The sequence below is a fragment of the Budorcas taxicolor genome, chromosome 11 (genome assembly GCF_023091745.1).
Source record: "Budorcas taxicolor isolate Tak-1 chromosome 11, Takin1.1, whole genome shotgun sequence".
Taxonomy (NCBI): Eukaryota; Metazoa; Chordata; class Mammalia; order Artiodactyla; family Bovidae; genus Budorcas; species Budorcas taxicolor.
In genome coordinates this window covers 66,660,583-66,804,761 of record NC_068920.1, presented here as the reverse complement: position 1 = coordinate 66,804,761, position 144,179 = coordinate 66,660,583, and the positions used below count along the sequence as shown (strand labels likewise).

Genomic DNA, 144,179 nt, shown 5'->3' with positions numbered 1-144,179 from the left:
ATGTCTTCTTCCCCTTGGGTTGGCTAAAATGTTCCTTCATGTTTTCCCATAACATCTTACAGAAATATACCAAGGAAATTTTTGGCCAACTGATATATTCTTGCTTCCATGGTGGAAGATTAATGGATTGTAGATGTGAGGGTTTGTGCCTGGGGTCTCTGTGCTTTTCCATTGTCTCCTAGGTCTGTTTCTGTGTCAGGACCCCCTTGTTTTGAAGACTGTAGCTCTAGTGTTGTGTGAAGTCTGGGAGGGTTATGCCTCCTGCTTTGTTCTTGGTTCTCAGGATATCTTTGGCAATTCTTGTCATGTATAGTTCCGTGTAAGTTTTAGGTTCATTGGTTCTAATTCTGTGAACATGTCATGGGGAATTTGATTGCAATTGCATTAAATCTGTAGATTGCTTTGGGTAGTATGGTCATTTCAACAGTATAATGCCTATCAATCCAGAAGTGTGGGATACCTTTCCATTTCTTTGATTCACCTTCCATTTTATTTTTAATGTTTTATCATTCTCAGCATATAATCTTTCACCTCCTTAGGTTAATACCTCAGTACTGTATTCATTTTGATGTGACTTTTTTCTTTATTACCATACTGTGCCTTTTCAGCTCTACATAGACATCACCAGATGGCCAACATTGAAATCAGATTGATTATATTCTTTGTAGCCAAAGACGGAGAACCTCTATACAGTCAGCAAAAACAAGACTGGGAGCGGACTATGGGTCGAATCATGAACTCCTTATTGCCAAATTCAGACTTAAATTGAAGAAAGTAGGGAAAACCAGTAGACGATTCAGGTATGACCTATATCAAATGCCTTACATTTATACAGTGGAAGTGAGAAATAGATTTAAGGGACTAGATATGATACACAGAGTGTCTGAAGAACTATGGACAGAGGTTCATGACATTGTAGAGGAGACAGGGATCAAGACCATCCCCAAGAAAAAGAAATGCAAAAAAGCCAAATGGCTGTCTGAGGAGGCCTTACAAATAGCTGTGAAATGAAGAGAAGTAAAAAGCAAAGGAGAAAAGGAAAGATATACCCATTTGAGTGCAGAGTTCCAAAGAATATCAAGGAGAGATAAGAAAGCCTTCCTCAGTGATCAATGCAAAGCAATAGAGGAAAACAATATAATGGGAAAGATTAGAGATCTCTTCAGGAAAATTAGAGATAAGAAGGGAATATTTCATGCAAAGATAGTCACAATAAAGGACAGAAATGATATGGACCTAACAGAAGCAGAAGATATTAAGAAGAGGTGGCAAGAATACACAGAACTGCACAAAAAAGATCTTCATGACCCAGATAATCACAATGGTGTGATCACTCAACTAGAGTCAGATATCGTGGAATGTGAAGTCAAGTGGGCCTTAGAAAAGCATCACTAAGAACAAAGCTAGTGGAGGTGATGAAATTCCAGTTAAGCTATTTCAAATACTGAAAGATGATGCTGTTAAAGTGCTACACTCAATATGCCAGCAAATTTGGAAAACTCAGCAGTGGCCACAGGACTGGAAAAGGTCAGTTTTCATTCCTGTCCCTAAGAAAGGCAATACCAAAGAATGCTCAAACTACCGCACAATTGCACTCATCTCACACACTAGCAAAGTAATGCTCAAAATTCTCCAAGGCAGGCTTCAGCAATACGTGAACCGTGAACTTCCAGATGTTCAAGCTGGTTTTAGAAAGGGTTGAGGAACCAGAGATCAAATTGCCAACATCCGCTGGATCATGGAAAAACCAAGAGAGTTCCTCTCTTTCTGCTTTATTGACTATGCCAAAGCCTTTGACTGTGGATCACAATAAACTGGAAAATTCTGAAAGAGATGGGCATACTAGACCATTGGACCTGCCTCTTGAGAAATCTGTATGCAGGTCAGGAAGCAACAGTTAGAACTGGGCACGAAACAACAGACTGGTTCCAAATAGGAAAAGGAGAACGTCAAGACTGTATATTGTCACCCTGCTTATTTAACTTCTATGCAGAGTACATCACGAGAAACGCTGGGCTGGAGGAAGCACAAGCTGGAAGCAAGATTGCTGAGAGAAATATCAATAACCTCAGATATGCAGATGATACCCCGCTTATGGCAGAAAGTGAAGAGGAACTAAAGGGCCTCTTGATGAAAGTGAAAGAGGAGAGTGAAAAAGTTGGCTTAAAGCTCAACATTCAGAAAATGAAGATCATGGCATCTGGTCCCATCACTTCATGCAGATAGATGGGGAAACAGTGGCTGACTTTGTTTTCCGGGCTCCAAAATCACTGCAGATGGTGACTGCAGCCATGAAATTAAAAGACGCTTGCTCCTCGGAAGGAAAGTTATGACCGCCGTAGACAGCATATTAAAAAGCAAAGACATTACTTTGCCAACAAAGGCCCATCTAGTCAAGACTATGGTTTTTCCAGTGGTCATGTATGGATGTGAGAGTCTGACTGTGAAGAAGGCTGAGTGCAGAAGAATTGATTCTTTCGAACTGTGGTGTTGGAGAAGACTCTTGAGAGTCCATTGGACTGCAAGGAGATCCAGCCAGTCCATCCTAAAGGAGATCAGTCCTGGGTGTTCATTGGAGGGACTGATGTTGAAGCTGAACTCAAGCTGAAACTTTGGCCACCTGATGGGAAGAACTGACTCATTGGAAAAGACCCTGATGCTGGGAAAGATTGAGGGCAGGAGGAGAAGGGGACAACAGAGGATGAGATGGTTGGATGGCATCATCGACTCAATGGGCAAGGGTTTGGTTAGACTCCAGGAGTTGATGATGAACAGGGAGGCCTGGCGTGCTACGGTTTATGGGGTCGCAAAGAGTCAGACACGAGTGAGCAACTGAACTGAACTGAATTTTAGCAACTTTAATTTTATATTGGAATGAAGTTGATTTACAATGCTATGTTAGATTTAGTTGTAACAGCACAGTAATTTATTTATATCTGTCCTCTTTTCAGATCTTCTCTCCATAGGCTATATGGTACATTTAGTGGAGTTCCCTCTTTATATATTTATACACAAATATGTATTTGTGCATAGTAGTGTGTATATGTTAACCTCAAGCTTCTAAGTTATCCCTGCCCCCCACCAGTCCTTCTTCCCAAGCATAAGTTTTTCCTCAGTCTCTGAGTTTGTAAGTCTCTTTTGATGTGATAAAGATCATTTAATTGTTAAGGAACCTCCTTACTGTTCTCCATGGGGCTGCCCAGGTGGCTTGGTGGTAAAGAATCCACCTGCAATGCAGGAGATACAGGAGATTCAGGTTTGGTCCCTGTGTCAGGAAGATCCCCTGGAGACAGAAATGGCAACACATCCAGTATTCTTGCTGGAGAATCCCATGGACAGAAGAACCTGGTGGGCTACAATCCAGAGGGTTGCAAAGTGTCAGACACAACTGAAACAACTTTGCATGCCCTGTTCTCCATAGTAGCCGTGCTGCTGCTGCTGCTGCTGCTAAGTCGCTTCAGTCGTGTCCGACTCTGTGCGACCCCAGAGACGGCAGCCCACCAGGCTCTGCCGTCCCTGGGATTCTCCAGGCAAGAACACATAGTAGCTGTACCAGTTTACATTCCCACCAACAGTGTAGGAGAGTTCCTTTTTTCTTTCACACCCTGTCCAGCATTTTTATTTGTAGATACTTTAATTCTGGAAATTCTGATGGTGATAGCTGACTGTGGTTTTCATGTGCATTTCATTAAAGAATTATTCATGTTGAACATCTGTTCCTTCGCCTTTAGCTGCCAGTAGGTGTACTCTGGAGAAATGCCCTTGTAAATCTTCTGATGGTTTTTAGTTATTAGTGTTTTGATATTGACATGAACAAGCTGTTTTTGTCTTTTCCAGATAGGTGCCTTGTGTACCACATCGTTTGCAACTATTTTGTCCCATAAAGCGCATTGTCTTTTTATTTTGTTACTGGTTTCCTTGCTGTGCAAAAGGTCATAAGTTTGATTAGGTCTCATTTTTATATCATTGAATCATTTTCTATTGCCTTGGGAGACTAACCTAAGGCAAGAACTGTACAGTTTCAGTCTGCTAATCTTTGCCTACATTTTTCTCTAGGGGTTTATGGTGTGATGTCTCTTATTTAAGGCTTCAAGTCATTTTGAGTCACTTTTTGTTGAGTGGTGTGCTGGTGGGTTTTAATTTCAATGATTAGGATGTGGCCCTATAACTTTCCCAACACTGCTTACTGAGGAAATTGTCTTCTTCCCTTTTCATTGGGTTGTCTAAAATGTTTCTTCGAGCTTTTCCACAACATCTTATAGAAAAATCGGAGTGAAATTTGTGGCTAGCCCAATATCTTCTGGCTCCGACCGTGGAAGATTAGTTGACTCCAGGTGTGCGGGTTTGCTCCTGGGGGCTCTGTGCTTTCTCATTGTCCCATAGGTCTGTTTTTGTGCCAGCACCCGCTTGTTCTGAATCCTGTTGCTCTGTAGTGTGTGCAGTTTGGGAGGGTTATGTCTCCTGCTTTGTCCTTGGTTCTCAGGATTGGTTAGGGAATTCTGTGTCATGTATGCTTCCGCATAACATAAGGATCAGTGGTTCTAATTCTGTGCAGAATGTCACAGGGAATCTGATATTGTCTTTTTTACGCTCAATCATATCCAGCTCTTTGAGACCCCGTGGACTGTAGTTCGCCAGGCTCCTCTGTCCATGTGATTTCCCAGGCAAGCATACTGGAGTGGGTTGCCATTCCCTACTCCGGGGGATCTTCCCAAGCCAGGAGTTGAAACGGTGTCTCTTGTGTCTCCTGCACTGGCAGGCAAATTCTTTATCACTAGCACCACCTGGAACACCATGAGTCTGTAGATTGCTTTGGGTCATATGGCCATTTTAAAAATATTACTGCTCTCAGTCCAAAGGTATGTGATATCTTTCCATTTATTTGAGTCATCTTCGATTTTATTTGTAGTGTTTTATGGTTCTCAGCATATAAGTCTTTGACCTCCTTACTCTGGTTAATTCCTCATTACTGCATTCATTTGGATGCACTTTTTTGTTTTTACTGTACTTTTTCAGGTTTCTATATTATGGTAAAATATACATAACATCACCTTTATGATCTTAATTTTTACAAACTTTTATTTCTTACTGAGAAAGTGTTGATTTACAGTGCTGTGTTAGATTCAGCTTTAATGCACAAAATTTTCTTTTCCCATAGTTTGTACAGTATATTTATTTGAGTTCCCTAGTGTACACATTAGGTATTTGTTGAATATGTATTGTGTATGTAGTAATGGGTATAAGCTAATCTCAAACTCCTAATTTAACCTGCCCACCACCAGTTCCCTTCCTGAGCATAAGTCTGTTTTCTCAGTCTCTGAATTTGCAAGTCTCTTTCTGTTTTGTAAACAAGATCATTTAATTGTTAAGGAACCTCCTTTCTGCTCTCCATAGATGCTATACCACTTTACATTACCACCAACAGTGTAGGAGAGTTCACTTTTCTCCCACCCTGTCCAGCATTTCTTATTAAGACATTTTAATTATGGAAACTCTGATAGTTGTGGTGACACCACATTTTGGTTTTCATTTGCATTTCATTAAAAAATTATTGATGTTGAGCATTTATTCCTATGCTTTCTGGCCATCTATCTTTGTAGATCAAATAGATCTTTATAGACGTATGTAGATCTTCTGCCCATTGTTTGATTGGGTTGCTAGTGTTTTGATACTGAGGAAATGAGCTGCTTGTACATTTTTGAGATCAGTGTTGTGTGGATCACAATGTTAGCAACTGTTTTCTCCCATTCAGTGAATTGTCTTTTCACTATGTTTATGATTTCCTTTGCTGTGCGAAAGTTCATAAGCTTGATTAGGTCCCATTGGTATACCTTTGATTCTTTTTCCATTGCCTTGGGAGACTGACCTAAGAAAAGAGCAGTATGATTTCTGTCAGAGGATGATTTCCCTGCTTTTTTCTCTAGAAGTCCATGGTGTGTTGTCTCTTGTTTAAGACCTCAAGCCATTTTGAGTTCTTTTTGGTTGAATGTTGTACATGTGGGTTCTAACTGCAGTGATTGAAGTGTGGTTCTATGACTTTCCCAGCACAACTGGATGAGGAGACTGTCTTCATCCCCTTATACTGGGTTGGCCAAAAGATTCCTTCAAATGTTTCCATAGCATTGTACAGAAAAATCCAAATGAAATTTGTGGCAAACTCAATGTATTCTCGCTCCGATTGTGGAAGATTAATTGACAATAGGACTGTGGGTTTGTTCCTGGGGTCTCCGTTCTTTTGCATTGTCCCCAGGTCTCTCTTCGTACCAGGACTTCCTTGTATTGAATACCATAGCTCTGCGGTGTTGTGTAAAGTCTGGGAAGGTTATGCCTCCTGCTTTGTCCCTGGTCTTCACTGTTGCTTCAGCAATTCTGAGTCATGAATGGTTTCATGTAAATTTTAGAATTACTGGTTTGAATTCTGTGAAAAAATCATGAATATTTGATAGAAATTGCATTAAATCTGTAGACGGCTTTTGTAGTATGACCATTTTAACAACATTAATGTTTCCAATTTAAGAGCATGGGATATCTTTCCAATTTTTTTGAATCATCTGCAGTTTCCCTATCTTAATATTTTATACTTCTTAGCATACAAGTATTCAAAAGCAGAGACATTACTTTGCTGACTAAGGTCCGTCTAGTCAAGGCTATGGTTTTTCCAGTGGTCATGCTTGGATGTGAGAGTTGGACTGTGAAGAAGGCTGAGCGCCGAAGAATTGATGCTTTTGAACTGTGGTGTTGGAGAAGACTCTCGAGAGTCCCTTGGACTGCAAGGAGATCCAACCAGTCCATTCTGAAGATCAGCCCTGGGATTTCTTTGGAAGGAATGATGCTAAAGCTGAAACTCCAGTACTTTGGCCACCTCATGCAAAGAGTTGACTCATTGGAAAAGACTGTGATGCTGGGAGGGATTGGGGGCAGGAAGAGAAGGGGACGACCGAGGATGAGATGGCTAGATGGCATCACGGACTCGATGGACGTGAGTCTGAGTGAACTCTGGGAGATGGTGATGGACAGGGAGGCCTGGCGTGCTGCAACTCATGGGGTCGCAAAGAGTCGGACACGACTGAGCGACTGAACTGAACTGAACTGAGCATATAAGTCTTTCACCTCCTTGGTCAAATTTATTCCTAAGTATTTTATTCATTTTTATGTGATTTTATTTCATATATTTTTTCAAATTTCTTATTGTGGTAAAATATGCATAACAGAACATTTATCATCTTAATTATTTTTTAAGCTTTTCTTTTATATTGGAGTAGAGTTCATTTACAGTGTTCCTAGGTTTATTTGTATAGCCTAGTGTGTGCTTATACATAAATCTATTCTTTTCAGGTTCTTTCCCCATATAGGTTAGACAGATTATGGAGCAGGTTACCCTCTGGTATGATTAAGTCTGTGTTGATTATCTATTTTGTATATAGTAGCGTGCATATGGACTTCCCTGGTGGCTCAGATGGTAAAGCACCTGCCTTCAATGCAGGAGACGTGGGTTCGTATCCCTGGGTCGGGAAGGTCCCCTGGAGAATGAAATGGCACCCCCCTCCAGTACTCTTGCCTGGAAAATCCCATGGACGGAGGAGCCTGGTGGGCTACAGTCCATGGGGTCACAAAGAGTGGGACACAACTGAGCGACTTCACTTTCGCTTTCAGTGTGCATATGCTAATCCCTAATTATGGCAAATCCCTAATTTGGCATATGCGAAACTCCTAATTCATCCCTCCCCACCACCTTTCCACTTTGGTAAGGGTAAGTTTGTTTTCTCAGTCTCTGAGTTGGTGCGTGCTTCTGTTTCATAAATAAATTAATTTTTAAAATACACAACCTTACGAATTTTCTGCTGTGCTGGGTCTCTGTTGCTGCTTGAGCTTCTCTCTAGTTGCAGCGAGCAGAGACTGCTCTCTAGTTGCATGTGTGGGCTTCTCATTTCTACGGCTTCTCTTGCTGCTGAGCACGGGCTGTAGGGCATGTGGGCTTCAGTAGTTGCAGAACTTGGGCTCAGTAGTTGCGGTTCTTGGGCACTAGAGCACAGGTTCAATAGTTGTGGCTCATGGGCTTTGCTGTACCTTGGCACGTGGTATCTTCCAGGACCAGGGATTGAACCCATGTGTCCTGCTCTTGCAGGTGATTTTTATCTCTGTGTCACCAGGGAAGCCTAAATAAATTAATTTTTAAGGAACCTCCATACTATTTCCATAGTGGCTCAAATATTCATTCCAACACACTGTGTAGAAGGACTCCTTTTTCTCCACAGTCGTCTTAGAATTTGTTATTTGTAGACATTTCAGTTATGGAAATTCTGATACTTGTGATCACTGATTGTAAATTTCATTAACCTTTCTCTTTTTTTTTTTTTTAATTTTTAAAATCTTTAATTCTTACATGCGTTCCCAAACATGAACCCCCCTCCCATCTCCCTCCCCATAACATCTCTCTGGGTCATCCCCATGCACCAGCCCCAAGCATGCTGTATCCTGCGTCAGACATAACCTTTCAGACATAACCTTTCTCTAATAATTATCAGTGTTGAGCAGATTTGTATGTGCCTTTTGGCCATATGTTTTTGGAGAAATGTCTAGGTAGATCTGCGTATTTTGATTTTTTTTTAATATTGAGAAGAATGAGCTGTTTGTATATTTTGCAGATTAGTTCCTAGTCTGCTCCATTGTTTGCAAATATTTTCTCCCATTCCGTAGGTGGTCTTTTCATTTTGTTTATGATTACCCTGCAGCACAAAAGCTCATGAATTAGATTAGGTAGCATTCATTTCTTTTTTATTTTATTGTTACTGCTTTGGGAGACTGGCCTAAGGAAACACTAGTACGATTTATATCAGAGAATATTTTGTTGATGATTTCTTCTCAAACTGATATGCTTTGATCCTGGAATAAGTCCTTAAGCATTTTGAGTTCATTGCTGTGTATGGCATGAGGGTATTATAATTTCATTGATTTCCATGGAACAGTCCAGCATTCCCAAAGCCATTCACTGAGGAGACTGTCTTTTCCCCATTGTGTATTTTTGTTTCCTTTATGCCAGGTTAATTGGCTGTAAGTCTGTGGTTTGCTACTGAACTCTCTTCTCTTCTGTTGATCCATAGGTCTGTTTTTGTGCCAGTACCTCACTGTCTTGATGACTGTTGCTCTGTAGTTCTGCTTAAATCTCAGGAGGGTTATGCCTCCTGCTTTGTTCTTTGTCCTCAGTATTGCTTTGGCTATACTGGGTCATTTATGATTTCATATAAATTTCAGCATTATTGGTTCTAATTCTACTGTAAAAGTAAAATATCCCTGGATATTTTGATAGAGATTGCATTAAATCCAAATTTCTTGGGGTCGTATGGGTATTTTAACAGTTTAGTGATTCCACTAATGGGGCATGTGATATTCCTCCATTTATTTAAACCTTTTGCAAATTCATTTATTTTATAGTTTTATAGTTTAAGTATTTTATAGTTCTCAGGATATGAAATATTTCACTTCTTTTGTCAGGTTGATTTCTAAGTATTTTATTTACTATTTTGCCACCATTTACTCAAATTTATTGTGGTGCAATATGCATAATATAGGAGAAGGCAATGGCACCCCACTCCAGTACTCTTGCCTGGAAAATCCCATGGAAGGAGCAGCCTGGTGGGCTGCAGTCCATGGGGTCACTGAGAGTCGGACACGACTGAGCGACTTCACTTTCACTTTTCACTTTCATGCATTGAAGAAGGAAATGGCAACCCACTCCAGTGTTCTTGCCTGGAGAATCTCAGGGACAGGGGAGCCTGGTGGGCTGCCGTCTCTGGGGTCACACAGAGTCAGACACGACTGAAGTGACTTAGCAGCAGCATGCATAATATAAAATTTCCCATCTTAATTATTTTTAAGGTTTGCATTGATAATAGTGCTAATTTACAATGCCTTGTTGGTTTCACTTGTAGAGCCTAGGGATTTATTTTTATATATATTTATTATTTTTCCTATTTTTTAAAATACCATATAGAGAGTATTCAGTAAAGTTCCCTGTGGTCATGTTGATGATAAATTTTGTATAGTGGTATGTATGTTGGTGTTGTTCAGTTGCTTAGTTGTGTCCAACTCTTTGTGACCCCATGGACTACAGCACACCAGGCTTCCTTATCCATCACTATCTCCCAGAGTTCGCTCAAAATTCATGTCCGTTGAGTCAGTGATGCCATCCAACCATCTCACCCTCTATCATCTTTTCCTCCTCCTGTCCTGTCTTTCCCGGCATCAGGGTCTTTTCCAAAGAGTCGGCTCTTTGTACCAGGTGGCCAAAGTATTGGAACTTCACCTTCAGCATTAGTCCTTCCAATGAATTTTAAGGGTTGATCTCCTTTAGAATGGACTGGTTGGATCTCCTTGCAGTCCAAGGGACTCTCAAGAGTCTTCTCCAGCACCACAGTTCAAAAGCATCAATTCTTTGGTGCTCAGCCTTCTTTATGGTCCACATCTCACATCCATACATGACCACTGGGAAAACCGTAGCTTTGGCTATGTGGACCTTTGTTGGCAAAGTGCTATCTCTGCTTTGTAATACACCAAGTGTGTCCCAGCTTTTCTTCCAGGAAGCAAATGTCTTTTAATTTAAGGGCTACAATCACCATCCACAGTGATTCTGGAGCCCCAGAAAATGTCTGTCACTGTTTCTATTTTACCCCCATCTATTTGCCATGAAGTGAAGGGACCAGTTATACCAAAACTTCTAAATCATTCCTATCCATTTGTTTTGCTTTTGGTAACCATAAGTGTCTCTGCTCACTCTGTGAGTCTGTGTGCTTGTTTCTCTCTCTCTTTTTTTTCTTTCTTTCTTCTTTTTTGAAGTAAGTTCACTTGATTCTTAGGTCCCTCCTTACCTGTTCTCCATAGTGGTGATACCCTTCACATTTTCACCAACAGTGTAGAAGGGTTCCTTTTTCTCCATGCTCAGTGCAACATTTCTTATTTGTAAACATTCTAATTAAGGAAATTCTAATCACTGTGGTGGTACCTCATTGTGGTTTTGATTTCCACTTCATTAGTAATAGATGATGTACAGCATCTTGTCATATGCTTTTTGGCCATCTGTATGTCTTCTTTGAGGAAATATCTGTGTAAATCTTCTGCCCATTTTCTGACTGGCTTGTGGTGGTTTTGATATTGAGCTGAATGAGCTGTTTCTATATTTTGGAGATCAGAGTCTTGATCTCAAAGTTTGCAACTGTTTTCTCCCATGGGTGGTTTTTATCATTTTCTTTCTGGGTTTCCTTTGCTGCACAAACGATCATAAGCTTGATTAAGTGCCATTTTTATATCTTGGGTTCATTTTCTATTGCCTTGGGAGACTAACCTAAGAAAAGAACAGTAACAATTTCTGTCAGAAAACGCTTAACTTACTTTTTTCTCTAGGAGTTCATGGTATGATGTCTCTTTAAGTCTTCAAGCCATTTTGAGTTCCTTTTTGGTGAGTGGTGTGCATGTGGGTTCTGATTTCAGTGACTGTCCTATTCCCAACAGCCCTTGCTGAGAAGACTGTTTTCTTCCCCTTGTATTGGCCAAATGGTTACTTGAAGTTATTCCACAGCATCATACAGAAAAATCCAAATGAAATTTGTGGACAACTCAATGCATTCTTGTTTCCCTGTGGAAGATTAATTGGCCATGGGTGTGTGGACTTGTTCCTGGAGTGTCTGTTCTTGTCCATTGTCCCATAGGTCTATTTTGTGCCAGGACCTCCTTCTTTTGAGTTTGCAGCTCTGTAGTGTTGTGTGAAGTATGGGAGGGTTATGCCTCCTTTGTCCTTGGTCCTCAGGATTGTTTTGGCAATTCTGGGTCATGTATGGTTCCATGTAAATTTTAGGATTATTGGTCCTAGTTCTGTGAAAAATGCCCTGGGGAATTTGATAGAGATTGCATGAAATATGTATATTTCTTTGGGTAGTATGGCCATCTCAAAACTATTATTGCTATCAGTCCAAAAGCAGGGGCTATCTTGCCGTTTTTTAGAGTCATCTTCAGTTTTCTCTTAGTGTTTCATCTCTTTAGTCAGGTTTATTTCTAAGTATTTTGTTTATTTTGATCTGATTTTATTTTTCTATTTTAAGAAAATTCTTTATTGTGGTGACATATGCATAACATTTATTATATTAATAATGGGAAAATTTTTCATTTATGTTGAAGTGAAAGTGAAAAGCGTTCAGTCATGTCTGACCCTTTGCGACCCCACAGACTGTATAGTCCATGGAATTCTCCAGGCCAGAATACTGGCGTGGGTAGCCTTTCCCTTCTCCAGGGAATCTTCTCAACCCAGGAATCGAACCAGGGTCTCCTGCATTGCAGCCAGATTCTTTACCAACTGAGCTATGAGGGAAACCCCATGTTGGAATACAGTTAACTTACAAAGTCACCTCCCATTTTGCAGCTGGTTTCCCAGAGGAATCAGGGCTGTGTTTGACATGCAATGATCTTGGTGATAAACTGAGAAGCAAGTGACCCAACTGGGACGGAAATTCCAAAAAAGGGGGGTATGTGTATACGTCTGGCTGATTCACTTTGCCGTACAATATTGTGTTAATCTCCTTTGTACAACCTAGAGATGTGCTCACACAGAAATCTATTCTTTTTAGATTCTTTTCCCACTTAAGTCATACAGCATATTTATTAGCAGTCCCTGTGCTATGCAGTCAGTCCCGTTGATTATCTATTTTGTATGTAGTAATGTGCATATGTTAATCCCAAACTGCTAATTCATCCCTCCCCGACCCCTTTCCTCTTTGTTAAGGATAAGTTTTCTTAGTCTCTGAATCTTTAGTTTGTAAGGAAACTCCATTCTGTTCTCCTTACTGGCTGAACCAATATACATTCCGAACAGTAGAGTAGAAGGGTTCCTTTTTCTCCACCGTCGCCGCAGAATTTGTTATTTGTAGACATTTTCATTATGGAAATCCTGATGCTTGGCGTGCTGATCACTGATTGTAGATTTGATTTGCATTTCTCTAATAATTGTCAATGTTGAGCACATGTGCTTTGGGTCATCTGTATGTCTTTGGAGAAACGTCTATGTAGATCTGCCCATTTTTTCAGTGGGTTCTTTGTTTTCTTAATATTGAGTTGAATGAGCTGTTTGGGTGTTTTGGAGAGTAGTCCCTAGTTTGCAACTATTTCCTTCCATCCCATGTGCTGTCTTGTTATTTATGGTACCTTGCTGGGCAAAAGCTCATGAGTCAATTTGTTTTTTCTTATATAGCTTTCTGTCTGTCTTTGTGGCTGTATTGGGTCTTCTGGCTGAGCGGGCTCTCTCTGGTTGCAGTGCCTGGGCTTCTCATTGTAGCGGCTCCTCTTACTGCAGAGCACAGGCTCCAGGGCTCGAGCGCGCTGGGAGACCTGGTTCCCGGGCTCTGGGGCACAGGCTCAGTAGTTGGGGCACAGGGGCTTCGTTGCTCTGCCGCATGTGGCATCTTCCTGAGCCAGGGACTGAACCTGTGTCCACTGCATTGGTAGGTGGATTCTTTACCACTGAACCACCAGGGAAACTCTGTTTCTTTCTGTTGTTTTGGGAAACTGGCCTAAGTGATCTTTGGATTTAAGTCCTTAAGTATTTTGAGTTCATTGTTGTGTATGGTGTGACAGAGTGTTCTAATTTTGTTGATGTTCATGTGGTGGTCCAACATTCCTAACACTACTTGCAGAGGAGACTGTCTTTCCCCCGTTGTATATTCACGTTTCCTTTGTGCAAAATTGACTGTAGGTGTGGGGCTTTGCTGCTGAACTCTTTTTTCTGTTCCATTGATCCACAAGTCTGTTTTTGTGCCAGTACCACATTGTCCTAAGGACTGTTGCTCTGTAGTATTGCCTGAAGTCTGGAGAGCGTTATGCTTCCTTATTTATTTTTTGTCCTATAGATTTCTTTGGCAATACTGGGTCATTTATGGTTCCTTATAAATTTCATTATTACTGGTTCTAGCTCTATAAAAACATGTCCATGGGTATTTTGATAGAGATCGCATTAAATATGTAGTTTTGATGGAGTAGTATGGTTATTTTAACAATTTAATGGTTCCAATAAAAAAAAGCATGTGATATTCTTCCATTTGTTTGAAATTTTTTCAAATCCCTTTATTAATATTTTGTAATATTTTGTAATTTTGTAATACTCAGGATACAAGTATTACACTTTTGTCAGGTTCATTTGAACTATTTTATTTAATATTTTGCTAACATTTTATTTCAATTTTATTAAAATTTCTTTATTGTGGTACAGTGTAGATAACATAATATTTGCCATCTTAATTATTTAAGATTTGTATGAAAATAAAATAGCATTAATTTACAATTCTGTGCTTCTTTCACTTGTAAAGCCTAAAGATTTATTTATATATATATATATATAATTTTCTTTTTTCAAATAATAAGCTTGAAAGTGAAGTCGCTCAGTCGTGTCCGACTCTTTGTGACTTTACCCCATGGACTGCAGTCCACCAAGCTTCTCCATCCATGGGGTTTTGCAGGCAAGAATACTGGAGTGGGTTGCCATTTCCTTCTCCAGGGGATCTTTCCTACCCAGGGATCAAACCTACGTCTCCCACATTGCAGGCAGATGCTTTACCCTCTGAGCCACCAGGGAAGCTTGACATTTGTATATCTTAGGCTCATTCTCTTGGCTTGGGAGACTGGCTTAAAGAGTTCGATTTCTTTCAGAGATTGTTTCACCTACTTTTTTTTCTAGGAGTCCGTGGCATGGTGTCTCTTATTTAAGACTTCAAGCCATTTTGAATTCATTTTTGCTGAATGGTGTGCATATGGGTTCTAATCTCAGTAATTGGCCTGTGGCAGTATGATTTTCCCAACAGCACTCGGAGGAAACTGTCATTTTCCCTTTGCATTGGGTTGGTCAAAAGGTTTCTTCAGAGTTTTCCTTAATATCTTATAGAAAAATCCGAATGAAATTTGTGGCCAATCCAATATATTCCTGCTTCCACTGTGGAAGATGAATTGACCGTAGGTGAGTGGGTTTGTGCCTGGGGTCTCTGTTCTTTTTCATCGTCCCCTCCCTCGGTCTGTTTTTGTTCCAGAACTCGCTTGTTTTGAATACTTGCTTGGTAGTCTTCTGTGCGTTCTGGGAGGTTTATACCTCCTGCTTTCCTCTTGGTCCTCAGGATTGCTTTGGCAATTTTGGGTCATACATGGTTTTGTCTCAATTTAGGACTATTTGTTCTAGTTCTGTGAAAAAAGTCATGAGTAATTTGATAGGGATTGCATTAAATCTGTAGATGGCTGTGGGCAGTATGACCATCTTGAAAATATTACTGCTATCAATCCCAAAGTGTGGGAGATCTTTCCATTTCTTTGAATCATCTCAATTTTCTTTTTTAATCTTTTATGTTCTCAGCATAAAGGCTTTCGGCTCCCTAGGTTCAGTTCAGTTCAGTCACTCAGTCATGTCCAGCTCTTTGTGACCCCTTGGACTGCAGCATTCCAGGCCTCCCTGTCCATCACCAACTCCCAGAGTTCACTCAAACTCATCTCCATTGAGTCGGTGATGCCATCCAACCATCTCATCCTCTGTCTTCCCCCCTTCTCCTCCCGCCTTCAATCTTACCAAGCACCAGAGTCTTTTCAAATGAGTCAGTTCTTCACATCAGGTGGCCAAAGTATTGGAGTTTCAGCTTCAGCATCAGTCCTTCCAGTGAATATTCAGGACTGATTTCCTTTAGGATGGACTGGTTAGATCTCCTTGCAGTCCAAGGGACTCTCAAGAGTCTTCTCCAACACCACTGTTCAAAAACATCAGTTCTTTGGCACTCAGCTTTCTTTATAGTCCAACTCTCACATGTATACATGATTACTGGAAAAACCATAGCTTTGACTAGATGAACTTTTGTCAGCAAAGTAATGTCTCTGCTTTTTAATATGCTGTCTAGGTTGATCATAACTTTTTTCCAAGGAGCAAACTTCTTTTAATTTCATGGCTGCAGTCACCATCTGCAGTGATCTTGGAGCCCCAAAAAATAAAGTCTGTCACTGTTTCCATTGTTTCCCCATCTATTTCCCATGAAGTGATGGGACCAGATGCCATGATCTTAGTTTTCTGAATGTGGAGCTTTAAGCCAACTTTTTCACTCTCCTCTTTCACTTTCATCAAGAGGCTCTTTAGTTCTTCTTCGCTTTCTGCCATAAGGGTGGTGTCATCTGTGTATCTGAGGTTATTGGTATTTCTCTTGTCAATCTTGATTCTAGCTTGTGGTTCATCCAGTCCAGCGTTTCTCGTGATGTACTCTGCATAGAAGTTAAATAAGCAGGGTGACAATATACAGCCTTGATGATTCCTCACTAATGTATACATTTTGATGCAACTTTTTTTTTGCTTTTTATTGTACTGTACTTTTTCAAATTTCTTTATTGTGATCTAATATGCACAACATAACTTGTATGATCTTAATTTTTACAAGTTTAGCTTTGTTTTAGAGTTGAGTTGATTTACAATGTTGTGTTAGATTATGTTGTAACAGCACAGTAATTTACATATTCTTTTGTTTGTCCTTTATGAGATTCTTTTCCCGTATAGGTTACACAGTATATTTAGTGAGTTCCCTATTCTATACATTAGGTATTTGTTGAGCATATATTATGCATATAGTAGTGTGTATATTTTAAACCCAAGTCCTAATTCATGCCTGCCTGCCATCTGCCTCCTTTCTTAAGCTTGAGTTTGTTTTCTCAGTCTCTGAGTCTGTGAGTCTCTTTTGGTTTTGGAAGTAAATTCATGTAATGTTTAAGAAATTCCTTATTCTTCTCCACTTTATCTTCTTTTTCTTCACAACCACTCAAACATGTCTTATTTGTAGGTGTTTTAATTAGGGAAATTCTGATTGGCATCCGGTCCCATCACTTCATGGGAAATAGATGGGAAAACAGTGGAAACAGTATCAGACTTTATTTTGGGGGGTTCCAAAATCACTGCAGATGGTGACTGCAGCCATGAAATTAAAAGACGCTTACTCCTTGGAAGAAAAGTTATGACCAACCTAGATAGCATATTCAAAAGCAGAGACATTACTTTGCCGACTAAGGTCTGTCTAGTCAAGGCTATGGTTTTTCCTCTGGTCATGTGTGGATGTGAGAGTTGGACTGTGAAGAAGGCTGAGCACAGAAGAGTTGATGCTTTCGAACTGTGGTGTTGGAGAAGACTCTTCAGAGTCCCTTGGACTGCAAGGAGATCCAGCCAGTCCATTCTGAAGGAGATCAGCCCTGGGATTTCTTTGGAAGGAATGATGCTAAAGCTGAAACTCCAGTACTTTGGCCACCTCATGCGAAGAGCTGACTCATTGGAAAAGACTCTGATACTGGGAGGGATTGGGGGCAGGAAGAGAAGGGGACGACAAAGGATGAGATGGCTAGATGGCATCACTGACTCGATGGACGTGAGTCTGAGTGAACTCCGGGAGTTGGTGATGGACAGGGAGGCCTGGCGTGCTGCGATTCACGGGGTCGCAAAGAGTCGGACATAAGTGAGCGACTGAATTGAACTGAACTGATTGTTGTGACATCTCAGTTTGATTTTGATTAAAAGTCATCAATGTTGATCATCTTTTCCGGTGCTTCCTGTCCATCTGAAGGTCCTCTCCAGATAATGTCTATGTACGTCTTCCATCTGGCTTTTTGTTGGGTTGCTAGTGTTTTGATATTAAGGTGAGGGGGCTTTTTGTATATTTTGGAGATCAGTGTTTTGTGGATCACATTGTTTACAATTATTTTCTCCCATTCTCTATTATTGATTTCCTTTTTGTTGTGCAAAAAGCCATTGATTTGATTAGGTCCAGTTTGTTTATTTTTCTACTGCCTTGGAAGCCTGATGTAAGAAAACAGTGGGAGAACTTCTGACAGAGTATGTTTCCATTCATTTTCCTCTATGAGTTTGTGGTGTGATGTCTCCTATTTAAGTCCACTAGCCATCCTCAGTTCCTCTTTTTGGTAGGTGTGTGAGTGGATTCTGATTTCTGTGATGTTTGTGGCTGTCCAACTTCCTCATCGCTGGTTGTGGTGGAGACTTTTCCCCACTGTGTATTCTTGTTCCTCCATCAAAGATTAACTGACCGTAGATGAGTGGGTTTGTGCCTGGAGTCTGTGCTCTGTGCCATTGCCCCGCAGGCCTGTCTCTGTGCCAGGACCTCCTTGTTTTGAGCCCTGTAGCTCTGCAGTGCTCTGTGGAGTCTGGGAGGGTTCTGCCTCCTGCTTTGTTCTTGGTCCTCAGGATTGCTTTGGCAATTCTGTGTCAGGAATGGTTCCAAGTAAATTTTAGGAACAGTGGTTCTAGTTTTGTGAAAATGTCACAGGGGATTTATTAGTGATTGCATTAAATCTATAGATTGTTTTGGGCAGTATGCCTGTTTTTTAAAAATTACTGTCATCAATGTAAAAGCCTGGGTCATTTTTCCATTTCTTTGAGTCATCTTCAATTTTATTTTTATTGTTTTATGGTTCTCAGCATGTAAGTGTTTGACCCCGTTAGTCAGATTAATTCCTCAGTACTGTATTCATATTGATGGGACTTTTTTGTTTTTTATTGTATTTTTTAAATTTCTATATTGTGATATAGTATTCATAACAATTTTATGATCTTAATTTTTATGAATTTTTACTTTATATTGGAATCAAGTTATTTACACGTGCTGTGTTAGATTCAGTTGTAACAACCCAGTAATTTTCTTATATCTATCCTTTTTTCAGATTCTTTTCCCATAGAGGCCATACAGTATATTTAGTTGTTTCTTCTTCCATACATTAGGTACTAGTCGAATATGTATTGTATATTTTGTATTGTGTATATGTTCATTTCAAGCTCCTAATTTATCCCTGCCCACTACCAGTTCCCTTCTTAAGCATAAGTTTGTTTTGTCAGTCTCTGTGTTTGTTAAATCCCTTTTTGTTTTGTAAATAAGATCATTTAATTTTTAAGGAGCCTCCTTACTATTCTCTATACTGCTGTACCAATTTGCATTCCCACCAGAAATGTAGGAGAGTTCCTTTTTCTCCACACCCTGTCCAATATTTTTATTAGTAGACATTTTAATTGTGGAAATTCTGATCATAGAAGTGATGCTTCATTGTGGTTTTCATTTGCATTTTGTTAAGCATTATTGATGTTGATTCAATAACACAAATCATCATTCCTGTGATTTTTGGCCACCTGTAGGTCTACTCTGGAGAAATGTCTATGTAGATCTTCTGGCTGGTGACTTTCTAATTGCATTGCTAGAGTTTTGATACTGATGTAAACAAACTGTTCTATAATTTCCAGATCAGTGTCTTGTGGCTCACATCATTTGCAATTATTTTGTCCCATCTAGTGGGTTGTCTTTTCCTTTTGTTTATGGTTCCTTTGCTGTGCAAAATAATATTAGCTTGATAAGGTCCCATTTTTATATCTTTGGTTCATTTTCTATTGCCTTGGGAGACTAACCCTAAGGCAAGAACTGTGCAATTTCTGAGAATCTTTGCCTACGTGTTTCTTTAGGAGTTTATGGTGTGATGTCTCTTATTTGAATCTTTAAGCCATATTGAATTAGCTTTTGTTGAATGGTGTGCATGTGGGTTTTAATTTCAGTGATTGGGACGCAACTTTATAATTTTCCCAACACTGCTTGCTGAGGAGATTGCCTTCTTCTGCTTGTACTGGGTTGGACAAAAGTTTCCTTCAAGTTTTTCCATAGCATTGTACAGAAAAAGCCAAGTGAAATTTTTGGCCAGCCCCATATATTCTTGATTCCACTGTGGAATATTAACTGACCTTAGGTGTATGGATTTGTGCCTGGGGTCTCTCTCCTTGTCCATTGTCCCATAGGTCTGTTTTGTGCCAGGACCCCCTTGTTTTGAGTTCTGTAGCTCTGTAGTGATGGGTCAAGTCTGGGAGGGTTCTGCCTCCTGCTTTGTTTTTGGTCCTCAGGATTGGTTAGGGAATTGTGTGTCGTGTATGTGTCCACGTAAATTTAAGGGTCAGGTTCTAGCTCTGTGAAAAATATTACAAGGAATTTGACAGAGATTGCATGTAATCTATCAATTGCTTTGGGTAGTATGACCATTTAAAAATATTACTGCTCTCAATCCAAAAGCATGTGAAATATTTCCATTTGTTTGGTCATCTTCCATTTTATTTGTAGTATTTTATGGTTCTCAGCATATAAATCTTTGACCTCTTTAGTCAATGGCACCCCACTCCAATACTCTTGCCTGGAAAATCCCGTGGACGGAGGAGCCTGGAAGGCTGCAGTCCATGGGGTCGCTGAGGGTCAGACATGACTGAGCGACTTCACTTTCACTTTTCACTTTCATGCATGAGAGAAGGAAATGGCAACCCACTCCAATGTTCTTGCCTAGAGAATCCCAGGGACGGGGGAGCCTGGTGGGCTGCCGCCTATGGGGTCGCACAGAGTCAGATATGACTGAAACGACTTAGCAGCAGCAGCAGCAGTCCAGTTAACTCCTCAGTACTATATTCATTCTGATGGGACATTTTTGTTTTTACTATACTGTACTTTTTAATATTTCCATATTGTGGATAAATATGCATAACATTACCTTTATGATCTTAATTTTTACAAACTCTTATTTTGTATTGGAGAAGTGTTGATTTACAGTGCTGTGTCAGATTCAGTTTTAATGCATATAATTTACTTATATCTATCATTTTTCAGATTTTTCTCCATATAGTCTGTCTAGGATATTTGTGCTCCCTGTTGTACACATTAGTTATTTGTTGAGTATGCTTTGGGTATAAGTAATGTGTGTATGTTAATCTCAACTCCTATTTTAACCTGCCCATCACGAGTTTCCCTTCTTAAGCATAAGTCTGTTTTCTCTGAGTCTGTAAGTCTCTTTTTGTTTTGTAAATAAGATCATTTAATTTTTAAGGAACCTCCTCACCATTCTCCACAGTCGCGGTACCACTTATGTTCACACCCAAGAGTGCAGGCATGTGCCTTTTTCTCCTACCCTGTCCAGCATTTCTTATTAGTAGACATTTTAATTATGGAAATTCTGATCGTTGTGGTAACACCTCATTGTGGTTTTCATTTGCATTTTGTTAACAAATTATTGACGTTGAGCATCTCTTCCTGCGCTGTTCAGTCATCTGTAGGTAGGTCTACTCTTCTGCCCGTTTTTTGATTGGGTTGCTGGGGCTGTGACACTGAAGTGAGTGAGTCGTTAGTACATGTCTGAGATCAGTGTCTTGTGGATCACGACATTTGCCCTACTTCCTCCCATCCCATGGGTTGTCTTATTTTGTATATGGTTTCCTTGGCTGTGCCAATGGTCATAAACTCGATTAGGTCCTGTGTGTGTATCTGTGGCTCATTTTCTATCATCTTGGGAGACTTACCTTAGGAAAAAAAAACAGTATGATTTCTGTCAGAGAACACTTTGCCTAATTTTTCTCTAAGAGTTCATGGTGTGGTGTTTCTTAAATCTTCAAGTCGTTTTGAGTTACTTTTTGCCTAATGGTGTGCATGTGGGTTCTAATTGCAGTGATCGGCATGTGGCTCTGACTTTCCCAGGACCGCTTGCCGTGAGACTGTCTTCTTACCTTTGTACTGTTGTTGTTATTTGGTCACTCAGTTATGTCTGACTGTTTGTGACCCTGTAGCCCACAAGGCTCCTCTGTCCATGGGATTCCCCAGGCAGGAATACTGGAGTGGGTTGCTCTTGCCTTCTCTGGGGAATCTTCCCAACCTGGGGAATCAAACCTAGGTCTCCTCCATTGGCAGGCAGATTCTTTACCACTGAGTCACCTTGGAAGCCCTCTCCTTTTATTGGGCTGGCCAAAAGTTTCCTTAACAGTTTTTTCATAACATCTACAGAAATATCTGAATGCAATTTGTGGCCAACCCAATATATTCTTGCTTCCATTGTGGAAGATAAATTGACCATAGTGTGTGGGTTTGATCCTAGGGTCTCTGTTCTTTTCCATTGTCCCATAGGTCTGTTTCTGTGCCAGGACTTCCTTGTTTTGAATACTGTAACTCTGTAGTGTTGTGTGGAGTCTGGGAGGGTTATGCTTCCTGCTTTGTTCTTGGTCCTCAGGATTGCTTTGGCAATTCTGCATCATATATGATTCTGAGTAAATTTTAGGATCTTGGGTTCTACTTCTGTGAAAAATGTCTTAGAGAATTTGACATGGATTGCATTCAATTTGTAGACTGCTTCAGGTAGTATGGCCATTTAAAACTACTACTGTTATCAATCCAAAATAGAATTTTTAAGTATTTTACTTAATACTTTGCTACCATTTTATTTCATTTCAGCTTTATTCATATTTTTATTATGGTATAATATGCATAACATAACATTTTACCTTCTTAATTAAAATTTGTATTCATGATAAAGTAGCGTTGAATTACAATGTTGTGCTTTCACTTATAGAGCCTATTGATTTATTTATACATATATATATTATGTTTTCAAATATGACATAGAGAGTAAAGTTCCCTGTGGTTGTTGTTGATGACATATTTTTAATTTTGTAAAGAGTGGTGTGTCTAAATTATACCAAAACTCCTAAATCACACCTACCCCTCTCTTTTGCCTTTGGTATCTGTAAGTCTCTTTATTCGCTCTGTGAGTCTGTGTGTCTGTTTCTCTTTTCAAGTAAGTTCACTGAATTTTTAAGGACCTCCTTACTCTTCTTCACAGTGGCAGTACCCCTTTCTGTTCTCAACAACAGTGCCATACAACACAACAGCAGTGCCACAGTCCTCTACCCTCAGTGCAACGTTTCTTATCTGTAGACATTTTAATTACAGAAATTCTCATCATTGTGGTACCTCATTGTGGCTTTAATTTGCATTTCATTAACAATAAATGATGTTGAGCATCTATTCTGTGCGTTTTGGCCATCTGGATGTCTTCTCTGGGGAAGTGTATATGTAGATATTCTGCCTGTTTTTTGATTGGCTTGTTAATGTTTTTGTTGCTGAGCTGAATGAGCTGTTTCTGTATTTTGGAGATCAGTCTTGATCTCAAAGTTTGAAACTAATTTTTTCCCGTTGGATGGGTTGGGTTTTTTTTTTTTTCATTTTTAAAATGGGTTTCCTTTGTTGTGCTAATGATCATAACTTTGATTAGGTCCCATTTTTTTATTTTTCATTCATTTTCTATTGCCTTGGGAGACAAAAATATAATGGTACCATTTGTGAAAGAACGTTTTGCTTACCTTTTTCTCTGGGAGTTTATGGAGTGATGTCTATTATTAACTCCTGAACCTGGTAGGCTGCAATCCATGGGGTCGCTAAGAGTCAGACACGACTAAGTGACTTCACTTTCACTTTTCACTTTCATACATTGGAGAGGGAAATGGCAACCCACTCCAGTGCTCTAGCCTGGAGAATCCCAGGGACAGGGGAGCCTGGTGGGCTGCCATCTATGGGATCGCACAGAGTCGGACACGACTGAAGCAACTTAGCAGCAGCAGCCCCAGCAAGCTTTTTTGAGTTCCTATTTGTTGAATGTTGTGCACGTGGGTTCTAATTTCAGTGATTATTTATATGTGGCTACTAGGATGGTTATGCTTCCTGCTGTGTCCTTGGTACTCAGGATTGCTTTGGCAATTCTGGGTCATGTATAGTTCCAAGTAAAATTTAGAATCATTGGTTCTAGTTCTGTGAAATATCACAAGGAGTATGATAGGGTTAGCCCTAAATCTGTAGATTGTTTTGGGTCATATGGGCATTTTAAAAATATTACTGGTATCAAACCAAAAGCATGGGATATCTTTTCATTTCTATGAGTCATCTTCAACTTTATTTTTAGTGTTTTATGCTTCTTAGCATGCAGCCATGAAATTGAAAGATGCTTGCTCCTTGGAAGAAAAGCTATGACCCAACCTAGACAGCATATTAAAAAGCAGAGACATTACCGATGAAGGTCCATCTAGTTAAAGCTATTTTTTCCCAGTAGTCAGGTGTGGATGTGAAAGTTGGACCATAAAGAAAGCTGAGCACCGAAGAACTGATGCTTTTGAACTGTGGTGTTGGAGAAGACTCTTGAGAGTCCCTTGGACTGCAAGGAGATCAAACCAGTCCATCTTAAAGGAGATCAACCCTGAATATTCATTGGAAGGACTGATGCTGAAGCTCCAATACTTTGGCCACCTGATACAAAGAACTGACTCATTGGAAAAGACTCATGCTGGGAAAGATTGAAGGCAGGAGGAGAAGCGGATGACAGAGGGTGAGATGATTGGATGGCATCACCAACTTGATGGACGTGAGTTTGAGCAAACTCTGGAAGTTGGTGATGGACAGGGAAGCCTGGCGTGCTGTACTTCTTGGGGTCACAAAGAGTCAGACATGACAGAGTGACTAAACCGAATGACTGACTAAAGTAAATTCATTTAGTTTTTAAAGAACTTCCTTACTCTTCTCCGTAATGGTGGTACCACTTTTATATTCCCAGCAACAGTGTAGGAGAGGTGTTTTTTTTTTTCTTCACACCAATTCAAACATTTCTTATTTGTAGATGTTTAAGTCATGGAAATTTTGAATGTTATTATGATACCTCCATTTGGTTTGATTTGCATTTTGTTAAAAATAATCAGTGTTAAGCATCTTTTTCTATGCTTCCTGGCCATCTGAAGGTCTTTTTTGGAGAGATATCTGTGTAGATCTTCTGTCTGGTTTTTTGTATAGTTGCTAGTGTTTTGATATTGAGGTGAGTGAGCTTTTTGTATATTTTGAAACTGATATCTTGTGGATCATATTGTTTGCAACAACTATTTTCTCCCATTCTCTCTTACTTTTTTATTGTTCAAAAGCCTTTAATTTGACTAAGTCTCTTTTTATTTTTGTTTTACCTTGGGAGCTAGAAGTGAGAAAACAATGGGATGATTTCTGACAGTGTGGTTTCCCTTTGTTTTTCTCTAGGAGTTTGTGGTGTGGTGTCTTCCTGTTTAAGTCCTCTAGCCATTTTGACTTCCTTCTTTTTTGGGGGCGGGTAGCTGTGTGGGTGTCTTCTAATTTCAGTGATTATCTGTGGCTCTTCAGCCTCCCCACCTCCACTTGCTATAGAGACTGTCTTTTCCCCGTTGTATATTCTTACTTCCTCCATCAAAGATTGACCATAGGTCTGTGGGTTTGTGCTTGGGGTTTCCATTCTTTCCCATTGCCCCATAGGTCTGTTTCTCTGCCAGGACCCCCTTGTTTTGAATATGTAGCTCTATAGAGTTGTGTGGAGTCTGGGAGGGTTATGCCTCCTGCTTTGTTCCTGGTCCTCAGAATTGCTTTGGCAGTTTGGGGGTTATTTATGGTTCCCTATAAATTTAGAATTACTGGTTCTAATTCTGTGAAAAATATCATGGGTAATTTGACACGGGTTCCCTTCAATCTTTATATTGCTTTATGAACTATGGCCTTTGTAAAAATATTAATGCTTTTAATCATAGAGTATGGTATGTTTCCATTTCTTCAGTTTCCTTTATTTTTATTTCATAGATCTCAGTGTAGGTCTTTTACCTACATGTTTGTTTATTTTAAAATATTTTATTTGATGTGACTTTCTCCTACATAATGTTTGTTTTAAAATATTTTATTTATTTTATTTTTTTCCCTATCAGATTTCTGTATTCTTATAAAATATGCATAACATTTTCCCCTTTTTAAATTTTTTTTGTATATTGGTGGAGTATTGATATGCTGTGTTATTTTATTTTATTTTATTTTCAGTTGTACAGCAAAATTATCTCCTTATTCAGATATCTATTCTTTTTCATGTTCTTTTTACACATAAGTTAATAGAGTATTTAGTACAGTGTTACACAGCATGTGCTTATGAATTATCTTTTGTGTATACAATAGTGTATGTATATTAATCTTAACTTTTTAAATTATCCTGCCACCTTTCTCAAGTGGTAAAGCTAATTTTTCCTAGTTTGTGAGTCTGTGAGTGTGTTTCTTGTTTTAACAATAAAGTTTAACATAATTTTTAACAATAAAGTTTAACACTATGGAGTCTCCATAGTGTTGTCCATATTAGCTTTTACCAATTACATTCCCCATGACAGTGTTGGAAGGATTTTTTTTTTTTTTCCTCCCCAGGGTTTGTTGTTTGTAGATAATTTAATTATGGAAACTTTTATCAGTGAGAGGTGACCCTTCATTGTAGTTATGACCTCCGTTTCTCTAATAATTATATCCACTAAACATGTTTTCATGTACTCTTTGGCTGTCTCTGTCTCTTTAGCAATGTCTGTTTAGATCTTCTGCCCATTTTTTGATTTCGTGTTTTTGATATTGAAGTGAATGAGAAGTTGATATATTTTGCAGTTTAGTTCAGTCGCTCAGTCGTGTCTAACTCTTTGCAACCCCACGGACGCCAGGCTTCCCTGTCCATCACCAACTCCCGGAGCCTGCTCAAACTCATCTCCATCGAGTCAGTGATGCCATCCAACCATCTTACCCTCTGTTGTCCCCTTCTCTTTTCTTCAATCTTTCCCACCATCTGGGTCTTTTCCAATTAATCAGTTCTTTGTATCAGATGGCCAAAGTATTGGAGCTTCAGCATCAGTCCTTCCAGTGAATGTTCAGGGCTGATTTCCTTTAGGATTGACTGGTTTGATCTCCTAGCTGTTCAAAGGACTCTCAAGAGTCTTCTCCAACACCACAGTTCAAAAGCATCAATTCTTTGGTGCTCAGCTTTCTTTATGGTCCAACTCTCACATCCATACATGACTACTGGAAAAAACCATAGCTTTGACTAGACAGACCTTTGTTGGCAAAGAAATGTCTCTGTTTTTTAATGTGCTGCCTAGGTCGGTCATAGCTTTTATTCCAAGGAGCAATTGTCTTTTAATTTCATGGCTGCAGAATTTCATATTTTGCAGATTAATTGCTTTTTGGTCACATCATTTTCAAATATTAATATCTTCTCAATCTTTGACTTTTCATTTTTTTATGCTTTGCTGTGCAAAATTTCATAAGCTTGGTCTCATTTATTTTTGCTTTTTTTTTCTATTGCCTGAGAGACTGAACTAAGAAAACAATGGTAATAGTACAATTTATGTTAGAGAATATCCTACCTATATTTTCTTCTAGAAGTTTTTATTGTACTTGGTCATACGTAGTTTTTCAATACATTTTGTGTTTACTTATTTTTAGGGTAAAGAATGTTCTCATTTCATTTTTTTGCATGTAGTTGTCCCCATACTCTTGCCTGGAAAATCCCATGGACAGTGGAGCCTGGTAGGCTGCAGTCCATGGTGTCGCTGGGAGTCAGACACGACTGAGCAACTACGCTTTCATTTTTCACTTTCATGCATTGGAGAAGGAAATGGCAACCCACTCCAGTGTTCTTGCCTGGAGAATCCCAGGGACAGGGGAGCCTGGTGGGCTGCTGCCTATGGGGTCGCACGGAGTTGGACATGACTGAAGCGACTTAGCAGCAGCAGCAGTCCCAGCACAACTTACTGAAGAGACTTCATTTTCTCCATTGTTCATTCTTGCCTCCTTTGAGTAGATTTACTAACCATTGTTTCACGCATTAATTTCCTGACTTTCTGTTCCACTCCACTGATCTCTAATTCTGTTTTGTGCCAGTACCATACTGTTTTGATTAACTTTATAGTGTAGTCTGAAATCAGAGAGCTTGATTCCTTCAGCTCTACAGTTTTTTCTTCAAGATTGCTTTAGCTATATGTTCTTTTAGGTACCTATACAAATTTTAAAGTTTTTTGTCCTTGATCTGCAAAAAAAAAAAAAAAGCCTTGGTGATTTGATAAAGATTGCATTGAGTCCTTTGACTGCCTTAGCTAATGTAGTCATTTTGACAGCTTTTATTCTTCCTATCCAATAACATGATTTACCTTTCCATGAGGAGGGCATGGCAACCGACTCCAGTATTCTTGCCTGGAGAATCCTCAGGGACAGAGGAGCCTGATGGGCTACAGTCCACGGGGTCTCAAAGAGTCGGACACGACTGAGCGACTAAACACAACTATTTGTATCATCTTCCGTTTCTTTTATTTGCATGTTTTAGTTTTTGTAGTATGTGTCTTTTGCCTTGTTAGGTATGCTGTTCCTAAGCATTTTATTCTTTTTGATGTGATGCTAAATGGGATCATTTCCTTACTTTCTATTTCTGATCTTTCAGTGTTAGTGTGTAGAAATGTAACACATTTTCTCTGTTTTGTTTTGTCTTCTTCAACTATAAAAAAATTCATTAATGAGCTCTAGTAGTTTTCTGGTAGCATCGTTAAGATTTTCCATACATAGTATCATGTCATGTGAAAACTGAGATTTTTGCTGCCTCTTTTCCAGTTTGGATTCCTTTTATTTCATTTTCTTCTGCTTGCCATGACTAGGGCTTCCAAAAGTTTGTTGAAAGGAAGTGGAGAGAATGGGCATCCTTGTCTTGTTCCTGACCTTGGAAGAAATGCTTTCGGCTTTTCATCATTGAGAATGACGTTTGCTGTGGGTTTGTCATATATGGCCTTTATTATGTTGAGGTAGGTTTCCTTTGTGCTCACTCTCTGGACAGTTTTTATCAAAAATAGAAGTTGAGTTTTGTCAAAAACTTCTTCTACATCTATGAGATTATCTATTTTTTTTTTATTCTGCAGTTTGTTAATGTGGTGTATCACTGGTTGATTTGCAGATATTAAAAAATCCTCACATTCCTGTGATAAACGCCACTAAATCATGGTGGCTGATCCTTTTAATGTTCTGTTGGATTCACTTTGCTTGTATTTTGTCGACGATGTTCCTCTCTACATTCGTTAGTGATATTGCCTGTAATTTTGTGGTATCGGCCTATAATTTTCTTTCCGTTTGGTATCCATGTCTTGTTTTGGTATCTGGGTGATGGTGACCTCATAGATTGTGTTTGAATGCGTTCTTCCTCTGCAATATTTTGGAAAAGTTTCAGAAGGATAGGGGGCTTCCCATGTGGCGCTAGTGGTAAAGAATCCACCTGCCAATGCAGGAGCTGAGAGAGAGACATATGGGTTTGATCCCTGGGTCAGGGAGATCCCCTGGAGGAGGAAATGGCAACCCACTCCAGTAGTCTTACCTGGAGAATTCCATGAACAGAGGCCACAGTGCATGGGATTGCAAAAGAGTCAGACACAACTGAGCGTGCACACACACATTTGGTAGAACTCACCTTCCTCCTCTGTTCTCTTGTAATTGGATGCCTTTCTTTTATGTTTTGTTGGATTCCTTTTTATCTACTGTAGATTTGGGGGTTTTGGTTTACTTGTGGCTTTTATATGGCAGTCTATATATATATAAGATTTTTTAAGTTGCCGGTCTCTTAATTTTAAATGCGTTTCCACTATCCTGCATTTGTGATTTCCTCTTCTCAGGATTGCTAGCTTTGAGATCATATGTGGTGTGGGTGATTTTCTACCTTTACTGTTTATTTGTCTTGACCTATGAGCTTTCCCCTTTCCTGTCTTATTTCTAGTTGTGCCTTTTCTATTCCTCCTACAGAAATTCCTTTAGCATTTGTTGTAAAGCTGGTCTGGTGGTGCTGAATCCTTTTAGCTTTTGGTTCTCTGTAAAGCTTTTGATTTCTCCTTCAAGTCAGGAGAGCCTGACTGGGTTGCGTATTCTTGGTTATAGGTTTTTCCCTTTTATTACTTTAAATATGGGCTTCCCAGGTAGCTCAGTGGTAAAGAATCTGCTAGCCGAAGCAGGAGATAAGGGTTCGATCCCTGGGTTGGGAAGATCCCCTGGAGGAGGAAATGGCAACCCGCTCCAGTAGTCTTGCTGGGAAAATCCTGTGGACAGATGAACCAGGTGGGCTACAGTCCATGGGGTCACAAAGAGCTGGACACAACTGAGTGTGCGTGCACTGCCCTGCACACTTTAAATACATCATGTCACTTTCTTCTTGGCATGAAAGGTCAAAACAACCTTGTGCTATATACGAGTTTCAAAACTGTGACAGTGCAGCAACTTATACTCAGGTCTCTTTCCAACTAGGTAGCACCACTAGTAAGAAATAATTTCAGAGACCAAAAAAAAAAAAAAAAGGCTATTCTGAGTAAAGTTTATCTGGTAAAGAAAAGAATAAAAATTCTCATTTAAGAAAAAGACAATTGCTCTTAGTACTGATTGTTTTATTCTGTTTGCTAAAAATATATTAACTGGTAAAAAAAAAAAAATCACCAAAATAGGGTGAAATCTCTCTGAATCCTTCCACTGAGATGGTCTGTTTAGGCAAATTTTCTGGATAGCTGACTCCCCAATTTTCCTAAGTTCTTGTATTTTTAATTTTTGTTGAAAAATCCCTCAGGAATGTGTTAAAGTAATCCCCTTCTTTCTTTAGAGCACTAAACATCCTATAAAGTTTGGGGCTGGCAGAGGGTCATAGGGACACAGTCATTGGCCCTGAGCAACTCAGAAACCCCTGCGGTGGGGGGTGGGCCAGGCTTTGGTCTCCAGACATCTTGGCTCCGCCTGACTGCTCTCTACTCTCTCATTCCTTTTACGTTGCTCACCAATCGTATGTTTTATCCACTCTATTTGCAGATTTCACTATGACTGGAGAAACCAAGTCTATTTGCAGAATTACTAGAGACAATGCTACCATTCCCTGAGGACAGGCCATCTGCTTGACCCTGTGGACTTTAAGGTGACCCGCCACCTCTGCCCTTCTCCTCGGGTGCTCACAGCACCATCTGCTTGTTACCAGCTACAGGGTAAGAGGAAAGATGCACTGGCCAGCTGTGAAAGGCACCCCGATCCTTAGAGCTTGTGAACATTAGAGCTCGCGTTTGGATATGAAATCTATTGATTTTGTTAGGCTCCTGAGTCAAAGGAGAAAAATAAATAATAACTTTTTGTGAGATGTAAGTCTAAGGGGAATGGATAAAAAAACAATATGGTACATATATACAATGGAATAGTACTCAGCCATTAAAAAGAACAAAATAATGTCATTTGTAGTAATATGGTTGGACCTAGAGATTGTCATACTGTGTGAAGTAAGTCAGGCAGAGAGAGACAAATATGTTATGACATACGTTATATGTGGAACCTAAAAAGAAATGATACAAATGAACTTAATTACAGAACAGAAACAGACTCAGACTTACAGAACAAACTTATGGTGGGGGAAGTTAAGGAGTTTGGGATGGACAGGTACACACTTCTATATTTAAAATTGATAACCAACAAGGACCTACTATATAGCACAGGGGACTCTGCTCAATGTCACATCAGCCTGGAGGGGAGGGGAGTTTGGGGGAAAATGGATACATGTGTATGTACGGCTGAGTCCCTTTACTGTCCACCTTAAACTATCACAACATTGTTAATTGGTTATACTCCAATACAGTTTTTTGTAAAAAGCAAAAAAAAAAGATGTAAAAGTCTACAAATGTTGCCCCTATGAGTTTTGGACTGGTAATATGTTAATAAGACTCATATTTAATCTATTTTAGGAGCAAGCAAATAGATGGAATACAGCTGAGTCTACAGAGGGGAGTCAGCCCTCAGCTAATGACCTCTGACCTCCCCAGGAAGAAGGTTTCCTCACTCTCCACCTGACCCGGGAGCACGCAGGTAAACTCAGGAGAGAGCTGGCAAAGAAACAGACTTGAAGGAGAACAATCAATACTGGGTTTTGACAATTTTATTGGAAAATAAGTACAGTCCATTGATCAATGATACGTGCTGTACATGAATCTGGTGTCTTTCTATATAAAAATATTTGGTATCTGCTGCAGAATTATACAAACAAGGTTTTTTTTTAAATCATTAACCAGTACAAATATAATTTATCAAAAAACTCATTAAAAAATGGCTCAATACCCTCTTTTACTGCAAATAGAGGCAGAAGGGGGAAAATAAAAATTCTGCTAAGCCAGTTTTAACAACTGGAAATGGAATACTTCACTATACTTGCAAACTTTTCCTAAACACTCACACTGACCAAGAAAAAAAATTCCCATCAGATTATGCAGTAAAATCTAATTAATGGGGAAGGCCTGAAAGGAAAAGGTTAAAGGGAAACTGAACAGAGGTTTTCAAAAAATAAGATAAGCCATGGACATTTTTAAACAGTAAAGCACTACACCAGTCTACGTTATCTGTGCAAATTTCTTCTGAAGGCACTGCCAACAAAGAGACACCCCTGCCTTTTCTGCAGAGAACAGGGCTTGGAGCTGGAAACAGAAGCAAGTTCCCGCAGAGAGCCTAAGTACAATCAGATTGAAAGAAAAAGAACAAGTGCCTGAGGGCAGTTTCTTGGGGAAAGGGACTTGGAGTAAATTTTGAGTTTTAGTAAAATTTGGGTCAGCTAGAGAAAATGTGAAGAGGATTTCTGGTCAGAGGAGACAGGAAGGAGAGGCAGAGGTGGAGGGAAGCTGGGGACAGGTGTGAAGGTGAACGATCTGGGCGTGCGCAGAGCAGGACTGAGAGGTGTCTGGCTGCGTAGGGCGGTGGGGAGATGCTCGTGGGCGGAAGTGGGCTTTCGCTCCTGACCCAGGAGGAGCCCGTGGAGGCGGTCTAGTAAGGGCATTTTAAGATCCGAGCATCGTAGAAAGATGTTTCATCTATAGGCCGTGTGTGTGACAGAGTGAGAGGAGGTGACTTTGGAAGTGGACCTTCCAGAGAAGTGACGAGTCCAGGAATAGGCAGAAGAATAAGGTGGAACCAAGTGGTCACTGCAGGGGGAAGGCAGTAAGAGATGGGTCCATTCTCTGCTATTCTCTCAAAATTCTCTCTCTCCTGCAGAAAGCTAAGGTTATCTCAAACCCTTAAGAGTCGGGGGAATTCCTTTGCTTAGTTGAAATGACAGTTTTAAAGGTTCCATGAAATGAAATTCCATCTTTGGAAAGTGACTGCCAGCTGTCTGTCGAGAGGTATAGGAAATGCAAGGCAGATGGAGAGTTCTCCAAGAATGCTTCTACGTCCTCTGGGAAGTACAGGTCTCAGTCTGCCTGTAGCAATGCCCAGGAGAACCACTCGAGGGCCTGCTGTCCCCAGACTGGGCCACAGCCCTGCCCTCAGACCCTGGGAGACTTCCTAAATCTGTCTATAGATGGTGAATATTACCTGCATGTTCATTCCTCTGGTTTGCTGCCCAGCGCCTTTTCTTAGCAGTTCAAACATTCAGACAGGGCATCCAGCGCCTGTTAAAGGACTTCCCAAGCCCTCTGCCTGGAGTTGCCCTGGCCACAGAGCAACTGTCGCCACATCCTGCTCCCTTAATCTGGTCCCGGGTGACCTCAGGGATAAGGGACTAAACAGGTATGTAGGATGACTGTGCAAGTCGGTGAGGCCCAGCCTGCAGTGCCCGAAGACAGGAGTCACCGAGGAACTCTTGGCCAAGCTTCTCCACTACCCGAGAGGCACGTGGACCTCCATGGGTCGTTTCTCCTTAGAGTCCAGCAGAGTGGCCGGGGACAGCAGCTGGTGCTTGGATAAACGCCGCTGCCGCTGGACTGGCATGTGGTACCTGACCTTCTTCCAGAATCTCGAGTTCATAGACTGCGACCCCTCTCTAAAGTCCCCTGACCAGCGTATGACCCCCTGCTTCTGCTTAATGAATTTAATGGATTCTGGCATTTTCTCATAGTCTGGAATCTCCTCCAGCTCCAGCAGGACGACTTTAATTCCTTCCTGAATGAGAGCATTGTACATGGCCACCTGCTCTTCAGATGAACTGCCCGGCCAGCTGAATCCTGACGTTTCTGAGACCAAAATGATAATCAGTCTCCGGCTTTTCTTTACATTTTCATTAACAACCTCCACAATGCCTGAAAAACAGGAGACGCACCACAGTAAGTACACTTTCAATCTATAATCCTTCCCTCCAGAACCACGGCCCCTCAAGGTTCTTCCCACCCCACCACCTATGTCTCCCGATACTCTTTCTTCTTGCCTTAAAATTGAAGGAGTTTCTCATTTTACAGAAGAGCTCAAACACTGACCCACAAAAGGTGAGTATTTCATGTCGGAGTAGGAGTACTGTAAGGATAAATTTTATAAACTTCCTTGCTAAACCACTGGATCTACGTCACTCCTATTTTGCCATCAGTTGTAAAGTAACTAACTAGATCTAACTCGTTAAGTTCTGCAAAACAAGATAAAATTTAGTTACTTGTTGCCCCGATAGAGAATGAGAAAAGTAAACACTTTGCATTTGGTATGAAAACCATCATGTGCCACCACGCTGTTCTTGTTTGGTCTCTCGGTCGTGTCTGCCTCTCTTTGACCCTTTGGACTGAAGCCCACCAGGCTCCTCTGTCCGTGGGATTCCCCAGGTAAGAATACTAGAAAGGGTTGCCATCCTCTCCTCCAGGGGATCTTCCTGACCCAGGGATTGAACTCGCATCTCCTGCACTGGCAGGCAGATTCTTTACCGCTGAGCCACCAGGGAAGTCCCACTTAAGAGGCTCTTCAAGTTGTCAAGTATCTACACCCAGGCTGCAGTCTTCCAGAGACAGGAAACCCAACTTTAGTAATTAGTTATACAAGACGTCACTTCTTTCTACTGCATACATACTTTCCCCAACGTAGTCATCTCGGCCACAGATGAACAACTTATAGCCACACTGTTTTTCCAAGACCTCAGGCATGACTTTAAACACAAAAATATCTGAGTTACAGGTGGACCCTTCCCCAGGGGTCTTTGGACATAGTACATATGCATCATATGTCTTTCCATCTGAAACTAAAAGAGAAAATGCAATAGCTTTAGAACAAAAGAAAAAATGAGATTTGGTAAAGTCAATATCACAAACATCATTTCATAGTGAATTACTAATTTTGTGTACAATAGTACGCAGCAACAATACCAAAAAGTATAATGTCTTTTTAAAGTGTTCATCTCTGACAAGTTTCTTTTTATTGTGTTTCACTGCAAAGTTCTTATATTAGTCAAAGGTCCCCATCAGGAAAGATTCTTCACCTGCCTAGAATGAAACTCTCTCCATTTCCTTGTTCTCATCTTACTCAACTGTCTCAGGCCTGCATTCTATCCACTCTTCCTTTTATGTATCAGTGTTGTTGTTTAGGCACTAAGTTGTGTCTGACTCTTTTCATGACCCCATGGACTGTAGCCCACCAGACTCCTCTGTCCGTGGGATTCTCCAGGCAAGAGCACAGGAGTGGGTTGCCATTTTCTTCTCCAGGGGATCTTCCCAACCCAGGTATTGAAACCTGTTTCTCCTGCATTGGCAGGCAGATTCTATACCACTCAGCCACCAGGGAAGCCCATATATTAGTGGAGTAGTAGTTTTTTCTGAGGTTTAAACAAAATAGAAAATGCTTCCCTGGTGCATGAAAACTGAGTCATTTCTTTCATTTTATGGCAGATAATGGGGTGATCTCTGTGCTACCTAGCACAGAGCAAGTCTTCAACCATAGCTTCTGAATAACTGGATTTATAAGCAGATGCTCTAAATGCCAGGCTATCCCACTGTTATGAACACCAGAGCAATAACTTAGAAAATATTAATACTATTCAGTCTATTCAGTTATGAAACTATAATTATGTATAATTACGTTATTTTGTGTGGACCACATTTCATTTTAAAATTTGAATTAAAACCCTCTTAACTACCCCCACTTTCTCAGGAAAATACTACATAGAGTACAAAACCATACCTTTTTTCGGGAGGAAATCATAGAAGGAATCTCTGTACCAAAGCACAATGTCAACCTTGAAGACTTTGTAGATGCAAACAGAGCATGTAATTACCAGTGTTAACATGACGAATATGCCAACTGTGGGCTTCTGGAAATCAGGGACTGTAGCAGGGAAGAGGGAGGAGCACATCAGGACCCAAAGGACTTAAAACCTGAGCACAGCAAACGAAACATCACCATCCCAGAGAAGCCGTATTTGGGATTGGCCTGTAAGTCCAAATTCCAGACAGTATTAACTCATTCATTGCCGTATCTTATTACTGGATGATTGTTGTTGTTGTTATTTAGTTGCTGAGTCATGACTGACTCCTTTGGGACCCCATGGACTATATAGCCTGCCAGGCTCCTCTGTCCATGGGATTTCCCAGGTAAAAATACTGGAGTGGGTTACCATTTCCTTCTCCAGGGGATCTTCCCAAGCACCTCTTGCATTTACAGGCAGATTCTTTACCACTGAGCCACCAGGGAAGCCCCTATTAATGGATACTAATCTACAAAGGCATTGAGGATGGATACTGTATAAAACTAAGGTGCACTGCATTTAATTTCCACTTACGTAGTATGCAATAACATAGAAAAACACCAAAGACCATCAGATAGAGCGCTCCATAGGAAAATGAGTAAAGTCAAAGTCACTCAGACGCCTACAGACGTTCTACAAAAGTAGGAGAGTCAGGTGGAAAAAGTGGTAGACTGGAGGAAAGGAAAGAAGAGTTTAGGACTGCCAGAGAGTGTTTCACACTTCACATTCTCCCGGCTCCACAGGCTAGTTATTCAGCTGATGACCGCGGAGGAGTCTGATGGAGAGGTATAGAGGAGGAGGGCAGAGAAAGAAGAAAGAGCCTTCTAAACATCAGGGGCCAAGGAGACAACCAGGAAAGAGAATCTAAAAGCTCCGTTATTTTGTTTTTCCAATGTAGGTCACTGACCCACCTGTAGTTAAACTGGGTATGAAGTGGAAATCAAGGTAGACTGATGTCCGATTGGCCTAATTGAAAGTTCACATTTATACTCAATTATTGCAGCTTTTAAAATATTTATTTATTCATTGGGCTGTGTCGGGTCTCGGGTGCAGCACCCAGGCTCTCTGGTTGCGGTGCTTGGGGTCAGTTGCTCCACAGCATGTGGGATCTTGGTTCCCCAACCATGGTCCAACCCATGTCCCCTGCATTGCAAGGCAGATTCTTAACTACTGGACCACCAGGGAAGTCCCCAGCTGTAGCGCTGTGCAAGATCATCTTATCTGACGGGTAAATCTTCCAGACTGTTTTTATGCAAGACCACCTTAACTATTCTGGGCCCTTGACATTTCCAATATGACTTTTAGAATAAATACACCCACAACAACATGCCCACACAAACACACACCCACACCTGCACAAATACTGCTGAGATTTTGACTGGAACTGCTTAATTTGAGGGGAACTAGAAGGCAATGGCACCCCACTCCAGTACTCTTGCCTGAAAAATCCCATGGACAGAGGAGCCTGGTGGGCTGTAGTCCATGGGGTCGCTAAGAGTCGGACATGACTGAGCGAATTCACTTTCACTTTTCACTTTCATGCATTGGAGAAGGAAATGGCAACCCACTCCAGTGTTCTTGCCTGGAGAATCCCAGGGATGGCGGAGCCTGGTGGGCTGCTGTCTACAGGGTCGCACAGAGTCGGACACGACTGAAGCGACTTGGCAGCAGCAGCAGCAGCAGCAGAGTATTTATAATACTGAGTCTTTCAATCTATGATTATTTATCCCTCCATCTATTAGGTCTTTGTCTCAGTAATTATTTTTAGTTTGTATCAGATTTTGAACAATTGTTGCTGCATTTATTCCTAAGTATTTAATAGTTTTGATGCTATTATAAATGCTATTTTTTTAAACTTAAGTTCTATTTCTTCATTGTTGCTATTTAAAGATTACATAGAAATACTATATATACACATATATAGCAACCCACTCCAGTATTTTTGCCTGGAGAATTCCAGGGGTAGTAGAGGAGCCTGGCTGGCTGCAGTCCACGGGGTCACAAAGAGTAAGACATGACTGAGTGACTAACTTTCACTAGTGATATTTCTAATTTCATTTACTAAGCCTAATAGTTTGTCCATAGGTTCTTTTCATTTTTTTCCATGTATACATTCATAAATATTTTAATTCAACTATAAATTATCTTAAAATGTTTCGCACACTTTAAAATTTTTATTTATTGAAGTATAGTTTATTTATAATGTTGTTTCAGGCATATAGCAAAGCAATTAAGTTTTATATATATGTGTGTGTGTGTGTGTGTGTGTGTGTGTGTGTGTGTGTGTGTGTATACACTTTTCCAGGCTTCCCTGGTGGCTCAGAGGTAAAGAATTTGCCTGCCACTGTAGGAGACACAGGTTTGATCCCTGAGTTTGGAAGACCCCACAGCCAGAGGACGCTGGCTGGCTACAGTCCATGAGATCACAAAAGATCTGGACACGATTTAGAAACTAAACAACATATACACTTTTTTCAGATTTTCTTTCCCTTATAGCTTATTACAAAATACTGAGTACATAGTATTTGCTATATACAGTAGGTTCTTGTTGGTTATCTATTTTATATATATTAGTGTGTACATGTTAATCTCAACCTGCTAATTTATCCCTCTCCCTCTCCTTTGGTAGGGCTTCCCTGATAGCTCAGCTGGTAAAGAATCTGCCTGCAATGTGGGAGACTTGGGTTCGATCCCTAGGTTGGGAAGATCCCCTGGAGAAGAGATCCTCTGGAGAAGGGAATGGCTACCCATTCCAGTATTCTGGCCTAGAGAATTTCACGGAATGTACAGTCCATGGGGTTGTAAAGAGTTGGACACGACTGAGGGAAGTGATAGTTTATTGTAGTTCTGATCTGCATTTCTCTATTAATTATTGATGTTGAATATTTTTCCATATGCCTGTTGGCCATCTATATGTCTTCTTTGAAAAAAATGTCTATTTAGGTCTTCTGTCCATTTTTTGAATGGGTTTTTGTTGTTATTGAGTTGTATAACTGGAGATTAATCCCTTTCCAGTCACACTGTTTACAAATATTTTGTCTAATTTCTATAAGTTGTCTTTTCATTTTGTTTATAGTTTCATTTGTTGTACAAAAGCTTTTCAGTTTAATTAGGTCCCATTTGGCGTTGTTTTTATTTACTTTATCTAGAAAATGGATCAGAAATAATATTGCTGTGGTGGTGGAAATAATATTTCTCAGTCATGTCCGACTCCTGTGACCCCATGGACTGTATGTAGTCTGCCAAGCTCCTCTATCCATGGGATTCTCCAGGCAAGAATACTGCAGTGGGTTGCCACTGCCTTCTCCAGGGGATCTTCCCCACCCAGGGATCAAATTCACTTCTCCTGCACTGCAGGCATATTCTTTAGTACTGAGCCACAAGGAAGTCCAATATTGCCGTGATGTATGTCAAAGCGTGTTCTGCCTCTGTTTTCCTGCAGGAGGGCAAGACATAGCTCCACCCACCAGAAGGCCTGAACAAGCCTCTAAACCAGCCTCGCCCACCAGAGGGCAGACACAAGAAAACTGTCATCTCACAGCCTGTGGAACTGAGTACGCAAACAGGTCAGAACTTACCCTGGGACCACGGCCCCTGGCCCTTGGGTGATGAGAGGGAGGTGTACTGATGGGACAATAGAAGGTTCCCTATAGAGGCCACTTCTCCAAGGTCAAGAAACATAACTAACCTTCCATATACACAAGAATTCAAATAGAAATCTACGCAAAATGAGACGGCAAAGGAATACATTCCGGACAAAGGAGCAAGATAAAACCCTTCACCTAGAAAAGCAGTTTTAGGATAGGCAGTCCACCCAAGAAAGAGTTCAGTATACTGATCGTAAAGGCCTTAAAGTTCTACTCAGGAAAAGGGTGGCTGCACAGAGTGAGACGCTACAAGAAGGCTTAGCAACCCAGCAGAGCAGAAGGATACCATAACTGCAATGAAAAATACACTAGAAGGAGTCAATGGCAGAATAAATTAGACAGAAAAATGAATCCATGAGCTGGAACACAAATACTGTCAATATTGTGTTTGATTATACAATGTATGAAAACCAGTAACGTCTGACATCCTCTCTGGAAAGTAGATATTTTGGCTTCCCCTGTGCATCCATCATGGAATTGTTTACCTAAAAATATATTCATTAGGCACCTAGGATGATCAAGATGCAGGTCAAGAAGCAACAGTTAGAACTGGACATGGAACAACAGACTGGTTCCAAATCAGGAAAGGAGTACGTCAAGGCTGTATGTTGTCACCCTGCTTATTTAACTGATATGCAGAGTACATCATGTTAAATGCTGGGCTGGATGAATCACAAGCTGGAATCAAGATTGCCGGGAGAAATAGCAATAAGCTCAGATATGCAGATGACACCATCCTTATGGCAGAAAGTGAAGAACTAAAGAGCCTCTTGATGAAAGTGAAAGAGGAGAGTGAAAAGGTTGGCTTAAAACTCAACATTCATAAAATCAAGATCATGGCATCCATCCCATTACTTCCTGGCAAATAGATGGGGAAAAAATGGAAACAGTGAGAGACTTTATTTTTGGGGGGCTCCAAAATCACTACAGATGGTAACTGGAGGCATGAAATTAAAAGACACTCATTGGAAGGAAAGTTATGGCCAACCTAGACAGCATATTAAAACACAGAGACATTTCTTTGCCAACAAAGGTCCATCTAGTCAAAGCTATGGTTTTTCCAGTAGTCATGTATGGATGTGAGAGTTGGACCATAAAGAAAGCTGAGCACCAAAGAATTGATGCTTTTGAACTGTGGTGTTGGAGAAGACCCTTGAGAGTCCCTTGGACTACAAGGAGATTCAACCAATCCATCCCAGAGGAAATAAGTCCTGAGCACTCATTGGAAGGACTGATGCTAAAGCTGAAACTGATACTTTGGCCACCTGATATGAAGAACTGACACACTGGAAAAGACCTTGATGCTGGGAAAGATTGAACGCAGGAGGAGAAGGGGACAATAGAAGATGAGATGGTTGCACAGCATCACTGACTCTATGGACATGAGTTTGAGTAAGCTCCAGGAGTTGGTGATGGACAGGGAAGCCTCGCATGCTGCAGTCCTTGGGGTCACAAAGAGTCGGACACGACTGAGCAACTGAACTAAACTGATGATCAGACTTAAGTTGCTAACTAGCTCTGGAAATAGAATGATTAGCAATTGTCTGCATTATCGTAGAACTTACAATCATGTAAAGAAAACTAAGTAAGATAGATATGGAAATACATAGCTGAGGCCCTAACGCCTTATCTTTTGGGGCAGAGAGATGCGTTAAGAGATGGAAAGTAGGACAAAAAAACTTCACAGAAGATACAGTTCACCTGAGAAGTAAAGTGAATGGAAGTCCCCAGGTTAAAAGGAATCTAAGAGCATTGTGGGCAGAGGAAATGGCATGGCAAACCTCAAGGTCATGGTATCTTACCATGGGAAAACAAAACTGCATTTCAAATAAACGACTCTCTTGTTTACCTGGATGTATCAGTTGTATATATGCTGTGCTTACTCCTTCTGTATTCTTGGCTAAACAGGTAAATGGATGCAGGAAAAATTTACTTTCCACTGCCGAAATATTAAGCCGTGCAAGGACTGTACTCCTTCTTCTGTTTACAGGATTCTCCACTCTGTTCAAAAGAGTAAGTAAAATTGTAAAGATGGCATCAACTATAGAAACAATACAATTACCTGGTTTATCTCTTTGTCGCATAAACTGCAGCAGTAAGAATCACCAGCCTAAAGCACAGGTGTAAGAATAAGGCTGTAAGCAGCACACTGATCTGATATTTGATAGCTCTAGGACCACTTACTAGCAGAGAGAAATCAAATCAAAATGACCAGCTTCCAAAAAGAAAAATGGGGATACAGGCATTCTGGGCTCCATGGGACACAGGGAATATATGAAATAAGAGTAGATCGAGACAGGTGGGCAAGGTTCCCAGGTGATGCTAAGGGCTGGGAGTTTCTCCCTGGAGAAGTGACAGGAAGACATCAGAGACTTGAGCAGGGGCATGCTTTAATTCTTGGTTACATTTCATGAGTCTTCTCTAAACTACTTTAAAAATGAAATGACATGAAGTGAAATTCACGACGATTGCATCATTGGAATGTTGCAATTTTTGACTGAATTTAAGAGAAAGCCTTCCAAGTGGTCTGGAATTGGTACCATAATAACATGTAGTTCACCTGTATTGTACAAGATCTTATGAATCCTACTTAGCTTAGCAAAACTCAAGGGTCAATCAAAGACCCGCTTGGAGAAGGAAATGGCAAACCACTCCAGTATTCTTGCCTGGAAAATCCCATGAACAGAGGAGCCTGGTGGGGTACAGTCCATAGGGTCACAGAAACTAAGCAAAATGACCACTCATCCTTGGTACTAACCCTTGCTTTGTTATTTAGCTACTCAGTTGCCAGGGTCCTGCCCCAGTGGATCCAGGGAATTTGAAGGGGAGATGGCGTAGGTGAGGAAAAAACTTATTTATTTAGAAATAGAAAAGAAATTAAGAAGAAATAGTATAGTAGGAAAATTTAGTGGAGAAAAGAGGCTGAATAACTTGGTACACGTGGAAAGCCAATAAAGTTCCAGACAAGAAACTTGCATCATCTACGTTAGGCCACCAGTGTCCTCTTGAATAGCGGGGGGTGCCCCACCTTGGGCTCCCTCTCACGTGGATCTTAGAAGCCGGGGCAAGTAAGTAGACGTGGCGACCCTCCATGCCCCAGATGGGAATTCAGCCAGAAAATAGAGTAAAGAGGAGACATGGGGGAAACCAGTCCAGCGACTGGCCCCACCTCTATTGTCCAGAAAGGCCTTATATACTCTTGATTTTACATAGAGATCAATGGATAATACAAAATTATGCAGCATCAACAGCCCTGACTCTTATCGAGACCAGGCTTCCTCTCTGCATACCTAGTTGTATACATAAGTCTTGGGTTTTTACATCATCTTCTGGGCATAAGGCCAATTAACATTTTACGGCCCTTTTCTGATAAGGGTTTGTCATCCAGAAGACTTATTTGTCTTACAAATGTTGTTCTTCCCAAAGTCTGGTGCCACTCTCAGAAAGCACTAAATAAAGTTACATTCTTACATAGCAAAGATACAACAGTTTATAACAAGTAAAAGGAGTACAGTGATTTATACAGAGAAAAGTAATTAACTCAAAAGTCTAGTGTTGCTAACATCAAAACTACTATATTCTTATTTCTGCATGCCAATTACATTGATTAATATCCTCCCAGGTGCCTAAAAGATACAGAATATGGAGGCCTGGCAGCAGTCATTGAGTCAACAGTGAAAACCTGTCACCAATATAATTTTTAGCTCTTTAGAAAAGGCTCTGTATCTTTAAAATGCTTTAAGCTTTGTGCCTCTCGCGCTTGGGGGGCTGTAAGCAATTCACAAGCTGCAAAAGGTCCTGGGGAACCTGTCAGGCAAGTTAGAGAGCCATCAAAGGGGTTTGAGCTGATGCAGGAGACTGAAGCCCTGAATTAACTTTTTTTCAGAGAATGTCAGAAGAGTGAAAAGCACAGTAATAAAGCAGGCAGACTCTGGTTTTGGGGGGTAGATGTTCAGGAGAACTCAGGGGGAACCCCTGAAGCCAGATCACGCGTTTGCGTTTTGTTGGGCTTCCTTCCTCATGACCTTTGCCATAGGCGGGATTCCTCACGCTGGCTCCCAGCACTCAGTCATGTCCAACTCTTTACAACCCCATGGACTGTAGCCCCCCGGGCGCCCCGTCCATGGGATTTCCCTGCAAGAACACTGGAGTGAGTTGCTACTTCCTCCTTCAGGGAATCTTCTCAACCCAAGGATTGAACCTGCATCTTCTCCATTGTAGGCGGATTCTTTACAAGTGAGCCACCAGAGAAGCCAAGCCTTGCTACCCTTGGAATTGAATACCACAGTTTGTCTAGGGCACAGCTGACTCTGGGCATACTTACGTGATAAAGTCTTCCTCCAGCACAGGAGTATATGTACTAATCATTGACCCATTCCACTTCCAGTAGACATAGTTACTTAGCCGGCCAGTAACATTGCAGATCAGTTGAAGCCAGGATCCTGCAAAGCAATGTATTTTTAAATCATAACATTAATGGACTCTGGTCTGTCTAGATTAACAAGTGACTGTTGAGTAAAAATTTTAAAGTATAAGAAAGGAAAAGAAATTGCTCTTACATCTACCACTGAGAGATGACCATGATTCAGCTCAGTTCAGTTCAGTTCAGTCGCTCAGTCGTGTCCGACTCTTTGCGACCCCAGGAATCGCAGCACGCCAGGCCTCCCTGTCCATCACCAACTCCCGGAGTTCACTCAGACTCACACCACGATTAGTAACTTCATGTATCTTATTGCTTACCTTTCTGTGCACTGTGCAGCTTTTAAAATGGGGCATTATCTACTCTGACTATTGAGAATTTCGGCTCACATGATCAGCCTTCCAAAACAGGCTATTTCAAAGCAGTTTAGTATTCCATCATACAGACATATTATGACAAGCTCCTTTCCTATTCACTTCAGTTCAGTTCAGTCGCTCAGTCATGTTCGACTCTTTGCAACCCCATGAATTGCAGCACGCCAGGCCTCCCTGTCCATCACCATCTCCCGGAGTTCACTCAGACTCACGTCCATCGAATCAGTGATGCCATCCAGCCATCTCATCCTCTGTCGTCCCCCTCTCCTCCTGCCCCCAATCCCTCCCAGCATCAAAGTCTTTTCCAATGAGTCAGCTCTTCGCATGAGGTGGCCAAAGTACTGGAGTTTCAGCTTTAGCATCACTCCTTCCAAAGAAATCCCAGGGCTGATCTCCTTCAGAATGGACTGGTTGGATCTCCTTGCAGTCCAAGGGACTCTCGAGAGTCTTCTCCAACACCACAGTTCAAAAGCATCAATTCTTTGGTGCTCAGCTTTCTTCACAGTCCAACTCTCACATCCATACATGACCACTGGAAAAACCATAGCCTTGACTAGACAGACCTTAGTTGGCAATGTCTCCATTTTTGAATATGCTATCTAGGTTGGTCATAACTTTCCTTCCAAGGAGTAAGCGTCTTTTAATTTCATGGCTGCAATCACCATCTGCAGTGATTTTGGAGCCCAAAAAAATAAAGTCTGACACTGTTTCCACTGTTTCCCCATCTATTTCCCATGAAGTGATGGGACAGGATGCCATGATCTTCGTTTTCTGAATGTTGAGCTTTAAGCCAACTTTTGCACTCTCCTCTTTCACTTTCACCAAGAGGCTTTTTAGTTCCTCTTCACTTTCTGCCATAAGGGTGGTATCATCTGCATATCTGAGGATATTGATATTTCTCCCAGCAATCTTGATTCCAGCTTGTGTTTCTTCCAGCCCAGCATTTCTCATGATGCACTCTGCATAGAAGTTAAATAAGCAGAATGACAATATACAGCCTTGACGTACTCCTTTTCCTATTTGGAACCAGTCTGTTGTTCCATGTCCAGTTCTGTTGCTTCTTGACCTGCATACAGATTTCTCAAGAGGCAGGTCAGGTGGTCTGGTATTTCCATCTCTTTCAGAATTTTCCACAGTTTATTGTGATCCACACAGTCAAAGGCTTTGGCATAGTCAAGAAAGCAGAAATAGATGTTTTTCTGGAACTCTCTTGCTTTTTCCATGATCCAGCAGATGTTGACCATTTGATCTCTGGTCCCTCGGCCTTTTCTAAAACCATCTTGAACATCAGGAAGTTCTTGGTTCGTGTATTGCTGAAGCCTGGCTTGGAGAATTTTGAGCACTACTTTACTAGCGTGTGAGATGAGTGCAATTGTGCGGTAGTTTGAGGATTCTTTGGCATTGCCTTTCTTTGGGATTGGAATGAAAACTGACCTTTTCCAGTCCTGTGGCCACTGCTGAGTTTTCCAAATTTGCTGGCATATTGAGTGCAGCACTTTCACAGCAGCATCTTTCAGGATTTGAAACAGCTCAACTGGAATTCTATCACCTCCACTAGCTTTGTTTGTTGTGATGCTTCCTAAGGCCCACTTGACTTCACATTCCAGGATGTCTGGCTCTAGATGAGTGATCACACCATTGTGATTATCCAGGTCATGAAGATCTTTTTTGTACAGTTCTTCTGTGTATTCTTGCCACCTCTTCTTAATATCTTCTGACATAATTTCCTAATTTTTAATTATGATTGATATACCAATGAACATGCCTGTACATGTTCATTATGAAATGTTATCCTCAATTTTTTGAGGTTTATAAGTCAGAGATTGGGGGGACTTTTTTTTTTGGATGGCTTTTTTCTCTTATAAATCCAATATATTTTCTAAAGATTTTGCGAAGATACTTTATAGGCAGCTCTGTTGCAATAGGATCTCTTTTCTCGTTATGTTTACTTACTGGTTTTTACTAAAGTCTAATACTATAGTATATTAATTTTATATCTGGCCAGTTAATACAATAATTATTCTAACTCTCCCCAGTTCTCTTGAAATTTATAGGTATGTAATTATACAATCGGAAAACAAAGTTCTTTTCTCCCCTACAGTCAGCAAGCGTTGGTTCTTTAATCTTTGCATTAGTGGGCACTTCTGGAACAAGTTAAGTAATTGTTAATTGTTACAGTAACTGTTACAAGTAACAGTTAACTGTTCATGTGGTCAGCTTAGTCTCACTTGACTTCAATAAGAAAGTCAAGACCTATATAAGGCTTAACACTATAGTGTTTCACAATTAAAAATGCTGGGGATGACTGGTTTGAATTAATGTTATTTATCAAGTGTAAAGGGCTTCCTAGGTGGCTCAGTGGTAAAGAAGCTGCCTGCCAAGTAGGACACACAGGTTTGATCCCTGGGTTGGGAAAATCCTCTGGAGAAGGAAATGGCAACCCACTCAAGTATTCTTGACTGGGAAATCCCATGGACAGACGAGATTGGCAGGCTACAATCCATGGGGTCGCAAATCAAGTGCAGAAAGCATCCCTCAGTTCCTATTTTTCTAAGTCATTTTATTGGTAATTAATGTGAAATCTTATCAAATAAAAGCCTGACTATAGCATAACCTTGTGCTATGGTGACCAGGCCTCTGATCAGTGTGATATATTAAAATAATTATTTCTAATGTAATATAGGAAGGAGGAGAAGGGTACGACAGAGGATGGGATGGTTGGATGGCATCACCAACTCGATGGACGTGAGTTTGAGTGACCTCCAGGAGTTGGTGATGGACAGGGAAGCCTGGCATGCTGCAGTCCATGGGGTCGCAAAGAGTTGGACACAAAGGAGAGACTGAACTGAATGCAGTTATTATTTTTAGATCTGTAGATCAAATCTAGGTTTTAGAGAGAGCTCTTAAGTACACATTCCGAGAGCATGCCTTCTCAACAGGGAAAAATGTGCTTCTTAGTGAGGAGCGCAAGAAAAGCCTATCTGTTGCAATGGTCTGCAGTCCTCTAAAGTGCCAGAGTACATATCTGGGCATTAAATATCTGAGAAAGTAAAGAGGATTGGGGAAAAATGTCCTGTTAGGTGCTACAGGGGAAGAAAAAAGGGGGAAATAAAAGGTTGAAAACACTGCTCTGAATTCTACTGGCCAATATTTAAAGTTTTCATATCTTTGTTTACATCTATGAATGTCTGTATATTACCTTCCAACATGAAGAACAACTTGGCCAAGTACAGAATTCAGAGCTCACACATTTTAGCTTTTAATCTCTGTACAAGTGTTCTCTGTCTTCATGCAGTTACTATTACAGAAGAGAATTCTATATGCCAGCCTGAATTTTGATCCTCTGATACAAAAGAAAAGTCTGTTTTTTTATGCTGGGACCAGTGGTTTCCAACAACTTTCAGTGTTGGCAAAAATGTTCTATAGTTGTGCTGTCTAATACGTAGTCACATCTAAGCCAGTCAGCCCTTGACTGAGGCACTAATATTTAATTAAATTTAGTGTAGCTATGTACATAACCACACATGCCTAGCTGCTACTGTATTGCACAGCTTAGATGTGAATGCCTATAGTATTACGTCTTTATTCTTAAAATAAAACACTATCACTAACTTGGAAAAATAATCCTCTAGAGTAATTTATCTTCTGGGCCTATAGTCTTAGTCTTCTACCTAAAAGTTTAACTCTCTCAGGAAAAGAAATCTTTCCTATACCAAATATATTCCATTTCTTATTCCTAGGCCTAGTGAACTTGGTCTTTGTTTTTTAAGATTTTTTTTTTATGTGGAGCATTTTTAAAGTCTTTATTGAATTTGTTATAATATTGCTTCTGTATTATGTTCTGGTTCTTTGGCCACGAGGCAGGTGAGATCTTAGCTCCCCTCCCTGGGATTGAACCCACACCCCTTATATCGTAAGGCAAAGTCTTAATCACTGCACCACCAAGGAAGTCCCTGAACTTGTTTTTCGGCTGATGTCTTCATGAATAGTAACTGTCCATAGAAAAGTAACTCTGAGTCAATGAGATGTGGCTAGATGTTTGCCATAAGAGGCAAAAAATCCAAAGAAACAAGACACAACCTGTGCCACTTTCTAACTTTAGATACATGGAGTAAACAGCTTGGGTTGTATGCAGTAAAGGTACAGTTTATCTTACTCTCTAGTTCAAAAAAATACTGATTTCAGCATATTCTAATTGTAGCCCACTTACCCAAGACCACTTCCATTGTCTCATTAGCTGGACTCACAATCTCAGGTATTGTGTTTCTGGATTTCTCTGAAAGAAAAACACCCACAAGGTCTCTTGTAGATTCGAATCTCCAAAGATGACAACACTTGGCAAAATATACCAAATACTAATATATACAACACAGCATCTGCCTCTAGGGGCCAAAGTATACATGGCAGGAGACAGAGGACCAGGACTTTTGTGAAGGCAGGAGGCTGACTCAGGGGCCACAGCAAAACCATAACACCTTGGCCCTTCTGAACCCAGAGTTTGGTGCTACAAAAAGAAAAGACCACAAATATCACCAGGCCCTGGGTCTCCGGACAAGTGCATCTCTTCATGCAAATCAGGGAAAACAAAGTGGCTTCCCTGGATGGAGCTTTATTAACCAGAAAGTCACCCAAGAGTGAAAGCCACAGTTATCAAAGAATGCCACACATTTCGGCATACTGTATTAAAGTAGGCAGAAAAATACTAAGAATCTCCAGAAATTAATCTGTCCTTTAGTGGCTCAGACAATAAAGCGTCTGTCTGTAATGCAGGAGACCCAGGTTCGATCCCTGGGTTGGGAAGATCCCCTGGAAAAGGAAATGGCAGCCCACTCCAGTATTCTTGCCTGGAAAATCCCATGGACCACGGAGCCTGATAGGTTACCGTCCATGGGGTCGCAAAGAGTCAGACACGACTGAGCAACTTCACTTATTCTCAAGAAGATAGGCTTAAAGAGTTGATCTGGGACCAAACCTTAGAAATTCCAAATTTGAATGCCTAGTATTCATTCTGCTACTTAAAAAAATTGTTAGCTCCATCAGCGCAGGATATTATCTCTCTTGTTCCCTAATGTATACCTAGAAAGTGCCTGGAAGATAGGAAATGCCCAATAAATATTTATAAATCCACCGTTAGAAGAGAAACAAAATAGAACCCCACCCCTGATTATATTATTTCTACATAAGGGATCAGAAAAGATGTCCGAAAGTAGTTAAAACCCATTTGAATTCTTAAAATTCTGTTTTCCCTCAAATCTGGTCTGCTGGTCTGGCTGCAGTACCCCAAGAAACACAAACTGGAGATACACAATGCCCGGGGAAGTGCTGCTAAGGATGGTTGTGACTCAGGACTCCTGAAATTTAGGAGTCACTGATACTTGTAGGATGTAGGCAAGGAATCAGTTTTGAGACAACACAATTAACCTATGGAAAAAATAAATAATTGTAGAATTGAGAAAACACAGCTATCTGACAAGTGATCATCTGGGTTTACCTGGGATAGTCCCTATTAGGCCTGTTGTCCCAGAATAATTACTAGTAGAGACTGCTTTAACTTTTCAAAGTCCTGGTTAGGGTAACTTTACTCTTTTTTTTTTGTAAACAGCTTGATAAATTTAACTTTCTATTTCGTATCAGAGTAAAGCTGATTAACAATGTTGATTGTTTCAGGTGGACAGCAAAGGGATTCAGCCATACATACACGTGTATCCATTCTCCTCCAAACTCTCCTCCCATCCAGGCTGCCACGTAACATTGAGCAGAGTTCCCTGTGCTATGCAGTAGGTTCTTGCTGGTTATCCATTTAAAATATAGCAGTGTGTACATGTCCTTCACAAACTCCCTAACTATCCCTACCCCCCATTCTTTCCCTCTGGTAACCATAGTTCATGGGAATAACCCTCTTCATACATTACTGAAAGCTTAGGAAATCCTAGTATTGAGAGACAGGTTGAGCATGCTGCCCATCTCCGGGTAACTTATAAAGGTGCATTTGTTCTATTTTGTTTTAAAATAGTTTTTAATATGAAATATGGTGGATAGCAGCCTCAGGATAACTAACAAGAAAAACTGGCATGCACCTATTCATTTTTCAGCTGTCGGGCACCAGGCACATGACTATAAGCTGAGCACGCCTGATCAGCAACACAGTTCACAACAACCTTGGAAGCTTGAACCTGCTTACAGAGAAGGAAACCGGCTTAGAGAAGTTACGTGACTGGGTTAACAAAGACCTGACAAGAGTGGAGCTTATTCCATGGATAAAGAAGCTGTGATACAAGTAGTCAGTGGAATATTACACACCACTAGAAAGAATGAAATAATGCCATTTTCAGCAACACGGATGGACCTAGAGACTGTCCTACTGAGTGAACTCAGTCAGACGGTAAAGGGGAAATATCGTATGACATCCCCCCATCAAACTAAAGGAAATGATACAAAGGAACTTAAAAAACAGAAAGAGACTCATAGACTTAGAGAACAAACTTATGGTCACCAAGGGGGAGGGTGGGGGAATGGATCTATTTAAAATGGACAACCAACAATATACATAAAATAGATACTTGCTGTCGCCACTGTGGTCTTCCCTCACTGACCCTGGCAGAGTACTCACCATGCTGTGGATTGATTAATTTTTAACTATGAAGAGTCATTTACTGATTTTAAGAGTGGCTCATGCAGATTGAGGAAATCAAAGAAGCCCTGTGGGGACTTCAGCTTATGGTTACCAGGGGGGAAGGGTGCAGGGAAGGGATAGTTAGGGAGTTTGGGATGGACGTGTACACACTGCTGTATTTAAAGTGGATAACTGACAGGGCCTACTGTATAGCACAGGAACGTCTGCTCAGTGTCGTGTGGCAGCCTGGAGGGGAGTTTGGGGAAGAATGGATCCATGTATATGTGTGGCTTAGCCCCTTGGCTATGCACCTGAGACTATCGCTATGTTGTTAATTAGCTATACTCCAATACAAAATAAAAAGATGTTTTTGAAAAAGTGTAACTTATTTCAAGGTCCATTAGGGTCCATCAACAACTGCTAGACACCCAGACTCCCCAGGTGAGAGGTCTCAGAACTGTCCTTTCCCCAGTACTAGCCAGAGGAGTCCCTGAAGCCTCTAGAGAACCATCTTTAGCCACGCCCAAAAACAAGCCTCCTAGTTCAGCTGGAAAACTCAGCTCATCCCGTCTGTTTAATCAGCACTGCGTCTGAAACAGGAATGAAAACACTTAAGTAGCACATAGCAACAAACACTAAAGCCAGGTGACCTCTAGCAAGTCATCAAGCTTCTCTTGGACTTGGTCCCTCTGTAGACAGTGAAGGTGATATTACTCACGGTCTCTGGACCTTCCCGGATTTAAACTCCCAGGACTGCAGCTATGACTCACCCAGAGTAACCAGCTTTATCGCCCGGGTGACACGATACTGCTTTCCCAAGTGTGTGTACGACGCAAGACACATATAGTGCCCACTGTGTGTTGTGTTCACATTTGTGATGATCAGCTTATTTGTTACTCCAGCAAAGTTTACATTGTCAAGAAGTAGAGGTTTGCAATCCTAGACAGGGGGAAAGAAGTATTGAAAACCAATTAGCCATAGTTACATTCATGTAAGGGCAACCCACTCCAATGTTCTTGCCTGGGAAACACCATGGACAGAGGAGCCTGGTGGGCTACAGTCCGTGGGGTCGCCAAGAGTCAGATATGACTAACAGACTAGAACACACAGTCAAGTATATGTGAATAGAAAGGTCCTTGCACAGAAATTTTAATTTTGCTTTTTTTTTTGGGCAAAGTCATAATTATATTCCCAGCATATTACATTTTTATGCCTATGAGTCTTGCACTTTGAAGACAACTGGAGACAAATCTACTTTGTAAGAAAAAAATGTTTGAGGAAAGAATGCTAACTACAGTTTCTTAGTAATGATATACTTCCACTCTTTTTGTATTATTATTATTTTGTATTTTTAGACCTCTAAAAAATGATTATCCATGTAAGCTCCAACAAGCCAGGTACATCAAAGATACCAGAATATGATGTATGCCATGCAGTGCTAGCTGATCACTTTTCGGTTATAGAAACCACTAAAGTTATCTAAGGACCACTTAATAGTTATAATAAAACATGAAATAATATACTTTGTAACAAAGAGTCACTTTAAAAAACCCTAAATTTATCATCTTTAAACATCCTACGTGCCCACTGTACTTTTCTCAGCTGTACCCTATTACACAAAAATGACAGTAAATTTTTAGTTAAGCTGCAAATTAAACACATACAATCATAAAACTTTTTAAATGTTCTATGAAGTTTCACCACTCAAAAGCAAATAATCTGCCAAAAGTACTTTACGGATTCATCCTATTGTCTATGAGAGCAAACTGTTTTATTTGCTAGAGAAGTAAAAGGCCATATGTAATAGAAAATTACCTTATACCACTGTACTTGGGGGAACTCATTGTTTTCATCTTTTAAAAAATCCAAGTAAGGACATACAAGCTGTCCGTCTCCCGCGGTCAGTAGTCTCTGGGTAAACACAGTTCGTTCACTGTAACACAAGTTAGGCTCATGCTGCACAAACTCTACCACTATTTTAATTTTGAGGCAGTAAGTTGAATTTCTAAAATAAATCAAAATAGATTCATTAAAAAAAATTTTTTTTTCTGTCCTGAAGTATTGCAGGAACAGACATCACATGTTTGTAACGTACTTATCGCTTGCTTACCTCACCGAGCAGTAGTAAGCTCCTGAATCCTCCACTTCAGCAGGAACAAACCAGAGCTTGTCTTTGTGCTGATGAATCCTGGATCCTCTTTCTGTAGATACAGCTGTCATGCTGTCATTTTTATACCAAGTTATAGGCTCTTTGTGTACACTTGTGATGAGAGGACACGAACGGGCATCAACTTCATGTGCGGGGGAGACTAATGTAATTTTCTCTTCATGCTCCTCACATTTATCTTTAAAAAGGAGAAAGGGAAAGTCATTTCTGTAAGAAATTTGTCAACGTTTCTTCATGGACTATCTAAATAAAAACACCAGTTATTAAATATATTAATTTGTGTTATACAGGAGAGTGTTAGTCAGTTCAGTCGCTCGGTCATGTCCGACTCTTTGCCACCCCATGAATCGCAGCACGCCAGGCCTCCCTGTCCATCACCAACTCCCAGAGTTCACTCAGACTCACGTCCATCGAGACAGTGATGCCATCCAGCCATCTCATCCTCTGTTGTCCCCTTCTCCTCCTGCCCCCAATCCCTCCCAGCATCAGGGTCTTCTCCAATGAGTCAACTCTTTGCATGAGGTGGCCAAAGTACTGGAGTTTCAGCTTCAGCATCATTCCTTGCAATGAACACCCAGGACTTATCTCCTTTAGGATAGACTGGCTGGATCTCCTTGTAGTCCGAGGAACTCTCAAGAGTCTTCTCCAACACCACAGTCCAAAAGCATCAATTCTTCAGCACTCAGCTTTCTTTAGAGTCCAACTCTCACATCCATACATGACCACTGGAAAAACCATAGCCTTGACTAGACGGACCTTAGTCGGCCAAGTAATGTCTCTGCTTTTCAATATGCTGTCTAGGTTGGTCATAACTTTTCTTCCAAGGAGTAAGCGTCTTTTAATTTCATGGCTACAACCACCATCTGCAGTGATTTTGGAGCCCCCCGAAATAAAGTCTGACACTGTTTTCACTGTTTCCCCATCTATTTCCCATGAAGTGATGGGACAGGATGCCATGATCTTCGTTTTCTGAATGTTGAGCTTTAAGCCAACCTTTTCACTCTCCTCTTTCACCTTCATCAAGAGGCTTTTTAGTTCCTCTTCACTTTCTGCCATAAGGATGGTGTCATCTGCATATCTGAGGTTATTGATATTTCTCCCGGAAATCTTGATTCCAGCTTGTGTTTCTTCCAGTCCAGCATTTCTCATGATGTACTCTGCATAGAAGTTAAATAAGCAGAGTGACAATATACAGCCTTGACGGACTCATTTTCCTATTTGAAACCAGTCTGTTGTTCCATGTCCAGTTCTAACTGGTGCTTCCTGACCTGCATACAGGTTTCTCAAGAAGCAGGTCAGATGGTCTGGTATGCCCATCTCTTTCAGAATTTTCCACAGTTTATTGTGATCCACACAGTCAAAGGCTTTGGCATAGTCAAGAAAGCAGAAATAGATGTTTTTCTGGAACTCTCTTGCTTTTTCAATGATCCAGCAGATGTTGGCAATTTGCTCTCTGGTCCCTCTGCCTTTTCTCAAACCAGCTTGAACATCTGGAAGTTCATGGTTCACATATTTCTGAAGCCTGGTTTGGAGAATTTTGAACATTACTTTACTAGCATGTGAGATGAGTGCTTTTTCAATGATTCAGCGGATGTTGGCAATTTGATCTCTGGGTCCTCTGCGTTTTCTAAAACCAGCTTGAACATCTGGAATTTCATGGTTCACGTATTGCTGAAGCCTGGCTTGAAGAATTTTGAGCACTACTTTACTAGTGTGTGAGATGAGTGCAATTGTGTGACAGTTCGAGCATTCTTTGGCATTGCCTTTCTTTGTGTTATACAGGAGAAGTTAAGAACCTGACAGTTAGGAGAATTATCCTGGAAGTCTGAAAGATTTCTAGTCACTTACTACCTGTGTCCTTGAGCAAGTTATTTAACCTCTCTCATCCCCTCTGTAGAGCTGTTTCAGTAAAAAGATGGAATAACCGTAATTTGCCCTCCCACCTGAACAGCTAAAAAAATTGGACAAAGTATAAGAAACAACAATGTTCAAGACATTGAATGTCAGGGAACAAAGGACAGAAATACCACAAAGTCAGGACACAAAAGGAGGGGAACCCTAAAGTTTCCCCAAAGTACCATGTAGAGGGGGATTCTAAACTGTGGCACTGTAGGGAAGAAAGGAGGCAAAACTCAGTGTTCCTTCTTGAGCTGAGGAGGTGGACCTGGGAATCCAGGTAAACCAGGAGGCCGGAGGGCAGGATACCAAAGAGATTACAGCTGCACCCAGAGGAGGAGCGCGTTCTGGAGGGCTACAGGACCAAGCATCCCTCAATTCATGTAACATGCATCCCTGAAGGGCAGGAGAGGGCCTGTCTCCCTGGAACAGGAAGACTCTTCGAAGAAATAAAACTTGAAATTTTTCAGAATTTTATGAAAATGACGTACCCACAGACCCCAAAGCCACAATGATCTCCAAGCAAAAGAAACATGAAGAAAACCACACCACGTAAGACAAAAACGATGCAGCCTTCTTACCAGAAACAATACAAGCCAAAGAGAAAAGAATAAAGGTAAGTACTAAAAGGAAAAAAAAATCATCTACCTAGAACTCTACATCCAGGGAAAGTATCTTTCAGAAATAGAGGCAACACTGCAAAATTCAAGTCAGGCAATTGGTAATACCTGGTTAATAATATTCATCTGTATTCTGTCATCACAGAAAACACATAATTATCAGTATGCTCCATTTTCAGTGATGCAAAATTGGATCATCCCGCTAAATTTTATCCTCCAGGTCTTTCAACTGTACAGTGTCTCTTTTCAATTAATAAGCAATTTGAAAGGTGGTATTTTGAGATTATGTGCATAGTCTATAAATACTTTTCACTCAATTATTTTTGTATTCACTGATTATCTTGCTTGAATAAATTATAGAGGCAGAAATAGAGGCAAAATAAAGAAATAGAGGCAAAATACTTTTTCATACTTTTAAAATATTACTATTTTATATTTATTTTCACATATATATATAAACTATCACCAGCACACTTGTACTGACAAAAAATGTAAGGAGGTCCTTTAGAAAGAAAGAAAAAAATAGTATCAGATGAAAAAAAATTAATCTACATAAAGGAATAAATAGCCCCAGAAACATTTACTACATGGGTAGTCATTAAGAGCTTTTCATTTTATTTAAATCTCTTTAAAGATAACTAAAGATCACTTTATGGCAAACAGACAGGGAAATAATGGAAACAGTGACAGACTTTATTTTCTTGGGCTCCAAAATCACTGCAGATGGTCACTGCAGCCATGAAATTAAAAGATGCTTGCTCCTTGGAAGAAAAGCTAGAACAAACCTAGACAGCATATTAAAAAGCAGAGACATTATACCAACAAAGATCCATACAGTAAAAGCTATGGTTTTTCCAATAGTCACGTATGGGTGTGAGGAGAGATGGACCATAAAGAAAGTTGAGCAGTGAAAAACTGATGCTTTTAAACTGTGCTGTTGGAGAAGACCCTTGAGAGTCCCTGGGACTGCAAGGAAATCAAACTTTTCAATCCAAAAGGAAATCAATCCTGAATATTCATTGGAAGGACTGATGCTGAAGCCAAAGCTCCAATACTTTGGTTACCTGATACAAAGAACTGACTCATTGGAAAAGCCTCTGATGCTGGGAAAGATTGAAGGCAGGAAGAGAAGGGGACAACAGAAGATGAGATGGTTGGATGGCATCACCGACTCGATGGACATGACTTTGAGCAGGCTCCAGGAGTTGGTGATGGACAGGGAAGCCTGGCATGCTGCAGTCAGTCCATGGGATCGCAGAGTTGGAAACGACTGAGTAACTGAACTGTACTGAAAGATAATTAAATGTTTAAAGCAAAAACAATGATTGTGAGACATATAACATCTGAAGACGTAACATGCATGGAAACAATGGGGCAAAGTTTGAAAAGGGAGAAGTGGATGTATTCTAGGTTTGTTATATTATTTGTGAACTGGTACAGTCACTTGAAGGTATATAAAAGTCACTTAAGTGAAGTCGCTCAGTCGTGTCCGACTCTTTGCAACCCCATGGACACTAGCCAACCAGGCTCCTCCATCCATGGGATTTTCCAGACAACTGGAGTGGGTTGCCATTTCTGGTAAGTTAAAGATGGATACCATAAGTACTAGGGCAGCTATTTTTTTAAAGTTATTATAAGCCAACACAGAAGATAAAATAAATCATGAAAATTCTCAATTTATCCAAAAGGCAGCAAAAAAAAAAAAAGAGAGAGAGAGAGAAAAGATAACAAAGTAATAATAGTACCAGGAGAAAATAAAATCACAAGCTCCTAAAATAAACCCAAATATACTAATAATCATATTTTTTTCGTGGTATAAGTAACCCAATTGAAAGGCAGAGATAGTCAGATGTGATTTTAAAAAAAAGGATCCTACTATATGCTAACATACACACAAACCCACACATATACACACTTTAAGTGTAAAACACCTTAAAAGTAAAAGCGGAGAGGGGAGAGAAATATTATGCTGATTAAAAGAAGATTTGAATGGTTACTACATTATTATCAAAGTAGATTTTACACTAAAGCATATTTCCAGGGGTAGAAAGTCATTTAATTACGACAAAGGAGTCATTTGTCAAGAGGTACATGGTAATCTTAGACATTTATTCACCTATTGACAGTGTTTCAAAATTCATAAAGCAAAATCTGATAGAACTGCAAAAAGAAATAGAGAAACCTACAATTAGAGTCAAGAGATTTCAACACTACTCAGAGTAACTGACAGAACAAGTAGAACAATTAGACAGAAAATCAGCAAGGATGTAGAAGAAGATTTGAACCACACTATCAACCAATCTGGCATAATTAGTATTTACAGAAAATCTTACCCAACAACCAAATACACATTCTTTTTAATTGCACATAAGAAAACGTATCAAGATAAACCATATTCTTGTTGATAACCCAACAGTTAACAAACTTAAAAGGGTTCAAAGTATGTTCTCTGAATTAAATTAGAAATCAATAACAGAAAAATATCTAGGAATTCACGGATGGGTTTAAAACCTTAAAAAGATATTCTAAATAACCCATGCATCAAAGAAGAAATAAGAGGAAATTAGAAAGCATTTTGATCTGAATGATAAAATATAACATATCAACACTTGTGTCATGCAAAGGAAAAAAATACCTAGAGGAAAGTCCTCTGTAAGAAACAAGATCTCAAATTAATAACTTCAGTTTCCATTTAATAAGTAAGAAAAAATTAAAACCTAAGTAAGCATAAGATAGTAAATGATATGGCTCCAAGAGAAAAATCAATGAAATAAAAAACAAAAACAACAGAGAAAAATCAAAGATATCAAAAGCTAGTTCTTTCAGAATATTGTAAATCAACTATATTTCAATTTAAAAAAATTTTTAAGGAAAAAACCCAACAACAAGAACAACAAAATTTCAAGCCTAGATGGCTTCACTGGTATATTCATAGAAGGAAAACACCAATTTTACACAAACTCTTTCAGAAAATTGAAGAGTCAGAAATACTTCCCAATTCACTCTGTCAAATAAGTATTATTCTAATTCCCAAACCAAAGGCATTACAGGAAAACCACAAACCATTCTTCATCATAGAATACAGATGCAAAAATTTTTTAAACATCTTCGCAAATCGAATCCTACAGTATATTAAAAACCAACAGTGCATTGTGAGGTACATAACATGCTAGGAATGCAAAGTTGGATCCTTATCCAAGAAAAACAGCAACAAACAAAACTAGAAATAGGTGGGAACTTCCTAAACCTAATAGAGGACAGCTATAAAAAACTTATAGCTATCATATATAAGATTAGCAAGAAGGTAAGAATGCCCACGCTAACCACTTTTATTCAACATTGTATTGGAAGACCTAATTCGTGTATTAGGGCAAGAAAAAGAAATGGCATTAAGATTGAAGGAGAAAATAAAATGTCTATTTGCACACGACGTGATTATCTATGTAGAATATGCTATGAAATCTTTAATATGCAAAGAAATCTACAAAAGATCTAGAGGGGTTCCTCAGTTGTGGGATATAATATGAATATGCAAATAGGAATGAGTTTATATTATCAAAAACAATTAGAAACTGGATTTTTGAAAATACCCTTTATAAAAGCCTCAATAGATATGAATAATTAAGGATAAATCTGACAAAGATGCATCAGACCAATCCAATGAAAACTGCAAAATAAATTTATAAAGATTAAATTTATTTAAATAAATGTTAAGAGACCAAAGACAGTGAAGACATCTATACTTCATTCTTTGATCAGAAGACTCAATATTGTTAAGTAGTCCAGTCTCTCTAAACCAATTTACACTCATTTCAATATTATCTGGGATTGTGATGGTTTCATGGGTGAATATGTATGCCAGCACATCAAACTGAATACCTTAAACATGAGTCTATTATGACCTCCTTTAAAGCTGCTTAAAAACAGTATTGAAACAAAAGTGGCTAGGCGCTCAGCATGGTACCTGCACTGAGCCAGGACTGGACTCCTAGGAATAGCAGTAGCAATGACAATTAACAGTGATAAAAGAATAAGCCTTAAGAACTCAGCTCAACACACTCTCCTGTTTATCTGGGGTTTGCCCCACCGCTCCACCAAAACTCTCCTGACCAAGTCACCTATGACTTTTAAGTTGCTAAATCAACGAGTTTGAAACATCATCTTACTCAACACATCTGCATTGCTGCTGTATTGTTCAGTCACTCAGTCCTGTCTGACTCTTTGCAACCCCATGGTCTGCAGCACACCAGGCCTCTCTGTCCTTCACTGTCTCCCGGAGTTTACTCAAATTCATGTCCGTTGAGTCAGTGACGCCATCCATTGTACTGGGCACGTGTTATCCTCATCCTTGAAACAGCAGGCTCTTCACTTGGCTTCCAGGACACTGGCTCTCCTCCTACATTTCTGGCCAGTCTGTCACTGGCTCTTGGTGAGTGGGAGCCTGCCCACTCATTCTTGGAGAGCTGCGGAGTTCACTCCCCGACGCTCTGTTCTTTTCTCACTCCCCATCAAGTCTCAGAGTTCAAATACCAGCTGCTTGCCAAGGTCTTCAACTTTATTCCTCCAGTCTCTAGCTCCAGACTGCTTAATCAAATCACTATGTAGACATCTAACAGACAGCTATTGTGGTGAGAAGACTCTTAAGAGGCCCTTGGACAGCAAGGAGATAAAACACAGTCAGTCCTAAAGGAAACCAACCCTGAATATTCATTGGAAGGGCTGATGCTGATGCTGAAGATAAATACTTTGGCCACATGATGTGAAGAGCCAACTCACTGGAAAAGACCCTGATGCTGGGAAAGACTGAGGGCAAGAGAAGAGGGTGGCAGAGAATGAAATGGTTGGATGGCATCACCGACTCGATGCACATAAGTTTGGGCAAATTCTGGGAGATGGTAAAGGAACAGGGAAGCCTGGCGTGCTGCAGTCCGTGGGGTCACAAAGAGTCGGACACAACTTGGCAACTGAACAACAGCAACAACCTTAACATGTCCAGTCTGAACACGTGACCTTCCCCCTCTCATAATGGCAACTCCACTGTGCATGTGCTCAGACTAAAACCCTCTGTCCCTCACACCACATCCACTCTATCTGAAAATCCTCTTGGCTCTGTCATCAAAGTATATCCAGACTCTGACAACTCAGTTCTCCTTGTCACCCTTGAATAGCTTAGTTTCATAGCTTGCCTGAACCACTGTAGCCACCTCCTAACTGGCCTGTTTCTCCCTTTGCCTCCCAATGGTCTGTTCACAGTATAAGAACCAGAATGAGCCTGTAAAATATAGAAATTTTCTGGCAGTCCAGTGGTTAGGACTCCACACTTTCACAATAGAGGGCCTGGGTTCAATCCTTGGTTGGGAAACTAAGTTCCCACAAGCCACAGAGTGCAACAACAACAACAACAACAACAACAAACCACCTCTCTAGGTTTAAACTGGAAACCTACAGTCTTCCCATTTCAGAGTACAAGCCAAGATCCTTATAAAGGATCCTTATAAAGGATCTTATAAAGCTCTCTACACAATCAACCCTCCCCTAATCTCTATCGCTCAAATCATACCCCTCACCTTTCACTCTGTTCTAGCCACAGCAGATTTTAGTTCCTGGAGCATGCCAGTACTCCTGGCCTAGGACCTTGGCACAGGCTGCCTAGAATATTTCTCCACCCTCAACCTGGTCTATATAGCTCCCTCCACCCCCTCCTTCAGGGTCAAGTCAAAGGTCAACTTCTTGATGAGATCTTTCCTGGCCACACTATCAAAAAAAAATGTAACCTTCTGCCCACCCCAATGCCAAAACTTTATACCTTCCTTTTCCTGCTTTTTTTTTTTCCTCTCTACACTTACCAATATAGGACATAATATATATTTAGTTATCTAAGGTATTGTCTCTGTTCATTACTGGAATGTAAACCCCATGCAGATAGATATTTCTGTTTGGATTATTGATGGTTGTAGCCCCAGTAGCAGAGCCCGGCACACAGTAGGGCTAAATGCATTTGCAGTAAGAGAGGGAGAGGGGAAGAGTGAAGATGAATAAATGGAGACAATAAATTGTCAGCTGTGGGTTCATAAAGACTGCATTTTATACCTCTTCCAAATGAAAGCCAGGAAGCCCCAGAGTATACTCTTTAAGCAGCAACAAAGTGGGGAGAGACGTGGACTAGACTCTGGTGGTATGGATTACAGCTCTTGCTCTGAAATAGCCTCATGACCGTGGCTCCTAACCTCCCTGGGCTTCAGCTTCCCAGTGGACAAATGAGAGAATGAAAAGTAAAGATGTTGAAAGGGCATCCAGCAATACAGTTCTGTGACCTGGAAATCCAAAGACACAGCAAAGAAAAATGATGCTGTTCAGGAAGGTACCACAGGTATTCTACGTAACAGATTTTCTTAGAGGACAGGAACACAAGGAAATGCTATACTCACCAGCCTCCAGAGAAGGAATCAGTAAAGTGATGAAACAAAGAAGCCTGAGTAATACTTTCATATTCTCCTGGAGAAACAAACAAACAAAAATTTAAAAAGGAACTATTCCCCCCAAATCTCTAAAGCTACATACATGGACTCCCTCCCAGCTTCACCCTCACCCCCAAGTCACACTGATAGGCTAGTCTCCCTACATCGTTTATGTGATCATGCTTTGTGATGCAAAATGGGTAAAAGGAGGATGAAGATTTTTAACAGAACTGGGGACAAGCTCACTTAATTTCAGATAAACAAAACTTCCATCATCTGTGCCATCATTCATTTCCATTTAAATTTCCCCCAAATCCAACCTATGCTGCACCCCAAGTAGACTACTCACTAGACCATTAAAGCATCTTGCCTCTACTTATATGGATCTGTTCCCCACCTAGAACATAGCCACTGTCGGGACCCATGTGCAATGCCCCAAACTTCCAGATCCTGCTAAAGGTCACACCTTCCCTTTATAATGTATGACACTAAACCCTTTGGATGAAATGGCACAGCTGCATAGAAATGAACCAGAAAGACCACAAGAAATAACAATAATATATTACAATTGGGTTGGTCTTATGATTGGTTGTCTTCCCCTTTTCTGGGGCTTGCTAGAGCTTTCAATTTAAAATTCCTACAAGAAACATGTATTAATCTTACCACAAAAAAATAAAACCTCCACCGCCCCTCTGCACAGTTGAGAAGCCACACCAACAGAGCAGTAGCTACAACAGGCATTGACCGGCCTCTGGGCTATGTATTAAACTGAGGTCCTGTGGCTACAACAGGCATTGACCAGCCACTGCTGGGCTATGTATTAAACTGAGGTCCTGTGGCTACAACAGGCATTGACCACCCACTACTGGGCTATGTATTAAACTGAGGTCCTGTGGCTACAACAGGCATTGACCAGCCACTACTGGGCTATGTATTAAACTGAGGTCCTGTGGCTACAACAGGCATTGACCAGCCACTACTGGGCTATGTATTAAACTGAGGTCCTGTGGCTACAACAGGCATTGACCAGCCACTGGGCTATGTATTAAACTGAGGTCCTGTGGCTACAACAGGCATTGACCAGCCACTACTGGGCTATGTATTAAACTGAGGTCCTGTGGCTACAACAGGCATTGACCAGCCACTACTGGGCTATGTATTAAACTGAGGTCCTGTGGCTACAACAGGCATTGACCAGCCACTGGGCTATATATTAAACTGAGGTCCTGGTGGTGCTTTAGCCACTGAGTCGTGTCCAGCTCTTGCGACCCTGTGGACTGTAGCCCACTAGGCTCCTCTGTCCATGGAATTTCTGGGGCAACGACCCAGGGACAGAACCCAGGTTTCCTGCATTGCAGGCAGATTCTTTACAGAATGAGCCACCAGGGAAGCCCCTGGTAAGCTGTGATTTTAATTTCATAACATTTTGTCCATATCCATGGCAGGGGGCATAATCAGGTCAAGCATTTGACTGATGCCAGAAGGAAAGCATGCCCAGGGTTTTATCCATTAAACATCACTAAAATAATATCAATTGGAATTGAAAAAGTAAAAAGCAAATGCTCCTTTTGCCTACCTTTCTAAACTACTCAAGCCCACAAGAAATGTTCAGTATGGCCCCTTTTCCTTTTGGAATGTTCCTGTTCGGTACTCCTGTGGCAGCGGCAGGGGGTGGGGGCGGAGTTGCAATTATGTGCACCAAACTCCAATCTCCTGCTTCCAATGAATTTATGAAAGTGAGAAAAGTGTTAATTCACTCAGTCATATCTGACTCTGCGACCCCATGGACTGTAGCCCACCAGGCCCCTCTGTCCATGGGATTTCCTAGGCAAGAATCCTGGAGTGGGTTGCCATATCCTTCTCCAGGGGATCTTCCTGACCCAAGGGACTGAACCTGGATCTCCTGCATTGCAGGCAGACTCTTTACCATCTGAGTCACTAGGGAAGCCCCTGATGTACAAATTTATCCAACAACCTATGAATTCCTCATATTCCACAGGCCTCAAGCCAAATGTTTTCTCCCCACCAACCTTGCTCCCCACCTCAGTGATAGGGACAACTCTGCCATGTGTGCTCATGCGCACACACACGTGGACATACTGCGTGCACGCACACACACACACGTGCACAAACACACTGCGTGCACACGCACACACACACACCCCCAATGCGAGATGCTGGCTCAGTGACCCTGGCGCCTGCCACCCCAGAGCTGCTCTTGCCAGCACTAACCGGTCCATCTCCAGGGATTACCAAATGATCAGGTCAAAACACCTGCACTGGCTCCCCAGTGCCCCCCAGTCAGTCCGCAGCCCTGAGCACAGTTCCTTGGTGCGCTTCAGACTCAAGCCTCCACCTCCCTGTCCCCCTGCCCCTCTACTGTCAGCCTTCACCTTGCCCTGTGCTCCAACCCCAGAGCCCTTGGCTTGACTCTGCCCTTTACCTCCCAAGGTACCTCCCAATCCATCCGGTCTCAGCCAGGGTCACCCTCCTCCCACCACCCCAGGGAGCCCCCAGAACACTTGCCTGGCTATTCCTTCCTCCTCTGGGCCCCCACAGCAACCAGCATGAATGTAATAACACAAGTCACTGCTGTTACCCCAGGACAGGAAGCCCCACGGGGACAGGAACCACAGCTTCCCTATTACTGCATCCAGCACTGTGCTGAGCTGGGAATTCAGAAGCCCATGGTAAGTGCTCATAGAATGACTGAGAAAATGAACTAAAAAATAGCTGTCCTCTATACCCAACCTTGGGAGCAGTGTCCAGGGCAGACCATATAATCTCATGCTTTGGAAAAAAACCTGTCCTTCTAGTTTTACAGATGAGACTTGCCTGATTTTCTACGTCTCTAGCCGTATGTTACTTGCAAACACAAAATATTTTAACTAAGACATCACAAACTCAGATTCTAATAACATGAAATCATTAGAATATTAGCTGGAAAATATTCTATTTAAGGGGGAAGGGAGGGTGAGACAAAGTAAGAGAATAGGAGGAGCCTGGTAGGCTGCAGTCCATGAGGTCACTAGGAGTCAGACACAACTGAGCGACTTCACTTTCACTTTTCATTCATGCATTGGAGAAGGAAATAGCAACCCACTCCAGTGTTCTTGTCTGGAGAACCCCAGGGACGGGGGAGCCTGGTGGGCTGCCGTCTCTGAGGTCGCACAGAGTTGGACACGACTGAAGCAACTTAGCAGCAGCAGCAGCAGCAGCAGCAGGAAAACATACACATTACTGTATGTAAAACAGATAGCTAGTGGGAATTTGGTGTATGACACAGGGAACTCAAACTGGGGCTCTGTGACAACCTAGAGGGTTGGGATGGGGTGAGAGGTAGGAAGGAGGTTCCATAGGGAGGGGACATATGTGTGCTTATGACTGATTCATGGTGATGTATGGCAGAAACCAACACAACATTAAAAAGCAATTATCCTCCAATTAAAAATGAATTTTAAAAAGTGGTATTAAAATGTATAAAAATGTTACAATGTGCTTTTAAAATACAGGCACATCTTATTTTATTGCACTTTGCTTTACTGCGCTTCACAAATGTTGTGTTTTGTTCTTTTTAAACAAATTCAAGGTTTGTGGCAACCCCTCGTTGACCCCATCTATTGGAAAAGTGACCCCACTTTTCCAATACCATTTGCTCCTTTCACGTCTGTGTCACACTTTGGTAATTCTCACAGCATTTCAAACCTTTTCATTTCTATTATGTTTATGTTCATCAGTGATCTTTGATGTTACTACTGTGATTTGTTTGGGGGTTATCACGAACCATGTCCATAAAAGACAGCAAACTTAATTGACAGATATTCTGTATGTTCTGACGTCCCCATCAACTGGCAGTCCCTCAGTGCTCTCCTTGGGCCTCCCTGTTCCCTGAGACACAACAATATTGAAATTAGGCCAACTAAGGTCCATCTAGTCAAGGCTATAGTTTTTCCAGTGGTCATGTATGGATATGAGAGTTGGACTGTGAAGAAGGCTGAGCGCCGAAGAATTGATGCTTTTGAACTGTGGTGTTGGAGAAGACTCTTGAGAGTCCCTTGGACTGCAAGGAGATCCACCCAGTCCATTCTGAAGGAGATCAGCCCTGGGATTTCTTTGGAGGGAATGATGCTAAAGCTGAAACTCCAGTACTTTGGACACCTCATGCGAAGAGTTGACTCATTGGAAAAGACTCTGATGCTGGGAGGGTTTGGGGGCAGGAGGAGAAGGGGACGACAGAGGATGAGATGGCTGGATGGCATCACTGACTCGATGGACGTGAGTCTGAGTGAACTCCGGGAGTTGGTGATGGACAGGGAGGCCTGGCGTGCTGCGATTCATGGGGTGGCAAAGAGTCGGACACGACTGAGCGACTGAACTGAACTGAATAACCCTGCAATGGCCTCTAAGTGCTCCAGTGAGAGGAAGAATCAATGTGGCAAACTTCACTGTTGTCTTATTTTAAAAAATTGCCATGGCCATCCCAATCTTCGGCAACAACTCCTGTGATCAGTCAGCAGCCATCAATATTGAGAGCAGATCAGACCCTCCACCAGCAAAAAGGCTGTAACTCACTGAAGCCATCATAAGTTACATCATCAAGTGATTGTAACTCATCATCACTCAGATGATGGTCAGCACTTTTTTAGCAATAGAGTATTTTTTAGTTAAGGTACATACATTGCTTCTTTATTGCTCATTTAATAGACTGCACTATGGTGTAAACTTTTATATGTGCTGTGAAACAAAAAATGTGTGACTTGCTTTATTGTGGTGATCTGGAACCCAACTGCAGTATCTCTGAGGTGTGCCTGCAAACGCAGGGAATAAAAGACATTTGAAGCATGAAAGACCAGCCTTGTCTCCGGTGGCGCAGTGGTGAAGGATCTGCCTGCCAGTGCAGAATCTGGGTTTAATCCCTGGGTTGGGAAGATAGATCCCTTGGAGTAAGAAACGGCAACCCACTCCAGTATTCGTGCCTGGAAAATCCCAGGTACAGAGGAGCCTGGCGGGCTACAGTGCTCGGGGTCGCTAAGAGTCAGACACGACCGAGTGACCGAACACACACGTACACAGACGCAAGGCTGAGAAACACCTCCGTTCCCATTCTCCTCCGCTTACCCTCAGCGTGAGGAAAATGCTTTCTATACCTGGTTCAAGCCTTGAAACCTACCTCAGAGCAGTAAGGCCACAGTCCTTAAATATCCTGTAATTCTGATATTTTATTCACATAAATTAGCCTTCTCCCAAAATAATCGACATAAACAATATTTTCATCATATTTACCTTTAAATGGGACTCAGATTATCAAATAAGATAGGAGGCTTTGACGTCCTGCCGTCTGGCTTATTAACTCTGTCACCCCGAGGAAGTGTGTTTTAAATCTCTACAATACAGAGGAAGAAAATAAAGGGTTAATGCATTTCCCAATTACCTATTCCAGGTCAACCCATAACCCACATTTGTTTATTAAAAATGAGATAAAGACATCACAAAATCAACTGAATTCTGCCAGCTGTTAGTTACACGCTCTGGCTTGCTCGATGAGTAGGCAGAGAAGACAAGGAAGGTGCCAAGCTGAATTCTCAGTGTGTGTGTCTGAAGATACATCTCCAAATTAATTGTGGGCAAGCAACGCTTAATAACGACAAGTCCAAGACCAGTGTGATCTTGGACATAACTCCTCCTCATGCAGTTTCCTCATCTATAAAGGTGATGATGACTTTAGAGCCCTTTGTATCCTACTGAATATATAAAACACTTCCCAGGTGGCTCAGTGGTAAGGAATCTGCCTGCCAGTTCAGGAGACGCAAGAGACATGGGTTCTATCCCTGAGTCAGGAAGATGCCTGGAGAAGGGAATGCAACTCATTCCTGTATTCTTGCCTGGGAAATTCCATAGACAGAGGAACCTGGAGGGCATAGACAGTCCCTGGGATGGCAGAAGAGTCAGACAGACAAGACTTAGCAACTGAGAATGCACATATGCAGATCCATAAAACACAGGAGACCAGCCCCAGGGGTCCAGGTTTTACTTCACCTGTCCTGCAACTTTTCTGGGAAAAACGAGGAGATGGGAGACGCCCCCTTCCCCTCCACAGGGGACTTTCTATCCCCTGATGAATCCCTGTCATCCCCAGGACCCTAGGACCAGGGATCAGCTCCAAACCATGGGATGGGGGGTGAAGAGTCATACAACCCAGGGAGCAAGGACAGTGGAGAAGAAGCAGGTAAAGATGCACCACCCAAGGCCACGCTAAACATGCTCCCAACCGAAATTAACAAAATCCCCCTTATGCCCCAAAGTGACACAAAACTTCCAAGAGCAAAGCCAAACCAGACTAGCTTTCCCCCTGAGAGTCCTTGAAAAGTTGGCCAAGTCAGAAAATCCCTCAGCAACATTCATGTTCTGTTGTATGCCAGGCAAAATGGGAGTTCCAGAGACAAAGATGATTTTAAAAATTCAAAATAGAGGCTTCCCTGGTTTTCCAGTGGTGAAGACTGCGCTTCCAACATAAGGAACACAGTTTCGATCCCCGGTCGGGGAACCAAGGACCCCACATGCCACTCAGTGTGGCCACAAATAAATGAAATATAATTTAAAAATTCAAAATAAATCAAGTGAAATATAAAATGAGAACCTGCTCTTCAAGACACTCACAATTTAGGCATCAGCCATATGTGCAGGAAGATCCCCTGGAGAAGGAAGTGGCAGCCCACTCCAGTATTCTTGCCTGGAGAACCCCATGGACAGAGGAGCCTGGAACGCTACAGTCCATGGGGTCGCACAGAGTCAGACATGACTGAGTGACTAACACTTTCACTTCACTTTCACATGTGATCACAAGATACATCCCACATACCCACACTGGATAAGAAGCTCAGCCTCTGTGTCTCAGTTCCCCCTTTGGATAAAATTGGAACCATGATAACAGTATTTGTCCGTAAAGGACTGTTGTGGGGATTAAATGAGCTACCACATGTGAAGGGCTTAGGACACTGTCTCGCAAATGGTCACTCTGAGATAACTGTTATCAGTCATCTCATGTTCTGATGACAGATACAAGTTCTGGTAAAACTATTTTGAGGTATCCATTCACTTCTTTATTCATTCACTGCTGAATCAATGACTGTATACTGAAGACCTACCACATGCCTTGGAAGGAAAGCTATGACCAACCTAGACAGCCTATTAAAAAGCAGAGACATCACTTTGCCGACAAATGTTTGTATAGTCAAAGCTATGATTTTTCCAGTAGTCATGTACAAATGTGAGAGTTGGACCATAAAGAAGGCTGAGCGCCAAAGAATTGATACTTTTGAACTGTGGTGCTGGAAAAGACTCTTGAGAGTTCCTTGGACAGCAGGGGGATCAAACTAATCAATCATGAAGGAAATCAACCCTGAATATTCATTGGAAGGAGAGTTGGACTATAAAGAAAGCTGAGCGCCAAAGAATTGATACTTTTGAACTGTGGTGTTGGAGAAGACTCTTGAGAGTCCCTTGGACTGCAAGGAGATCCAACCAGTCCATCCTAAAGGAGATCAGTCCTGGGTGTTCATTGGTAGGACTGATTTCGAAGATGAAACCTCAATACTTTGGCCACCTGATGTGAAGAGCTGACTCATTTGAAAAGACCCTGATGCTGGGAAAGATTGAGATCAGAATGAGAAGGGGACGACAGAGGATGAGATGGTTGGATGGCATCACCGACTCGATGGACATGGGTTTGGGTGGACTCCAGGAGTTGGTGATAAACAGGGAGGCCTGGTGTGCTACGGTTCATGGGGTTGCAAAGAGTTGAACACGACTGAGTGACTGAACTGAACTGATGCTGAAGTTGAAGCTCCAACACTTTGGCCACCTGATGTGAAGAGCCGACTCATTAGAAAAGATCCTGAAGCTGGGAAAGACGGAGGGCAGGAGGGAAAGGGGACAGCAGAAGATGAGATGGTTAGATAGCATCACTGACTCAATGGACATGAGTTTGAGCAAACTCCAGAGGACAGGGGAGCCTGGCATGCTGCAGTTCATCAGGTCACAAAAAGTCAGACACAACCGAACAACTGCATACCTATGTCTACACTTGGTCCTGAGAACAAGACTGGAAATACTGACCCAGGAGCTCTAGGAGCTCACCAGCCAGCAGGGAGAGTGGGCATGTCCACAGAGTCACACCATGATGTGGACAGCTGCCCAGGGCGTGAGGTGAGCCTCATGGCGGGGGAGCACAGGGGAAATTCATCACATTCCTGTCGATAAGTCAGAGTTGAGGTGCAAAGCGGCAAAGCTTAGAGAGGCGGAAAGTGCCCAGAACATGCAGATCCTTGCTGAGGACTGGGGGCTGGAATCTGTAGGTGGCAAAACAACCAGTGAGAGGTTTTAAGCCACAGAGTAGTCTATGATCAGATTTTCTTTTCTTTAATGGAAATTTTGACGCCCACGTGGAATATAAACGGGAAGTGAGTGAGGAGGCAGGGAGAGCAGGCAGCCAAGGAGGGGCCATCCAGGTTGAGTAGGGATGCAGGCATGAGCAGCCAGCAGAGACAGACGGACAAAGGCAGGCATATCCGATATGTGAGACTCACTTGGAGGCGAGCCAGAGAAGCAGTGACTGAGTGGGTCTGGGACCCACCAACCCTGAGTCACGCATGTGGTGCCAGCAAGGGGCAGGGCAGGGTGAGGAAGGTGGGGTCCAGTACCCACAGAGCCGAGGAGATGCCCACAGGGGTGTCACTCACTGCACCACCAGCCTGGGTCTCCAGGAACCACATGACAGATCCTGCGACCAGGAGAGTTAGGTGAAAGTTAAGTGAAATCCACAAGGGAGCCGGCCAACCTGGAGCTGAGACAGCTCAGGCCTGCACTGTGAACAGCATCACAAGATCACAGCTGGGGCTAAAGCAGGGTGACCCTGGGAAAGTGGGCGGGCAGTGATTCTTCCTAGGGTCACAGACCCCTTCAGAAGTCAGATAACACCGTGGAGCTGTCCCAAAGGAAAACACACTGACAAAAACACAATATTTTATATACAGTGGGAGATAGTCCAGAACTACCTTAAACACTGTAGGAGGCTTCCCACTGTTGATGAGAGAAAGCAGGTGAAGCCCTGGGGTGAACCAGCCTGGTCACTGTGGAGAAGGTCTTTTCTTGTAGGAGGCAGGAACACTTCTTAGGAGGGAGTCGACATCTTCAGTGGCCGCAGCTGCCTGGGGAAGGAAGAGCACACACATGAGCGTGAACTGGAATGGAGACGGGTAAGTCATCCACCACTGCACAGGTCTCAAGGCGTCCGAAATAACAAAACAAGCTTGCAAAGATGAGTCACACGTTTAAAGAGCACGTCCTTTGAGAAAACAGATTCAGGTAATCAGGTCGGGGTGAGGAGTACAGAGGTTGACAACCTCTGTTTTGTTTGTTTTAACTAAACACACACACCTGGCACTTCGCTGTACAGCATGGTGCAGGAATGAGTTAAACCACCTCAAGGAGCCCACACCTTAAGGCACCTCGAGAATAACGCTCCGAAAAACTCTCCAGGTACCAGGAGAAACTTCCAGGCCCTGTTTAAAAACAGGCTTCCTCTACGAATCATCACTCTTCCTTTCCACTCTTCTTTAACACCTGCATTCCAAATTACATCATTTGCTGCTGAGGTTGTGTTGTTCAGTGGCTCAGTCATGTCCAACTCTTTTGAACCCCATGGTCTACAGCATCCCAGGTTCTTTTGTCCACTGAGTCAGTGATGCTCTCTAACCATCTCATCCTCTGTTGCCCCCTTCTCCTCCTGCCCTCAGTCTTTCCCAGTGAATTGGCTCTTTGCATCAGGCAGTCAGAGTACGGGAACTTCAGCTTCAGCGTCATCCGTCCTTCCAGTGAACATTCAGGGCTGATTTCCTTTAAGACTGACTAGTTTGGTCCCCTTACAGTCCAGGGGACTCTGTGTCTGGGTGGCCCTGCACTGCATGGTTTACAGTGTCACTGAGTTATGTAAGCCCCTTGGCAGCGACAAGGCTGTGATCCATGAAGGGGTACATGATTTAAGAAAACTTCAGAAGGCGGAGATGGGGTTGCCCTTCTGAGACGTCCTGCAGCCAGTTCATCATCCACTCCCGGGGCTGCGGTTTACTTTTAGTATTCTGGAGTCTGATATTTTATCTTTTCTCAGGTCTGTATCATTTCCTTGGGCCTCTGAGAAGCTGGGAGAGCCTCAGCATAAGGGCTTTCCATGCCCAGTGGGTAAAACAGCCTAAGTCAATGCCAAACCTTCTGCATGGACCCAACGTGCTAAACACCACCCGTGTTGTTCCCTTTGGATTTACTGTGAGAAAGCACAGGGCATCGCATCAGGGTGTCAGAGCTCATCACCGTGAAGCATAAGACACCAGATCAAAGACATGCCTCCAGGATCTGCCCACCCCCAAGCCCCTCCCATTGAGGGGTTCAGAATGACCACAGCTGATGGGAGCCCGCTGGATCATCAAAAAAGCAAGAGAGTTCCAGAAAAACATCTACTTCTGCCTTATTGACTATGCCAAAGCCTTTGACTGTGTGGGTCACAATAAACTGGAAAATTCTGAAAGAGATGGGAATACCAGACCACCTGACCTGCCTCTTGAGAAATCTGTATGCAGGTCAGGAAGCAACAGTTAGAACTGGACATGGAACAACAGACTGGTTCCAAATAGGAAAAGGAGTCCGTCAAGGCTGTATATTGTCACCCTGTTTATTGAACTTCTATGCAGAGTACATCATGAGAAACGCTGGGTTGGAAGAAGCACAAGCTGGAATCAAGATTGCCAGGAGAAATATCAATCACCTCAGATATGCAGATGACACCACCCTTATGGCAGAAAGTGAAAAGGAACTAAAAAGTCTCTTGATGAAAGTGAAAGAGGAGAGTGAAAAAGTTGGCTTAAAGCTCAACATTCAGAAAACAAAGATCATGGCATCTGGTCCCATCACTTTATGGGAAATAGATGGGGAAACAGTGGAAACAGTGTCAAACTTTATTTTGGGGGGCTCCAAAATCACTGCAGATGGTGATTGCAGCCATGAAATTAAAAGACGCCTACTCCTTGGAAGAAAACCAACCTAGATAGTATATTCAAAAGCAGAAATATTATTTGGCCAACAACGGTCCATCTAGTCAAGGCTATGGTTTTTCCAGTGGTCATGTATGGATGTGAGAGTTGGACTGTGAAGAAAGCTGAGCGCTGAAGAATTGATGCTTTTGAACTGTGGTGTTGGAGAAGACTCTTGAGAGTTCCTTGGACTGCAAGGAGATCCACCCAGTCCATTCTGAAGCAGATCAGCCCTGGGATTTCTTTGGAGGGAATGATGCTGAAGCTGAAACTCCAGTACTTTGGCCACCTCATGCAAAGAGTTGACTCATTGGAGGAGACCCTGATGCTGGGAGGGATTGAGGGCAGGAGGAGAAGGGGACGACAGAGAATGAGAAGGCTGGATGGCATCACTGACTCGATGGACGTGAGTCTGAGTGAACTCTGGGAGTTGGTGATGGACAGGGAGGCCTGGCGTGCTGCGATTTATGGGGTCGCAAAGAGTCGGACACGACTGAGCGACTGAACTGAACTGAACTGATTGGAGCCCTATGGATGATCTCAGGGAGAAATTAACAGAGTGGGGAAGGGGGAGGATGGATGAGCAGAATGGATTTATTTGGGAAGCCCAGAAAATCTTCTGCAGAGAAGTAGACACCACACCCTCCTAACCACTTCATTTTTCCTCTTCCTCTTTGCCCCAGAAACTTCTTAAAAGGATTTTCATATCCACTCTGAATGGCCTGCCCTCTGCTCCCTAGTCTCACAGACCTTGTGAAATGTGTCACCTAGGCCACCACAGGCTCTTAGTCACTCCACGTGAAGGGACCCCCGCCTCCAAGTCCCCATCTTACTGGACGGCTCTACAGCACAAGGCCCCCACCCACCCCTGCTCTGGGCCAACTCCCTGGAATGAGGGCCCAGACCTCCTCCTCCGTCAGCTCCGGGCCGTCTCTGCTCCTGGCTCATCTGTAAGCCCTGTGTCCTTCTGCCTCCATGCTACCTCTACAGTGCTTCCCACGACTGTCATTCAATCCGATCCTTCCTAGTCGGCCAGCTTCTCCTGTGGCTTCTGATCAGCTCTGAGTGGATTCTGTGATCCACAGCCTCTCCCACGGGCTCCTGCACAGCCCCTTCCTCCACAGTTAGGAGTGCCAAGTTACACAGGCTCTCCTTGACACCCTGCACTGGGTGCCTCAGGGATGCAGAGCTCTGGCCACACTGGCCGGCTGCCCCAGTCACTAGAACTCCCTGCCCGGCCAAGGAAGAAGGGTGCAGGGCAGACCCACTGAGTCGCCTGCACTCCTCGGAGGAATACCCACCCTTACACATCCTGCATGTGCCAATAACACTTGTAGAAGTCAGGGTGGAAGGAAGGGGAGAGAGAGGGAGGCAGGGAAGAAGGAACCCACCCACGGTCTTTGCACTAGACCAAAAAGGGACCAACACCCACCTGGAGTGATGCAGGAGAAGCAAGCGCTGCCCGTGAGTCAGAGAACAGACAGAGGGGAGCCATCCCTGGGGGCTGGAGACAGCTGAGACTTGCCCGGGAGAAGGTGGACCAGTGCTTAAGGCGTGGGACAAAGGCTCCCAGCTGGAGGGGGCAGGAGGCTCGAGGGACTGGGGAGGAGGAGCTGGAGTGGAGCATTGCAATGCCACAAGGGATTCTGGGTCAGCATCACCCCCCTTATCCAGAGGAAACTCAGCAAAGACGTCAAAAACGGTGTTTTGAAATCGATTTGTAATAAAATTCAATATATCCTTTTATTTGTTATTTGTTGCTTTTTCCTTGCTGCTTTTAATATATTGACACATATATGTGGAACCTGGAAAAATGATACAGATGAACTTATTTGCAAACCAGAAATACAGACGCAGACATAGAGAACAAATGTATGGATACCAAGGGAAGAAATGGGGTGGGAAGAATTGGGAGATTGGGATTGACATACACACACTATCGATACTGTGTATAAAATAGATGACTAATGAGAACCTGCTAGAGCACAAGGAACTCTACTCAGTTCTCTGTGGTGACCTGAATGGGAAGGAAATCCAAAAGAGACTCCGTATAGCTGACTCACTTTGCTGTACAGCAGAAATTAACAACATTGTAAAGCAACAAAACACCGATAAAGAAAAATAAATAAACATTATCCTTTTAGAAAATATCTACAGTCACCGATTTATTCCACCACGTTATTTCTCAGGTGAATTTCCCACATAAAATGAGATGATTAACTCCCCCAGTAAATGAACAAGCGCCCCCCGCCCCCTGCCTTTATTATGTATGAAATTTCCCAGACTTGCTGACATCGTCTCCATAGCAGCTTCCAGCTGATGTGCAGAGGCGCAGCAGTGCATTGAGGTACCCAGGGTACTGTCTGACCCAGGGCGCTGTCTGACCCGGGCAGTCATGGAGGGGTGGGGTGAACCAGAAGCCTCGGCCAGTCACCCCACCTCCACCGGTCTGGTCTGCTGACTAGGTGCACCAGGAGTGAAAACAGGGCATAGCTTTCTACAACGCTCCCTGAAACAGCGAACCATCATGAACTCCCCAAGCAGAGCTGCCATTGCCTCTTGGGGATAACATCTGGAAACCAGCACATCACAGCATAATTAGGTGGTCCACGGACCATACATACACAGCTACAGGTTTATAAAAGACAAGGTGAAAATGAAAATCTGAGGCATAAAGCAATTCCCTGCTAGATCCAGAAAGACAAACTTCAAGGTGAGCTAAGTTAAGAACAGAGACTAAGTATCAGAATTTACAATGAACATACTGGCCCCATGGAAAGCCCTGCTTCTGGGAATGACAGACTTCATCCACGGCGCCTTCCTGTCACTGTAAGAAATTGTACATCCAGTGCAGACAAAGGAAAAGAGACATGCTGTCATAAGACCCGAAGGGGTTTCCTCAAGGCCCAGGGTCCCAACTCAGGGGGAGGGGACAGTTGCTCCCACCTGGTGGCCATAAAGAATCTATTACTATTAAGGCCTTCTTATTCTTGAGGCATTCCCTTCTTGTTTCTGAGGAATACCCCCTCATTGGGAATCTTGTCTTCCAGGAGAGAAGCCAGGCATGCAGGGGCTGAGGTGGCATACCGCAGACACACAGAAGATGCAGGGAGACACACATGTGTCTGGGCTGCACTGTCTACACAGGGCCTACAGGGGGCATTGCTACATGGGGTTCAGGGGGTTTCTATCCACAGTAAGCTCCAAGCCCGACTCCCTGGCCTGCCCCCAGCTCCATCCCATACTGTGGGGGCCCTTAGCGTGCCCGCAGGCAGACATCCCCGCCCTCCCCTCTCCCACCCTGCATACAGCCCTGGCCACTCTGCAGACCAGGGAGGCCTTCAGGCAGTGGAGTCCACAGAGGACTATCAGGAAAGAGGCCTGCGTCCACCCTGGAATCCGAGGGCAGGCTATCTGGGCAGGGAATGCCAGGGGTCCTGGGTTCTGGACCATCCTCTAAGCTCTAAGACTCCTGGCCATGCAGAGGCCTGTGGCCAGCTGATAAGCGGGCAGAAGCCCCCAAAGTATGCAGTCTGGGGGACTACCCTGGTGGTCCAGTGGTTAAGGGGCTTCCCATGTGGCTCAGCAGCAAAGAATATGCCAGCTAATGCAGAAGATGCTGGAGACACAGGCTTAATCCCTAGATGGGAAGATCTCCTGGAGAAGGAAGTGGCAACCCACTCCAGTATACTTGCCTGGAGAATCCCATGGACAGAGCGGCCTGGTGGGCTACAGTCCTTGAAATCACAGAGTCAGACATGCCCAAGCACACACACCACACCAATGGTTATGACTCTGTGTGTTGGGGGGGGTGGGGGCACAGGTTCAATTCCTGGTCAGGGAAACTAAGATCCCACATGCCACACAACCAAAACCAAACAAACAAAAAACATTAGGGCCTGGGTGGGATCTATCCTATCCGAGTTTAAGGGAAGTTTCTGCACAAACCCAAGGAGGCATACTGTAGCCCTAAGGAGCCCTTCCCTCTTCCAGGGACCTGAAGTAGCAGAGCCCCGCCTCTCAATACAGAAGGGAAGTGAAGTGAAAGTCACTCAGTCATGTCCGACTCTTTGTGACCCCATGGACTATTGAGTCCATGACATTCCCCAGGCCAGAATACTGGAGCGGGTTGTCATTCCTTTCTCTAGGGGATCTTCCCAACCTAGGGATCGAACCCAGATCTCCCACATTGCAGATGGATTCTTTACCAGCTGAGCCATAAGAAGGAAATCCTAATGGTACTTTCCATGTTTCCACTTCATGCCAACTCACTCTCCACACTGAGCGTCTCCCTGTAAACTTTGTGTCTCCCTGTACAGACACAGACGGAATCATTTAATATGACTTCTCATCCCAAACATTAACAGACACAGCCTACATGTATGCCTGACATAATGGAGAAATATTCAGAGAATGATGCTCTAATTCACCTATAACAAAAAGAGACGGTGTATGAGACCCCAGGGAAAGCAAAGACTGTAAAGCAGATTCTTCAGCTTATGAAATGTCACCACCCACATGCTCTATGGAAAACTAGTAGAAACATGCATGGGAAATGGATCATGGTATTAAAATGAAGCCCATGACGAGGACCTTCACCTCTGACAAGCATTCAGCCAGCTACTAAACAGTCGATATTAAAACTAAAAATCAGTTTTAAAGACAAGACGGTAAAAGAACTTATAAAGCCAGAGAACTACATGATGGTGGAAAATACTTTAGAATTCTGTTTACACCAGTCTTTGTTTCTTAAAAGCAAAGTCCCAGAGACAGGCTGCCAATGGCCAGGGAGCTCAGTGTCTATCTTCTTGCAGCAATGATTCTCCATGAGGATTTTCTGGGGGGAGTTTTTATATTAATATACAATGAATTACATTTATTATTTTATATTAATACAAAATGTTATGTTATATTTATATAATACATTAACACGAAATTTTATATTAATATAAAATAAATTACATGTAATTTAAATATATATTTAAATATACTATAAACATTAATATGTATCAATAACATATTAACATAAACATTTATATTAATATAAAATTAATTACAAATTATTTTATATTAGTAATTTTTATACTAGAGGATACAGGACTATGTCATGAAGCAGAAAGAAAAGTCTCCAAGAGATAAAACATGAGACAAAAAACCGTCCCTTAAGGTGACATCATGGCATGCTCAGCCGAGCATCCACTCTGATTTTCCAAGAGGAACGTTTTGGAGGTAAAATCTGAGAGGCACTGTCCTGGGTAAGCACCACAGTTCCCTCTCCTCAGCCCCCCTGACACACCCACAAGGCTGGACACTAACTCCAAGGACGGAGAGGACCCCAGACAGGCTCTGCACCAGGAAGGAGAGTGTGGACGTGTCCGCCTGGGGTCCCCACAGCGTGCTCCCGAGTGACGTGCCTGCCCCCGTTCTGCAGAGATGAACGACACGTCCTAAACCTCGACCACATGACCGGCATGGCTGTCACCAATCCTCCCCCCGAGAAAGAGCCTTCCACGACTCTGACCGAACGGAACCATCCCACCAGAAGCGGCAGGAATATACATCCTCCCCCCAAACCCCAAAGTCCAAAAACCTCTGAGATATTGGCAATCTTCCTATCCGCAGACAGATCCAAAAGTGTAGCTCACAGAACTGACTTAGTTTCCCAAACAAATGGGGAAAGGAAAGTTTTGGGGTTTTATCATAAGGATATCGCAAACAGGACATGAAGGTAAAGTAAAAATAGCCACAGAGGTTTCCGGTGCTGCTAGGAATCCTAAGCTATTCAGCTCTTACACAGCACCATATTGGTGGTGTCACATGGGTTTCCAGGGAAGAGGTGAAAATGAGGCACGGAGGGAAGTGATTACTGTCACAAGCGGGCTACAGACAGGAACGCCCTTGACCGCCAGGCTGGAGTTTGGCAAACTCTGCCTTCCTTGGGCTCCTGGACGAGAGAAACCAGACTGAGTGAGGGAAGTGACCCCGGTCTCCATCCCTTTTTAATCTATTGACCCAGGACTTCTGCAGAAACTAATGCCTGTGGCCTGCAGATCGTTACGTAAGTGGATATTGAACGGTCTCCAGTCAATAACATCTGGGTAACAAAAGGCAAACGCTATGTCTCTGGTCAACAATGTGTTAAGCACACTGCCTCGCCTCTTCCAGCATCTTATCCTCCAGCACAGCCCCAACCCAGACACTTGCCAAAGGCTCTGAGACCGAGAGCGGCCACACAAGACTTGCAGAGTCGACAGAGAGAGAGAAGATGCCCGGAGCACTGGCTCCTGCTCAGGTGAACAGTCCCGCTTCCCAGCGTGGGGTCCACAGATGAGTCTCAGAGCACTGGACAGTCTCTGCAAGAATCTTTCAGTGTTTTCACTCCTGGGTTTTTTTTCCTTACTGAAGTAAAACATGCACACAGTGAAACACATAGCAAATCTTAAGTCTACAATCCCATAAACCAGGACAACTGCAGACACCAGAAACACCCCCATCAGGATACAGACATTTCCATTTCCATCTCCTCTGAAGTTCCTGTGAGCCTCTGAGCAGTCACCTCCCGGTAATGCATGCGGCCCCACCAGGCTGATTTCAATCATCTACTCTACAACCGTCTGACAGTTAGTGCGTGTGCACCCCCAATGGCCAGCTCACACCTGCTGCTATTCTTGTTTAGTCACTAGGTTGTGTCCAACTCTTCTGCAACCCCAGGTAGAGTAGCCCACCAGGCTCCTCTGTCCATGGGATTCTCCAGGCAAGAACTCCAGGCAAGGCCTTGGAGTGGGGTGCCAAGGCCTTCTCCAGGGGATCTTCCTGACCCAGGGATCAAACCCTGGTCTCCTGCATTGGCAGGCAGGTTCTTTACCACTGAGTCACCCAGGAAGCTCCTGCTACCATCGGTGCCTTGCTGTTTCAGGACTCACACCTGCTTTATTACTTACTACCAACCGATGCAGCAAAAGCAGTGCTTCTCAAGGGGGCCAGCACGCCCCTCAAGGGAGCATTTTGAAAACGGTGGGGAAGGGGACTCTCTGGGTGGTCATTTAGTGGCAGAGACCATGGACGCCACACGTCTGGAATAGCACCCTCCCACCCAACAGTGAAGACCTGGCCCTCATCCTGCTTGAATTCCAGGCTCCCACAGACTTCACGCTGACAGAAGCACCATTTACTGCTTTGGGAGCCTGGCACCCCTACTCCATCCTCCACTGGGATAAAATATATTTTGCTGGCATAGTTTCATAGATACTGAATTTTCCTGGGATGCAATCACTGGGAAAACAGAGGGAAGACTGGCCTCCCATCACCACTCAGACCTTGATCACGGGTCAGTCCTCACCTAGGAGTGAGGACAATGTGTCTGCTCCAGGCTACATGGGCAGGCGTCCTATACCCCTGCACTCAGTCTGCATAAAACACCATTGACTTCATCAGACCAGTCTGACCCTACCCAAGCATCCACACACCAAAATACATCATTTTAACCCAAATTACTTTACTCATTCCTTACATATACTACTATATTATTTGGAAATTATGTTGTAGCTAAGTATTATACCAACTCAGAATTGTAAAGGAGGGGTTAAAATATTTTCATGAAAAGGGAGTATTCATTTAGACCATGAAATTTTTGCACCTTGTTTTATGTCCCTGGACATATTCTAGTGTCTCCTGATTTATAGTCTATGGGAACTTGAATAGAATTTGTATGCCGCTGTTGTGCAAAAACTGTATAAATCTTTATTATGTTGAATTGGTTCATAGTGCTTTCCAAGCCTACTTTTCCTTCTAATTTTCTATTCATTCTATTCATTTTTGAGAATTTGATATTGAAACTCCAACTAAAACTATTATTTACTTAAAAAATAATTGTAATTTATAGTGCAACTATATGTAGTTTTGTTCTGTATTTTCCAAGTGTCCTGTAACTGTGTTATCATACTTTCATAATTTAAAAAATAAAAAAGAAAGAACAATGGGGGGGGCAGATATTCGGTTTTGAGTGAGGTGAGAAGCACCAGTCTAAAGTGATAGCATCTGATTCAATTTGACTCTTAGTCAGGAGCCATTGGCTGTATTTTCAGCGGTCCATGAGTTCCCTAGGGGCTCAGATGGTAAAGAATCTGCCTGCAATGCAGGTTCAGTCCCTGGGTTGGGAAGATCCCTTGGACTAGGGCATGGCAACACATTCTAGTATTCTTGCCTGGAGAATCCCATGGACAGAAGAGCCTGGTGGGCTACAGTCCATGGGGTTGCAAAGAGCCAGACACCATAGACTGACACTTCCACGTCGTGAGGTCTCTGGTTTGGGAAGCCAGCTGTGCGGAGCCTGGAATGCCAAGCTGCTCCTCCATCAACAGCACCCTGAGTCCCCCTGAAACGCAGCTACCAAACCGCACTTTAGTGGGGGTCACTTGCGAGATGGCCCGAAACTTGCTCTTTGTACCTCTTAAATGGGGACTCAGAAGCGAGTGCCTGCTTCTCTCTACCAGGAATGCTTTTGCATCTCCTGAGCGCGTCTTTCTCATCTTGAAGACACGGGAGGCTGTGCTATGCCAGGTGTCCTCTTTTCCAGGGCCTGCAGGAAAACGTGCTGGTGTTGTCGGCCTCAGCGACTCGTTAGAACCACCCTGGGGACTCTAGGAACACCAGTGCCCTGGGCACACTCCGAGATGCCTGTTAGTTTGCTCTGCAGTCCCATCCAGCAGTGCTGAGAGTGCCCTGGGTGGTACTGAGAAGCCAGCAGGACGGAGCACTGTGCTTTCTTTTGCTCCTGCAGCCCCACTGGGTCACCCAATAAGGTACACACTGAAAGAGAGTGAAAGTGTTAGTCACTCAGTTGTGCCCAACTCTTTGTGACCCCATGGACTGTAGTCCACCAGGCTCCTCTGTCCATGGGATTTCCCAGGTGAGAATACTGGAGTGGGTCCCCATTCCTTTCTCCAGGGGATCTTCCCAACCCAGGGACTGAACCCAGATCTCCTGCATTGCAGGCCAATTCTTTACCATCTGAGCTACCAGGGAAGCCCCTAAGGTACACACTAGTCCCTATAAAATAAACAACAATGACCTACTGTATACCACAGCAAACTTTATTCAATATCCTGTGATAAACCATAATGGGTGCAGGGCGGGGGGAAGATTCAGGAGGGACAGGACATATAAATATTTACGGCTGATTCATGCTGTTGTATCACAGAAGACAACACAACACTGTAAAGCAATTATCCTCCAATTAAAAATAAATTAAAAAAACATAATGGGAAAGAATCTGCAAACTGAATTTTGCAGATTTTTGAATAACTGAATCACTTTGCTGTATACCTGAATTACTGTGAATCAACTATACTTCAATTTTTAAAAGTACATAGTTCATCAAGCTTTACCTTTTATACATTTCTAGATTTCACTTTGTCTCCGCTTTAAAATAAAAATTTTTTGATGTGTACCATCTTATTTATTACAACATTGCTTCAGTTTTATGTTTTGGTTTTTTGGCCCTGTGGCATGTGGGATGTTAGCTCCCCTGACCAGGGAATGAACCCACTCCTCCTGCCTTGGAAGGTGACGTCTTAACCATGGGACCACCAGGGACGTCCTTGTCTCCACTGTTGTTTTGCTTTCTTCCTATGTTTAATTCATGGTGCTGAACTCCAAAGTATGCTGGTGACCCACAGCCCTTGGGAAGCCAGCCCCTTCCCGCACTCGGTGAGATCACTCTGCAGGTTCCCACGTGCCACAGCCAGGAGGCTGCAACAGCACTGCCTGGGGCCCAGCACATAATGGGGTTCAAGGAGGGGCAAAGCTGCTCACAGTGTAGGTCCTGTCAGCCTACCTGACACCCTGGAAGACAGGAAAACACAGGCAACTGCCGGCTGACAGCAGCAGACGGGGAGCAACAGGAGGCAGAGGCCCTGTCGACTCCGGTCCTTCAAAGCAGTGTGTTCACACTGAGTTTGTCACGAGCTAATAGCGTAAGAATAACCCCTGTGCTTCCCTAACCCCAGCACTTTGGGAGCTTCACTGCAGTTGCCAGCTTTGCCACTTTGATCAGTGAGATGCTCTCCACAACCTCTCTGCCTACTTCCAGATGGACACGCCTGCCAGGGATGCAGCCCCGTCACAGGCTCTCCATCTGTCCCCGTCCAGGAGCACGGCTGAGAGTGTATCGAGTGACGCCCAGGACAACCACACTTTGTCCACTGGGACAAATCTCCAAGAATCCCATCAGGCAGAGAGACCTCCAATGTCCTCTCCTTCACCAAGCAGACTCCTGTCCAATCAAGGACAGCGATTAGCACCCATCTTGTTCACTACTCTGTCCTCAGTACTTATCACAGAAGAGTACCCGGCACACAGTAGACACTCGATTAACATTTGTTAAGTAAACTTGTTTAGTCATTCAGTCATGTCTGACTCTTTGTGAACCCATGGACTGTAGCCTGCCAGGCTCCCTGTCCATGGAACTCTCTAGGCAGAATACTGGAGTGGGTTGCCATTCCCTTCTCCAGCAGATCTCCCCAACCCAGAGATCGAACCCAGGTCTCCTGCATCGTGGGAGATTCTTTACCATCTGAGCACCAGGGGGTATGACTACAAAATACTAAATGAAGTACTGAATAGGATATAAAATAGGTAAGAAAGAACCCACCTGCCAATGCAGGAGACACAAGAGACGGGGGTTTGATCCCTGGGTCGGGAAGGGAATGACAACCCACTCCAGCATTCTTGCTTGGAGAATCCCATGGACAGAGGAGCCCGGCCAGCTACAGCCCATGGGGTTGCAGAGAGTCAGACACGACTGAGCGCCTTAGCACATACCATGTGGAGTCCAGAGGTCTCTGTCTCCTTCTGGGTGCCAGCCCTCCACCAAGCTAATCACCCCATCTAAGCTTCTGTTTCCTCCGCTGTAACAGGAGGGTGATGATGGCATGTCTCTCAGGAGACTGCTGGGAGGATAAAAGAGCAGTAGGTATAAACGGTCTTATAAACTGTAAAGTGCGGTGCACGCCTGTTAAGAATGAGTGTCACCCCAGTGTCTGTAGCTACCCCACTCAGTGTCAACCTTCATCTGGAGGAGCCACAAGTTACCCTTCCCCACGGTGGTTAGGGCATCGTAACTATCTCCTCCAGGAGACAACCCTTTCCAGCCCAAATCCCTAGGAGGGCCACTCCCAAACCAGTTCAACTTGGCCGGATTAAAACGCCTGCAAGCAATTTACAGACACACCCTAGAATAAACCTCCAGAAAGACTGCCAAATTCCCCAAAGACAGATTTGAACAGCTTTTACCCCTGGTTCACACAGGAATAAAAACAACCACCCTCCCCGCAAAAAGAGCACCAACAAAACACAGATTAAACCGCCAGCAATCTTCTTACAAGACAAACTGACAACCAAGAGCAGGAGAAAGGACGCTTGCTTTCTGCGCGCTGTGCAGGGAAAGGGGACGCCCCGCGCGAAGGTGCCAAAGCGACAGTCGTTCCCCACCCCCCAACCTCGCCCCCAGCCCTCCTACCTGGCGCCCGGCGGTCGCGTGCGGGGAGGCCGGGCGGGCGGAGGCGCCCTAGGAGCCGGCACATCACATCCCCGGGTCGGGCCCGGGACCCGCGCTCCCTGCCGGCTCCGCCTCGAGCCCGGTAAGTACGGGCGCGGCTCCGCTGGGGCGGGGACGGCTCTCACTCCGCCCCACCGGGGAGCCGGGGGACCGCCGGCCCCTTCCGGCGCCACCCTCCCCTTGGCATCCCCGCGCAGGACCCTGGACGGCGGCCGCGCGCCCCTCGGGACAGAGAGGGGACGACTCACTGTGACCTCGGCCCCGTGGATGTCCCCCACCCCCTCGGCGGGGCCCCTGGGCACGATTTCCAGCGGAGCTCTCCACCCCAGGGACGCTCACACTCCTGTCCCCAAGCCTGACCTTCAGCCAGCCTCAGGCACTTTGTTGAACTTCTCTGAACCGCTGTTTCCTCTTCTGCGAAAAGGGATCGTAATGGCGCCCACCTCGTGGAGCAGTTTCAAGGCGCTAATGCTGTAAACCTGGGGCCAGGCGCAGAGCTGATGCTCCACAAATCACCTGCTGCTTTCATTGTTATTCTTATGGGCCCGGACAAGAGAACAGCAGGGCATGTGGTCCAATCTTGATATCAGACTTCGTGGCCAGACCTCGTGGGCTTTTAAGCTTAAAACTCACTTAAGTTCGTTTTAAACTCAGAGGAAGGCAATGAATGGGTCACACCTACACCTCCGTCGGGAGGATGGACGCAGGGAGAAGGCTGAGGTCCCAGTGCACCCCCTTGGTTCCAAGCAACCCTTCCCTTTCTAATCTGTGCCTCCGGCGAGTGACTGGCCCCTAGCTTGTTTTGAGGACTTCACTGGCCAACCTCCCAGGAGACACGGAGTCAAGGATGATTGTTTCCTTCCTAATAGAACACACCACCCTTCCTGTATCCCTTCCCGCCTGGGCAGACGCTGGTGTCCCTCACCCATCTCTAATATCCACATCAGAAACTCAGGAACTGAGATAACTTCAGCTGCCCCAGATAATTCTGAAATGGAAGAAAGCATAAATCGTCCAGCAGCCATAGCTCTTCTGCTCTAATGCCTGCCTTGAGACCACAAATGATATTTTTCCCTCTCTCTTTTTTTTTTCTTTTTCTTTTATCTGGTTCCAGAGTTCGTATGGTTCCTCTTTCTCGGAGGAACAGGCTTCAGGTGATAAAGCATTATGAGAACTCATCACAAGTCCCATCTCATAGTGAATTCCTATTTAGGTGATAGTTCTCAAAACCCAACTTGCACATTGGAATCACCGAGAGGATCTGGACTGCTGATGCTCAGATCAGTGTCATCAGAATCTCTGTGGCTGAGACCCAAATATCAGAGTTTTGAAAGCTCCCGTGCATGTGTGCTAAGTCACTTCAGTCATGTCCAACTCTTTGCAACCCCATGGACTGTAGCCCGCCAGGCTCCTCTGTCTATGGAATTTTCCAAGCAAGAATACTGGAGTGGGTTGCCATGTCCTCCTCCAAGGGATCTTCCTGATCAAACCCTTGTCTCTTAGGTCTCCTGCACTGGCAGGTGATTTCTTTACCACTAGTACCACTGTAGTCCCTTGGATGGCAAGGAGATAAAACCAGTCAATCCTAAAGGAAATCAACCCTGAATATTCACTGGAAGGACTGATGCTGAAGCTCCCAACAATTTGGCCACCTGATGCAAAGGGCTGACTCAGTGGAAAAGACCCTGATGCTGGGAAAGATTGAAGGCAGGAGGAGATGGGGACGACAGAGGATGAGATGGTTGGATGGCATCACCAACTCAATGGACACGAGTCTGAGCAAAGTCAAAGCCTGGCATGCTTCCGTCCATGGGGTTGCAAAGAGTCAGAACTACTTAGAGACTGAACAACATGTGTCACCATAGACCCAGGTGATTGGAACATGTGCGCAGGATTGCAGACAAGTGTGTGTCCAAGTGCTGCCGAGTCTCTGCATCTTCCACTTGAAACTGCTTCACTGCATGTGTCCAGGTGGCAGTCAATGACCCTGACACAGGGGGACCAGCTCAGCACGGCAGAACTAGCCCAGAAGTGGCACAACTGTCTTACTGTTTATGCAATGGAAGTTTTTAAAGTCATTGACAAGTAGAAAGTAAAATTGACTTGTGCGATCATGTAGAAATAATAATTACATTTTCATTTTTCTTTATGTTCTGATGCCTCCCACAAACCCCTACCCCAGCTGTTCTGCTAGATGCCTGGGCCCCTCGACCCATGCGGGACCCTCAAACAGCCCCCCATTGTGGGCATGAGACCTGGAAGCCTGCCCTTCTCTCCTGTGACCACTGTTCTGCTGGGATCCTGAATTCATCACCTCCCTCACTCAGCTGTGCTGAATGCCTTCCCTGGCTCCTCCTCTCTCTGTTTCCTAGGTAACAGGTGTGTCTGCCTGCCCTGGTCCACCCTGGGTTGGAGGCTTCAGAAGGTGGAGACTGTCACCGAAGTCACTGTCTGCTCTGGTCTCGGCATCACACAGATGTTGTAGAGGCAGGGTATACTTTAGGTCAGAGACCTTTCATGAAAATAACGACACATGTAGTGTGACAAGTGTGAGCAACAGAAACAACAGAACACTGCTGGAGTGTGTGTCCCTCACTCCCCTCCCACCTCTGAGACTCTCACTGGGGAGAGTCTGCTACCCCCGAACCAACTTCCTTAAGAGAGGCTGTGTGTGTTAATCGCTCAGTTGTGTCCAACTCTTTGCGACCCCATGGACTGTAGCCTGGCCGGCTTCTCTGTCCATGGAATTCTCCAGGCAAGAATACTGGAGTGAATTGCCCTTCCCTTCTCCAGAGGTACTTCCTAACCCAGGGATCGAACCCTGGTCTCCGGCATCGCAGGTAGATTCTTTACCCTTTGAGCTACAGGGAAGTCTAAGAGAGACTGTATTCCCTGAGAATTGTCAGTCTCTCTCCTACCCGTCAAGCTCCTCAGATCACGTGACCCTCTTCAGGAGGAACATCTTACAATGCATGAAAGGAACAGCACCTGGTCAACTGGTACAGCACGCTCTCGTGGTCTGAAACACAAGACACTGCCCATGGCCAGCGAGGCATGACACTTTGAAGGATTGTCCATTGTCAACATTGACGCCAGACACGACAGCTCTAAAGAGGGAGAGTTTATGTGCTTGTTTCCTTGACTCCCCAAAGCTAAAATGTTGGTAAACTCTGAGCCTCTCATTTATATCATAAACCATTGAGTTCAGAAGGATGTACATTCATGTAAAGAGCGCAAGGTATTTTTCCCACCCAGAGGAGCAGCGTTCAGCAGGAGGCGAGAAGGAAAGCACAGAAGAGATGCCTGGTGTTTGCTGACCCTGGACAGTCACTGAGAGGAGACTCAGCACCCCATTCTCCTCTGCCACCAAACAAAAGAGAGACCCTGGCCTCCTCCCGAGAGAGGAGGCTTGAGGGGACCCTGGAAGAGACCAGAATTCCTGGGCTCCCCGAGGTGTTAGCCCTGGACACCACCCATGTCGTAGCAAAGTCTGGGGTCCAGCATGGCCCAGGCCAGGGGCAGCTGGACAACAGAAATGCTGGGCCTGGGCCAGGCTGCCTCGCTAGGTCCAGTGTTCAGAATCCCAGACCCTCCAAGGGGACATCAGCGGGGCTGAGATGAGCTGGCACAGGTGGGGACCAGCAGGGCAAGCTCAGTCTCCACTGGGGGATGTAAATCCAGAGAATGACCTTCAGGCAGAACCCTTATCCGCACCCCAGGACAAGCCGAAAGCTTTCCCTACCTCCACCTCCATCACGTCCGAAGAGTCCCAGTTACCGTCCAGAGGAAAACAAGCTGCTTGAAGAAGGACGAGTTCTGAACAGATTCTCTTAGGTTACGCAAAGAGACTGAGCCGTAACCCAGGGCAGACTAAACAGCTCTGCATTGCCAAGATTTTTTTCTTTTTTTTTTCTGGCATCAGATGGAAATGAGGCTTCATGCGCTAAGCTGACTTCAGTCGTGGAAAAGTTTTTCAAAAATTACATGTGCGCACAAGGGGCCTCTGTGACTCTGGCTACGCCTGTTTTCTTTTTATTGTTATTTATGGAACTGCCGGTAAGTGCTCACAGAACCACAGTGTTCCCTGAGAGAGGTTAAAAACCACTGTCCTAGATGGACTTCCTTCTACGGTCTAGCTTTCTTGCTCCGTTCACACATTTTCCATCCACTGGCCTCCAAATAATGACTTTTTAAATCTATGTCTCTTTCTACATCCTGTCACTGCAGCTTCGTAGCTTTAACGGGCTGGAGGCTCCCTTTCTCTACATAAGTAGTTTACATGTAAAGTTTACACGTAACTGTAAAAGTTTCTTCTTCAGAAGGACACAGCTCTTCTGATGAAGGTCGTGGGATGGGCAAGCATTCGGGCCCACAATATTAGCAGGGACCCTAAGGAGAAGCATGAGGAACTTTCTTCCAACTGCTACCACCCCAGCAGTGACAGGCATTCCCACTCACATAGTGGCAGCAGCCGTGGTGTCAGTAAGCACAGCGCCGAAGAGCTACCACCCACTGTTCTGAGGAGTCCTGTGGGCCTGAGCAGTGATGGCATGTCCTACAGTTCTGACTCTTCAGGGAAGAAGCTGCATATCAATGATGCATCTCAGCCCTATCACTCCACAATGAGTGCAAGTTCCACAAGTTCAGGTGGACGATGGATATCTCAGCACCCTCGTGAAACTGGACAAGAAGCCAGCGGAGACCAATGGCTCTGATGTCAATCACGAGCACAGCACAGTGTCAATCACATGCCAGCATGTGTACATTCATCATGCTGGACTCACTGTTAAGTGCCCAAGGAATGAACGTGTATTCATTTCTTTAGGTCAGTTTTTCCTTTACTTTTTTAATTTAAAAATTGTTAGCATGAAAAACTTCCTCCTGATGTGGAAATTTCTGTGATCATCTTTCTATTCAAGTTCCTCTGATTGTTAAGAATTTTACCAATCAGACAGCTACATGTGAACTAGAAGAGGAAAGCTGGGGAGAAAGTATAAAATATCAGAAAACTTCATGGAAAATAAACTAGTTCTTAACCTCCTTTGTGTGCTTCCCAGGTGGCACAGTGGTAAAAGAATCCACTGCCAATGCAGGAGATGCAAGAGACACAGGTTCAGTCCCTGGGCTGGGAAGATCCCCTGCAGGAGGAAATGGACATGCACCCCAATATTCTTGCCTGGAAAATCCCACGGACAGAGAAGCCTGCTGGGCTTTAGTCCATGGGGTTGCAAAGAGTCAGACACTGCTGAGCACGCACACAAGTGCACATAACCTCCTTCGTGAAGAAGAAAAGACACACACAGCAGGCAGCGCTGCCAGCAATTGGTTCTAATTGCAGTTTTCATCTTGTTCAATGAAGGTAAATGGCCACAGAGGCTCCTAGTATCTGGTTTTTGCCATATTAGCACAGAAAGAATACAGCAAGTTCCAATGGCCGACTGCCTTAGTAACTTCCACGAATTGTTAGTAACCTAGCAGAACTGGCCTGGCGGGCCTTCTCTTTTATACCAGGGTGTCTCTGATTTGGTGACCGCTTCAACACGTAACACAAGAGCACATATGACCACATCATCTATCACCATCCAAAAGGCAGCCGTTACCAACTTCCCTGCGTCATTAAAAAAAAGGGCTGAGCGAACCTTTTGTGCTTAGTCATATACAAAGTACATAACAAGAGTACTGCTTTCCTTAAACACAGTTCTAAATCTAATGTTCTTTCCTTGTAACTCTACATGGTCCCAGCATCATTGGTTTTCTACAAGATTCTAGAATTGGTTACTTTCCCTTTTCCCCGAGCACCCCAAGCACCTTCCAAGATCCAGATGTTGCAACCTCTCAACCCTTTGATCCTTTTGGAATATAACTGCCAATTTAATTTCTTTAAGTGGTTTCCTTCCTTTCAACATGATCACTGTAGTACTTATTAAAGGGATTTCCCAGGGGCTCAGCGGTGAAGAATCCACTTATCAACACAGGAGATGCGAATTCGATCCTTGGCTTGGGAAGATCCCCTGAAGGAGGGCATGGCAACCCACTCCAATATTCTTGCCTGGAGAATCCCATGGACAGAGGAGCCTGGCAGGCTACAGTCCATGGGGTCCCAAAGAGTCAGACATGACTGAGTGACTAAACAAATATATTAAAGGTGGATGAAAATTCTCTACTCCTCCTTTAATTTAGAGGCAAAGTCAGATTTCCCTTCCCTTGAATCTGGCATCCCCTTAAATCAGTGACTTACTCAACCAATTCCAACCAATAAAATGAGGTAGAATGGAATTTCTGGGACTTCTGAGGCAAGATCATCAGAAACCTTTCAGCTTCTTCCTGAGTCTCTTGGAGGACTCTCTTGGTGCCCAAAGCTACCTAGTAGGAAGTATTACTCTCCAGAGACTGTCACACTATTAGAAACCCTAAACCCCATAAAGACCACATGGATGTACCCCAGTCCACAGCCCCAGCTGACAGCCAGGACCTACCCCAGCCATGGGAGAGCCATCTTGGATATTAAGCCAGTCAACTCTAGTCAGCTTCTATCTGACTACAAACCCAGGAGGGGCACCAAAGGAAAACCTCCCAGCTGAGTCCCCTCAACCCACAGAAGCATGAGTGATGATAATACACTGTTGTTTTAAGTCACTGAGTTTGTAGCACAATAACAGACCAGCAAAGCAATGGCCACACTCAGGAATGTGCCATGATTCTCCATGGCCCATCCTGAACCATGGCAAGTCAGCCCAGGCTGCGACATCTCCCAGAATTAAAATGACACTGATCTCTTTTCTCCATCATCACCTCTGAACACTTCCTAGTCACAGAGTTCCTTAATATCTATCTCACCAGCAAATAAAGGAAAAATGGGAGGTATGAGATGGTCAAATAGTGTTAGCTTTAAATACACTATTTAGAGTAAGGGAAGTAGCTTATAATCTTGTACTTTTCAGCAAATGCTAACTGCAAGAATGAAAAAGTTTCTAGTGTTGTTATTCCATGATTTTCCAAGAAATAGTAGAACCCGTGAGAAGTAAGCCTCTGTCAGCGAAGATACTTGGAAGAAGTAAGACGAGGTCATGACTTTTGACATCAGAAGCAGAAGGAAAACCTGGGCAGACTCAAGAATGCCTAGTTGCTTAATCGTTTCCCTAATTTCCAAAGGTTATATTAACACTCACCTATAATGGCACCCCACTCCGGTACTCTTGCCTGGAAAATCCCATGGATGGAGGAGCCTGCTAGGCTGCAGTCCATGGGGTCACTAAGAGTCAGACAAGACTGAGCAACTTCACTTTCACATTTCACTTTCCGGCATTGGAGAAGGAAATGGCAACCCACTCCAGTGTTCTTGCCTGGAGAATCCCAGGGACGGGGGAGCCTGGTGGGCTGCCGTCTATGAGGTCGCACAGAGTCGGACACAACTGAAGCGACTCAGCAGCAGCAGCAGCAGCGTGCCTTTCTCTTGTCTTTTCTCAAAACGAACAATTTGGCAAAAACCTGGCAGCTGATGAACTGCTCTCCAACAGTCACCCCTGTTCACTTTTCCCCCAGGGAGAATGGAGCTGGGTCCAAGGGTTGGGAGATGAGGCCATAGGACCACAGGTGCCTTCTTTGCCTCTTGCATTCCTATTAGTAAGTCTCTGACTTAAGAGCTTTGATGGACGATGCTGAGCCGTCCCAACTCTGGGATGGTTAGACCTACTGATGAGCTCAGCCTGTGGTCAAGAATACAGCTGGTATCGACCTCAGAGAAGGCCAATGCCATGGGGCCCTGAGTCATCCCAAGAGTGACCCTAGTAGAAGCCTGTGATCTTAATTCCTCAATAACTGCATAAAATATTCAGGATCCAGACTCAGGACCAGTTTTGGGCAGGAGACACAGAAGATTCCCTGAGTGTGACTTCAGTATGGGCACCAAAGATGCCTTCTTGTATTCCTCTAGATCTGTGCTACCCAATATATGTAGCCTCTAGAAGCATGAAGCTATTTTAAACATTAGTAATTGACATGAGTTTGAGCAAACTCCGGGAGATAGCGGAGGAGAGAGGAGCCCTTGGCATGCCACAGCCCATGGGGTCACAAAGAGTAGGACATGACTGAACAACTGGACAACAACATAATTACTTTACATTCATAAATATAATGCTTTGTCCATAACTATTTCATATCTATATTTTTTATTTCTCTGGTAAATATAATATCTTCAGGGATTAGAACCATGTATTTTGGGGGGAGGATGGGGAATCTCTCTGTTGTCTGTCCCAAAACACTCATATCAACCATATCACTACCCTGGATATCAGCATTAGTCAACGTATCAGCTAAGGAAGGGCTTCTCTGGTGGCTGAGATGGTAAAGAATCTGCCTGCAATCCAGGCCCATTGACTCATTCTTGGCTGGCAGCAGAATTCTGCTACAGTTTCTGGAAGGTCACAGATATGACAGTCAGCCATGAACATGCCTCACTTTCTCTCAATTTTGGTTGGAAATGCTTTGAGAATATTTATAAAACATAGACCAGAAATAATGAATATTAGCCAGGATCAAGACTTTTGAGGAAACAAGTAGATTGTGATTGATGTAAGTGAAAAACAGCCTGGCGACTGCCAGGTTCTAACAAGAAAAGCTCCCCAGGTTGTGAAGGGAGGAAGGAAAGTGAAAGGGGAGAGAGAGGGGGCAGGCTATGAATCCACTGTCTCCAGTCTTGCCAAGCCCAAGAATACTGAAGAAAGACTTATTAGCCATCACAGTCGCTTGAACACAAGCAGCAGGAAGATGTTTAGAGGAAATTGTACGAATGTTGACAAAAGATTGTTAAAGAGTAAAAGATATTCTACATTAGTGGTTCTCAAGGGGCTTCCCTGGTGGCTCAGATGGTAAAGAATCCGCCTGCAATGCGAGAGACCCAGGTTCCATCCCTGGGTTGGGAAGATCCCCTGCAGGAGGGAATGGGAACCCACACCTACTCCAGTATTTTTGCCTGCAGAATCCCCATGGACAGATGAGTGTGGTGGGCTACGGGGAAGCACACAGTGGTTCTCAAAGGTCCCTGAGACCCACCCAGGAGGTCTACAAAGTCAAAGCTACTTTGATACGAATTCAAAGATAGCCTGTTCTCTTTCTACACATGTCTTCTCACAAGAAGCTTCCATTATTGTTGTTCAGTCACCCAGTCATGTCTGACTCTTTGGGGCCACGTGGACTGCAGCACTATAGGCTTCCCTGTCCTTCACTATCTCCTGGAGTTTGCTCAAATTCATGTCCATTGAGTCGGTGATGCTATCTAACCATCTTATCCTTTGCCGCGCCCCCTCCCCTTCTCTTCCTGCCCTCAATCTTTCTCAGCATCAGGGATTTTTTCCCAGTGAGTCAGCTCTTCACATCCAGTGGCCAAAGTATTGGAGCTTCAGCTTCAGAACAGTTCTTCCAATGAATACTCAAGGGTTGAATATCACAAGAAACCACATGATCTATAATAACTCAAAGACTAGGTGCAGATACAAGAACTTGTCTTCTGCTGAGCCAAATATTAGTGAGATTTCCACAGCAATGGAAACAGTATAAAACAATGCCGGAAAAAAATTCTAGTTTTAAACTTTGTTTTAAAAATCTAATAATTTTTATAAAGGAGATGTGACTTATGGTAACAGGTAATGAAGTTCCTATTTTCAATGATTAATAAAAATTCATTTTAATATTTAATTTCATTTCTAGATCAATATCAATAGTTAACCCAGGTAAACAGATCTTTTTAAGTTTGAAGTTCGCAATAATTTTTAGAGTGAAAGGAGGTCTTTAAATCACAAGTTTGAGAACTTCTGCAAAAAGCTTGGGCAGGGCTTCTCTGGAGGCTCAGTGGTAAAGAATCCACCTGCCAATGCAGGAGACATGGGTTAAATCACTAGTCCAGGAAGATCCCACATCCTGTGCAGCAACTAAGCCCGTGTGCCACAACTACTAAGTCTGTGTTCTAGAACCCAGGAGCCTCAACAAGAGAAGCCACCACGATGAGAAGCCTGCACACTGCAACTTCAGAAAGGCCTGAACAGCAATGAAGGCCCAACACAGCCAAAACTCAATTTAAAAAAGCATGGGCAGCTCTATGGAGACCACCATGAAGTTCAAGCAGGCATCTTCCCAGAAGCAAGGATCAAGGGAAGATCAAGGGCTGAGAAGGGAGAACCACCCCAACAATGGCTGCTTCACCTGTTACCCAGGCTTGGAAACGGAACTGCACTAAACAGCAGCACTTCTGAGCCTCCCTCATAAGAAACCGTGCCCTAATTCACCAGTGTGATCTAAACTGCTCTCTTGGGTTACGCAAGTCCCAGCCTGAGTTTCTCAAAGGGTGTGCAAGACAGTCAGTGTCATTTACAGCTTACCTCACCACTGGGTCCCTAACTATTCATCTGACCCAAACCTAGTAACTGCTTATACAGGAAGGACACGCAAACATCAGGACATGCACGTGTCTGAGAATGAGTTAGATGCTTTCATAGAACATCCATTCAGAGCCTGTCATACAGAGGGAAGGAAGAAGTCAGAAAAAGAAAAACAAATATCACATATTAGTACATGTATGGAGAATCTAGAAAAATGGTACAGATGAGCTGATTTGCGGGGCAGGAATAAAGATGTCTCCCTGGTGGCTCAGCCAGTAAAGAATCTTCCTGCAATGCCAGAGACCCGGATTCAGTCCCTGGATTGGGAATATCCCCTGGGAAGGGAATGGCTACCTACTCCAGTATTCTTGCCTGGAGAGTCCCTTGGACAGAGGGGCCTGGCGGACTACAGTCCATGGGGTCAGAAGGAGTCAGACATGACTTAGTGATGAAACCACAACCCACTCAGGCTCTGTGAATCTATGGAAGGGTGTAACATTCCTGCCCTGTTAACAGAGAAACTTCCCCAAACTTCTCAGGGTAACTGAGAAACTTACAGATAATGAATGTCCCTGAGAACATTTTTAAGTGAATAATACTGGAGTGGGTTGCCATTGCCTTCTCCAAATAATACTATACAAAGAAGCAAATATTGCTGAAGCCTTATGAGCCATAAACTCCTAATGTGATCTCATTTTGAAATAGGGATATTTCTGGTAATGAGTGGATCAATATTTCCGACTAAAAGGGTAGATACGCTAGTAAATACACCAGCCAATAAGTTTCTCATTCCAAAACACCAGCCAAAGCCGCAGCTAAAAAGCGGGGATTATCTGCACAAATACTCCAGTCTAAAGTAATCAGGGGTGAAAGGTACAAACAGCTCGGTCTCAGGTGATAGGGCACTAAATATAGTCAACATCACAAAGGACTCTCAGGGACCGAAATCTACACAGTACTCAAAGACCTTGAAGGGCTTCAAGGAAACAAAACGGTGGCTGGCAACCAGAAGTTTCTCAACCTTCCTCACGCAAACTCTGAAATGTAAGTACTGCCGCGCTGAAGTGGTTCTGTTTCATTTTCCATTGTTAAAAAGCTTTGCCCAAATTTGAATCATTTCCTGTCTAAATAACTGCAATCTCTCTTTCCCGTCCTTCCTACACAACTAAACTCCCAATCGCCTCTGCCAGAGAAATTCCCTCCTCGTTGCCAAGTAAGCATCTCAAGCAGCGCGATGTCAGGCGCGCACGCGCACACACACGTTCCTGCTCTGCTGAAGCCTCTCCTGGCGCGTCAGAGCGCATCAGCATCGCACTTACTGCACACGGTCCTTCGTGATCTTGTCTACTCACCGTCTGTTTCCACTAGCATGTGTGCCTCCAGGAGGATGGGAATGCGGTTTATTTACCATCGCATTATCATTATCTGGAAGAAAGCCTACATGTGGTAGATGTACATCATGGAAATGAATATCACTGAACTCTGCACACTGAAAGCTCTTTTACTTGATTTCAGGGTTGTATGTTTGTTTGTTTTTTGTCCCTTCCATTTAATAATACTTTATCTTCTTTCAGGGGCTTTCCCGGTGGCTCAGATGTCAAAGAATATACCTGCAACTGCGGGAGATTCGGGTTTGATGCTGGGGTCAGGAAGATCCCCTGGAGACGGGAATGGCAGCCCACTCCAGTACTCTTGCCTGGAGAACCCCATGGACAGAGGATCCTGGCTGGCTACAGTCCATGGAGTCATGAAGAGCTGGACATGACTGAGCAACTAACATCTTTTTATCTAACTTTTTATTTCATATTGGAGTATAGCCGATTAACAATGTTGTGATGGTTTCAGGTGGACAGCAGCAAAGGGCCTCAGCCATACATATACATGCATCCATTCTCCCCCAAACTCTCCTCCCAGCAAGGCTGCCACATAACACTCGGCAGTTTCTTGTGCTGTACAGTAAGTCTTTGCTGAATAATACTTTTTCTTCTTACCCAACTCTTTGTCACAGCCCTTGAGAGGAATCTTTAGCTGTCTTTGTTTTATCTCACCACACACTGCTCATGAACATGCAGGCCTTGAGTTAGAGAATAACTTTCCTATACTGGGAGGGCTTCCCTGGTGTCTCAGATGGTAAAGAATCTGCCTGCAATGTGGGAGAACTGGGTTCGATCCCTGGGTTGGGAAGATCCCCTAGAGAAGGAAATGGCAACCTACTTCAGTATTCTTGCCTGGAGAATTCCGTGGATACTAGAGTTCTTGGGGTTGCAAAGAGTCAGACACGACTGAGCGACTAACACTTTCCTATACTGGATCCTTCTGAAGGAAGATGGAGATCTGACTCAGCCAATGGGACTCACGGGATGGAGCACAGTGTTTCTCGGCCTTAACCCTGTGGGGAAGTGAGAAGAGGAGAGAAACCTCATGTTTGAATCAGCACTCAGCCATTTCCAGGGCTGCTGCAGGCAAAGGCCCAAAGGAAGAATGTGTGCAGGAGCTCAGACCACCGCTCCCAACCCTGGCTTTGCCTCCTGGGCTCACAAGTGGGCTGAGAAGAGAATGACACTGTTGACGCTATTTACTGAAGCATAGTGCCTTCAAACCCAGAGCAGACCCAGAGGGCCCATGCCTGGCTATGCGCCAGAGTCTCCTGGACTTCTATGGTCCTGTCTCCTGAGCTGACTCTACAGGGAGTGCCTGCAAATTTGGATTTTTTTTATAAGGGCTTTTTGGGGGCTTGTTTTTGTTTATGTGGCTATGTTGGGCCTTAGTTGCAGCACAGTGGAACTTCATTGCATCCTGCAGGATCTTTTTCTTTTTTCTTCTAAAGTGGCATCACCTATTCAGTGGACATGAACTTGGGCAGACACCTGGAGACAGTGAGGGCCAGGGAAGCCTGGTGTGCTGCAGTCCATGGGGTTGCAAAGAGTCAGACAGGACTGAGTGACTGAATAACAACATGTACAAATGAGTCACTGTGCTGTACAGCAGAAACTCACATGGTAAATTAACTATACTTCCATTTTAAAAAATGGTTATAAACCTCTTAACTCGTCCCTTAGAACAAACCTACTAGTTGGAGAAGAAAGCACTGTTTTCTTTGGTTTGTCCTTGTTGTCTGCTTGTTCAACCCTTGACTTGATTCCATTTCTCATTCAAAATTTGTGACTTATCCAGTAATAAATCTTCCAGCAGAACTACTTCAAATGCCAAGTCTTGCAGCATCTCAAGCATGACAGATTGGTTTTCCTTTTTATCATGGACGGGCCCCCAGGAGACCCTCTTGGCTTTGCTCAGCTTTCCTTTAAAAGCACAGAGAATGTGAGCATTCTTTTTAGACCTTGTCTTTATGCATGTGAACTCTGCCTTGATATTTTACAGTCAAGACCACAAGAAGGGCTTGACACAACCACACTGGCTGACCTGGCTGAGCAATACGTACCGCAGTGGGGCTGGAAGCACTTCATATTTAGGGCTTCTCCTTTGTAAACATCTTCCTGACTCCTGCCCCTCACCTGTATACCAATGTACACTCTGGCTGCAAAATGTGACTTAATTCTGAGCCCATCTTTGTGACTGCTCTCAACACACATCAGAAATCCTTCCCTTTACTTCCTGGGGAAATTCTCACTCCAAGAAACAAAAATAAGGTTACCAAGATCTATGAGCAAGGAGGATGGAGATACTGTTTGTGCCAGACAAAACCCCACCTAAGAATTATTCTTCAGTGGGGACCTCCCTGGTGGTCGAGGCGTTGAAACTTTGCCTTCCAGTGCAGGCAAAGAGCCCTATTTGGGACACTAAGATCCCACATGCCTCGAGGCTGAAAAGCCAAAACATAAAACAGAGGGGAAATCATTACAAAGTCAAAGAAGACTTTTTAAAAATGGTTCACATCATGGCACATATATACCATGAAATATTACTCACCCATTTAAAACAATGAAATAAGGCCATTTGCAGCCACATGGATGGCCCTAAAGAGGGTCCTACTGAGTGAAGTAAGCCAGAGAAGGAGAAATATATGACATCCCTTATATGCGGAATCTAAAACGAAATGATATAAATGAACTTACTTACAAAATAGAGAGACTCACAGATAGAAAATGAACTCATGGTTGCCAGGGAGAAGGGATAATTCAGGACTTTGGGAAGGGCATGTACACACTGCTATATTTAAAATGGATAACCAACAAAAACCTGTTGTATAGCGCATGGAACTCTGCTCAATGTTATGCTCCAGCCTGGATGGGAGGAGGGCTTGGGGGAGAATGGATACATGTATATGCATGGCTGAGTCCCTTCACTGTTCACCTGAAACTACAACAGTATTGTTAATCAGCTGTATCCAATACAAAATGCTTTTAGTGTTAAAAAAAGATAAAAATTTAAAAAAAATTTTTAAGATTTTTAAAATGGTCCACATCAAAAAAAAAAAAAAAAAAAGAATTATCCTTCATGCGGAGATGATACAGAAGTTGTAAGAGAAAACGCTCTAGTATGGTTTTCCTACCAAGTTGTTTGGCAGACAGAAGATAGCACCTGCTAAATAACATGCACTGATCCTTCCAGATAGTTGGGGAGTAGCTAAGAAAGAGCCTCCAGGGGATGCTCCCAGTCGTCATCCTTCAAAGCTATGAGGATGGCTGCTCCGCCACGTTCCTCTGCATCCTCAGCTAACCTTCCCCTGCCTCAGTAGTGGGGGCCGTATCTGAAGTAGGGTTGTATTAAACAACTATATTCTTTCTAGGTCACTCTCTCATTGTTTCTGGTTGCCTGGCAGCTTCCTACCTTTGAATGAGAGGCACCCATTACCTTAAGGAAAGGAAGACAAAGGCTGGAATAAAGAAGGCATTGCTCGTCTTTGAACTCCACAGTAGAGTTTAAGGCCATGGCCAGGCTATAGCCTAGGCTAAAAGGTCCTTAACTGTGATATGTGCAATAGGAAAGAAAAAAAAAATGCTGACAAGTAATTATGACATCATCTATTGCAAGATGTATCTTCAAATGTGGTGGGAAAGACTCCAGACTTTGTCAAGAGGCAAAAAGGAATTATTTGCAACTCTTCAAACTGGTCTTTACTTCTCAAAAATCAGGGAAGAAGAGTGGACTCACACACCAGAGAGTGAGCAGGACTGGGCTAGGGTGGGGTGGACACGGCCAGTGGTTATGGGAAGAGCCTGCAGAAAGCGGAAGAGGAGGAAGCAAGAGCTTAGCTCTGACGGTTAAGTCTGAAAGTGGGGCTAGAAACCTGTGGTCACTGGGCTGTGGTCTCCTCCCCTGGGGTGGTCTGGGAGATAGAAGTTCCCCAGAGAGGTGGGCTCAGAGTGAGACCTGGCTTCTAGCCGGGCACTTGGGTGAGGGGGGTGGGGGGCAGTCACAGAGCCAGGGAGCCATGACCAGCAGAGTGGGAGAAGCCACCAAGGATTTCTGGAACCAGGAGGCTGGAGTCCAGGGGCCTCATATCTGGGGGGCAATAGGAAGGCCCATGGCTGTTGGCACCCAGCGGCTTCTTGCCCCGCACCTGATAAGACCTGTCACACCACAGCAGACGCACGGGGCACCAGAGACCATAAGGACCCAAGGACAGGCTGCCACCTGACCCAGAAGAATGAGACATCCCTGCAGGATGTGTGAGCGGAGGTCCTTCCTCCACCACCCCTGCAGATGCGCACCCCCCGAGAGGACCAGAGGAAGCCTGAGGGGATGCTCTGAAAGGCCATTTCCCAGGAGTTACTGAGAATAAAAATAGGCTCAGTGGCAAATATAGTAATGCCGCCGGCACCAGACTGAAAACCTTGACCTTGGACACACATGCTGGAACTTACTGATCCTGACCTGTGACCATTCAGTAAACATTTATGGGGCTCACGCTCCCTGCCGGGCAGTGTGCTAGGATCTAGGATGGATCCGGGAACAAATCAGAACCCCCCCACCGTGGAGCCCACATCCTGCCGGGTGTGGACAGACAGTGAACTGCGAAGGCGATAAGGAAGGGACTTGCACAGACTGGGAGACGTGAAGCTGGGAAACAAGTGTCCGCCTCGAGGAGTCTGGGCCCGAGAGCGAAGCCGAGCCCAGTTACACAGCACGCACCCCCACTGCGCCCCTGCGCTGGTCTCCCCCAGCGCCACCTCCCTGTGAAGGACACCGAGGGCAGAAGAGTCAGCACAACGCAGGCCCCGTCCTCGGCGGCCTGCTGGCTCAGCCGGGAACTGGCACCACCGGCTCCACAGGGCAGGAACTGGGCTTTTCCTCCATCTCACAGTTGTTTACCTGGCACTCAGGCAAGCGGAGCCAGGCACTGGGCATGCACACAGCACGCTCACACGCACATGTGAAACACTCACAAAGTGCACACAAGCCACAGAAAATATACACACACGCACAACATACAGAACAGTCACACAGCACACAGTCACACAACACGCAATTACACACACAAACACACACATTCATAACACATACACCAAACGTCATGCAACAAATACCTACATACTCACACAATATACACAGGTATAACACACACAAAAGATACAACACAACACACACTCAAACAATACACCCTCACACAAAACACATAGAAAACAGCCACGCAACATACCACACACACATAAAACACACACTTACACAACATATACAAAATAGTCACAACCTACAATACACACACAACACAGTCACACACTCATACAGCATACACAAAACATACACACAGCAAACACAACCCCTCCCCCCCACCCACACACAACATACACACTCACACAACACATACATCCAAGTCCCCATGCTAAAATGTTTTCACATTAAATCCTCCAGAGATGCAGGCGGACAAGGCCAACCAAGCAGGCGAAGGTGAATGAAACGAAAACCCGGAGACCTGGGGGCAGGGGTGTCCCAACTGAGCCACCGCAGGACTACACTTCCGGCCGCAAGTTCCCCCAGGAGCCCCCACAGAGGGCTTATGAATGGTTTATGACCGTGAGAGTGGTTTGCGGCCAAGATTTCTGGGTCTGCTCTCGTCATGGAACTTCTGCCAAGATGTTCCAGATTCTGTCCATGCCAAGGCCGAGAGGGTGCTCTCAACGCCTGGCACTTCGGGAAAGTTACAGTCACATCGTGCAACTGTGTCACTGGGTCTCCTTTCCAGAAGTTAGTCTGACGCAGTGATTTAAAACATTAACCCGCTGGCTGCACGACATTTATCTTCCGATTTTCAGCAGATCAAAGGAAGCGCGATATTTGTCTTTCTCTTATGTTGCCTATCCTTTAATCTGCTGAGACTTAGAAAATGTTTCTCTTCTGCTATTGCCAGGTTATTGTTTTAAATTTCTCTACATCAGACTAGCTTCTGGAAAGAAACCTCGATGACATATATCAATGCATATACGTGGAATCTAGAAAAACGATTCAGATGAACCTATCTGCAGGGCGGAAATGGAGACGGAGAGGACAGACATATGGCCACAGCTAGGGATGAACTGGGAGAGGAGCACTGATGAGTACACACCACCATGTGTAAAGTAGATGGCTAGTGGGAAGCTGCTGTGCTTCACAGGGAGCTTAGCTTGGTGCTCTGTGATGACCTGGAGGGGTGGGATGGTGGTGGGGGCACTTGGGAGGGAGGTCCAAGAGGGAAGGCATATATGTATACAGCTGACTCATTTCACTGTATGGCAGAAACCAACACAACATTGTAAAGCAACTATACCCCAATTTTTTTTTTTTTTTTAAAGTACTCACCACACAAAAAAAGAAAGTGCAATTTGGTTTCCACAGTGAATATCCCAGCTTGGCATGACTGCACAAAGTGATTGAGAGGCCTCTGTCGTTAAAGGCATAACTTTGAAGTGCCATAAGGAGCTTATGTTTTAACTAGATACGCTTGAATTATTGAAAGAAAGTTCTAACTGCAGCACCAAATTACAGCTTTTACCATTACCTTCTTACAAACATTTCCTTGGTACTGAGCTGTATGCTTACTTGGAGCAATTTTAAAAGAATTGTGTCTGTATTTCTTTTCATGATATTAATACTTCCCAAACACATCCTTTACCATGACTGTGATGAAAAACTCCCAAGAGGTAACAGTTTTAGCCCCTTTTCAAGGTCTCATTAAACGAGAGTAATTCTTGAAACTCGAGTGCTCAGGATGTTTCCTGCTCAGCCGTGCCCACCTGCCCCGACACACAGCAGTATTTCTGAGAAACCCACATCACACATCCCCAAGGGGCCATACAGACTTGGACAAATATTTCCACAAGCAACAAGCTGCTTCGAGCCCTTTGTGGAAGACAGCAAGGTTCACCTAAAGAAGTAAGGAAGCAGGAACACACGAGAAGATTAGGATGGAGACTGGAAGATGGCTCTATGAGTGCAGAAGTGACTGAAGTAAGACAGTGGCAACTGTTTAAAGATCTGAGATGTCGGAGGTAACCAACAGCAACATACGCAAGCATCCTGATGTAATGTCAACAGGAGAATGAAGCCACAGATGTGTGTGGTGGGGATGCCGTGAGCAGTGTGAATTCATAAACACTTCACACTGAAGGCTCAAGGTGCCTCCAGCTCTGCCCTTTCCAACAGGGCTATGTCAGCCTCAGTTTCCCAACAGTCACATGGGGATAACAGAGCCCACCTGGCTCGGATGGTGGACATACAAGTAAAGTGTTTACTGCTGCAGCTGGCACATAGTAGGTGCTTTGTGCAGTTATTTTTGGTCCCAAAAGACAAGTGGGGAAGGTGTTATGATTTCAAGCATAGAGTAAAGATGTCTTTCCAGTCCAAAACTGGACATGTGGTTTGATAAGAAAACAGGAAGATATTGGAAATATTGCCCAAATATTTAAAACTAAGACGTTACAATATTTTATCTCCTGACTTTGTTACACAGCTATGATTCATATGCAAATAAGCCTTCCCTTTATAAAGTAATTTTTTTCTTTCCTCCTTTGTGATCAGATTCTTTCAAACTAGGTCAAATACCTATTGCCATGGGACTATGAATTATGCTATATACATATATGTATATGGATTATACATGAGAACAGTAAGAAGCAAAACTGATCAACTATAGATATGCAAATTTATCTAGAAATATGTCAGCCTTGTAATATAGAAAACACTAGGAATAAGCATAGGAAGTCGGCTAATGTGATTTCATCCCTTTCTTCTGCTAAGAGAAAAAGTGGACCCAAGAGTTTTCAGGATGATTGTGTGTGGGGCGGGGGCAGGGGGGCGGAGAAGGGAGGAATTCTGCAATGTCTCGAACATGATACAAATAAATATTCTTACTGAAATATGATTGACATCCTATGTTAGTTTCAGATGTACAACAAAATGACTGAATATTTGTATATATTACAAAATGATCACAAGCCTAGTGATAACCATTACTACCCACAGCTACAAATTTCTTTTCCTGTGATAAGATCTAACCTTTTAGCAATTTTCAAACATGCAATATTCTTAACTACGGTCCTTATGTTGTACGTGATATCCCAGAACTTGTTTATTTTATAACTGGAACTCTACATTTTGACCCCTTCACCCATTTTTACCTCCCCACCCCCTGCCTCTGCTAACGACCAATCCGTTCTACCTCTGAGATGACTTAAAATCAGACTTAGACAAAGTTATCTCAATTATAGAGAAATCACTCCCTCTCTTTCTTCCCCTTTTAGACAGAATCACTAGGAACACTTTCTTAGGAATAAAATTCTCGAAGTATATTAATGAACTTTTAGAGGCAATAAAATTAATCCAGAACCATCATTGGCAGAAGCACGTTGGCCATCTGTGCCAAAACCTGACTGACCTTTCAATGTGATTATTGTATTGTGAAAAGAACTTTTAAACAAGCAGTTACCATATTTACATAAGAGTCAACGTGGCCAAAAATAAAATAAATACTGTGCAAACCATCAAACCTCTTAATGACCAGAGAATCTTTTTATTCTCAGTTTCACTGTTACTATTTGAGACAAGATTACCTGTGTGGGAAGCTCTTCAAATTCTCCCTTAGGAGGAGGACTGGGGAAGAAAAAAGTAGAGAAAAGGAGAGATGGATAAGGTAGTGACAGAGAAGTCTGACCCACCCTGATGCAAAACCCACCTTGTGGCTGCAGAACGGACGTGCACAACCTAAATGGGCTTTTTTCTCATTTTGTCAAATGAGATGTTTATACCGAGACTTCTTTTCTAGAGCATCCAGATCAGCTGGATAAATAATGCTAGGCAAGCCCCGACTTGCCTGTTGCTCGGTCTTGGCAGTCAAACCCCACCCTCGCAGGATGCCCTGCTCCTCTGGATAAAGCCCAGAGCCCTTGCTCTTGTTCTAGACCTGCCCTGTCTCCCTGGACTCCATCTTTCTGACAAAGTCCCCTGTTGCCTGGATGCTTCCAGGCTGAGGTCAAATCGCATACCAGTCTCCTTGCCAGTTTTCCCATTTCTCCCTCATTCTTTCTACCCAGAATGTCATCCTTCTTCCTCCTCCAGCTCAAGACTCCCTCCTCCTCCTCCTCCTCCTCCTCCTTTTTCTCCTCTTCCCACATCCATCGTCTACATTGTATGCCCCTTTCAGAGGGCATTCTAGGGTATGCCCCCCAACCAGAGGAAGCCAGGGTGACCATCTCCACCTCCTCTGAGCCCTTGGCTTCCCCTCTGCCTCCTTGTAGCACCAGCACCCCAGATTCTGTATGGCTGACTTCTCTCCCTGATACTCATCAGATGCCTAAAGGTAATCTCGTCCCCTGACTGGCCATAGCTGGAGCAGAGCCGATGTTTACATCTTTGCCCGATGAATGAAAGCACCCCTATTCACACTACTTATATCCACAGTCCCTTAGAAAATTCAAACCACACGGTTAGGACAGAGAGTCCGCGATCATGTCCAGGGATAAGCTTTCTGGGAAATGGACCTAAATTCCCCCAGCAGAAGGATTTAGCAATCACTCAGGACAACTCTTGTGCTAGCCAGCTTCTTGTTGACTTGGGCAATTTACAGAAATTACAGCTGTCTATTTCCCGGGTCAGTGGTTCTCAGCCGGCATTAGACCAGCTACCCCCAGAGAGTTTTTTTTTCTTTTAATCACTCTCCCCAGGCTGTGTCTCAGTCTTATTCCATCAGAACCTCTCGGGGTGGGGCTGCTGCTAAGTCGCTTCGGTCGTGTCCGACTCTATGCAACCCCACAGACGGCAGCCCACCAGGTTTTGCTGTCCCTGGGATTCTCCAGGCAAGAACACTGGAGTGGGTTGTCATTTCCTTCTCCAGTGCATGAAACTGAAAAGTGAAAGTGAAGTCGCTTAGTCGTGTCCGACTCTTAGGGACCCCATGGACTGCAGCCCACCAGGCTCCTCCGTCCATGGGATTTTCTAGGCAAGAGTACTGGAGTGGGGTGCCATTGCCTTCTCCGGGGGTGGGGCTGAGGCACCGATATTTCTTAAGGCTCCCAGGTGATTCCAACAGGCAATCAAGAGGGACAATCACTGACCTACGTCATAGAGGGTGATGTTTGTTCTCTCTATTTGTAGCTGAGTGGGTCCCTAATGCAGCCACACCATTTTCTACACTGACAGGACAGACAGGGGCCAGGCAGAGGGAGAGAGTCCAGCTCCAGGGGCTTGTTCACACCCAGAAGTTTTCCCTGGAACAACAGTTTATGATCCAGATATCAGTTCCAGACTAAAGGAAGTCTCTGTCTCCACCACCCCTCCTCCACCCCACCCCAGCATTTTTCACTTTCCTATGAACCTAGTTTCTATCCACCATGTCCCCATTACCTAAATTTCTTCAGTATTATAACTGGTGGGGGGGGGGGGGAGGGGGGCGGGAAATCTTAGAACTCTGATCTCGCAGTTAAGTAAATCTCAGAATTTGAGGTTGATGAGAAATATTTAAAGCCTGGTGAGTGAGGTGGAGTGCGATTTCCCACATCATTACAATAATAGCAAAAATGTAACCTCTCCTCCCTATGAGTCAGCTCAGTAACCCTCTGTGTTCCTCTAGAGAAGTGCTTAAACCTTGAGGGAAATGTGTTCGAAAGAGGTTGTCATGGCAAGTATCACATAAGATTTTTTTAAATCAACAAGTCAAATAGATACCCATTCCATCACCTCTGACAAGAATCATATATTTTCTCTCCAGGAAAGAAACGCTGTAATTTTTTGTACATAATTTTACAGTTTATTATGTTGCTTGTTTCCCAGCTTAATCAAAATACAATTTACATATTACATTGGTGTAAGTTTAGGGCTGTACAGTGTGTCGGTACGTTTTAATACTGACAAATATAACCACCATACTGTCAGCTAATATCTCCACCTCATCACATAATTACCACTTCTTTTTTCTGTGGTGGGAATTTAGCAACTTTTAAGTATATAATACATTAGCGACAATCAGCATGCTGTCCATTTGCTGGTGGTCAGTGGCTAAGTCGTTTCTAACTCTCTGAAACCCCATGGACTGCACTGTTTTCCAGAGTTTGCTCATCTTATCCTTTGTTGCCCCCTTCCCCTGCTGCCTGCAATCTTTCCCAGCATCAGGGTCTTTTCCAATGCCTGCATATTGGATCCCCAAATTTGTTTCTTTTTTAAAGATTTTTTTTTTTTTTAATGTGGATCCCTTTTTAAGAGTCTTTACTGCATTTGTTACAATATTACTTCTGTTTCATGTTTTGGTATTTTGGCCCCAAGGCATGTGGGAGCTTAGCTTCCCAACTGGAGATCAAACCCACACCCCCTGCATTGGAAGGCAGAATCTTAACCACTGGGCCACCAGGGACATTCCCCAGACTTATTCATCTTATAACTGGAAGTTTGTACCTTTTGACCAACATCTCCACAATCCGCTTACTCCCGAGCCCCTGGCAGTACCACTTTAACTCTCTGTCTCTCTGAGTTTCACATTTTTGGACTATATGTGATATCATACAGTATTTGTCTTTCTGTCTGGCTTATCTCATTTAGCTTAATGTCCTCAAGCTATGTTCTTGCCAAAGACAGGATTCCCTTTCTCATGGCTGAATAATATTGTATGTCCAGTATATACCGCACCTTCTTTATCCATTCATCTACGGACAAACAGATAGCTTCCATGTCATGGCTATCATAAATAATGCTGCAGGGGCATGGGGACATAGGTTTCTCTTTGAGATGCCAATTTCATTTCCTTTGGATATACACCCAGAAGTGGAATTGCTGGATCATGTGCTAGTTCAATTTTTAACTTTTTGAGAAACCTCCATATTGTTTTCCAAAGTGGCTGCACCCATTTACCTTCCAACCAACAGTGTCCAAGTGTTTCCTTTTCTCTACATATTCATTAACATTTGTCCTCTCTTATCTTATCGATGTACAGATTATTCATTAACAGATAGATGGTACGATCTGTGAAACCAGGTTTCTCTCACCTATTTCAGGCAGGGGATGTTTAAAACCTTCCAGAGAAATATCTATGGAGTTCCTACTATGGTTGAATTTTTACTTTATTGCATGTATGATATTGATTTCAACTTAAAAATTATCAATAGGTCATTTCAGAGGCTAGAAAAAAACCCTGCACATAATGCCTTTTTAAAACTCTCATCAGAAACGGTAGACAGGAGCCTTAATTATATTTCTTATGTGAACAAACTCTGACAGATTCAGCACTTCTACAAATAGGAGTTCAAATACACTGCAGAAAGAGCCACTCACTGACTAGCACTCTGCCTCCTGGAGTCTCACTATCATGTCAGCACAATGAAGCGTGAAGCTCAACTGGGAGCCCGACTGAGGACGCTCTCATTCATCCGCCATCGTCGGGAGGTGGCAGCCGCCTGTCCCTGCCAGTCCTGAGCCCCATCTCCCTTTGGACACATTGAAAATAGTCAAGCCTGTGTACAGAGCACAGGAGAGGTCTGTAAAGCACCCATATGTTGCCAGGAAGGGCAGGATGGTGGCTGATCCTGGCTCATTCAGGAGCTGGAGGCTCTGTAGGCCCCTCCAGGACAGGACAATGAAAAATCAGCCCAGAGCAAAGAGATCAAAGGGCCAGCGAGTGAGAGCCAGGTAATAAAAGGTCTGAGAAAAGTTGTCCCAGATTTCCGGTCAAGTTTGCCCTCTCACTAAGTCCAGGAATGAAACGAGGGAAACCACAACAATCGTCGGGGTCATATTCATGGTTGTGGAATGTGCTGGCTCTGTGACCACGTTGGAATATGTTGTTGGCATAACTGACGGAGTGGATACCGTCATGAAAGCAACGCTGCCAACCTCAACCATTGTCAAGAGATTCAGCATCTCTGGATAAAAGAGGATGATCTGCAACTGTGTGTGTCCATTTCCAATCATTTTCCCTCAAATGATTTTTAAAAAAAAAGGCAAACTTCCACAAAAGACATAATCACACCATCACCTAGTTCTCTAGCAGTATCATCATTCATTTGTTCTCTGATTCTGGAAATGCCTGAAGCCTTCAGACGTCAAACTTGCTAATATTCTCACTGAAATTTTAGTCTTTAAAGCTGGTCATATCATTGTCATAGACAGATTGAACACAGATATCAGAAAAGCCTAAAAGTCTGTGAATCCTAAAATAGTGAGCTCAATTACAGTTACTACAGATGCAGTTCTAGATTTGTAAGCATGTTTCTGGACTTGCCCTTTGTACACAGTCCTTTCACCGCCACCATCCTTTACCTGGTGGCTCAGATGGTAAAGAATCTGCCTACAGTGCGGGAGACCTGAGTTCTCTCCCTGGGTCAGAAAGATCCCCTGGCGAAGGAAATGGCAACCCACTCCAGTCTTCTAGCCTGGCGAATTCCATGGACAGAGGAACCTGACAGGCTACAGTCCATGGGTTGCAAAGAGTCAGATAAAATTGAGTGACTATTTAACACTTTATTACTAGACAAGTCCCAGTCTCTGCCCCATATTGTGTTCATTTAGGCCACTCTGTTTGGGTCAAGCACCTGGAATTCACCTGCAGAGTCCCTTCTCCTCAGTAACAAACCCTGCCCTCCCCTCCCTGGACCAGGAGGCAAAGCTCCCTGAGATGTTAACTGATCTCCCAGCTGTCTGACTTCCCACCCAGGTAGTCCTATCTCCATGGAAACCCACATCCCTGAACACATCTTCTTGATCAGCAGTTCCTAAAGCCTTCATTCCAGACTCATCACCTACACACACACATACACACACACACACACTAATTCCCACTTGGCTCTGGCCACAAATGACCAGTGTGCCCTAGGGACGATCCCAAGAACCCACCCGAAAACACCTGACCTCAGTACCTTGTGTTTCTTCACAAGATGGAAGCATCTCTGAGCTTCGAGCCCTGCCATCAGGCATTTGAGGGTGTGGTCCAGCCCTTCTGCAGGGTCCTGCCAACACTCCAGACTCAGAAACGGAGCAACTCCATAATAACGGAACCAAAGAGGCCAGAGTGAAAGAGCATGCAGGCTACAGAAAGACAGCCCTCCTCCAGTGATGAGGCTGAGGGATTTTGATCTGTTTGGGCACCCAGGGAGCTCAGTGTTAGGGGCCAGTCCCAGCGCCATCCTTGGCCTACCCCGTGGCCTTGAGGAAAGAAGCCTTTCTTCACCTCTAAAGACAGAAGGAACACGTTACCTGCTCCTCCACAGAAGGACAGAAGAGAAGCTCGAGCTGCTGCAGGCAGCTCCCACGGTGCTCTGCAAGGCCTCCCGTCTCATCTGGAGCCAGAGCGGCTGGGCCCCTTCCCCGCCCACTCCTGCCTTCCTTCTGGCATTGACACACGATTCTGTCTTGAAGCTGCACTGGAAGCCACTTCTCACCGTCTTCCTCTCTGGGTTTCCCCTTCCTCCTCCTCCTCCTCTCATCCCTAGAAGCACTGAGCACAAGGCTCAGCCTGGATTGAACACTCAAGAACCATTGCTTAAAACCCTTGGTTAATTTAGTAAAAGCTGAGATGCCAAGCAAGTCCCTGGTGCACGAGTTTCGTTTCTGGGAGGGTAGAGGGTGCTTCTGTGGAATGTCTGTGCCTCCAGGTTCAGGCAGAGCACCTGTCGCTTGTCACACACCCAGGAATTCAGGGCTGGGCAAGAGAGTGCCATATCCTGGGTGCCAGCCTGCCACTGTCTCATAAATAAAACAACACCCCTCAGCGCTCACACAGAGGGACTGGGTCTGCCTAATGTCACACAAGTGAACACTTGTGGTCTGGGAGGTAAGGCTGTGCACACGCGGGCACCATCTCCCCAGCCTGTGACTGGCAAGTTCAGAATGAAATCCAAGCTCCTCATCATGGCCCCACCACTGTCTGCACCACCGTGATCTGGCCCCTGCCTCCGTCTCTAAGCTCCCTCCCACTCACTCAGCCCCCACATACTGAGCTTCTTCTTCCCTCCAAGGGGCTCAAATCCTGCTGCCCCTCTGCCTCAGACCTCACCCCTCCTCACAAGGACACCCCCTCACCAGGTGACTCACACCCAGCCCTTCGCCACTGTCTCAGCAGCCGTCTGTGTCTTTCATGTTTATCACACCCTCAACTCAGGCTACTGCCTGGCCCCTCCGTGTGATCCTCGAAGGCTGCTACCAGATTGCTCTGCCCTACCGTGCTGCCCCATGGGTAGACACCCACAAGGCATAAAAACCAACTGCTGTGATCACAGATGGTTTTGAAATGACCTCAATGCCACTGCACACATGTTAGAATGACCAGTGGCAACTTGCTCCAGCACTCTTGCCTGGGAAATCCCATGGACAGAGGAGCTTGGTGGGCTACAGTCCATGGAGTCCCAAAAGGGTCGGACGCAACCTATCAGCTAAACAGCAAAGCGACCAAAATCCACAACACTGACAGCAGATCCCATCAGGGACATGCAGCAACAGAAATTCTCAGTTACAGCTGGTGAGAAGGCACAAAGTGCCACCACTGTGGAAGACAGTCTGACAGTTTCTTATAAAACTAAACAAACTCTTACTGTAGGATCCTACAGTCACTCTCCTTGATGTTTATCCAAAGGGGCTGAAAACTTACATCCACACAAACACCTGCACGTGGACGTTTAATAGATGCTTTATTAATAATTGTCAAAACTTGCTAGCAGCCCAGATACCATTCAGGGCGTGAATGGATAATTTAAGTGTGGTCCATTTAGATGATGGAATGTTATTCAGTGCTGAAGAGAAATGAGCTCTCAATCTATGAAGAGACATGAAGAAATCTTCAGTGCAAAATCCTAAGTGAAAGAAGTCAGTCTGAAAAGACTACATCACATTCACATTCTGAAGAGGCAAAAGAGTGAAAACAGTGTTGGTCACTCCGTCGTGTCCAACTTTTTGCAACCCGCGAGCTTTGACTCATCAGTCTCTTCTCTCCTTGAAAGTCACCAGACAGGAAGACTGGAGAGGGTTGCCACGGCCTTCTCCAGGAGATCTGCCCAACTCAGGAATCAAACCTGGGGCTCCTGCATTGCAGGCAGGTTTTTTACCTTCTGAGCAACCATGGAAGCCCAAACCTATGGAGGCAGTAAAAAGTTAAGTGGTTGCCAGGGGCTGGAAGGAGAGATGAACAGGTAAAGCACAGTGAAATGCCCTGTGTGACACTGTAATGACGGGTACATGTCATCCTACATTTGTCTAAACACATAGAATATACAACACCAAGAGTGAGTCTTAAGGCAGACTATGGACTTTCGGTGATGACGGCGTGTTAGTGTAGGTTCATCAGTTGTAAGGAATGAACCACCCTGGGGAGGGAGGGAGCAGGTTATACACACGTGGGGCAAGGGTTATATGGGAAATCTCTTTACCTTCCCCTCAATTTTGCTGTGAACTTAAAAGTGCTTTCAAAAAATAGTCTAGGGACTTCCCTGGCAGTCTAGTGGTTAAGACTTCACCTTCCAATGCAGGGTGTATGGGTTTGATCCCTGGCCAGGGAGTTAAGATCCCATATGCCTTGTGGCCAAAAACCCAAAAGGTGAAATAGAAGCAACATTGTAACAAATTCAATAAAGACTTAAAAAATGGCCCACATTAAAAAAAAAAAAAAAAGGAACGAAAGAAATCTTTAAAAAAATAAAGTCTAAAAATCCTCAGTTATATAAGGTATGAAAAATTTAAAAACAACAAAAACACCCACCAGTTTGCTAGCATACCTATTTTGGTAGGCACATGAGGAAATATTCTCTCAAACATTCCTGGCAGGGGTGTTAATTGTTACAACCTGTTGTAACAGGTGGGAAATCTTGACATGTACATCAAATCACAAACACACTCAGCCTTTGACCTGGCAGTTCCACTTCTAGAAATGCAGCCAACAAATACTCTTGCTAGCACTTCTGCAAAATGACAGAGGCATGGCTATTTGTTACTCATTGCAACATCAGTTGTAACAGCAAAAGACTGCAAACAACTTGAGTCAGCAAAAGGTTAAAAGGAAGCTTTTTTTGATGCAGATATAGACCCAAGTACAGAAGAGCGTGGGCTCCCTGGTGGCTCAGTGGAAAGGAATCTGCCTGCCAATGCAAGAGACCTGGGTCAGGATGATCCCCTGGAGGAGGGCATGGCAACCCATTCTGGTATTCTTTCCTGGAGAAGCTCATAGACAAATGAGCCTGGTGGGCTATAGTCCATAGCATCGAAAAGAGTCAGACATGACTGAAGCAACTTAGCGTGCGCCAACGCACAGAAGAGTGTATGTCCTTAGTGTGTGATGGTTAGCTTTCTGTGTCAACTGAAACCTCCAGATAGCTGGTGTGTCTGTGAGGGTGTTTCTGAAAGAGATTACCACCTGAATTGGTGAACGGAGTACAGCAAATAGCCCCCTTTCCAGAGTGGGTGGGCTTCCTCCAATCCCTTGGGGACCTAAACAGAGCAAAAAGGCACAGGAAGACTGATTTAACTTCGCCTGAAAACTTGATCAAGGACGTCCATCTTCTGCACTTGGCAATTCTGATTCTCAAGCCTTTGGACTGGACAGGAGTCTACACCATTGCTCTCTGGCCTTCTAACTATACCATCTGCTTTCCTGGGTCTCCTCAAGCCTCCATAATAGCATGAGCCAATCCATACCTTATTATTAGAATCTTCCTGGCTGGGGGAAAGGGATAGTTAGGGAGCATGAGATGGATGTGTACACACTGCTCTGTTTAAAATGGATAACCAACATGGACTTACTGTGTAGCACAGGGAACTTTGCTCAGTATTACGTGGCAGCCTGGATGAGAGGGAAGTTTGGGGGAGAATGGATACATATATATGTACGGCTGAGTCCCTTGGCTGTTCACGTGAAACTATCACAAAATAGTTAGCCAGCTATTAGTTGTTAAGTCAAGTCGTGTCCGACTCTTTTGCGACTCCACGGACTGTATGCCACCAAGCTCCATGGGTTTTCCTAGGCGAAGATACTGGAGTGGGTTGCCATTTCCTTCTCCAGGGGATCTTCCCAACCCAGAGAAGGAACCCACATCTCCTGCATTGTCAGGAGGATTCCTTACCACTGAGCCACTGGAGAAGCCCATTAATCACCTATATTCAAATGCAAAATAAAAAGTTAAAAAAAAAAAAACCTCTTCCTAGATAGATATAGACAGACACGTATATAACAGGAGACTGGAACAGCTATATCAATACCTATATATTAATACATCTACGTACATATCAATCCCCTACTGGCTCTCCAAAGAGAGAACTCTGACAGATACAGCAAGAAAGAGGTGGAAGAGACTAGTAACAGTCACCTATTGATGAGAAAGAGGGAAAGACTTGGTTGAATAACCTTTTTAAAGCCTTTTAAATTGTGTGCTATCTGTTCAAAAGCACGTGAACCACGCGTTTTCATTCATCATCCCTCGAGTCCAGCAGCCCGTGAACTCTAGAGTGAGGCTGTGTCATGAACCCCAGGCGTGCGCTAACTGCTGATGTGACTTCAGGCAAATCACATCTCTGTGCTTCCATTTCTTAATCTGCAAAGTAAGATGATAATAAAGACTCCCTCATACAGAAGGCACTCAGAACCGGGGGTCCCACACTAAGGAGGTGCTCTACTGGACATTTGCCATCATTATTACTTATCCACTATGAGCTTCAAACTGCTGCTGAACATGTACTTGACCCTGATTTGAACAGCCGACCACTGAGGTCAGTGAAACCCTGTACCCCCTGTAAAGCCTTCCATACTTGTGGCAAGTCCATGGGACTTGCACTCACTAAAGGCACCATCTCCATTTTCCTGGATCTACCCCTGGTTGGAATTCATCCGCTTCACACCCATTCAGAGCTTTAAAGTTGTACTCAGTAGAAACAGAAACCAACCCACACTTAACTAAACAAAGAAAACAGTCAGTGCACCCCAGGAAAAAAAAGCTCCGTTTTTGAAAAGGCTCCATAATTCCTCTTGGGATATTCATTTCCCTGGGGAGTTGGGTTAAAATGTTCCTAGCTCGCTTCTGCTGACTCATTCAAAAAATGTTTATGCCCCACCTCAAAGGGTGTCAGACCCCAAACCAGGTCCTGGAAAGAGAGGAACGCATAAAACAAGGCTCTGCCTTTGAAAAGTTCTGACTGGGGATCAGAGCAGAGCAAGTGGATGGTGACCGTCGGATACAAGAAGGCTAGCATGTGACCCCACACTCAGAGAAGCAAGCAATAAGACAGATCCATCTTCAAACCATGTCCCTGTGCCGCTGAATCCAAGAACAAAGAAATATGTTGAAATACATCCATGTTTTCTTTTCAAGTTTAGAACTATTTCAACAACATCATCAAAATTTCAGCACGCAGCTCTCTGAAAACTAGACACTTTATAAGGTGAGGCTATATATGAACTTCATATTAATAACAACAGTAATAGTACCATTTGGTATTTTTACTTTTTTTCTTTTTAAAGAACATTCCTCTAGCCTTTCCCTTTATGTCCCCAGTTCAATCACGTGGTGGGGTGGACAGCCAGTCCTTATCTCTAAATTTAATAGAGAAAAAGGAGATAAAAAGATTGAGTTTGCTCTGGGTTGCTCAAATGGTAAAGTCAGCAAAAGCATTCAACTCCCCACACACTCAGTGAGCCTGCTGAGAGACATCAAATGAGGTCAAAGACCACAGAAATTAGGTTGGCAAAAGTTACTCTGAGAGAGGATTGGTTTGATGATGACTAACCAAAAGAAGACAAGAAGCTGAACCCAAAGGGGCAGAATAGGAAGCCAGAGGTTTCACAAAAAAAAAGTGTCCTTAAAGCAAATTAAGACAACAGAAGACTCCTTTCCAGTTATCAGATTAGAACACTTAAAAGAAAAAAAAAAAAAAAAAAGGTAAAAAACCCAATGCTGGTGAAAGTGTGAGAAAAAGGTGAAAAAGGTGTTCATACAGTGCTGGAGGGAGTGCACATGACTAGCACTTTCCTAGATTAATTGAGTAACAGAATCGAGAACTTTAAATATGCTGATGCCCTTGACCTCTGGCAATTATTCCAAGGAAAGACTAAGGAAGACAGATGCATAGGATCCCCTGCTGCTAAGTCACTTCAGTCGTGTCCTTAAGAGTGGTTGAGCAGAGTCCAAAAAATCCAGTTCATGCCTCCTAGAACCATTCAATAAGTCAGACTCTGTGCGACCCCATAGATGGCAGCCCACCAGGCTTCCCAGTCCCTGGGATTCTCCAGGCAAGAACACTGGAGTGGGTTGTCATTTCCTTCTCCAATGAATGAAAGTGAAAAGTAAAAGTGAAGTCGCTCCGTTGTGTCCGACCCTGAGCGACCCCATGGACTGCAGCCTTCCAGGCTCCTCCGTCCAGGGGATTTTCCAGGCAAGAGTACTGGAATGGGATGCCATTGCCTTCTCCCACAAGCATGTCAGTATGGGGGATGTTAATAATAGAAAAGAAAAAAATCAAATACACCAACATGGTTTAATAACTCATCTATGTCATATGATTAAAAAGCTTTTGTAGGAAGAAGGTCCTTAGCAGGACAAGACCCTCACAACATACTGCTGAAAGGCAAAAGCAGATGATAAAACAGAATGGAGAGCCCAAGCGTGCTTTTTCCAAAATGTAAATGTGTTTTGAGAAAACCACACCCACCCAAACACTAACAGTGTTTATCTCACAATGTTAGGCTTTTATGTTTCGCCTTTTTAATTCATCTCTATATATTCTTTTTCAATTGTCTTTTTGACCATGAGCATGTGTTGTCTGCATATGTTTTTAACGACAATACTTAAGAAGTGGATCTTAGCCACTCCATGACCTTACCTGAGAGTTTCATTCCTCAGCAACTTAACAGTGCCCCCAAAGGTTTGTGTGTTAAAGAATAAAAGCTGAATAATAAAGAATAATAAAAAATAAAAACTGTTGAGCAGAGACAGTCCATAGGCTTCTTTTAAAATTCCTCACAGCTTGTCAACAGATGAGCAGATAAAGAAGATTCTACTTAGAATTCTACTTAGCCATAAAAAGAATGAAATAATGCCATTTTTAGCAATGTGGATGGATCTAGAGATCATACTAAGTGAAGTCAGAGAAAGACAAATACCATTTGATATCGCTGATGTGGAATATAAAAATTATACAAGTGAACTTACTTATAGAACAAAACAGACTCACTTACATAGAAAACAAACTTATGGTTACCAAAGGGAAAAGATGGGAAGGATGAATTGGGAATCTGGGATTAACAAATACATACTACTAATATAATAAAATAACCACCAAGGACCTACTGTATAGCACTGAGAACTCTACTCAATACTCTGTAATGACCTATGTGGGGAAAAAGAATCTGAAAAAGAGTGGCTTTATATATAATTGATTCACTTTACTGTATACCTGAAATTAACACAACATTGTCAATCAGCTATACACTAACAAAAAAATTTTTAATAAAAAAAATAAAATGTACTAATATCTAAGTTAACTTCTAGGTTTAAGAAAACTGTGAAAAGTATTAAAAGTATAATAATATAAAGTAAATTAGAACAAATATTGCAGAAACTCTAAAAAAATACATATTCAAATAAAGAAAATTCATCACTCCGATCAGGAAGATCAAATTCAGAAATGTCAAGAAATGCCCCCAGTCCTTCCAGACAGCACTTCTCCCCTTTCCCCAGCGACCCGCCCATCTCCAGTGGAACACAGACTTCCCCGGCCCCCAGCACACACAGGGCGGCTCCCAGGAGGCCGTCGGTGGACACGGCGATTCAGGAGACCACCCAGTCTCTCGCTGTACCTCGTGAACGGTCCTTTCCACCATCTAGCCCTTCATGTGCTCACGGCCACCGTGCAAAGTCACATTTGGTGTAAGAGCAAGCGCAAGATTCAAACTGAATTGAATGGTTAACCTCGTTTTGTTTTCTTCTTTCCTTAAACTTCTCGAATTCTGACTGACCCAACAACACTGTTATAGAGTATATGGAGGTCAAGGGTGTCCAAGAGGGCTTCCCTCATAGCTCAGTTGACAAATTATCTGTCTGCAATGCAGGAGACCCCAGTTCAATTCCTGGGATGGGAAGATCCCCTGGAGAAAGGATAGGCTACCCACTCCAGTATTCTTGGGCTTCCCTTGTGGCTCAACCTGGTAAAGAATCCACCTGTAATGCAGGAAACCTGGACTCAATCCCTGGGTTGGGAAGATCTGGAGAAGGGAAAGGCTACCCACTCCAGTATTCTGGCCTAGAGAATTCCATGGATCCACAGTCCATGGGATTGCAAACAATCGGACATGACTGAGCAGCTTTCACTCACTCACTCAGTAAGACAATATGGACCAGCCCCTGAGAGCCTACAGTCTCCTCACAACTTCAGGTGTAATATTCGCAACGCCTCTGAAAAAGCATGCTCAATACAGGGATGTCTGACCAGGACTCCTTGACCTACACAGGCCTCTGCTCTGGGGGAGATGGCCAGTCCTGGTATCTGAGTGATTCCCCGCAAACAGATCCAGTTTCAAGAGCCCAGTAAAAATAAAAACCAATAAACAGCAACAAAAGCCACACTCAAGTTTTTGAGATTCCATTGTAAGTTTTTATGGAAGGAAGCATGCACAAGTCTTCATAATACAATATATTATAATCTTAAATGCAATCAGTGATGTCAGTTTATAGTAATGCAATGCCTTCAGCCAAACACGGGCTGAGATGATCCCACTCTAGAATCGTAGAAGCATAAAGGAAAGTCATAAAGTAAGTCTTAATTCTGCCATGAGCTACAGCATTTTAAAAGGACTTTACAGGGACTTCTCTTGAGGTTGAGTGGTTAAGATTTCACCTTCCCATGCAGGAAGTGTGTGTTCGATCCCTGGTCAGGGAGCTAGGATCCTGCATGCTTTCCAGGTGACAAACCAAAGCATTAAACAGAATCAATATTGTAACAAATTTAAATGACACTTAAAAAAAAAAAAGGACATTACAATATCCTTCACTTAAACCTCATGATGTATATGGCTCTGTGTGTTAGTCACTTAGTTATGTCCGACTCTTTGCAACCCCATGGACTGTAGCCCACCAGGCTCCTCTGTCCATGGAATTCCCCAGGCAAAAATACTGGAGTGGGTTGCCATTTCCTTCTCCAGGAGATCTTCCCAGCCCAGGGATGGAACCCAGGTCTCCTGCATTATAAGCAGACTCTTTACCATCTGAGCCACCAGAGAAGCCTTTGCTGGCTAACAGGAAGTATATAGTCATATACCTCCCACATATTTCTTAGTTAATCTTCCATAGAATAAAACATATGTAATCATAGATGGGGCTTCCCAGGTGGCTCAGCGGTAAAGAACTTGCCTGCTAGTGCAGGAGATGCAGGCTTGATCCCCAGGTCAGCAAGATCGCCTGGAGGAGGAAATAGGAACCCACTCCAGTATTCTTGCCTGGGAAACCCATGGACAGAGGAGCCTGGCGGGCTACAGTCTGTGGGGTTCCAAAGAGTCGGACACATCTGAGCGACTATAACAACAGCAACAATCACAGGTGATCCATTAGCAGGGCTCACAGGCACACTCAGGGTTTTAAATATGCCTACAGAGCCACATAACACTAAGAAATCCTTCAAATCTTGTTTTAAAAGACAGCACAATATTGTCTGTTTTATCAGACTCCACTCCTCCTTCCTAAATACTTCAGTGTATAAGTAAACAAAGGAAAAAGGAAGGGGGGAAATGCAGAAACAAAAGCTAAAGTGCAAACCCATCATCTTACCCACTCCTTTCCTCGTGACTGGAGGCTGCGGGAACGGCTGGCCCCACCAGAGGCAGTAACTCAGGCTCAGCCCGCGGCGTTTCTTTTCCCACCTGTGAAGCCCGCTGAACTGACGGTGGTTATTAAAACCAAAAGTGCATCTCAAAAATCAGCCCTGAATGGGGTTGCTGATGGCGGTTTTCTTTTTCTAGAGAGCTCCAGGGCTGCTCAGCACACAGGAGGGCGAGGCCTCACAGCTTGTCAGAAGACCCAGCTGTGCAGAGGCCGGGCCAAAGGAGAAAGTGGGCTCCAAGCATGCCTGTTAGGGCTTTAATCCTCAGCTGTGACACATGGAGGGAGCTATGAACAGGAAATTCAGAGCTGGGCAGACAGCCAGAAACATTCAGAAAACGTGCCAAGCCCTTTCGAAATACCACACTCTCCACTGAACACTCACTGCTAACAGTTCACAGGCTGTCTCTCTTCTCAAATGACAGAGCCATAGACCCGGGCCGGGCTGGCCCGTGGACACCCAGTCTGTCACAGTTCCCGTCATCAGAGCCAGGGACCAGTCAAAGCCAGGCCTGGTGTCCCCCACCTCCTCCCTCTTCTCCCACCTCCAGATCCTTCTCCTAATGACATCTGCAGATGTGAGCTCCCAGCGATACCGAAGGACCCTTCCTTCAAGCTTTTGTATGTTTCAGATGCAGGGTCTCTTCCTAATGCACACACTGCCCCTGCCACATGCTCTGGGGACCCTGCAGGGATCTCTTGCAGCGTCCCGGAGGGGAGGAGACCCACTGGTCATTCCTGGACTCAGGGGGATTCGGGAAGATGGGGTCCCAGCCCAAGCCTCTGGCTCCCACTCTCAGCAGCCTGATTTCATCCACGAAAGAGGGGGCTGTCGAACCCCTCTTCTGACTGTCTCTCAGGGGCCCCCCTGCACCCCACACCTGGATTCATGTTCTCAACACAACCCAGGTCCCACCTATCAGAGCCCTACTCACAGGCTGAAACACAAGGACCAAACTGGCCAAAGCTTATATCCTGGTACCCAGGCCCACCCCCAGCAGGCTCTGCACACCTCTCCACCTTGTCCCCACTGTCCTTCAAAAGAATTCTCTGTGCCCACTCGGATGGGCCACCACTGACTCCAGAAGACAGTGCTCAGGGGCTTCCCTGGTGGTCCAATGGTTAAATACTTTGCCTCCCAATGCAGGAGTGTGGGTTTGATCCCTGGTTAGGGAAATAAGACCCCACATGCCTTGATGCCAAAAAACCAACATGTAAACAACAGAAGCAATATTGTAACAAATTCAATAAAGACTGTAAAAATCGTCCACATTAAAAAAAAAAAAAAAACTCTTAAAAAAAGGCAACACTCAAATGGCATGGGTTCTGCAGCTACCCTCCTGATCCAACTCCCCTTCTCCTCTTGAATGTGATGCCCTTTCAGACACAACACTCCCCCTCCTCCTTGACCCCCTCTCCCCACATTTCCAGTCTTCACCAAGGTTCATAGAGGAGTACCCCCTTCCACATCTTGGGGTGATGCCCCATGCTCTGAACCCATGTTTTCACTCCCTAAAAATAACAGAGATGGCAAGAGTGGGCACTTACTATTCATCAGGCACGTTTCTAGGAACTTTTGATTCTTTCAGCCCATTTTACAGATCAGGCAATTGAGGCACAGAAAAGGCAAATGCTTTCCCTGAGATCCCTCAGCCAGGTAGGGTGGAGCCTGGTGGAGTCCAATCTGGCCTCACTCTTTCTTTCCAGGCACCTGTGCTGTTTATTTGGGAACAAGGAGTATGTACTTAGGGAGGGTGCAATTTCCTCACCCTTCTCGGTAGCTGTTTCAGAAGGGCTTCCCAGAATGCTTTCCCAGGCTGGGTAATTACAAGTAGCTGTGATTAATTGGTAGTCTAATGAGCTTTAATTGAGAGACCAAATGGTCCACCTGAAAACTGCTGTGGACTGGGCTTTCAACATTAGGAAATAAACAGAATAGTCTTGAGGTTACGGCAACATTATTGTAGTCCAGGGGTCCCTAACCTCTGGGATCTGATGCCTGATGATCTGAGGTGGAGCTGATGTAAGAATCATAGAAATAGAGTGCACAAGAAATGTAACATGCTCGAATCTTCCTAAACCATCCCCTACAACCCACAGTTGGTGGAAAAATTGTCTTCCACAAAACCAGTCCCTACCCTGGTGCCAAAAAAGTTGGGAACCACTCCTGTAGAAGTTTCACTGACATTTTTAACCTATCTTAATGTGTGTATTCAGGCCCTGGACATCTGGTGCATCAACGGACTGCTAAGACATAACCTCACTGAAAGAGCTGAGGTGCCCTGATGAGAAGAGCTGACTCTGGGAAAGATTGAGGGCAGGAGGAGAAGCGGACAGCAGAGGACGAGATGGTTGGATGGCCTCATTGACTCGATGAACATGAATCTGAGCAAACTCTGAGAGACGGTGGAGGAAAGGCAAGCCTGGTGTGCTGCAGTCTATGGGGTGGCAAAGAGTCAGAAACAACTGAGCGACTGAACAGCAACAACCCTCAAAGGTCTAGGGTGATAAGGGGCAGGGAGACGTCCCCACCCTTCCTCCAACGTGGAGTAGCTGAGGTTTCTGGGACCTAATCCACCCCCAGCTCCAGAGGCAGCCCCACTGATCTGAGCCATTAGATCTTCAGAAATGCTCTAGTACCTTCTAAGCTGCTGGCCAGGTCCTATAAATGCTGGAGGTGAATGACATTTCATTGAGGAAATGTTTCTGGCTCCCACTAGGGGCAAGACCCTCCCTATGCTCTTTGGTAAAACAACAACAACAAAATCAGGAAGACCCAGCTTTCGTCCCTAAGAAACTTACTACCCAGCTGATGGGGAGGCCGTGGATGAGACCCTAACAGGCCTAACACACTGTAGGTATTGATATTTGCCTCCCAAAACAGGAGTTTGTTTTCCCAATTTTTCTCTAATCAGTTCATCTTTATTCAACACTTAGTGGAGAGGAAAGATTTTTGCTTCCAGGATGTTTCTGATTCTCTTTTCCACTCCAGACAACATCTCCCTTCTTCCTGCCCACTTCTCAGCCAGGAGACACACACACATATGCACACACACATACACACACATGCATACACACACGCACACACACATACACACACACATACAAACTCCCGACTGGGTTTTGTAAGTTGCTTAGTCCCCCCCACCCCACAGAGTTCAGAGGGAAAAAATAGTCATACCGGGCAATAACAATCCAATACCAGAAGTTTATGGAAAATTCCCAAACTCCAGGGAAGCTCAGAACTCACTGAGCAAAACCTGGAAATTTTACCATGAAAACTCTCAGAAGACATCACTAGGACACAATTTTATCAGCAACATGGCCTTTGTAGAACTCTGGAATGCCTGTATTTCTACTTAATAGGTCAGAAATAACTCATATCTTTCCCCAGAATTCTTTTATGGAAAAGTTTACACATTCAGAATGAATCTGCATTTAAGAATACCTTGAATGTGGCTATAATCCACGTGCTTCCTGTGTTTCCTTAATCCATGTGTCGTCCACATGTTCCCTACACATCAAAATTGATGAGAACGGAGAATGCAAAAAAGCATGGGAATGTGCGTGTGCATGCGTGCAGACATGTGTGTGCCCGTGCAAGCATGTCCATACCTGGAATCTGACCTCACCTCTCCTGCCACGTACTACAGGCCCTTAAGAAAGGGTGGGAACCCTGTTTTACTAGGTTCAGCAATTTTGTAGTTAATTTGGTAATTAAACAGATACCTCCCTGGGCCCCAGGAGACCTGAGTAAAAGGGCCTGCTTTAACTTCATGGGGGACTTAAGATGACTCAGATGGTAAAGAATCTCCCCACAGTGCAGGAGACCTAGGTTCAATCCCTGGATAGGGAAGATCCCCTGGAGAAGAAAATGCAACCCACTCCAGGATTCTTGCCTGGCGAATTCCACAGATAGAGGAGTCTGGCGAGCTACAGTCCATGGGGATGTAAAGAGTCAGACACAACTGAGCGACTGACACTTTTAATTTCATGAAGGTGGCTTTGAGGAGTCAATTTCACTTCCCTGGACTTCAGTTTCTACCTCTGGAAAAAAATACAGCATAATCTAAATCCATGCTACACAAAGTGTTGCCACCGGCCAGGGGAGGCATTGTCAGGAAATATGCTAGAAATGCAGATTCGCAGGCCCCACCTCAGAACAACTGACTCAGAATTAGCATTTTAATAAGATTCCCACGTGACTTGTGGGTGCACAGTAAAGTTTGAGCAGCACTGGTCCAAACATCCTCTGAAGTGCCTTCCAGGGCCACATTTTGTTAGTTTAAACTTTGTCCCTTTCAGCTAGAGCATTAACATACCAAGGCCAATGGCTGCCCATGACCTTTGTGGTCAGGCCCTGGGAGGATCTGGTCAGAACCCTGCAGGCTGACTTCACTCCCATTCCAGGCAATGACACACAAAAAGTCAGGTCATCTCCATGACTGTCCCAGACCGCTAAGTCACACTCTGTCTTCCAGCTTCCTACCAAGCCTCTTAGGAAAAGGCCACCCCTTAGTACTTCCTACCTCGAGACAGATCCCACAGCCATCACTGGGTCTCAGGGATTGTGCAAGCAAAGATTAGTGAACAGGAAAAATGCCAGATGGATTATTACAGTGACTGTCTTCAGCACTTAATGGAGCCATGATCACTAGATGAAAAATGAGCCATGTCTGGGGAAGCTCACCAAATCTCCTGTTTGATGGGGCTATGATGATGCGATTAGGCAAAGTGTGAATGTGTGTGTTAGTCGTTCAATCTTGTACAACTCTTTGAGACCCCATGAACTGTAGCCCGCCAGGCTTCTCGGTCCATATGTTTCTCCAGGCAAGAACAGTGGAGGGGGTTGCAATTTCCTGGACCAGGGGATCGTCCCCAACCAGGGATCCAACCTGAGTCTCCTGCATTGCAAACAGATTCTTTATGTCTAAGCTACCAGGGAAGCTCCATTAGGCAGAATACTGCAAATTTAATGAAGCAGGACTTCATGAAAGCATTTCAAACCTCTTTCTTTTAAGCAAGATGAAGAATGCAGTTAGCAGAGCTGAATTATTTCCCCAACACCCACTCTCCATGACATATGGGTTAATTTGAAGAGGGGTCACCAACGGAAAACCTCAGGCACTGCATTTTGTTCTTCCCATGAAAGTGGCTGCCAGGCTGGGTGCGGTCACCCTCCAGCTGTGATAAGTCAAGAACAGAGGAGGCAGAGGTGGTTGGAAGGAATACATTTCCTCCACACACACAAAAAGCAAATTCAAGATTAAAAGGCAAAGCTGAAATCTGAAATCAAAAAAGAAAAAAAATTACCAAGTGAGCATTGGCCAAAAGAACCAGTGTGGAAGTGGATGCTGATAGCGTTCCTGGGGGTCCTGAATGCAGACAAGAGAGGGCTGCAGGGACCTCCCCAGTGGTTCAGTGGTTAAGAACCTGCCTTGCAATGTAGGGGACATGGGTTTGATTCCTGGTCAGGGAACTAAGAACCCACAGACTGCCAGCAACTAAACCCGCAAGTCGTAACTACGGAAGCCCACGTGCTTTATAGCCCACGTGCCACAACTCCTGAGCCCGAGTACCACACCTAGAGAGTCTGTGCTCTACAACAAAGATCTCGCATGACACAGCGAAGGCCCAATGCAGCCAAATAAGTACATATGAAAACAAAATTAGAGAGAGGGAGACACAAACCCACACCAGAGGTTGGGAAGGGAACTAGGAGCTGCAGAGCAAGTTCTTACAACATAAAGGCACTCTCGCCACACGATGGGAGATGCAGGCTTAAAATCTGAATTTTAAGAGTGAATCAGGGGTGAGTGAATCAGGACCCCAAAGACCGCTTGAAGATGGAACTAGAGGCCAGATCTAACAATATAAAATGTAATCGAGACAAATCTGAAGTCCTGTTCTTACTTCCCAAACCTAATTTCGTAATTACAGGACAAAACCAGACAAGTGTCGGGGTCCTGGTTGACTGAACCCTTAGTTCAGTGGACCCTTTATTTTTTTTTTAAGTTCAGTTAACCCATGGTTGACTGAACCCTTAGAACCTCTTTGAACCCTTCGTGTGATGGGAGAAACAAGCTCAGCTGCCCTGGTGGACGCTTAACTTCTAATACAAGGAAGGGTGGTCACTCTTTGTACCCCAGACCCCAACCCAGAGATGGAACTAAGACAATGGAACAGAACTTTCTGGAGGCCTATCTAAGACCCGATGCAACATACCATCTACTTTGCAACAACAGAACTCTCCGCAGCGAAACCAGTCAATCCACAGAGGGTGTGCTGCCCCATCCCGGAAGTGCTCAAGCAGAGGCCACCTGCGTGGTCAGGAGCATCTCACAGGAGCCACTCTGGCACCTCTACTTGGCCGTCTGATTTTACATCCACTTGTGGGTTGTTCTCTGTGGTTTTGTTTTGCTCTTGTGGCAAATCAGTGTGCTGAGCCGGGCATTTTCTTATCATTCACATGTTGAAATAGGAAACCAGGGCCAGCAGGGACAAATCTCAAACTAGAATTCAGACCTGGAGACCCTAAAACCTTTCCTGGTTACTCTCTCCCAGTGCCTGGTTATAATTTCTGTGGTTTTTTGGACACAGTTTTCAGTTCTTCCAGTGAATGAGGAAGCCACTGCTTTTAACAAGGTAAGGTAAAATATTTACCATGTGTCAAGTTCCAAATATGAGTCACAGCCCAGCAAATGTGCCCAGCTAATCGTATAATTAAATTTTATGAGAAGACACTGTCTCTGGTTGTTCTCTGACACAAGTTAACTAGTGTCATAAGTATGTAGGAAGGTTCAGTCATTCCAATTAGTACACATTTTAAAAACATTTTGTTATAAAAAATATATAACCATGATACAGAAGATAAGAAGGAAAAAAGAGAAGACTCAAACATTCTTCCCGATCTTGCTACCAAATTCTCATCACTGTTAGTTAGCATTTTGGAATATTTCCATCTACCCCTTTTTTTTCTAGGCACATATATCTTTGTAATCTCTTTTAATATTATATCACAAGTGGTTTTTTTATGTTATTACTTGACTTTCATAACTATCATTTTTAGTGCCACATACTGCATGACATGTTGCCCCTTTTCCACAATCTTGATGGTCTCTATGGTTTTCATTTTACATTTAAGAATAAAGAAGATTTTATCCACACACTGTGTTTTAAAAGTCTGGATGAGGGGGTAAGGGGGGAGGGATAAATTAGGAATTGGGGATTAACATATACACACTCATATATAAAATAGATCTTGTGATAACCTATAAGGGAAAAGACTCTGAAAAGGAAGATATATGTATATATGTATAAATGCATTACTTTGTTGTACACTTGAAATTAACACAACATTATAAATAAATTATACTTCAGTAAAAATCCATTTAAAAAATAGATAAACAAGGACTTACTGTATAATCACATGGAACTTGACTCAATATCTTGTAATAATCTATAAGGGAAAATAATCTGAAAAAGAGTATATATATATACACATGTATATATGTATACACACACACATACATACATACACATATTAACTGAATCACTTTGCTATACATTTGAAACTAACCCAACGTTGTAAATTAACTATACTTCAATAAAAAGAGAGAAAATTAAAAAATAAAAGTCCAAGTAGCATCTCCATGGCACTCACAGTGGTTATTTGGAAGGGAAAGGATTGTGATAATACAGGCTTGATTTCATATCTATGTTTTTCCGGTGTGCTATTGATATTTTACTGAAAGTCTGCATATTTCCTTGCAGACACTTTAAAAATCTGTAGACTATGGTGTCACAGACTCAGTGACCACAAATGGAACACTTTCGCACCCCTAATGCTTCTGCAGCTGCCCCTGAAAACGCCCACAAGCACCACTGCATACAGGGCAAGGAAGTCAACAGAACACGCAGACTGCTTTACATGGTAACAGCCATCTTCATCAAATGCATTAGGAGGTGTGCGTGCGTGTGTGAGGCCAGAAAGCATCGCTTCCCGAGCTTGCTTGCCTGTGCCTGTCAGTCGTGCCTGACTCTTGGCAACCCCATGGACTGTAGCCTGCCAGGCTCCTCTGTCCGTGGAATTCACCAGGCAAGAATCCTGGAGTGGGCTGCTATTTCCCACCCCAGGGGATCTTCCCAGCTCAGGGATAGAACCCAGGTCTCCTGCATTGCAGGCAGATGCTTTACCACTGAGCCACTAGGGAAGCCCTTTCCATGCTTGTTAGACCTGTATCCTCCTAGATAAAGATTTCAGGAGCAAAAAACACATTAATTTTCCAGCTTACTGCAAATATGGTTTCAATTATAGAAATCATAAAAGTAAAACGGTCTAAACATACCTATAAGCTAACAAAAAGCTTGTGATTCTACTCAGTTTTTAACTCAGTGCCAAACCCTGTTCTTCTAGAAGCAGTGCTCCTTAGAAGTCAGTTCATAATTACCTTTTTTTCTTGTTTAATTTTTTATTTTATAAAAGTATGATAACATTTACAGGAGACTTTGAAAATACAGAACAAGGTTATATATTGTTCTACTACATCAAGTCATAATTACTATTATACAGCAGAAATTAACACATTGTAAAGCAATTATCCTCCAATTAAAAAAAGACAACTAAAAAAAAAACCTTAAACAATGTGAATGACATGTGAACAGCTGTAAACACAATATAAATTCTATGTAAATAGTTTTCAGTATGTAGCATATTCAAATTTTCCTTTTTGGGAAAAAGAAAGTCAGTTCAATCTCCAAACTATCCCCAGCCCCCTCACTGTTGAGGAATCCTTACTATTAATAATCATGTTCCTGAAACTGATACTTCCTTTCCAGTTTTTCTTTCGGACACCCTTGCATCAGCTTCTCTAAGAAATCCGGGTGCTGTTGTCTCAGGGGTGGTTCCGCACAGCTGTTCTCACCATATTCTCCCCTTTGTATCACCAAGAGAGGAGGGGAAAGCCATTACTGGAGAGAAGAATCTGGGGTCTGAGTCTGACACCAATGGCCATGTGCTGTCCACAGGGCTCCTCTCCCCACAACTACTGCCCTGTGTTAAGGCAATTACGGGGTGAAATGACCCATAAGAGGTTCTGCGAAATTCAGAGACTATGATTCATTCACTTCTCAGTCCACGCTTAGGATCTGAGCTCGCTGCTGAGGCTCAGCGCTACCTCTGACCAGCTGTGCGGCCCTGAGCAAGTTTGCAACCTCTCTGTTCCTTGGTTTTACATCTATAAACCAGCAATGATATTTGTATGTTCTTCATTGCACTACGGAGCATTTAAAGTGAAGCCATGTACACACTGCTATATTGAGGATGGAAAGCCAACAAGGACCTACTGCATAACACGTACCTGGAACTCTGCTCAATGTTATGCACCAGTCTGGATGGGAGGGGGGTTTAGGGGAGGATCACTTCAGTTCAGTTGCTCAGTCATGTCCGACTCTTTGCGACCCCATGGACTGCAGCACACCAGGCTTCCCTGTCTGTCACCAATCCCCAGAGCCTGCTCAAACTCATGTCCATCGAGTCGGTGATACCATCCAACCATCTGTCATCCCCTTCTCCTCCTGCCTTCAGTCTTTTCCCAGCATCAGGGTCTTTCCCAAGGAGTCAGCTCTTCGCATCAGGTGGCCATAGTATTGGAGTTTCAGTTTCAGCATCAGTCCTTCAGGACTGATTTCCTTTAGGGTGGACTGGTTTGATCTTCTTGCTGTCCAAGGAAATCCCAAGAGTCTTCTCCAATACCACAGTTCAAAAGGATCAATCGTTCTTTATTATCAGCCTTCCTTATGGTCCAACTCTCACATCCATACATGACTACTGGAAAAACCATAGCTTTGACTAGACAGACTTTTGTTGGCAAAGTGATGTCTCTGCTTTTTAATACGCTGTCAAGGTTGGTCATAGCTTTTCTTCCAAGGAGCAAGCATCTTTTAATTTCATAAATGCATAAGTATGGCTGAGTCCCTTTGCTGTTCACCTGAAACCACCACAATATTGTTAATCAGCTATACCCCATTAAAATGTTTTTGGTGTTAAAAATAAAATATCCCCCAAAGTGAGATAATACACATAAAGCACTTAGAATAGTAAGCTGGTGTATGCAATTATTTAGTTATCTGTAACTTTCTTTGTTCTTTTCTTTAAAAAACAATGTGCCACAGAAATAAAATGAAAACAAAATTTTCCTTCGGGAGCATCTGACTCAATGAACCATCTCTATTCTGGTTTTCTTTCTGTCTCTCTGAGCCTTTCTGTATTCTGCATCCTCATTCTCTTCCTATCTTCTAGCTACCAAGACTCCCAGGAATCACAGCTGCCAAGCCAAGTCAGGCTCATCATCCACCTCTTTGCCTCAACCCTCCCCCTCTGGGAGGATCAGTGTGGCTGTATGATCAGCTGAGCTCTGTCGTAGCTTGAACAAGTTTACCCACCCACAGAGTACTTCCCCTGTGGTTGTTCAGCATTTCCCTATCGCAAACTTGGGTCAAGTGCTGAATTGGCCTGAGAATACAGATTTGAAAACTCTACTTTCAGGAACCCTACAGTCAAAGACAGTAGAATATGGGCCAGAGGGCTGTCCTGAGGATGTTCAGTTCAGTCGCTCAGTCGTGACTCTTTGCGACCCCATGAACCACAGCACACCAGGCTTTCCTGTCCATCACCAACTGCCGGAGTCTACCCAAACTCACGTCCATTGAGTCAGTGATGCCATCCAACCATCCCCTTCTCCTCCTGCCCTCAATCTTTCCCAGCATCAGGGTCTTTTCAAATGAGTCGGTTCTTCGCATTAGGTGGCCAAAGTATTGGAGTTTCAGCTTCAGCATCAGTCCTTCCAATGAATATTCAGGACTGATATCCTTTAGGATGGACTGGTTGGACCTTCTTGCAGTCCAGGGGACTCTCAAGAGTCTTCTCCAACACCACAGTTCAAAAGCATCAATTCTTCGGCACTCAGCTTTCTTTATGGTCCAGCTCTCACATCCATACATGACTACTGGAAAAATCATAACCTTGACTAGATGGACCTTTGTTGACAAAGTAATGTCTCTGCTTTTTAATATGCTGTCTAGGTTGGTCATAACTTTCCTTCCAAGGAGGAAGTGTCTTTTAACGTCATGGCTGGAATCACCATCTGCAATGATCTTGGAGCCCAGAAAAATAAAGTCAGCCACTGTTTCCCCATCTATTTGCCATGAAGTGATGGGACCAGATGCCGTGATCTTAGTTTTCTGAATGTTGAGCTTTAAGCCAACTTTTTCACTCTCCTCTTTCACTTTCATCAAGAGGCTCTTTAGTTCTTCTTCACTTTCTGCCATAAGAGTGGTGTCATCTGCACATCCAACGTGAGTGGGGGTGAGGGGCAATCAGCACAAAATCAACTTGGCTATCTGAGCACCCCTTCCAGCTCTCCCACAGGCTCACTCCACACCCACATGTCCCCCTAACTCTCGCCATGAGGCACAGTTATCAACACGCCCTCGGCCCATGCATACAGGCACCATAATCCTTTTACTGTCATTGTTTCTTCACGTTCGATTCTTTAAATACCCGGTGGATATTGACTTGCTGCTAAATCTCTTCAGTCATATCCGGCTCTTTTGCGACCCCATGGACTGTAGCCCACCAGGCTCCTCTGTCCATGGGATTTTCCAGGCAAGAACACTGGAGTGGGTTGCCATTTCCTTCTCCAGGGGATCTTCCCAACCCAGGGATCGAACCCACGTCTCATTATGTCTCCTGCGTTGGCAAGCAGGTTCTTTACCACTAGTACCACCTGGGAAGCCCAAATATTGGTGTGATTTTACCTTAAAAATCTTTCTTCTAGAGAGGTGGGAAGAAAAGTCATCATTAGTCATCATTAACATTTTATATGACAAAAGGTTGACACTACATATATATATATATAATCATACATAAATTATATGCACATATAACGTCAGACACAATGGCAGTGACTTAGCACACACGCAAATATTGATGTATTGCATGGCTTATATGGAAAGCCAATGGCCAGAGATTCCCACCGAACTGACTTAGGACCCCTTCCGCCAATAGACTGAGGACAAAGATTTCAACCACACAGGATGAAGAGTAAGATGGAAAGCATAGCATCTCACACAAAAAGGTAGAACTCACAAAGGATTAAAACTTCTTAAAAGTATGAACTCATGAAAGATAACCCTAGAGGCAAAGAGCAGGGAAAACTGGTTGTCTCAGTCTTGTCTCTAGGTGATGGCTGACAAAGAACTGGCATCTCCCATGAAAATACGTGCCCTCTGACACACCTTGGTAGTGGGTTAGAGCCTGATTTTACACACTTTTATATGCTTTGAAAAGGCAGAAGGCAATTTTGGTAGTCCTAAATCTCTTGGCTGAGGAAATTAAATAATCTCTGGAGGAAGACACTAGAAACGAGCCTCAAAAAACTTTCACTGATAGATGTCTAACAGACATGACTTCACAACCGAAAATCTACAGATAAAAGTACATAAGCTATTAAGCATTGACAGAAGAAAAAGAAGAACCAGGCTGACAAAAGAAAAAAAAAAAACCTTCAACTACTGAATGATCAGACATGGAATATAAAACAAATACATTTATATATGGCCTTTCCTGGTGGTTCAGATGGTAAGGAATCTGCCTGTAATGAAGGAGATGCAGGTTGGATCCCCGGGTTGAAAAGATCCTCTGGGGGAAGAAATGGCAACCCACTCCAGTGTTCTTGCCTGGAGAATCCCATGGACAGAGCAGCCTGGTGGGCTACAGTCCATGGGGTCACAAAGAGTCAGACATGACTGAGCAGCTAACACTTTCACTTTCATATATATGTGTGTATGTGTGTTTTAAAAACTGAAAGAGAATCAAAACATAGTAAGGGGCAAAAGAATATAAAAAATAGGCAGGCTAAAAGAAGACACATGTACTATTGAATAAAAGTGATTCTGAAATGAGACTGTAAGTTTAGAACAAATTTCAAATTATTGGTATCAGACACAGACCCTATTTTCTTACTACAATGCAATTAAAGTTAGAATTACAAAGACACACATATTTGGAAATGTAAACACACACATCTACCTAACTTATGGTAATAACAGAAATTATAATATATGGAATGTAGAGAGATGGTAATGATAACCCTGTATGCAAGACAGCAAAAGAGACACAGATGTATAGAACAGTCTTTTGGACTCTGTGGGAGAGGGCGAGGGTAGGATGATTTGGGAGAATGGCATTGAAACATGTATAATATCATATATTAAACGAATCGCCAGTCCAAGTTCAATGCAGGATACAGGATGCTTGGGGCTGGTGCACTGGGATGACCCAGAGGGATGGTATGGGGAGGGAGGAGGGAGGGGGGTTCAGGATGCGGAACACGTGTACACCCGTGGTGGATTCATATTGATGTATGGCAAAACCAATACAATATTGTAGAGTAATTAGCCTCCAATTAAAATAAATAAATTTAAATTAAAAAAATTAAAAAATTGGAAATGAGAAAAAATATCATATTCAGAATATTCTAAATTAGATTTTTCTAATAAATTATATATGGTAAAAAAAATTAAATCATACTTTTTAAAAACTACATATCAAAACTAACAGTATAAAGGGGCAATTTTTAACTTTAAGATTATATATTTGAAAAAAGGTTAAAAGCAGTAAACTCAAGCTGCCAGGTTTCTTTGTCCATGGAATTCTCCAGGCAAAAATACTGGAGTGTGTAGCCATTCCCTTCTTCAGGGGATCTTCTTGACCCAGAGATCGAACCTGGGTCTCCTGCATTGCAGGCAGATTCTTTACCATCTGAGCCACCAGGGAAGCCCCAAAATAACTTTTAAAGAATATTGAAAAAGAAAATCAAATCAGGGCACTTGAATAAAGCAGACACCTAAACTTATTCTAAGTGAAGTGAAGTGAAGTCGCTCAGTCGTGTCCAACTCTTTGCAACCCCGTGGACTGTAGCCTACCAGGCTCCTCTGTCCATGGGACTCTCCAGGCAAGAATACTGGAGTGGGTTGCCATTTCCTTCTCCAGGGGGAAAAAAAAACTTATTCTAAAGCCCCTGTAATTAAAGAATTGGTATACTGCTGCTGCTGCTGCTGCTGCTAAGTTGCTTCAGTCGTGTCCGACTCCGTGTAACCCCATAGATGGCAGCCCACCAGGCTCTCCCATCTTTGAGATTCTCCAGGCAAGAACACTGGAGTGAGTTGCCATTTCCTTCTCCAATGCATGAAAGTGAAAAGTGAAAGTGAAGTTGCTCAGTTGTGTCCAACTCATAGCGACCCCGCAAACTGCAGCCTACCAGGCTCCACCATCCATGAGATTTTCCAGGCAACAGTACTGGGGTGGGTACACAAACCAGGAACAGAATAAAGGGCTCAAAAGGAGGCCCACATTGGGATGACAAGGCAGAGACAATTCATGCTCATTCAACATGTACATGCTCCCCAATTTCACAACCTCCCTTGTGGTATGGTGGGGGCCAACTAACTAGCTCTGGACAAGTAGCTGTGAGCACAACTGACCTGTTGAAGAGTGCAGGTTTTTTAGCTTAAGTCCTTTATATGGTACCTTTATTCCATTATAAACTTCAAGTATTTTGCGATTTAAAAATGAAAACTCATCAGGGTCCCTCTCTTGTCTTCTTGCTTTTGTGCTCAGTTACTAAGTCGTGTCTGACTCTTTGCAACCGCATGGACTGTAGCCTTCCAGGCTCCTCTGTCCGTGGAATTTTCTTGCTTTCAAAGAAAAAGAAGACTATGTTGTAGTGAAACATCATCAGATAAAACAGAATTTATTTTTTTTTAATGGAATTTTTCTCCCTAATGGAGAAGTTGGCTTCCTTTCCTTTAACCTTCTTTTAAAATATTTATTCATTTGGCTGTCGGGTCTTAGTTACAGCATGTAGGATCTTTGTTTCCGCCCAAGGAATCTCCAGTTGTGGCTCCTGAGTTCAGTTGATCCGAGGCATGGAGGGTCTTATTTTCCTAACCAGGGATGAAACCTACATCCCACGCATCGCAAGGTGGATTCTTAACCACTGGACCACAGGGAAATTCCCTCTTCCATTATCATCACTGTAACCTCTTTTTACAACAGAGGTCAGGTTGGGTGCTTTTCCCCCATGATCACTATAAAAAATGGCATCATCACTACCACTGTGCAAGAATCATACCTAGGTGACTATCAGAAAAAGTACTTGATTCATGAGGCAGCAATACGAAGGGGTACCGCAGTGGAGGGAGAGTGTAAAGTTCAAAGGTTAAACTCTTGGGAATATTCGAAGTGGAAAATTCTTTAAGTTTTGACATATATATATAAGCCTATAAGATCATCGCCGCAATCAAGAGGATGAACATATACATCACCTCTAAGACTTTCACATACCCGTTTGTAATTCAGCCCCACATTGTTCGTACATGTGGACCTTTATTTTTAACATTCTGTTCTGTTCCACTAACCTATTTATGTATGCATTCAGTTTAGTTGCTCAGTCATGTCTGACTCTCTGGGACCCCATGGACTGCAGCACACCAGTCCTCCCTGTCCATCATCAACTCCCGGAGTTTACTCAAACTCATGTCCATTGATGCCATCCAACCATCTCATCCTTTATTATCTCCTTCTACTTCTGCCTTCAATCTTTCCCAGCATTAGGGTCTTTTCCAGTGAGTCAGTTCCTCCCATCAGGTGGCCAAAGTATTGGAGTTTCAGCTTTAGCATCAGTCCTTCCAATGAATATTCAGGACTGATTTCCTTTAGGATGGACTGGTTGGATCTCCTTGCTATCCAAGGGACTCTAAAGAGTCTTTTTCAACACCACAGTTCAAAAGCATCAATTTTTTGGTGCTCAGGTTTCTTTATGGTCCAACTCTCACATTCACGACTACTGGAAAAACCATAGCTTTGACCAGATGGACCTTTGTCAGCAAAGTAATGTCTCTGCTTTTTAATATGCTGTCTAGGTTGGTCATAACTTTTCTTCCAAGGAATAAGAGTCTTTTAATTTCATGGCTGCAGTCACCATCTGCAGTGATTTTGGAGCCCCCAAAAATAAAGTCTCTCACTGTTTCCATTGTTTCCCCATCTATTTTCCATGAAGTGATGGGACCGGATGCCATGATCTTAGTTTTCTAAACTAAGGTTGTATATTGTCACGCTGCTTATTTAACTTATATGCAGAGTACATCATGAGAAATGCTGGACTGGATGAAGCACAAGCTGGAATCAAGATTGCTCGGAGAAATATCAATAATCTCAGATATGCAGATGACACCACCCTTATGGCAGAAAGTGAAGACAAAATAAACAGCCTCTTGATTAAAGTATATGTATTAGTGCATATGTTACTGTGTGTGCATCAGAGAACTGTCTGTTGTCACTTCACAAGATAAAATATTTATCCTAGGAAATAGACTTCTACATACTGCTGGGCTTGTAGATTAATTTTTTAGGAAATCAATCAAGTATAAAAGTGTCATCTTTATCATTCTAAGCATAAATGTAGCATCCCCTCACACACAGACACAACGACCCATATTCATGGGCCAAGTCATATATTCTCAGCTCTGACATAGGAAATAGCAACTCACTCCAGTATTCTGGCCTGGAAAATCCCATAGACAGAGGAACTTGGTGGGCTACAGTCCATGGGGTTGCAAAGAATCAAGCATGATTGAGTGCCTGCACACACACATGCGCACACACACATACACACACACGCACACACTGAAATAGTAATGCACACTGTCATTTCCTGAATTCAATATCTGACAACACAGAACTTTCTCTTTTTCACTTGTTGAAAAATTATTTTATTTTTTGTGTTAAAGTTGGTGTACAGTGTTGTATTGGTTTAAGGTGTGCAGCGAAGAGTCCAGTTATTAATATAGCATATATATTTTCATTGTTGTTCAGTCACTAAGTTGTGTCTGACTCTTCGTGACCCCTTGGACAGCAGCACATCAGGCTCCCCTGTCTTTTCATTGTGTCCTGGAGTTTGTTCAGATTCATGTCCATTGAGTCAGTGATGCTACCTAACCGTCTCATCCTCTACGTGCTGTGCTCAGGTGCTCAGCTGTCTCTGACTCTTTGTGACCCCATGGACTGTAGCCTGCCAGGCTCCTTTGTCCATGGGATTCTCCAGGCAAGAAAACTTGGACTTCAATTTGCTCTTCTCCTCTCTCATCTACCCCGAAGCACAGATAAGCCCCACATCTGATGAACAAGAGCTCTGCTTCTAGGGGAACTAGTATTACAAACATGCTTCCCTGTGCTCTGTTCTCTGAGTTCATATGTTGTGTCCAAAGTAGAATTTTCAGTGTTATTTTTGGCATGGGCCACAGTGTTATTTATCTCATGAATGAGGAAATGAATAAGGAAGATTAAAAAAAAAAAAACTGGTTTAAGGAACCCTGAGAAACATGGGCTTATATAACCAGCTGGGAAATGAAGATCAAGATAAGTCCAGCAAGAACTGCTTCTTCTGGGGAAGATGTACTAGAAAAAACACAAGCTAGGTCTTTGCCATGACTGCTGGATAAATATAAATAAACTTAAGAAGCTTACTTTTTAAAAAACATCAGAGACCTGTGGAAGCAATAAGGAGCAGAAGACATTTTTTAGAAAAGAGAGAACAATTACATTACGAACTTGTAATCATCAGCTATTTTTTTCTCTGATATTAACCATTCCTGACTACAAGCCGAGAACAGAACTTGGCTCAAATGTAGGATGTGGCTGGAAAAAGAGAAACCAGTGAAGTTTTTCATAGTCATGTGGGACAACTCTGACAGCTTAGGAACTTGAGGGCTCCCAAATGCATGAAAGTGAAAGTCGCGCAGTCGTGTCCAACTCTTCGCGACCCCATAACTGTACAGTCCCTGGAATTCTCCAGGCCAGAATACTGGAGTGGGGTGCTGTTCCCTTCTCCAGGGGGATCTTCCCAATCCAGAGATAGAACCCAGGTCTCCCACATTGCAGGTGGATTCTTTACCAGCTGAGCCAGCAGGGAAGCCCATACACATGACAGGTTGCAAAATAAGACATTTGCTGAAGCCTGGGTAGTATAAATAGCTGGTGAAGAAGGCTTAAAAGCTTTTCAAATGTAGAAAGAGATCTCCTGAAGTCTTGAAGCAATCACAAGTCAAAACCTCCCAGCAGACAGGGCCTGTCTCATGCCCATAACCTTTTCTTCCCCTCAAGACCAGATTTTTCATCTCTGGGGACTGGACACTGGAGAGCAGGGTTGTGAGTCTCTGGGGGGCATGCCTGGATCTCTCACAATTTTTCAGAACTAGAGAAAAAAGAGAGTAACAAGGCTGTCTACAAAAAGCCCAGAAAAGCCTCAGTGATGACACAGGGGTACACCAGGGTCCAGCTAGTCTTCAAAACTGCCAATCTGATGGGGCTGAGTTTAAACATCTCACGCACCTGAAGACTAACAGGGGACACGCTTGACACATAATAACATCATCTGAGCCTCTTTTGCACATTATCTGGCAAAAGTAAAACTTTCTGGGATTTCCTTAAGAATCTGCCTGTCAATTCAGGGGACATGGGGTCTATCCGTGGTCCAGGAAGCTCTCATGTGCCAAGAGCCAACTAGGTGCACGTGCCGCAGCTAGAGAAATCCTTGCACCGCAGCTAGAGGAACCTCCCTGAGCACCATACCCAGAGAAAGCCTGCACACCGCAATGAAGACCCAGGGCAGCCAAAACCAGCAAAAACTTACTGAGGAGGCGAGAGGAACAATAGTCAAGGGGTGAGGGGGGCAGTGTTCTTTTCTACAAAAGAATCATTTGAACAATCAAATGGAAAAATTAAAGCCCGACCTCGAAACACCACCTAACACCATATGCAAAAATCAATAGTAGGTAAACTGCTGATCTAAACGTGAAAGGTAAAACAGCAAAGGATTTTAAGGAAAACATAGAAGGAAGTCCTCATGACTTGGGAGTAGGCAAAGATTTATTCAACAGAACAGAAAATAATTCCAACCAAAGGTGAAGCTATATTGATAAATCAAGTCTGCTCATCCAAAGACACTATTAGAAGAGTAAAAATCCAATCCACAGAGTTGAGGAAGAAATTTGCAATTGACATATCTGACAAAGTATTCTTATCTACAACATACTAAAAACTCCTGCAGGTCAATTAGAAAAATACAAATGACTCAATAGAAATAGGAGGGCTTCCTGGGTGGCTCAATGGTAAAGAGTCCACCTGCCCGTGCAGTAGACACAGGTTCCACCCCTGGTCTGGGAAGACCCCATGTGCCGAGGAGCCTGTGCACCACAGCTCCTGAAGCCCACACGCCCTGGAGTCTGTGCTCCGCAACAAGAGAAGCCACTGCGATGAGAAGCCCAGGCACCGCAAGTAGAGAGTGGTGCCCCCACTTGACGCAACAGAGAAAAGGCCACACAGCAACAAATATGGGCACAGCCAGAAATAAGTAATTTTTAAAAAAATAGAAGTATGAACAAAAGACTGAAGAGATATTTACCAAAAGAGAATATTCAAATAGATATTTTTCTTTAATGTTCAACTTTATTAGTCATCCGGGAAACTCAGTTTAAGCCAGAATGAGATACCAGGACACACCTACCAAAATGATGAAAGCAAATACCAGAATAAAGGAAAACGGAGAAAATTATTGTAAAAATCTCAACAAATGGAGTTCTCCAACATTCCTGTTGGGAGCACATATGAGTAAAACAGATTTAAGAAACTGTAAGGCAATATTTACTATTATCTAGCATCACTGATCCAATGGACATGAACCTGGGCAAACTCCAAGAGAGAGTGAAGGGCAGGGAGGCCTGGCTTGCTGCAGTCCTTGGGGTCACAAAGAGTTGGAAACTAAACTCAACTAAACTAAACTTTAGACTTAGCAACTAAACAACAGCAACAACCACCCAGAAACAGAGGCGTATCCTCCAACCCAGGAATTTCATTCCTGGGCTTACAACCAACAGAAAAGTGTAGAAATGTCCATCAAAAGACAAAATATTCATAGCAGTTCTATATATAACAGCCAAAACCTAGAAACTACCTGGGTCCATCTGCAGTATATAGGATAAATAAATTATAGCATATTTCCAAAACTTGATTTTGTGAAGATCCACTGAGTTGTCAGTGGTAAGTTCACGTTTCTATAACATCAAAGGAATGTATTTAATTTAATTGGGCTTCTCTTAACTGGGCTTTTTAGCTCAAGTTTTTACACGGCCTTTCTCATTTGAGCCTCATGTTACAATAGCTAAATCTTAGTTTTGCCAACAAGGAAACTGAGATTTAAAGTCTCAAGGAGACCTTAACCAAGGCCACAGAGCTAAGTAGCAAGGTCAAAACAAAATATTCATATATATATGTATGCGTGCATAGTCAATTCAGTCATGTCCAACTCTTTGTGAACCTATGGACTGTAGCCCACCAGGCTCCTCTGTCCATGGGATTCTCCAAGCAAGAATACTGGAGTGGGTTGCCATTTTCTCCTCCAGGGGATCTTCCTGACCCAGATATTGAACCTGGGTCTCCTGCATTGCAGGCAGACTCTTTACCGACTGAGCTACAAGGGAAGATAATATACATGTACATGTCAGAAGGAAATGGCAGCCCACCCCAGTATTCTTGCCTGGAGAATCCTATGGACCGAGGAGCCTGGCGGGCTACAATCCTTGGGGTCGCAAGAGTCGGACACGACTTAGTGACTAAAACATGACCACCACCATATATATAAAACTGTATGTAATTAAGATTAATTACATTAATTTAATATACTAATATTTAGCTAAAGTATAGGTTCATATTCTCTTTTTACAAATCATTGGCCTATATTGTAGCTGTTTTTAGATAACGGGTACCTATAGTTAGGGCATCACTGACTCGATGGACGTGAATCTGAGTGAACTCCGGGAGTTGGTGATGGACAGGGAGGCCTGGCGTGCAGCAGTTCATGGGGTCACAAAGAGTCGGACATGACTGAGTGACTGAACTGAACTGAACTGATAGTTAGGGTTAGGAAGATACCCTGGAGAAGGGAATGTCTACCTACTCCACTATTCTTGGCTGGGAAATCCCATGGACAGAGGAGCCTAGGCAAGTTACAGCCCATGGGGTCACAGAGTTGGACACGACTGAGCAACTCACACACATAGTATTTGGTGCTTGAGGAAAAGCCTTAAACGAATCTTCGGCAGTGCTGAGATCTACTAAGCTGTTCTCATACCTGCATCAAACACTAGACCAGAGCAGTGGTCTAGTGGGATGGATAAGCCAATGTCTACAGGTGTCAAGATTCTCTCAGGGGTTACTCTTGACCATTCAGACCTTCCAATTATTTTATTGAAAAAAAAAAAAGGAACCAGTGGGATGACACATAAGGTGATGATGTCACCCTGTCTGGGTGTGCCCCCAGGTGTGCTTGGGGAACACAGCATCCATCTGAGGGGAAGGTGGCTCCCCAAAACATTAAAATAAAGATTCTAAGCTAGGTATAGTCAGTACCAGTCAACAGCACCTGATAGATGGGAAACTTACATCTATGTGCATTTTCTTTCTGAACGCCCACCCAAAGAAAGTGTTCTCGAGAGTGTGGAAACAACTCAGGGTACAAACCTTGCTCTCCTGGTGTGGCAGCCGAGCTTCGTGGAGTCTAGAGCAGGGTGAGATGCCCCCAGCAGCCAGCTGGCGATCGTCACCCCGGGCTGTCATGTGCCGGCCCCGCGGAAGCCCACAGTCCCAGGAGAGGGCCCCCGCCAGCCTTCTGCTGCTCCGCCAGCACGCCTGTGCTGCCACAAAACTGGCCCAGGCCCAAACCCCAACCTCAGCCTCAGTTCCTGGGAGGAAGTCAGTCTTCACAGGCAAAGCCCCGCTTTCATCATGGGCTGAGTTTTCAGAAAACACTGACAAACTCTCGCCATCTCTGAAGGTACCCAGACCACCTCACAGCCTGGACTCAGCTCTCACTTGCACTGACCAGGCAGCTATTTTCAATATCCCCCAGCACTAAAGGTCACTACAAAGACAGCCCCATGGATGGCACACTGACTTGAAGGAATTAAAGAGAGAGAAAGAGAGAAGGCAATGCACAGGTTCATTCTCTCTGCCTACATCTCTATTCCTGCCCTGCAAATAGGTTCATCAGTACCATTATCTAGATTCCATATATACACGTTAATATACCATATTTGTTTTTACTTTCTAACTTACTACACTCTGTATTATAAATTCTAGATTTATCCACACCACTACAAATGACTCAATTTCGTTTCTTTTCATGGCTGAATAACATTCCATTATATATGCGTGTACCTGAACATGAATTTGAGCAAACTCCGGGAGGTAGTAGAAGACAGAGGAGCCTGGCAAGCTGCAGTCCGTGAGGTCGCAAAAAGTCAGACATGAATGAGCAACTGAGCAACAATAACAACTAAACAAATACATGTCCCACGTCTTTACTCATCCATCTGTTGATGGACATTTAGGCTGCTTCCCTGTTCCTGCTGTTGTAAATAGGCTGGGATGAATTGGAAGCGTAACACTGACATACACACACTAACGCGTATCCAGTAGCTAGCTAGTGGGCAGCTGCGCTACAGCGTGGGGAGCTCAGCTCAGCACTCTGCGATGACCTAGAAGGGTGGGAGGGGGTATATACACGTGTACCTACAGCTGAGTCATGCTATGAATGATTGTACAGCAGAAGCGAATATGACACTGTAAAGCAATTATAGCTCAATTTTTAAAAAATAGATAAATAAAAAATTTTTAAAGGAAATGCACTGTACAACTTTACAAGGAAAGCTAGGACTCAGTCCCCAGAGCCTCTTTTTGTCAGAGCAGTTCCAACAGGAAAAAGCAGGAAACCAACACCTCTGTTATCACCTAACTTTAGCTAAGTTAGCAGAATACTCAGGGCGTCATTTCCAAGAAATAACTTTGACTTTACTCTGGTTCCAAAGTTTTCATATCAGGTAAATACATGATATCTGGAGGAAGAACATCCTTTGATCCAAAATGTACGAGCTGCATGACACATCCTTAGCTTCGGGACAAACAAGACCATCATTTTTGAGAAGACACGATTAATATCTTCCTCTCTTGTGGGCAAAGGGTACCACATAAAAGAACATTTTCCAGAATGTTTAAATGAAACGATTAGATTTAAAATGTCATGAAGGCATTTAAATGAAAGGATTCAATTTGCACTTTTAAATAAAAGGATTAGATTTAAAACGTCGTGAAGACAATGTGCAGGATGGGGAAACAGAGACAAAGGCTATGGTAAAGCCAAAAAGAAATGGAAGAAAATTTAAAGAAGAAAAGGAAGGAGAGGTGAAAGAAGAAAGTGTGTGGGGGCTGGCAAGGCAGCGGGGTGTCTGGCCCACATCCACTGATTCACAAACTCCAGAGGTGGCACCCTAGCAATCTGTGCCCGTCAGTCACTCTGAGGCTGAGTCTGACAAACACAGAATTGGAGCACCCTGTGACCCATATCTTAGCTTCTGGAAAGATGGTACTGCATTTTCTCTGTTTGGAAGACACCCAAGCATCATAGGAAAATGGGCCATTAATAATGAACAGTCAGCTTTGTTGTTGTTCAGGTGCTAAGTCATGTCCAACTCTTTGCGACCCCATGAATTGCAGTGCACCAGACTCCTTTACCCTTCAACATCTCCAGAATTTACTCACATTCATGTTCACTGAGACAGTGGTGCTATCTAACCATCTCATCCTCTGCCACCCTCTTCTCCTCCTCCTCTCAATCTTTCCCAACATCAGGGTCTTTACCAATGACTCACATCAGGTGGCCAAAGTATCAGAGCTTCAGCTTCAGTCCTTCCAATGAATATTCATGGCTGATTTCCTTTTGAATTGAGTGGTTGGATCTCCTTGCAGTCCGAGAGACTCTCAAGAGTCTTCTCCAGCACCACAATTCAAAAGCATCAATTCTTCAGTGCTCAGCCTTCATTGTGGTCCGATTCTCACATTGTATGTATCTACTGGAAAAACCATAGCTTTGACTATACAGACCTTTGTCAGCAAAGTGATGTCTCTGCTTTATAATGAATAGTCAATAATGAATAATTAATAATGG

At 43.5% G+C, this 144,179-nt stretch overlaps 1 protein-coding gene and 1 non-coding gene across 4 annotated transcripts; one reads left to right on the top strand and one right to left on the bottom strand.

Annotated features, from left to right (window-relative positions):
• Positions 1–31,655: 31,655 nt before the first annotated feature.
• On the bottom strand, positions 31,656–120,235 carry IL1R1 (interleukin 1 receptor type 1). Of its 3 annotated transcripts, none has more exons than XM_052648721.1 (13): positions 120,010–120,235; positions 70,904–71,056; positions 67,134–67,233; positions 61,821–61,887; positions 52,820–53,054; positions 52,525–52,714; positions 51,480–51,648; positions 48,307–48,372; positions 43,627–43,744; positions 41,152–41,303; positions 35,592–35,735; positions 34,489–34,656; positions 31,656–33,739 (listed from the first exon to the last, which is right to left on the bottom strand). In XM_052648721.1, the coding sequence occupies exons 4-13, from the start codon at positions 61,879–61,881 to the stop codon at positions 33,321–33,323; spliced, it is 1,722 nt and encodes a 573-aa protein (XP_052504681.1). In that variant the 5' UTR covers positions 61,882–61,887; positions 67,134–67,233; positions 70,904–71,056; positions 120,010–120,235; the 3' UTR covers positions 31,656–33,320. The 3 variants fall into 3 exon arrangements, with proteins under 3 accessions (XP_052504681.1, XP_052504683.1, XP_052504682.1); XM_052648723.1 differs by having other exon boundaries at positions 52,525–52,620; positions 52,825–53,054; XM_052648722.1 differs by lacking the exon at positions 120,010–120,235 and adding an exon at positions 84,450–84,561.
• LOC128057101 (small nucleolar RNA SNORD86) lies at positions 118,658–118,742 on the top strand. Its single transcript, XR_008200282.1, has one exon. It is a non-coding gene; the product is annotated as a small nucleolar RNA SNORD86 (small nucleolar RNA).
• Positions 120,236–144,179: the final 23,944 nt, after the last annotated feature.

Excerpts from the sequence above, each read along its gene's own strand:
- IL1R1 (XM_052648721.1), bottom strand. The coding sequence starts at position 61,881 with ATGAAAGTATTACTCAGGCTTCTTTGTTTCATCACTTTACTGATTCCT. Across the intron at positions 35,736-41,151 it reads TATACAACTGATACATCCAG|TCCCTGATTTCCAGAAGCCC; the intron begins GTAAACAAGAGA and ends TCCCTGCTACAG. Across the intron at positions 33,740-34,488 it reads AGATGACTACGTTGGGGAAA|GCATTGTGGAGGTTGTTAAT; the intron begins GTATGTATGCAG and ends CCTGTTTTTCAG.